Genomic DNA, 108,918 nt, shown 5'->3' with positions numbered 1-108,918 from the left:
TTTGTACTTCGCCACTGAATGAATCCCATCTTTTATCTATATTTTTGGGGGTGCATAATCATTTTGTCACATGACTCACATCTAATCTACATTATCATACAAGAAATATTTTTTATTACAACTTCAGGATGTAAAAAAGAGAAGTAGAAGTACTATGTCTTAATCTCATTCAACTATTCTTATATCCAAAATATTACAACTTTTCATCCACCAAAAAAAACCTTCTTTCCATCTGTTCTTTTCTCTTTGCCAGAAACAAATTCAGTATATGTTGCAATTTTTCCAAGCAAGGGTTTTTTTTTTAAATGAGTTTTATCAATTCTATCCCTCCATTCAGTTACAACTAATTTCCCTTTTTATGTTGTGCAAATTTTTTGGGTATGCCAAATAATTTTGCTAAAAAACAAATAAAAGATTCCACTATCTTAAATGGCTAAAACATTATTTGAGTGCTATATACTATATAGAGTCTGTTAGGGACCAGTCACAAATGTTAAAAATATGAATAATTAAGACTTTTAACAAAAAAATGATGGAACTTATTATTCTACTTAAAATGTTAGGTAAGTTATAATTGTACTTTGAATGTAACTGAATTTATTATTTGACTGTGACATAATTATTACAAGTATGAAGGTCTGTGTACTGAATTTCAAATCACTCGAAAAATTGAGAAATAGTAGTAACTAACATAGTATGGATGTATATGAATGATTGAATGTTACCTATGGATTTCGCATCCTGATACTAAAATTAAACTACTAGTATTACCTAATTGAGGAGTGATATATGCAGTTGGAGAGATATGCACTTCTTCTTAGTGCAGAATCGTCGAACCAAATAAAGAGTTCATTATTAGACAACATGGAGTTCATTTTAAGATCGTTTTAATTTGTTCTTTCTAAAATGAATTAAAATGATCCAAAAATGAATATCCGTGTAAAATGAACTTAAAACAAACTCCGTAACAATGTTCTAAAATGAACTAAAAAGGAAGGGTTCAACACTTCGGCGCTATAAATTAGTTCGACTTTAATCATAATCCATTACCTAATATCCTCAACATATGAAAATATAGTCAACCCTTGATATACTCCTCCAATCCATTACTAATAAATTTAATAGTAAATGATATTGATTTTAATGCAAATTTAGTCAAATGTGAAAAAACAAATGTTGTTATTGTTATCTGAACGTTAATAACAACATAGAAGAGAGAATGAGTAATAAGTCTGTGTCACTAGGTGGGGAATGGAAGATGAATACATTTTTTATGAAAAAAACAAAACTATTGATTAAAGATGAAGATTTTAATGCAAATCTAGTTTTTCGACAATTATTGTTTGATTACATTGTCAAAAATAGTAGAATTAAATACAAACTATATGACAATCAGCTGATAAGTACGACGTAAATACCTAGATATACCGAGGTAAGGCGTGAAATGTGAATATATTTCGTAAGAAAAAATATAACTTTTAATTGTGAACATAGAAGAGTATATTTTTAAAATCTAGTATTTGTATCCGTACAACGTAAATCTAAGATAATTATGGTATGATTTATGTTGTAGAAAATATAAAATTAATGAGGTAATATTATAATAATAGTAGTAAATATGTAACCCAATGTTCAAAATTAAATATGGGGACCGAATATTAATGTGGGGATTGACTATAAGTGACTTAGAGCATTAAATTTTAGTACTACTATACATTTATTTTTCTCAATATTAACGTGGGGATTGACTATAAGAGCATGCGCAGCGGTGGCGTCCGTCGCCACCGCTGGCACGGCGCTGCTCGATGTATCGAGCACGTCCGTGCCAGCGGACGCACACGTGGCGCGCTCCCATTCGTCAACGGCATAGCCGTTGTGTTTAAACATTTTTTATTTTTTTTAAAAAAAATTGGTATTTAATTATAAATAATGCTAAAAAATAAAAAAAATATTTTCCAAATCCCAAAAATATGGCCGTTTTTTCCCGTTTTTTCTGAATTTTTTTGATTTTTATTTATTTTTTTCCCCAAAATCATCTATAAATACACACATTCATCACTCATTTATCACATCAATTCATCTCTCATTCATCTCTCGTTCATAATTCTTATACAAACTATCAACACATTCAACATTCACTAAAAACATCAAATGGATTTCACTCATCTCATGGCGGAAGCGGAGCGCGAAGAACAAGAATACTACGAACAACATCGTGCCGCTTACGAAGCATATGTCGCGGCGAATACCCCCGCTCATCCTCCTCAACGCACTAGATCAAATCGCCGCTACATCCATCGTGACCGGGAGGGAGCCCACGAAAGGCTCGCTGCCGACTACTTTGCCGACCATCCGCGGTTTCCGGCAGATTACTTCAGGTGCCGTTTTCGCATGTCAAAGCGCTTGTTCATGCGAATTGTCAACACATTGTCCGCACGTGTTGAATACTTTCAAACAGGTGTAGATGCAGCCGGCCGGCAAAGTATCACGGCGTTGCAGAAGTGTACGTGTGCCATCCGACAACTCGTTACTGGGCAAACGGCCGACATCTTCGACGAGTATTTGCATATCGGTGAGTCCACTGGAATCCTTTGTTTAAAGAATTTTTGCGAGGGCGTTCGTTCTGCTTTTGGGGATGAATTCCTTCGGGCACCCACCACCGATGATTGCCAACGGTTGCTTCGTCTTCACGAATCAGTCCATGGCTTTCCCGGAATGCTTGGCAACATTGACTGCATGCATTGGAGGTGGAAGAATTGCCCGACTGCTTGGAGGGGGCAACACTTAAGCGGTCACAAAGGCGGCGGCCCGACACTTATCCTTGAGGCGGTCGCCGACTATCGCCTATGGATTTGGCATGCATATTTCGGCATTGCCGGATCCAACAACGACTTGAACGTGCTCTATTCTTCACCACTCTTCAATGATGTGATGAATGGTGTAGCACTTGCGATCGACTTCACCATCAACGGAAATACATACCGCATGGGTTACTATCTCGCCGATGGTATCTACCCAAGGTGGTCGACGTTCGTGAAGACGCTCCACAACCCGCACGACCCGAGACGGGTTCTTTTTGCGCAGCGTCAAGAGTCAGCGCGGAAGGACGTCGAAAGAGCATTCGGGGTCCTTCAAGCTCGATTCAACATTGTGAAGGCCCCGGCTCGGCTGTGGTACGTGAATAATATCGCCGACATCATGTTCACGTGTATTATATTACACAACATGATTATAGCCGACGAAGGGCCGAGGGCGGCTAGCTTCTACGACGAGGACGAAGCCGGAAGCTCAACAGCGAGGTCTCCCCCACGCCGAGGCGAGCATACGACGGTTGGCCAGAGGATCGAGACAAGACACACAATGCGCGATACTCGAATCCACAATCAACTACAAGAAGACCTAATCAACCACATGTGGGCGAAATTCGGCAACGAGTAGTGGTTTTTTTAATTTTTAGGATTTTAATTATGTAATTTTTAATTTTTAGGATTTTAATTATGTAATTTTTCATTTTTAGGATTTTAATTATGTAATGTTTAATTTTATTTGTCATTTGTAATATTTATTGTGGTTTTTAAATGAATTTTAATATTATGGAAATGTTATTGTTTAATTGAATTTTAAATTAATTGTGCTCGTCCTTGCGGAAGAGCACAATTGTGGGTGTTGTGCTCTTGCCAGAGAGCAGGCATGAATAGTACCGTTCGGGCCCACAACCGTGCCGCTGGCAAGAGCACGGTTGTGGATGCTCTAAGTGACTTAGAGCATTAAATTTTAGTACTACTATACATTTATTTTTCTCAATACTTCCATCGTATTATCGTAAAAATAAGGATATTTTTCAGTTTGAGATGTTTAGGGTTTATGTTTCATAAAAATATTTCCTTCTATTTTTAGTAACTTCTTTTTCTGAGTCTCATTCTCTATTAATAATACTCTTTTATAATTATTTTTTTATATCTCTTACTTTATCAATTGTACATTAATTCTCGTATCGTCTCAAATATTTGTATTTTTGTAGAATGGAGGGAGTATTATATTATGCTCACTTTGTCCTAAGGAAGATGACCCATTCCCCGGGCGGTACGGAAATTTATGCAACTTTATTTTGTGTGTGAAGTGGAGAGAGTAAAGTAAGAGAGATGAGATAAAGTTGAGAGAAAAGCATTTTCATTTTTAGTAATAGGCCATCTTTGTTGGGACAAACAAAAAAGGAAAACGGATCATCTTCAATAGGACGGAGAGAGTACATCTCTCTCATTTCTCCCCCTCTTTCTGTTGGGTCGTGATACCGCCGATCTCACACACGCACGAACGAGGAAATAAAGCACGCAAACGATATAACGTGGTTCGGTGATAATCCACCTACGTCCACGGAGAAGATGACCGGAATCTTATTGATGGAACTCTCAATACAAGAACTTCACACTCACAATCTATCACTCTAAGCAAACGCTAGCTAGTGCAAGAATTCTCTTCTAATTGTGTGTGTAATCTGTGTTCTGCGTCTCTCACTACTGAGCTCTATCGAGCTATTTATACAAGATGCAATCAAGAAATAAAATCCAACTAACTCTATTTCCCAAAGTTAGTTATAACCGCTGCTCGGCTAAAACCGAACTGCCATTCTTGGTTAGCAACCGAACTGCATTTCTCGGCTATCAACCGAACTGCCTTTCTCGGTTATCAACCGAACTGCCTTTCTCGGCTAGCTCAAAGCCGAGCTTTATTTCTTGATCTCTTCTCGGAGCTGCCGAGGCTCCACCACTCGATCACAACCGGACTCAAAACCGAGCTTCATTTCCGAGCTCAGAAGCCGAGCTCCAGTAGTTTGCATGGACACACTTTCACAAATCTCCACCTTGTCCTTGCAAAACTTCATCAATATCTGGATTCCCTTCTCAATCCTTGTTACAAGCTTCAACACTCCACAATCTCAACCAACTTCAAACAATGTTTGAATTTCGAAGTTGGCAGAGATTTTGTCAACATGTCTGATGCATTTTCTTCGGTAGGAACTTTCACCACATTGATCTTTCCACTTTGAATCTCATCTCTGATGAAGTGTCTCCTCACATCTATATGCTTCGACCTCTCATGGAACATTTGATGTTTTGCTAAACATATAGCCGAGTTGCTGTCACAGTTAATCTTCACTGCTCCCAGCTTCATTCCTAAATCTTCCAAGATTCCTTGCAACCATTTTCCTTCCTTTGCAGCCTCAGTCAGAGAAATATACTCAGCTTCGGTTGTGGACAGTGCAACCACAGACTGCAAATTTGATTTCCAGCTGATTGCTGTGCCATATAGTGTGAATATGTAACCACTCTGAGACTTTCTGTTGTCTAAGTTAGCCGCATAATCCGAGTCACAGAATCCTTCTAGGACTTCCCTCTCCTCAGACCAAACTCCACCACCAAACTTCAAGCCAACCATGACAGACCCTTTCAGGTATTTCAGAATCCACTTTAGTGCTGCCCAGTGATCCCTACCTGGATCAGCCATATATCTGCTTGCAACGCTTATGGCATGAGCCACATCCGGCCTTGTACATATCATCAAGTACATCACACTTCCCACTATATTTGCATAGGGTATCCTGCTCATCTCTTCTCTATCTTTAGCTGTCTTTGGCATCTGTTCTTTACTGAGTTTGAAGCAGCTAGCCAATGGAGTGGATACTGACTTTTCACTCCTTACCTGGTATTTTTCTACCACCTTTCTGATATAATCAGCCTGAACCAATTTCAGTTCTTTCTTCTTTCTGTTCCTGACAATATCCATACCCAAGATTCTCTTGGCTTCCCCAAGATCTTTCATATCAAATCTCTGCTTCAACTCCTCCTTGACAGACAGCAGCTCACTCTTGCTTGATCCTGCCAGCAGAATATCATCCACATACAGCAGTAGATAGGCCAGTATTAGATTTCCACTTCTCTTGACATACACGCAGCTATCAAAACTGGATCTCTCAAATGCCATCAATTCCATCTGCTCATGAAACTTCTTGTTCCACTGCCGGCTGCTTTGCTTGAGCCCATATAGGCTTTTCTTTAACAAGCAAACTTTCTTTTCTTCTCCCGGCTTCTCAAAACCCTTAGGCTGCATCATATAGATCGTTTCCTCTAGATCTCCATGCAAAAATGCTGTCTTCACATCAAGTTGATGCAGCTCCCAGTTGAAATGAGCAGTCATGGCCAATAAGATCCGAATGGAAGTGTGCTTCACCACTGGAGAGAACACCTCTGTGTAGTCAATACCCTCTACTTGTGTGAATCCTCTAGCAACCAGCCTTGCCTTAAACCGTATGCTTTCAACTTCCCCCACCTCTACTTTCTTCTTAAACAGCCATTTGCAACTGATCAGCTTCTGAGTCCCTGGATCAGTCACCAAAATCCAAGTCCCATTTTTCAGCAAGGACTCTATTTCTTCTTCCATGGCCTTGATCCATTTCTGACTTTCCTTGCAACTCATGGCTTCTTCATAGGTTGAGGGTTCTGAAAACATGAGTACTTCTGCTACACATAGAGCAAAGAAGCTCATGTCATAATCTGAGAATCTGCTAGGTAGGCCTGCATTTCTTCTTGGATTTCTTCTGGCCCCTTGAGCTGCAGCAGCTTGCTGCACTGGTGACTCCTGCTCACCTGTGTTCTGAGTATGTTGAGAGCTAGTTGCTCCACCTTCTTCTTGATTTCCTGTGATCACAACATCCTCATCAGTGTCTGTTCCAGCAGATTCTCCACCAAACTCAAGGTTTTGCATTTCAGAGCTACTGCCACCACCAGAGGGCTTCCCATCATCTTTAAATGGCATCTCCTCTTCATTGAATGTCACATCTCTGCTCACAATGATATTTCTGCCTTCTCTATCCAAATTCCACAATCTGTATCCTTTTACCCCATCTTGGTATCCCAACAACACACATTTCTTTGCCCTTGGCTCCAATTTACTCTGCTTAATGTGTGCATAAGCAGCACACCCAAACACCTTCAAGGCTGAGTAATCACCTAGGCTTCCATACCATCTTTGATCTGGGGTCTCATTGGATATAGCAGATGATGGACACTTATTGATCAGATTAGCTGCAGTAGAGACAGCCTCTGCCCAGAATCTCTTTGGCATTCCAGAGTAGAATAGCATGCACCTCACCCTTTCTAGCAATGTCCTATTCATTCTTTCTGCCAGCCCGTTCTGTTGAGGATTTCTTGGCACGGTCCTATGCCTTCTTATCCCTTTCACCTTACAGAAACTATCAAACTCCGCAGACAGAAACTCCATGCCATTATCAGTCCTTAGATATTTAAGCACTGAGCCCTTTTCATTCTCATATCTAGCATGCCATTCTCTAAATTTTTCAAAAGCTTGGGACTTCTCTCTTAGAATGTAAATCCACACTTTTCTTGAGTAATCATCTATGATGGAGATGAAATACTTACCTCCACCTATGGATTCAGTTTGGGATGGCCCCCACAAGTCACTGTGGGCATACACAAATGGGGCTGATGAAGTGTGTTTCCCACCAGAAAATGGCAGCTTCTTTGCCTTTCCTAGAATGCAAGATTCACATTTCTTTAGGCTGTCTGATGCACTTAACTTCATCACTCCTTGTTTAGCCAGCTCTCTTATGCCTTTCTCACCCACATGTCCAAGCCTGGCATGCCATAGATGCAGGTCTTCTGTCTGGGCAAGATTCACAGCATCAACCACGGTTTCACCCAGCAAATAGTATAGGCTGTTCTTTCTCTGGGCCTCCATCACAATTCTGGTGCCTTTTGTTACTGTGAGGATCCCATCACCAGAGTTGAATCTGCACCCTTTTGACTCTAGCATTCCAAGAGATATTAAATTTCTCTTGATTTGAGGAATGAATCTGACTTCTGTGAGAGTCTTCATACTCCCATCCTTCATCCTCAATCTGATGTTCCCAATGCCCTTGACATTGCACACTTGATCATTTCCTAGCATCACTGATCCTTCCCAAGCTGATAATTCTTGGAACCAAGATTTGTGTGAGCAAATGTGGAAGGAGCACCCTGAATCCATGATCCAGCATTCTTCAATCTTGGCCCCTGAGTGGATATTCAAAGCTTCATTATCTTCAACATCCTGAGCCAGATCAGCAGTCTCTATGTTCCCAGCCTTTTCTTGCTCTTGTTTCCTCTTCCAAGCAAAACAATGCTTCTTTAAATGGCCCGGTTTCTTACAGTAGTGACAGCTTCTCTTCTCCTTCCATACTCCACCTTCTTCCTTCTTCTGGAACTTCTTCTTGGAACCCCGTTTATTCTGATTATTTTTCACATGCAGACTCTCAGCTACTGGATCAGTTTGTTTGTTATTAGCCTTCTGCGATTCCTTCATCTTCAATGCAGAATGAATCTCTTCATAGGTGACCTTGGTTCCTCTTCCAAGAAGCACTGCATCCTTGAAGTGCTCATAACTTTTAGGCAGGGAATTGAGCAACATCAATGCCTTATCCTCATCTTTAATGACCTCATCGATATTCTCAAGATCATCTATGCATTTCCCAAACTCCTCGAGCTGTTCAGAAATGCTCTTCCCATCTGAAAACTTGAAAGCAAGAAGCCTTTGCTTCAAATGTAACCGGTTCGCCAGAGACTTGGTCATGTACAATGACTCAAGTTTCCCCCATACTCCTGCAGCCGTCTCCTCCTTGGAAACTTCCCTTAGCACCCTGTCCGTGAGGTTCAAGATCAGGGTGCTATAAGCCTTATACTGCATATCTTGAAGCCTTTGCTTCTCCTTTTCATCAGTATCAGGTTTGCCTTCTTTAGCGTCACCTTCATTCTTCAAGATATCCCATAGGCCTTGCTGCATCAAGATGGCCTTCATCTTCAGCCTCCACAGCCCAAAATCGTTTCTCCCGGTGAACTTTTCAACCTCGAACTTGGCTGTAGACATTTCTCAAAACGAGCGGTGGGCAATCGCCAAGATCAGCTTATACAACGGAACCTCTAGACACGAACTCACCCAGAAACCAATCAATCGGCAAATCGTGGAAGTCTTCCCACAGACGGCGCCACTTGTTGGGTCGTGATACCGCCGATCTCACACACGCACGAACGAGGAAATAAAGCACGCAAACGATATAACGTGGTTCGGTGATAATCCACCTACGTCCACGGAGAAGATGACCGGAATCTTATTGATGGAACTCTCAATACAAGAACTTCACACTCACAATCTATCACTCTAAGCAAACGCTAGCTAGTGCAAGAATTCTCTTCTAATTGTGTGTGTAATCTGTGTTCTGCGTCTCTCACTACTGAGCTCTATCGAGCTATTTATACAAGATGCAATCAAGAAATAAAATCCAACTAACTCTATTTCCCAAAGTTAGTTATAACCGCTGCTCGGCTAAAACCGAACTGCCATTCTTGGTTAGCAACCGAACTGCATTTCTCGGCTATCAACCGAACTGCCTTTCTCGGTTATCAACCGAACTGCCTTTCTCGGCTAGCTCAAAGCCGAGCTTTATTTCTTGATCTCTTCTCGGAGCTGCCGAGGCTCCACCACTCGATCACAACCGGACTCAAAACCGAGCTTCATTTCCGAGCTCAGAAGCCGAGCTCCAGTAGTTTGCATGGACACACTTTCACACTTTCTCTCTATAAAAAAACCAAATACTGGTATAGCTGTTGCTGACTTGGCTTTCCGACATGACTCACTCTCAAACACATCACTCCGGCTATACGTACAAAACGGCTGTATCTATAGATCGGTGAGCTCGACTGTAACTGAACAAAATTCTTGAATTTTCCAAATCTTTTTTCCATCACATTTTTCCCCGTTAAACCCAATTAACACGCCTCTTAATTCTGTATCAGTAAAGGATCACATGAAATAATCTTCATTTAAGGTTTTTATGGGCTTTACTCAGAGAGAGAGAGTGAGGAGAATTCATTGCCACATTTAAGCTAGGAATTAAATCACCTAATTCACTTTGATTTTCCTATTTATCTCTGTTTTGTGTTTTTCATTTCCATTCAATTGTGAGGCATAGGGTAGCTACGAAGTGGTGAATTTGGCATGCCTATAGATAAAATATATTGTGTGGAATTCAAGCTGTGAAAAATGCAGGTGGTTTGTTTATTTTAGGTAATTTGGTTTAAAGATGGGATTTTTTCATCATTTTCTATCAGTTTGATTGCTCTAAAAAGAAGTTTTTTTTATATAGATTTTGGGGTTTGAAGAAACAAGAATTGGGAAAGGAGTATGAAAATGCATGTGGTTTATTTATTTTAGGAAATTTGAGAATATATGGATGAAATAGGCTGTTGAAGAAAAGAAAATGGGAAAGGAGAGTCAAAATGCAGGTGGTTTATTTATTTTAGGAAATTGGTTTTAAAGATGGATTGATTTTTCCATTTTAGATCAGAGTGATTGTCATAAAAAGAAAGGTTGTTTAGATTTTTTGGGCAAATATGGATCACAAAATAGCATAAGGCTGCTGAAGAAACAAGAATTGGAGGAGTATGAATCTGGAGTTTGGGATGCAGCAGAGTGATGAAGGAGTCGAAAATTGGGAGGATTTGCTCGGGCTCTACACCGATGTTTTGCAGGACGGATGGGGCCAGGGGGAGAGTATTGGGCCAGCTGGTGCCATAGGGCTGCAGAATGGTTGCGGTGTGGTTTTTGCTGAGACGGGGAATGAGACGCGTGGTGGCTCGACTGGGCTATCCGGGGCAGATCAGTGGAGCCGTGGCGCTGATGATGTTGGAAATGTGGTTCTTCCTCTAAAGGTTGAGTCTTTGGAAGAATTATTGGGTAAGGTTGTGGAAAACCAGGATATTGGTGGTGACAATCTGCAGCAAATGCAAAGTGAGTAAAATTTCTTTAGTAGATTCAAAAAATTTCAACTTTATGTTTGCTATGTTCACATGATGTTCTAGGTTAGATCTTTTGTGTGTTTGAGTCATTTTATGAGCATTATGTGTATTGATTCATTCTACTCCTTAACTAGATATTGATTCATTCTACTCATTATGTGTAATACTCCCTTCGTCCGCGTTAAGTGTCTCGTGTTATGGAACATGGGTAGAAAAGAGTTGGTGGAACGTAGACCTATCTCACTTTTTAGATAGTACTTGAATTAGTTTCGTGATGAAATGTGGGACCCACCTATGATTTAACGGCGGACGGGTGAAGAGGAAAAAGTTATGGTATACTTGCTCTAGAAGAATACATACTTTTAATTACGAACGTACCGAATGGCAAAATGACATTTTTTTTTAAAATCGCGGACGGGAGCAGTATCTGATGGTTGTGATGCTGTGTTTGCAGGTAGACTTTTGGTGGATAAAAGACCAAGCGACGGCTTAAGCTTACCGCGAAGTTCAGAAGACATTGACTCCTTGAGTGTGAGTCGGCCTTTCCATCTCGGACCAGCAACACCGGATCACCATAGCCTACTGAAGAACAGCCAGAACAGCCAGCCGCCTCATCTGTCAACAGAAGAAAACAGTAAGAAGTTTATGCTGCCCCAACAAGCTGAAACTGGAGAGAGAGAGCACGGCGATTTCGTCTCCGATGCCCTGAGTTCAGCGTCTCCTGACGCTTCAACGACAGAGGAGAAGCGAAATCCAGTTGGTGGAAACAACGGAGAGGTTTGTAATGAAACACCACCTCAGAAGACACCAAAGAGGAGAAAGCACCGGCCGAAGGTAGTGAGGGCAGAGAAACCTAAACGAACTCCAAAGCCCGTGGCAAAAGAAAACAAGACCCCCGGTGGAGATCCTCCCACCAAAAGGAAGTACGTGCGCAAGAAAGACATTAAAGGCTCGACGAATCAGGGGAAATCGTGTAAGAGATCGTTAAATTTTGACTTGGGGGACGAAGTGGGAAAGAAATCTAAATGCAAAGAGTTTGACCACAACGATGATAGTAATACGAGGAGTGAGGCTGTGCATCAAAACATTAGCAGAGAGCAGACACAAATGTTTGCTCCGTTTGTAGGAAAAATCCCGCCTCAAGAGTCACAGGCGTTCGTAGCCACTGTCCCAACAGCCTCATTGAAAGGACGCACTCTTAATGCCATTGCAAGGAGTTTGAATGCGCGAAGTACTAATTCGGGTGCACAGGGGCAGGTATACAGACATTCAAGTGGCGGCTTTAGTCAGCTTCTTATTCTAGCAAACACCCGACAGCAAAACATGGATGGACTGAGGCATCCGGGACTTCAAAATACGCCTCAACTTCTGTGGGAACTGGTAAGTAATAGGGAGGAAAAACAAACCGAAAGAGCATATTCCTACACTGCGCCAACACAGCCCCGGATTGTCTGTTCCCGTGGAAGCCACTTTAACCAACAAAGCATGACACTGTGGCAAGATTTTGCAGAGATGAATGGGCTCAGAATGCCTTCTGCTGAAAATTTCTCCGAACAAACTGTAAGCCCGAGTAGGAGCATTCACGGCCAGACATACAGACCACGCATGAATGTTGGATTGCCATATTTTGGCATTGAAGAAATAACCAAACTGATGAATCCAACGTACGGAAACAACAAGGCCACCCACCATTGGCGCGTAGATTCAATCAGTTCTGGACTCCGGTTTCAGAAGCAAATGGAAGGACAAACCAATAGTCATATGTTGTCCACTTTTAGCAGAGGCCCTAAAGTTGTAAAACGAAAGGAGATAGCGCATGCGTCTGCTGGCGTGTCAGCAAAGAGGCGTTACATCAGAAGGACGCCACCAAAGAAAATGTTGCGTACAGATAGAGTAGTACAGCAGGAGACGAATGTCCCGGGTACGCATCTTTCAGCAAACTCTCTTGTTAACGTATAGTTTTATTTGAACTAAACGTATTATCTCTGTTGTCTCTGCAGGCGCACGCGAACATAAGAGAATCATATTGGCAGTTGATGATATAACAGAAGGCATGAAGAGGCTACAGATCAGTAAGGGGAAGGAAAATGCTCTCGTTCCATACGCAGGAGATGGTGCTGTGGTTCCATATGAGGCGGTCAAGAAACGGAGGCCACGTCCCAAAGTGAACCTTGATCAAGAGACGAATAGGCTATGGAACCTGTTAATGGGCAGTGAAGGAAGTGAGAATGCAGACAACATGGACGAGGATAAACAGAAGAAATGGGATGAAGAACGAAGAGTCTTCCGGGGTCGAGTGGATTCATTTATAGCCCGGATGCATCTTGTTCAAGGTATATTTAGTCAAGTTGATATTAGACAAATTTCAGTATTCGGATAACGGGAATGAAAATTTATCTTGGCAGGCGATAGACGATTCTCCAAATGGAAAGGTTCAGTCGTTGACTCGATAATTGGAGTATATCTCACTCAAAATGTCTCGGATCATCTTTCAAGGTATGGTTGGTTTCCACGATAGCGAGTATTGAGGAATAGAAGATGATAGATCGCGTTTTAATGTTTTCCCACCTTGCCTGCAGTTCGGCTTTCATGTCTCTTGCAGCCAAGTTTCCTGTCAAGTTGACAAATACTAGAGATACATCGTGCCAAAACGCGGAAAAAACATCTGCTGAATATGTGGTCCGCGTAACTCATCCTGATGGAACGACTTGTCATCAGCGAATGACAAGGGAGCCAGTTTATGACCACAAATCGTCTGAACACGGTTCAGAAGAAGTTCCTTCGGGCAACGGGGCCAGAATAACAGAGGAATGTAAAGTTTCATCACAAACTTCTTCAGGCTCCGTGAGTTTCCAAGCCTCTGAGGATATCAGATCAAGCTCGGGATCAAATTCTGAAGCTGAGGACCAAGCAACCGGGAGCAATTCGCATCGACCTTTGTACCTGTTCGAAGAGGCTGGAGGAATAGCAGAACTCCAGAAAAATCAGATTCCAGAAATGGGAGATTCGTATCCGGACAAAATTCTCCCGAACGATCATCGGGAATATGAAAAGGAATGCACCTCTTCCTTAAGTTCTACACTTTATGATACGACACACGGATCAGTCGTAGAAGAGTTGCACAATAAATCAGCCGAAGCACTCGGGCAAAACCCCATAGGTAATCGAAAACTCTATGCAGATAGCACACTTGACCGAACTGAGACGAAGACAGTCCACGCTTCTGATGAACAATCAACAAATGCAACTGCAAGAAAGCAGAAAGGCGAGAAGGAGAAGGAAAAGCCAATTGATTGGGATTCGTTAAGAAAGCACGTGCAATCAACGGCCTGCAAGGGAGGGAGAAGCAGGGACACAATGGACACTCTGGACTACGAGGCCTTACAAAAAGCTGATGTCCGTGAGATCTCTAGCACTATAAAGGAAAGGGGAATGAATAACATGCTAGCAGCGCGTATCAAGGTATGCAGAACGTTGCACGTTACTTAACCCGAGTGAAGAAACTAATTGGATGTCTCTGCAGGAATTTCTCGACAGACTAGTTAAAGATCACGGAAGCATTGACCTAGAATGGTTGCGAGACGCTCAGCCAGACAAAGTCAAGTATGCATAATGAAATTCGTCACGTTGACTAATTATACAGATTTATGTAGTCTTACATTTTCTCTATTATCAACTCGTGTTGTTGCAGGGATTACTTACTGAGTATACACGGGTTGGGGCTGAAAAGCGTGGAGTGCATACGCCTCTTAACGCTTCACCATCTAGCTTTTCCGGTAAGCACACTTGCCTGCAAGGATCAACGAAAACGAAAACCATTTCACTGACTGCTTTTGTTAGGTTGACACGAACGTTGGACGAATTGCTGTCCGGCTTGGTTGGGTCCCACTTCAACCGCTCCCGGAGTCACTACAGTTGCATCTTCTTGAACTGTAAGTTTGCATCACATCATAAATAGTTAAGCCCGTGGCTGATAAAAACTATATTGTTTACGTGAAGGTACCCGATGCTGGAGTCGATTCAGAAGTATCTTTGGCCTCGACTCTGCATGCTGGACCAAGAAACCTTGTAATAACTTCTCAACCCGAATCAGCCTATCGCGATAACAAAGTTATATCCTTATGTTCATTCCACTGACAATTGTATTATGTACAACAGGTATGAGCTACATTACCAATTGATAACATTCGGGAAGGTAAAAACCTCGTCAATATCCACGACTACTCATCGTTCAAATCCAGAAGAACCGTTTTCCGATTAAAGAGTTACTTACCATGCATCTGATTCCAATGTAGGTTTTCTGCACAAAGAGGCAACCAAATTGTAACGCATGCCCGATGAGAGGAGAATGCCGACATTTTGCCAGTGCTTTCGCCAGGTACGGTGCCCGTTGTTAAAAAAATGATCATATTTGAAATAGAGAATAATAAAACTGCATAACTGATGCATTTGCAACTGGTCTAGTGCAAGGCTTGCTCTTCCGGGGCCAGAGGAGAAACTCGTAGTCTGTTCAGACGTTTCAGCGGATCCCAGTCACAGTTGTGGCATAGTTGAAAAGCCTATGTTCTTACCTCCGCCCGAGGATCACATGGGGGGTAGTGCAGGGTTCACAACGATAAACTGTGAACCTATCATCGAGGAGCCAGCCTCCCCCGAATCATCAATAGATTATACAGAGAGAGACATTGAGGATGCATTTTACGAGGATGATCCTGATGAAATCCCGGAAATAAAGCTCAACATCGAGGAATTCACGACTAACCTAAAGAGCTTCATTCAAGGGAATACAGAAATGCAAGGAGATATGTCCAAATCCATTATTGCACTGAGCCCCCGACTTGCTTCTATTCCCGCACCCAAACTGAAGCACGTTAGCCGACTGCGGACAGAACATCAAGTGTAAGTTTACAACCTCCATCCAAAATAACAAAATGACAATTTTAGTTAAATATAAAACAAGATATAACAATCCTTATTGGCATTCTTTTTCTCTCTTTCGTTCATCCTTCTGTTGTCGTAGATGAATAGTATCTTTGAGCATCTTCGATCAGTTTAAATTTTCATCGATTTGTGACACGTAATTGCAGGTATGAACTCCCGGATTCACATCCACTACTAGAAGGGGTTAGTTATTCCCCATTTCAACGTAAGCTTTTAACATTTCACAATGCATCAATTTGACATCGAAGTATCTGTTAGATGGATAGACGAGAACCTGATGATCCAAGTCCGTACCTTCTTGCCCTATGGACACCAGGTGAGACTGCAGACTCGATTCAGCTTCCGGAAGGTAAATGTAGCGCTACTGAAAGTGGCATGTGCGACGACAAAACATGTTTTTCATTCAACAGCACGAGAGAAGCACACGCACAAACAGTACGCGGGACTATTCTGGTAAGTGCTAGTATAAATTGCCATCCATAGACAAAAACAACGAGCCTGATTGTTTTTCTTGCTAAACGAACTACCTCGTTGCAGATACCTTGTAGAACCGCAATGAGAGGTAGTTTCCCACTCAACGGCACATATTTCCAAGTCAACGAGGTAGAAAACTTCTCACGATTCATACTTTCTGTATGAAATTGCCAATCAGTGATGATCATCAACGAGGTAGAAAACTTCTCACGTTTCTACAACATGTTGAAATACGCGCAGGTTTTCGCTGATGATAAAACGAGCAAGGATCCTATTCACGTACCAAGAAGTTCGATATGGAATTTACCAAGAAGGACAGTCTTCTTTGGGACCTCGGTCTCAACTATATTCAAAGGTAAATTCAATCTAGTAGTAGTTCACACGTAAAGAGTCGAAGCAAAGTGGCTTAGCGATACTCGATTGGTGATTTTTAGGTATGTCGACGGAAGGTATCCAGTACTGCTTTTGGAAAGGTACGTAGGGTCTTCAGCTGTATACAGATTGATCTCCTCCGTACTTGCACTCATAAAACAAAAAATGCGTTGCAGGATTCGTGTGTGTTAGAGGGTTCGACCAAAAAACTCGAGCACCACGACCTCTGAAGGCAAGGTTGCATCTTCGTGCAAGCAAGATAGCAAGAAAAATGAGTGAAAGCACAAGATAATGTAGAGGAAGCCACCATTACTCCAAGATCAAGATGATAGAAGAACTGCAGTAGGATAGCATTATACACGACATTCTTTCACATTCTTGTTCTGGTTAGTATCCAGACCACTTACACGTATGCAGCAGGGAGAAATTACTAGGATAGAATCTGATAATTTCATAGACAGTCATTTTCCAAGATGTAGTTTTTCATCTTTTCAATTTATGCTTGACAATGAGCCATTTTAAAGGGAGAATTATTTGATAGAAAACAATAAATAAGAAAATGTAACATTAAATATTTTATAAATATATGTATACTTTTCTAACATGTTATGCATTCTTTATCATGTAGTCCTTCCGTCAGATAAAAATAAATACATTTTCTTCTCTTTTTTTTCCTCTTACAAAAATATCTCATTTTATTTATGAATAATTCTTCTAAACTATTACTCACATGTATCAATTTATTTACAACTATAATCACTAGGGACCCCACCATTTCATTATCTACTAAAACTATTTCAATTACCTTTCTTCTCATATACTACTTCTATCCCACAACAAGAGTCTCATTTTGTCATTTCGGTCCGTCCCATAAAAAGAGTCACATTTCACTTTTATCGGTACGTAGGCCCCACATTCCACCAACTTATTTCACTCATATTTTATTACAAAATTAATACTCTCTATGTCCCTCAAGAATATGCACCGTTGCCAGAGATCGAACCCGGGTCACCCGGGTGACAGGCGGGAATACTAACCAGTGTGACGCACAAGGGTTATGCGTCATTAGGGTAAGACGCATAACCCTTATGTGTCGTTGAACGACGCATAACCCTTGTGCGTCATTAACCAAAGACGCATAAGGGTTGTGCGTTTCATTAATAACGACGCATAACCCTTGTGCGTCACTCCCCCATTCGGAATAAATCTAATCTTCTTTATTAAAATGGAATTCAATTAACATGTTTTACCAAAAAAAGAATTTTTCCTTACTCCTTCCGTCCCGCTTTAGTAGTCCCAGTCACTTTTAAGCACTCATTTTGTAAAAAATGATAATAAATAGTTAAAGTGGAGAATGGTAAAGTAAGAAAGATAATAATGTGACTTAAAAGTGACTGAGACTGCTAAAGCGGGACGGAGGGCGGGACGGAGGGCGGGACGGAGATTGCAAAAATATGTAAACCAGATGATATTATCATCAACGATGTCGCTCGATCCATCAATATTCGAAACCACAGTCCCTTCCCGCTACATCACCTTCACACTCCCCCTCACCCTCCCCCACCTCCTCCTCCGCGCCGCCGTCCTCGATTCCCCATCCCCCTCCGCCTCCTCAACCTCCTCCACCGCCGCCATATGGGTCCCACCAGGCCGCGAATCCGACTGGATTTTCTCCACCTTCTCCGGCCACCTCCAGCTCCTCCTCTCCTCCCCCACCCCCCTCCCCCTCTCCCGCCTAATCCTCCTCGGAAATCCCCCATCTTCCCCCGTTCCCACATCCTTCAATTCCACCTCTCCGCCACCGCCGCCTCAGAATCTCGCCCCCTTGCTATTAGGGCTTTCCCCCAAATCCGAATTTCTAGGTCACAGTAAAATCCCAGAAGTGCCCTTGCTGGTTTACGAGGATGAGGTGGTTAAAAATTCAATCTTGGAGATCTGCAATGGGCCTTGTGTAGGTGAATTTCTCATTGAGAATGTTGAATTGAAGTTTGATGATGGGGTTAGAGAGTTTAGGAGAAGGTTAAGGTTTAAGAGAATGCCTAATTTTGTCCAATCCCAAATTAGAATTCGGCCTAAAAAAGATTCAATTTTGGATAATTTAGATGCTTTGGAGTTTGAATTGGAAAAGGGTGTTTTGGTTCAGCCCTATTTAAGCCCTATGGTGGCTGGCATTGCTGTGATTCACCGCTTCATGGATGGAAAATCGCGGCCGAGAGCATTGTGTTTGGGAGTTGGTGGAGGTGCATTGCTCGGATTCTTGGCCGATCACCTCAATTTCGAGGTTGATGGAGTCGATGAAGACGAGGTAGTTTTAGAAGCTGCCAAGAGGCATTTTGGATTAAACAATGAGTTTATCCATTTGTTTGTTGAAGATGGGATTAGATTCATTAAGAAGATTGCTAACAAGTATGACATTGTTATGGTTGATTTGGATTCGAGTGATGTGATGAGTGGCGTCTCCGCACCACCTGTGGAGTTCGTGGAGGGCTCCGTTCTCCGTGCTGCGAGGGAGGTTCTTCGTAACGAGGGTGTCCTCATTGCGAACGTGATTCCCTCGAGCAAGATGTTCTATGAGAGGTTGGTTTGTGAAGTTGGTGAGCTTTTTGAGGAAGTGTATGAGATTGATGTTGGGAATGAGGAGAATCTTGTATTGATTGCAGCAAAATCAGGTGTTGGAGAGGGTTGGGATGGGGAAGATAGTACATTTTTGAACAAGTTGAAGTTGGTTGTTTCATGTTGTTACATAGATTCTATCAGGAGAATCGCTCCTTCTTCATTCAATCGTTCACGGTGTAAGTTTTCTGCACTTATTCTCTTCGATTTGGACTTGAATTTTATTTCACTTTAAAAAAATGCAAAATTTAACCGATTTGCGTTGCGCACGATTGGACACGATTTTTCATTTTATGGTCTTAATCGATTGGAATTGAAACATATGCAGCTAAAATGGGATTAAAATCGAAGAAGAAGTTAGCTGCGAAGAGCTCGAAGAAGGCCGCTGTTCAGTTTTCAGCTTCAAAACCTAAATCCGAAGGCGCTGATTATTTGCAATGCTGATTGCAATTTTTTGTCGCTTCTTATGGAATTTACTATTTTGCTTGTATTTGGGAAATATAGCCTTTGGAGGGTGGTCCGGCGAAGAGTATTCCGAAGACCGAGAATAAAGAGAACAAAGCAACCGTTTTGTATATTGGAAGAATTCCACACGGATTTTATGAAACTGAGATGGAAGGTTGTTTTGCTTATTCTATAATTACATTCGCTTGAATATACTGTGTTTGTTTAACTCGGTGAAATCGGCTTTTGCAGCTTTCTTTCAGCAGTTCGGTGCGGTTAAGAGACTCAGGATTGCTAGGAATAGGAAGGTTAGTTACTTTTTTTTTGTTTTTGAATTGCAAATATGCTTTGGATTGGGGAAGTATGATTGATTGGTTGTTGTATAGGTTATGTTGTTGTATTGAAATTGGATTCAGATGATCATATGTGAGAGTAGATTGAGCTCGTTACTACGTCTGTAGACTTGTTCTGTTGTTATCTAAGTAGTATGTTCGTGCAACCGTCTTTTCCCTCTATTATGGGACTTGTGTGCTTTGCTTACCACTTGTGTTGTAAGCTACACTTGATGCTTTAGTTTCCCTGTATCGGCAATTCGGCATTAAGATAATTACTGTATGCAATATGATATATCTATACTACTGTGAGTTCGGTAGACAGTGTGGAAGTTGGTATGTAACTATTCGAAAAAAAGTGATTGTTGTTTCAACTATAATCAATTCGTAAGACGTTAAGACAAACACTTGGGTACCTTGCTTAAACTAGAATTTATTAGTTCTCCCGCTTTTTTACGGCCTCAATAATTTGGGGTTTTATGCATAACTTTGGTTACTCGTGCTTGCTTTATGTAGATTGTAAGCCTACGTTGCCCTGATAGTAGATGTGGATGTACACTGTCTGTTGATTTTGTTGCATCATTGCTTTAGGTAATTGTTAGTTGAGTATTATGCCTGCAAGTTCAGTTGTTTCCTCGCATAAACATGAAGCACGGTATACCAGTGATCAACTTCTATTAACTATGTATGTCTTGACAGTTATAGGATTCAAGTTTTCTGGCTGTCAATATGAGAACAATATTCTGAAAGTATTGCATGTCTGTATTTGTGAGATCAAGCATTTTTTTATTCCTCTGTCAAATCATGTGCATTATGAAGTTGATTATATTGTACTGTTCAAAATGAAAAGTTACTCTAGATCTTCTTTCAGTTGCTCCATTTATGTATTTTGTTTCATTTTTTCTTTTTAACAGACGGGGAAATTGAAGCATTTTGGATTCATCGAGTTTATGTCTCCTGAGGTAGTACAGTTCTATATAATATAATATCATATCTTCCTTTGCATGCTCTGTTCCCATTTATGTATTCTGATTTTCGTTTCACTAATGGTTTTGGTTATTATGTGATTTGCAGGTGGGCTGTGTGCAGGCTGCTCCAAAGAAGATTAGATTCAGACTGAGGAGGAATTCTGTTGATCTATGTATTAATACTAAAACAATGGGAGCCAAAATTTTGTAACTGACTGTTGAGATTCTTGAATTAACCATTTTATTTTCCTCTGTATTAAATGTTGAATCTCATATCTCAATGTTCAAAGGCTATTGAGATTCTTTTGGGTTATACTCATTAGTCGAAACTACATTAGATTAATGTAAACTAAGCTTCTTGGATCTAAACAAAACTACAAATAGTAAAGGGTGTTCGGTTAATGTGATGTGTAATGAAAATAGGATTCTTCAATTAATAAGTTGACGTTTAAATTAACTTAGTCATAATAAAATGTCATTATTGATACTTTAAAAAACTGATCGATGGCTTGTAATTATCTCATGTGTTCTCAATTGTTTGATAAACATATATGGTTAGTAAAGAAATGTATTAGAAGTCTCATTTTTTATGACAAGAGGGGTGAGTTGGCCAAGTGGTTAAGAGTGTTCATAATAGGGCGTAGCGGTGCCAGCCTGAGGACACGGCCGGGCCGCAACGCCCTATAGGGTGGAAACGGAGGGTCATGGCCCGGGGGGATTACTTGGCGTGGACATGGCGCATGGAGGGGCGCCGGAAATGAATTTTTTTTTCATATTTTTTTTATAAATATACTCATTCCTCTCATTATTTTCACACCGTTACATCTCCACTCTTCTAAATTTCTATATTCTACTTTCAAAAAATGGTTTAATTTTTATTTTATTAAATTATGCATTTTTTTCTAATTATTATAGTCTGATAATTTTTATTCTAATTAAATTAAAATATATCAACAATTGATAAAATAATGTGATTTGTGGCTGTGGGGTGTCCATTATTAGATTGGACAAGTTTTTTTATGGTTTTGGACAAGTTTTTATAGATATAAACAAAAATTTGTGACTTGATCTTGGACTTGACCAAACTACCGTGAACACTTTAATGATTTAGGCCAGAGGTCTTAGTTTGAATTCTTGGGCTCACAATCTTTAAATTTAAATTCATTACTTATCCAAAAACCAGAAAAAAAAATTATAAGAGCCTCATTTAAATCCAACTAAAAACTGCAACAATTTATCAGTATTCTCTTAAGAAACAGTTAGAATCTGATAAATCTCATCCCAGAGTTCATTCATTTCGTTAAAATACATCACAATCCGAAACAATCTGTGCAAAACCAAATAAAAATAAAAATCAGAGAAGCGTGATGAGGATGAAGACGAGCAGAGCAGCAACGATGGTGTATTTGAGAGCGGCGAGCACGATCGCCGCCGATATCACGACCAGCTGCCACAGCACCTGCACGCTCGCCCACGTCAGCAGCCCCGTCAATCCCACGGCCACGATGTTGTCCGGATCAGGATCCAGCAGGAGGTCCTTCCACCTCAGATTCAGCCGCGGCCGCCCGTTCTTCGCATTCTCTTCGCTGGATTTCTCCTTTGGCAGCTCCTTGCTCTTGTTGTCGCCGTTGTTCTGCGCGTGAATTAGGGTTCTAATTGGGCGGGATTTTTTGGGGAAAATTGAGATTGAGGGGAAATTGGGGATTTGGAGGGGGAAGGGTTTGGAATTGAAGGAGGAGATTGAGGGCGGCGGCGGTGGGGGGAGTTTCAGAGATAGCATTGATTTCGAATTTCGGTGGATTCGACTGTGTGCGAGTGTGTGTGTGTGTGTATGTGGTGAATTGGTTGAGCAATGTGAAGTAGGAAGAAGATGACGAAGATGTACAATTGGATGTACAGCGGGCTCTATATCACTGATTTCGTACTCTAGCACTAACGATGTTATTTCCATGTTGGTAGGCGTAGGCGTTGCATTAGGGCCCGGCGACGGCGGGACGTACCAGTTGTTGGCGTTGACAAATTCGTCCATTTGTCGTTGATCGCTGTTAAACCAATTCATAGAAGCCGAAAATATTGTAATGTAAGAGGATTGAAATTGAGAAAGTGTGGAAAAAAGATGCAAAAATGGAGTATATATAGGCAATAAAGAAAACGAAATTGTTGGGGACTTGCGGCCCGGCCCGAAAGGCATCCAAAACCGGGCTGGGACTCATCGCGTGCGGCCCGTCACGATGCAACGCCACGCAAGCCGGATCCCGGGATGGTCCCTGGGCCGCGACTGAGTCCTCGGGACCGGCCTGGGCCGCAACTTCGTCATCTCCAGCGCGCGGGGCCGCGGGCCGGGACCCAGATGTTGTCCGGCCCGCGGCATTAACGATGCTCTTATAACTGGTGAAACGATGTACAACTGGATATGCACAAGGTCCAATACATCTTGACTTACTGCCTAAAAAGAGAGAAAAAGAATAAGAATCTCATTGTATTTATTTATGAAAAATTGAAAACTCAAGATACGATATGATTTAAAATGAAAGCTCAATTTCACATGACATAATAATCATACAAAAATAACATTCTCAAAGTTCAAATACTAATACTCAAATAAACTAAAACTAGTACACTAAGAACTGAAATTTATAAAAAAAAGAAGTAATAACGATATTACGATAAGGGTTACGACTTACATGAATTTGACATGCCGACACAAATAAGACCACAGTTGGAGTAGAACCCACGACCTTTTGATCCGAAGTCAAACGCGTGCGGTCATCAATGCTTCTTAATTTTAATTTAAAATGATTTCTATGCGAATAGTGTAATAATGCAATAATAAAAGAACTCCATAAAAGAAATTTGACCCTTCCTATTAATGCAGTTTTTCTTCTCATTTTTAGATTTGAGAATCTATAATAGATGGACTAATAACTAAGTAGTATTGAAACAACTTACTGTACATCCATATGTGTATGTATTTTTATGCACAAGTACAAAAAATGATGTGCTTATTTAAAGCAAAACATTTCAAGTTCGGCATTTTTTTTATTAATAAAATGCTCAAAGTCAAAGATGATGACGACGACTAGAAAAATTCGAAACACAAACAAATGGGTGAAAATTAAAGGAAACAAGGTTTTTATTATTTGCAACAAAAATAGGTAGGATGTGCCGATGTGGCAGAAGTGAAATATCATTAGCAGGGGCAATAAGGACTTTTCAAGTCTATTGGGCTTTGACTAGATTGCTGGACTTTATTATTGCAAAAATCTCATTAAATAGACACGAAATTTCAACCTACAATCGTAGTCCAATCCACTTTATCAAATTAATGGGCCGATAAACGTAGGTATAATGGAGTAAGTTCATTTCATTTTCATATTTTTTGTGGAATATCAAAATATTTTAATGTTTTAGATAAAATTTTGAATATTCAATCTAAGGGTACGGTTAATGTAAAATCTATTTTTCACGTGAAAATAAAAAAATGTTGTATTAAATGCATAATTATGAAGGGGTTGGTAGCGGAAGCGTGCATGAAATCCAATTACATAAATTTGATCTATTTAACAGATTATTTAGACAAATTCTATTCGCGTAATTATCACATGTATCATGCTCATAACTTGAATTAAGACATGCTTTAGCGTATAAAATCCCTAAAACATGCTCACTACGAAATTAGCCAATTTACCTTGTTGATTCAATCAAGAATCGATGATGGCTTGCTCCGTCTCCACGTGAAGATCTTCAGTACTCGACCTCTGATCTTCTGACTGGTGTCCCAGACTGTATACTGATATTTGTGTGGGCAAATCTCACCAGAATACTAGAACTCGAATAATGAAGACAGAACTCAGCTCACGGAGGGAGCAATTTTCGAATTCTCTCTCTCTCTTGAGGGGGACGAAAATTCTTAGCACTAAAAATTGTGTTTTCTGTCTCCTTTATTCTCCTATTTATATTAAATCACATATTGGCCCCAGTCAAGGATCTAAGGAAGAATTTGGACATGGCCTCACCCAATTAGCTTTTTACTAATTAAATTGAACCCACAATTTAATATAAGCTTATATTGAAATATTACAAGCAGCCACTACAGAAGTAATATTGCACTGCCTTTCCAAATCCGAAATTACAAGTATTTCGGGTTTCCTTTTATTTGTTTAATTCATTTCCCGCGCTTAAGATAGAAACATCCATTAATTAATTAATGTCTGCTATGGACTTAATTAATTAACATATTTTATTCTCCAAGAGTGGACTTAGCAAGAAACTCTTATTTATTATTCATAGAGTAATTAAACTCCAACTGGCTAGGTTCCGAATAATAAAACCTTGTTTCGAGCTCCTCTTGTGGATGTTATCAAACGAGACTCTCCTCGCGCACAATTCAACATAATAGCAATCCTATCACCGCTAGATAATGATCACCACTACCCAATATACCTGGATCATTGGGTGACGAAAAACCCGCACCTTTGGTAAGTCAAAGTAGTAGATACTCAATATCGTATACTCAATGCTAACGTACATTGATTAAGAAATTAATTATCAAGATCTCGTCTTTCAGTAGATAGTATAAAGACTCGTCTTGCTGTTAGATCCATTCAGTGCTATATCACACCAACGTCATCATATTTCAATAAGGCTTAGAAATAATCGGACTGACATTGCAACCTTTCACGATAGGTAGTCTAGGTCTATCTGGGTTGTGAAATTCTTATTTGTCTTTGTTCGGAACTGACCGTGTACCTTAAATTGAGCGCAACCCACAACCGGTCTACTAGAACAAAGACTTAGACTTATGTTATGTTCGCTTATACATTTAAATATGCAATAAACATCCATTAAATGTAAAACATAACAACATTATGACAAAAATAATCTGGTACATTCATTGGAAAATAATTATTAGAGTTTTACAGTATTAATCACTCGAAATGTGATTTCTAGTATACAAACCCTAATAAATTCTTAGATCTATTGTAGCACTCATTTAACAAGGAAAATGCATAATTCTTAGATCTTTAAAGCGCATTAAATAGTTCTCCATTCTCACAATAAAAATAAATTTTTACTTGAACCTATGATGTGTATTGTGTAATGACCAAAAGACTATTGGAGGATTCGATATAAATTTTCTTTCCGTTTATCGTTATCAAACATTCATTGTAATTTCTAGTTACAAAATGTTCAAGCCAAAGAAATGACTAATATTGATACAAATTAAAACAATTCAGAATATAAACAACAACAACAACAATAATAAAAATAAAATAAAAACCAAATGAGAATATCCAAACATTAAATGTGTTAAACTCAATTTTGGATTTGGCTTAAATATAGTTACCACCGTAGCTATACCTAGTCAACAATTATTTGTGCTATATATTCTAATCTTACACGATATAAATATTTTCCTACCTATGCTAAAATAATTAAAGCATTCATCTGAATAATTCCTCACCTCATTTAACGACTTGCATGTGTTACACAATTTAATGACTCAATTCGTATAGCAGTGTCATTTCACATCAAATATATTTTCTAACCTTTTATTAGCATTGATTTATAATTAATCATATAATAGGAGTAATATTTTGTGCCTTCCAATATTTAATTTGTCATAAATTGGTGAACTGAATTGAAGTTCATCTAAATACTACGGCAACTGACAGCTGATGCATTTCTGACCATTCAATCATAGAAAGCATTATTTTCTAACCATAACCTCCTAAATTGAGATAAAACATTGAATGTTATTCAGTTATATTCATATATGAATTAATATATAGTCTGATGTAGAAAGCATTATTTTTCTACCCACAACCTCCTAAATTAAGATAAAACATTGAATATTATTCAGATATATCCATTCACTTATGAATAAATATATAGTCAGATGTAGCACAATAATTTCATATATATATGTTTACCATCAACCTTATACGAAACAATTACTCCAAATCAATATTAGTATAAAACTAAATGAAAATCGTTCTGATACAACTTAACAATAAAAATTCACCACAAAATAATTGAGAATAAAGTAAAAGAATTCAATTTTTTTAATCTAATTTTTAAAATTGTTTTTTTAATCTAATTTTTAAAATTGTTGAAAGAACAAAATTTCAATAAAATGTTCATCAGGTTGAATGAAAAAAATATATTGAAAATTTTATCTAACATAAAATTTTCTTTTCAAATGAGACATTGCATATGCAGTTTTCTGACTGAATGCAGGTATACATTAAAAGTGTGGCATAAATGCATATCTATTTTCTGACAAAATTGATAGCTGCATGGATATGACTTTTACTACACGGCCCCTGGCTTTGTCTCTGCCCACGGAATATTACAATTTACAACCTCGTCAACTTATTTAAATATAACAATTAAAACAAAAGATTATGCATCGCAAAAATGATCAAATATAAATACTCCTAACAATTTTAAATAAAACGTTATGCAATTTTCTCTTGTAACAAATAGAGAGTATTGTCAACAAGAATATACTTGATATCCTAGAATTCGATGTTAATAAGATATAACTATATCATTATGGAATTTGCACCAATTTATATAGAGCTATATATAGCTAATGTAACTTTTTAAAAATAATGCATTTAAGAAAAAAAAAGAAAACAATTCATGCACCAGCATGAATGTCTTAATGATATTGTTAGAGATTGAAATACTTGCTGTCATATACTAATGTATTATTTGTAATTAATATAACTAATTCAATCGATATAGTAATAATTACGCTAGTGTTTGAGTTAAAGCAAGTAATTTACATTAACCAAAAAACCTACATTAATTCTGTATTATTGTGACATGATAGTACGAAATGAATTATTTTATGATACCACTTTTTATAATTAATTGTTCATTAGTCCAACCAAATATTTCTTAGGTATGTATAATTCAAATATTTATCTGGACAAATATATACTAACATCGGATCGTAGTCAGTGTCAAAAGATAGAAGTGGTACGGCAGCCATCAATAGCAACAGATGACGGACGAATAACGAAAGCGTATCATAATTATAAAGAAGTGGGACGAAGCTGCCGCACTGTAATGTAGACTATACGATACTAAACGCGGGCTTATCATGAAATGAACCCCAATTCGAGAAGCGAAACCGTTAAACTGAGTGATCGGCCGGCGAGAACTCTAAAGATCCAAAATACCGAAATGTAAAGACATCTAACTAGTGAAGATATATGAATAATATGATAGCTTTATAACTTCTTTTTCTTTCACCAATATTTTTCCGAAAATTAATTTGTCCTATAATTCAACACAAAGTGGCCCAAAGAAGAGATCTCTTTGACTTTGAGCTCTGCAAATTCAATGACAGATGGTAGTTGGAAGTGTTTAATTACTTAGATTACTGCTTGTTTTCTTTCTTTCTTGAACCTCCCAACCGCCCTCTCTCTATTTCTCCTCATTAATTGTTCATTCATTTCTTTTCCTATAATTTCCTTTTCAATTATACATATTAATTCCATACCAGCATTGTATTTGTTTTAAAAGTAAGTTTCATTATTGCAATGCTTACATTAGTCCTCTCCTAATTTATTGAGTGATGCTAGATTGATATCAAATTCAGTTTAGAGCATCCACAACCGTGCTCTTGCCAGCGGCACGGTTGTGGGCCCGGGCGGTACTATTCATGCCTGCTCTCTGGCAAGAGCACAACACCCACAACTGTGCTCTTCCGCAAGGACGAGCACAATTAATATAAAATTCAATTACACAACAACATTTTCATAATACTAAAATTCATTAAAAAAACCACAATAAAAATTACAAATTACAAATAAAATAAAAAGACATAATTAAAATCCTAAAAATTAAAAATTACATAATTAAAATACTAAAAATTAAAAATTACATAATTAAACTCCTAAAAATTAAAAATTACATAATTATTGGCTAATATAACCCGAGGAAGACTACGCATCCGGCGGCACCAACCCCAATTGTTTTTGGAGACCCAATATCATGGACTCGTGCGTTTGAAGTTGCGTGGGGGTCATAGTTGACCTATCGGCCATATTGAGTTGGGCCAAAAGGGCCCACAACGAGTTGTTCGGGGGTGGAGGTGGAACATAGGGTGCGGGTTCGGGAGCAGGGGCAGATGGAGTCGCGGCGCGACGTCGTTCGGCCGCCGCCTTCTTCCTACCTTGCGGTCGGCGTCGGGAACCGCTTGGTCCGGCATCGGGGCTACCCAAGTTAGCTCCGGCGAGTTGGCTAGCCACTTCTTCCGAGCCGGAGTCGGATAGTGCTACCGACCGTGAGCGTTTGGAGGAGCCGCTAGAGGAGGATGTTATGCCTCCCTTATACTTCGGGTGCGTCCGCGTCTCCTGCCAAACGTTAAGATATTTGAACGACTTACCGTTCATGGATTGGTAGGTGCTCAGCGAGGCGGTGATGATGTCGACCTCGCTTTGGCCGCTCCCGGCATTCCGGGACTCCTGGATGAAATAGCCGTTGAACTTGCCAATTTCTTCGTTGGCTCGGCCGATGCAGTTGCGCACCATACTCTCGTTGCGCTCGATCGTTCCCGGCGGCCGGTGTGCATTGTACCGGCTAGAGACGCGCCACCAAAAGTGATCGCCGGATTGGTTCGTTCCAACCACCGCATCTTCGGAGATTTCCAAGTACGCCTTGAACAATCTTTCCATCTCCGCCGGTGAGTACGGTGTGCGGACACCGGCGCGAGATGGAGGATTCGGCATTTGGGAAGGGGCGCGAGGCCTAGGCTCCGGTGTCCACCCGTAGCGCCCATCGGAGGCACCTTGATCGTCGATTGGGTATGGCCGGTAGCCACTCGGAACGCCCGAATCTTGGGTGAGAGGAGGGGCCGAATATTCCGTTTCCGGACTAGGAAACGGTTGCGAACCGAACCATTCGGGGTTCCAACCGTGAGAGCCGCTTGGGTTGTCGTCGTTACCGGACATAGTGGTGTTGTAGGGTGTGAGAGGAAGATGAAAATGGATATGAGAGATTGAAGATGAGAATGGAGATGAGAGAATGATGATGAGAATTGTGTAGTGAAAGTGTGAATTTTTTGGAGTGAAATTGGGGGTATTTATAGATGAAAGTGTGTATTTTTGGGGTAAAAAAATAAAAAAAAATTAAAAAGTGGGGAAAAACGGTTATAAACGGATATAATTTTTTGGGGAAGTGAAAATTTTTTTTTTATTTTTTATCGGTTTTTTAATAAAAAACCGATTTTTTAAAAAAAAAAATAAAAAATTGTTTGAAACCAACGGCTATGCCGTTGGCGAATGGGAGAGTGACACGTGTGCGTCCGCTGGCACGGACGTGCTCGATACATCGAGCAGCGCCGTGCCAGCGGCGCGGTTGCAGCGGCGGCGGTTCTTCGCCTTGCCGCTGGCACGGACGGCGGTGGCGCCAACCGCCACCGCTGCGGATGCTCTTAGTTCCTATTTAGTAAAATATCTGATTTAACTAACAATATAGATTTTCTTATGAATGTTATACTCTTCAATGGAGTCAAATCATCTTTTCTTTCAAATATATAAAAGGATATAATAAAGTACAGATTTAAAGTATTAAATAAAATCAATAGTAATTTATTTATATTATATTAATCCACACAGTTAATATGTGTGGTGCAATTCAATAAATATGTGATTTGTCATAGTTTTTATTTAAAATAAAAATTAATTCATCTACTTGTGATTTAATTAAAAGAACTGATTCACCTGAAAAATGTGCTATTATGATGATATTTGAACATTAAATAAAACTATTAAATTAAAATTATTCTTCTTATTAAAACTTACAAAAAAATCTCTTATATCCCAATTGGTACACACACACACACAATATTCATAAAATTCTCCATATACACTTTATCACATGCAGCATATAGAGCATTAATTAATGAAATACAACGTCAAACAAGAAACGAAAGCCAAATCCCAAAAGCTAATATTCACATAACAACCAACCATTAACCACAACCACAATTTATTAAATCAAAATCAAAATCCAATACCCTTCATTACTTCTCACCTACATCACCAAGTTAGTGATAAAAATATATCTTTCCTAAGTTCTTGAATTTTTAACAAATTCGTGGTTTAATTTTATGTAGAATTTCGTAGAAATGTCTTCTTGAAATCAACATAAATTATCAGTTTTCAGATAAAAAAAATACTACGTAGTATTAAATGTCTTATTAGTTTCAACATGAAATCCTGAATCCTTAAAAAAAATAGATTTGTTGAATTTATGATAAATTTGTGTTCTAATTTGAAGTAAAATTCACAAAAGAATCCGTGAAATGATTTATTGGCCAAACTATACAGATTCAAGGCATACTAACAACGTGAAATATCTGACTTTGTCGCTCTTCAGAGAAAAAAAAGATGTAATGTCGTATTGATTCCCAACGTAAAATGTTCAACTTCACCACTCTACAAAAAAAATGTTAAATATTCTCTTCACCTCAACGTAAAATGCCCGACTCTGTCACTCTTCAGAGTAAAAACCTTAATCTCAACGTAAAATGCCTGACTCTGTCACTCTTCAGAGTAAAAACCTTAACTCTCAACATAAAGTATCCAACTCTATCAATTTTTAGAGAAACCATGAAATATCTTCTTAATCTCAACGTAAAACATCCGACTCCGTCACTCTTTCGAGTAAAAACCGTTTCTCTCAACATAAAATGTCTGACTCTGTCCCGTCGCTAACTAAACAAACAACTAATTCCAACAAAAAAGAAAAAAAAAACAAAATTCAACAGCCTCATTAATCCCCACCTGTAATTTCCAGCCGTCAACCATTCATATAACAAACCCCTACTCCCCAACACTCCCATTCCTCAACCAACCATGGCTTCTCTCCTCTCCTCCTCTCTCTCCCCTTACTACCACCTCCTCTTCGCCGCCCTCGCCTTCCTCCTCTCCGCCCTCCTCCTCGCCTTCTCCCGCTCCTCCTCCTCCAAAAAGCTCCGCCTCCCCCCGGGCCCCCCGGGCTACCCCGTCGTCGGCAACCTCCTCCAAGTCGCCCGCTCCGGCAAGCCCTTCTTCCAATACGTCCGCGAATTAATCCCCAAATACGGCCCCATCATAACCCTCCATATGGGAACCCGAACAATGATCATCCTCAGCGATGCTGATTTAGTGCACGAGGCATTAAACTCCAAGGGCCAGCTCTTCGCCTCCCGCCCCCGCGAGAATCCCACCCGCGCCATCTTCAGCTGCGACAAATTCACCGTCAACGCCGCCGTCTACGGCGGCGTCTGGCGCTCCCTCCGCCGCAACATGGTGCAGAACATGCTCAGCGCCACGAGATTGAAGGAATTCAAATCCGCACGTGAATTGGCCATGGATCGGCTGATTGATCGGTTGAAGTCCGAGGCGGCGGAGAACGGCGGGGCGGTTTGGGTTCTCCGGAATGCTAGATTTGCTGTTTTCTGCATTTTACTATCAATGTGCTTTGGAGTTGAAATGGATGAGGAATTGATTGAGAAAATCGATGATCTGATGAAGGCGGTGTTGATTGTTCTCGATCCGAGATTGGATGATTATCTTCCCATCCTGAGCCCTTTCTTCTCGAAGCAGAGGAAAAGGGTCTGGGAGGTTCGCAACGACCAGATCCAGACCCTAGTCCCTCTGATCGAGAAGCGGCGTCGCGCGGTCAGAGACCGCGCGACGGCCACGGCCGGCATGGCCTCGTTTTCTTATCTTGACACTCTCTTTGATTTGAGCATCGAAGGGAGGAAGTCGACCCCGAGCGACGCGGAGATCGTGACGCTGTGCTCGGAGTTTCTGAACGGCGGGACCGACACGACGGCGGCCGCGATCGAGTGGGCGGTGGCGCGGATGATCGAGAATCCGTCGATCCAGACGCGCCTCCGCGACGAGATCCGGGCGACGGTCGGGGACCGGAAGGTCGACGAGAAGGACGTGGAGAGGATGCCGTACCTGAACGCCGTCGTGAAGGAGCTCCTGCGGAAGCACCCGCCGACTTACTTTAGTTTGACCCACGCGGTGACCGAGCCCGCGAAATTGGCGGGTTACGATATACCGACGGATGCGAATGTGGAGATTTTCTTACCCGGTATTTCGGATGACCCGAAATTGTGGGTCAACCCGGAGAAGTTTGACCCGGACCGGTTTTTTGAGGGGCGGGAGGAGGCGGATATAACCGGGGTGAAGGGGGTTAAGATGATACCGTTTGGGATGGGTCGGAGGATTTGCCCCGGTTTGAATATGGCGACCGTGCACGTGCATTTGATGCTGGCCCGGATGGTCCAGGAATTCGGGTGGGCGGGTTATCCGGATTCGGGGAAAGTGGATTTTAGCGAGAAGTTGGAGTTTACGGTGGTGATGAAGAATAGTTTGAGGGCTAAGATCACTCCGATGGCATGATGGTAATTTTGCTTGGTAATTATTTTGTTGTTGTTTTTTTGTCTTAATTAATTTTGATTTTGGGTTAGGTTTTATGAATGTGGAGAGTTTATTTTGGTTGACTTGGTCTTATTGTATCATATGTGTATTTAGTTGCAATTTATGTTACTATTAGGACATTTAGATGAGAAGCACTCAAATAAGAATATTGCTTTTCTAAATATGTTTTGCAACTTACACATTTCAAGACTTGGGCAGAATTAGCTATGTTATCCTTAATTCCAATTTAGTAAAATCAATTCACCTAAAACAAATTAATAATCATTTTTTGTACTTAATCTTATGCTCATATTCATTTAGTAATGCAATATATGGGGGGTCACCTCATTTATTATGATGCTCAAAAGTTGATTGTCGAAATTTAGATCACATCAAATTTATTGTGATTTTGTTGGGTACACATCAAAATCAAAAGTGCAATTTTTGAAGGCCTAATACAGGTTCATGTCTCACTACTTAGCATTTTCAGACCTTCCAATATTAATTGATTATGATGATGTTAAGGTCTTGGTCCTTAACGGCGATCGGCGGCTGGCTTGCTCGGCGATCAAAGTCACTCCCGGCGTCCTGCTGCAACAGGATCAACGGCGGTTCTAGTTGAGGCTGTGCGCGGATGTTCTCCGTCGGGCAGCGGCAAACTAGGGTTAGAAATATGTTCGTTCTTTTGTGGGCAGAATAACGTAATTTTCATTGATGATAAAGTTTATGAACATAGCCCTATTTATATACTAAGGACCCTAGGGTTGGTTTGACTCCTAATCCTAGTTCATCTCGAGAAAGAACCAACAAAGAAAACCCGAAACAGAGCTTATAATTACGCTCGACTCTTCAATGTAATTGAATAATAAAAATAACTAATATCCAAAAATAAGAAATAAATAAAAGGAAAGAAATAATCCTATCACTACTTTGGAACGTAATCTCCAAACGTGTCTGGCGGGCGTCGGTTTCTCCTCCCCTTTGTCGTCGCGATCGATGGCTGCTTATCCTTTACCAGAATCGTCGACGTCTCCTCCGACCCCGCGGTCTCCCGTGCTGTCTCTCTCACCGGCTGGTGTGGTTCTTGTACGGGGCTCGTATCAGATGAATTGATGTATATCCAATCTTTTGACATTTTCATAATACATTCATAAGGTCATACATTTCAAAACTCACTGTCGTTTTTTACTTGTACAAGATAATTTTATACTCCATTCGTTATAAAAAAAAATAAACTAATTTTACTCTTTTAAATTATCTTCTAAAATTAGACTAAGTTTAAATATGGAATTTTTTTACTAAATAATAATCCTACCCAGTCATTATTTATAATATAGACCCTTACAATTCATGAACATTTTTTCACAATTTTTTTTATTTCTTTTACTTTACTAATTATATTACATTAAAATAAGTTTATTTAATTTTTTTTTGTGGACGGGGAGTATTGAAATAATAAATCGTATTGAAAAAATAAATCGACTTCGAGTAAATTTTATTTCTCCCTAACTTAAAATTGTGGCACATGGTGGAGTACAAGTATACAACCAATTCTCACAAAAAGACAACGCCACATGAAGAAAGTAGGTATTATAATTTATTAAATTTTCACCTTTTTGATGGTTGGAATAGCTCATGAGGGCATTTATTTGTTTTTTCCAATTACTTTCTCTTTCATTAAGATAAGTCTAGAAGCATACTCTTTAGTTAATATCATTCTAATCATATACTATTATACTCCTATCTTTCTTTAATATTGTCACGACACTAGTAGATTTTATTGTTGTTTCATCCAAGATGATAATAGCTTCTTTAATTGCAATTATACATAGTGGTTTTGTCATTAGGTGTTAGGCCCCAAAATTAATTTACCAGAATATTATCTACACAAGGCAAACCAAGAAATTAAAGAAACATCAAACATGGCTTCAAGTCCATAACTATATCTATATTAATACATTTGTTTCTAACTAAACTAACAAAACTGCCTTTCTAAAATCACAAACACAAAATCAAATAAATCTATAAAGAGAAAGATAGAGAGGAGGAATACCACTAATTCCATATTCACAAGAACCCTAAAATCAACAACAACATGCATAGACATATTAAAACAAAGCATCAACTTCTCCCAATGCTCACTCACCGATCGGACGGGGTCCCGGTTTTCACATTTCCCGATTCTTTGGCGTCTCCGAAGTGGACTGGATCCGCCTCTGGCCGACAACGGTCCTCCTGAACGGAGGGGTGCACCGAGAGGTTGTTGTGGGACAGAGACTCGGGCCTTGGGCCGTTTGCCATGCAGTGACAGTAGTGCGCGTTGACAGGCTGCTGAGACCGGACAGCTGAGCTGAACATCGGCTGCATGAACCACTTTTTTTCGGGAAGCTCACGAAGCGAGACTCTGCACACCGGGCACGTGGAGTGCTGCTGCAGCCATATGTCGATGCACGCTGCGTGGAAGGAGTGTCCGCAGAGGGGTAGGAAACGGAGCGAGTCCTCTCCGTGATACTCGGACAGACAAATCGAGCACCTGCAACATTTTGTGCACTCTTGATTCAATGAAAGCAACAACAAGAGTAAAACAATGACGAATTCTTAGAGATGTATTTAGACACTATTAATTCAAACCAAAAGTGCCAATATTCCTACAAATGTTAGCATTTTGAGAATCTTCAAACAATATTTCTACAATGTCAGAAAACACAGTAACAAGCATGTTCTTCTAAGTTGAAATTAAGCATCATAAACGCGCCAAATAGTGTTCGAACGATGAATAAGTATCCCTTCGATAGCTAATAAGCATCATGTTTGAGACTTCTCTCTGGTTTTGCCTAGACAGATGTATCTTGTCGTCTTAAGTTAGCTCGTCTCTGTTTTTCCTCATCCTTCCAATGGATTCGGCTTCTAATAATTCTATCATGGCTAAATCCGGGATTCATCACGACAAGAATGGCCTACCCCGTCCATCCCACACCATACCACACAGGATATATGTAAAGCAACGTCAAATTTACCAAAACATCATCTGATATATAGCTTAAATCGAACTTTTTCACATACCGGACCTAAGAGATTCGCCTTAGTATCATAAAGCACTATTTCAATATAACCAAGTAAGCATACTATGTTAACAATGCAAGAAGATTCTCATATCCGGAGAACAAATGTTAAAGCAACAGAATTTGTTCCTAACGAAACGAACCAAGGGACATATACTCATGGTGGAGAAATGACCACAGGATATCACAAAACTCACTGAGCATTTTCTTTCGATGTCAAGCACAGGTCTTGGTACTTTCTCGTGGGAAAATTGGCTACTACGAGCGGCTTGATTCCATGAAGTCCCCTTTCCAACTGTTGAAACACACAACAATCGAGTCAGAGACAATCATACTAGTGCTTATCGAATGAATTACACAACTACATCAGATCAAACAAAAACAAACAGTGCTGGTAAAAACTCTTGATTCGACGAATCCAGTCTAAATAGACTAAGTTTGGAGATGCTAAAGATCAACAGTTCTTATTTTCATATACAGAAACTAATTCCCTATATGGGAGCCTAATAAATACAATTGCAACGAAGAGTCATACGACAAATATACCGACTGATAACTGTCCAATCTCCAAATTTGCAACACATAGCAGCCAAAGACAAACAATCACACCAAACATGAATAGGATAATAATCCAACACAGCAAGAGATGACACCAAGTTTCATATGCCAAAAACAGTCTAAACTCCCAATTTGAAACACATATGCAGAAACTAATTCCCTATTTGAAAGCCTAATATAAACAATTGCAACAAAAAGTCATGGGAAAAATTCCAACTGAGAAACTGTCCAAACTTCCAATTTGAAACACAAAGTATCCAAAGACAACTAAGATTAGGAGAATAATCCAACACAGCAAGACATGACAGCAAATTTAAATGCAAAAACTGTCTAAATTCCCAAAAGTGTGATGAAAAGAAAATTCAAGATTTTGGTTTATGTCACATATGCAACCAAATCAAAAAACCAAAAAACAGAAAATATGCTTACAATGCTGAAATCAGATCCAGAAGCTCTGGCAAAAGACCTTCTTGAAGCATTCAGCTGAATTCTTGCACAAATTAACCTCGTGCACACAAACACTATAAACAAGGTACTGACTGTGAATCCAATCACTGTCATCACCAAATTTATGCCTGAAGATATCATTTTTATGCCTTCTTCCACTTTTTCAACCAAAAAAAAATTCAGTTTTTCGTTTGTTTTGTTTTTTATGTACTGACACTACTGTCCCACTAATCCAAGAATCATTCTCTCTGTCCCACTTCTGCAAACCCCGGATGAATTTTTTCAACGAAACTTGCAGCCAACAAATAAACTCTCCCTACTACAATCAAATTTCAAAAAGATTGCATCTTTCTCTCTCAAAATCCAATCTTTATGTTGGGTTTCACACCCCCAGAATTCTTTGCAGCCCTATTTGCTCTACCTGGTGTGTGTGTGGCATGGTGTGTTGGGAGTTTACATTTAAAAATGGGGGAAAAGCTAATGGTGGAAGGTGGAGAGACCCCGAGGTGGAGGAAGGAGGAAGACAGAATAACAGTGAAAGTTAAAGTGGGAGTACAGAGCAATTGTCAATAGTCAATACAGTTTCAAGAATGAGAGAGAGATGAATGGCTGATGACAATTAAGCAAACTTATTGAAATGAAACTGGGCAGAATAGGAAAGTAGGAAGTAAAAAAGTAGGAAAATTATACAAGAAATTGAATAAATTCTCTACTTTGATACACTTTTTCTTGGTGATGATATGTTTTATGGTCAATTGCAGAAATATAAATGTATGTGTAGTATTTATAGAGATGGGCTGAAACTTAAAATACACACTTCACTTTTTGCACTGACGAAAAGAATTCTAAATGTTTTACCTAAAAAAAGCACTACTGAATTTACAAGTATGATCAGTGGGGGCGTGTTGAAATAGAGAATTAAGTAGTCCAATCCACAACTACTATATGAATGAACTTTAATACCTTCTAAATTTATTTAATAATTATTTAAATTTAAAATATAATCTATCAACCACTAAATTTTTTAGTTTAATATCAAAAGATTTTTAATTATTAGCAATTGATCACAACTTATAATCAATAATCTCGAATTGTTAATTAATTAGCAATTGATCACAATCCAAAATCAATGATCTCATATTTAAATTATACTAAAAATATTAATATCTACCTTTTTTGATAATAACCCGTGCCGTAATGCCCGTCATAAATTTGGTAATTTATTGTGATTGTGAAAAATTGATAAGAGTGTGTTATAAGGTTGATGGTTTTTCGTTACAAAAAGGTACTAAAATTAAATATTTAAGGTGATTTTCTATTTAATAAAATTTTGCAAATGATCCCAATCTTATATTCAATTTTAAATATTTAAGGTGATTTTTTTTTAATAAAATTTTATGATCCCACTCTTATATTCAATTTGACTACATAAAGCTTAATCCGCCACATATTAAAATAAGATAATTGAGATTCATAGCTTTTTGCCGATTAGATTAGGTATTTTTAAGTTTTAAAGTTCATTATGTTCGGTTTCCTAGATAAAATAATACCAACATATAATCTAGGATTGAATTATGAGATTATTTTAGTCATAGGGGGTTGGCTATCCCATAATTATCCCATAATTATCCATCTAGGATTAAGTTATCTCATGAACCAAATACACTACATATTTAATCACGGGATACAATCTTACAAACCGAACACCCCTAAATGTATAATTTCATACGTTTGGCCACTATAAGGTCGGTGGTACCTATTAGTTGAGGCTTTAACATGTACCATTCGAATTAAAGTTTATACTTAATAATTATATTCCACAAAGATTAAATTTTTAAAAGGATGTATGGAAAGCAATATACTCCAAGTCTCCAACCGATGAGAACATTTAATTTAAACAAAATTAAACCTAGAAGATTCGATGCGATTGTGTTAGTTTTTAATCACACTTCATATTACACGTAATCATATTCTCTTTAAACCCTAATAATAAATATTAATTGACGTCACCGAATTAATAAAATGATAGTACTAATAATTAAGATATGAGATATCTACCAACTAAATTTAATTTACAGAAGCTTGATTTATAAATATTTCAAATAGATTCGAGAAGATTACAAGATATATGGATATTCAACCACATAAATATATTTATTTTCCCACACCATCCTCAAGAGCATTTTAAAAAAAATCTAATCTTATAAAAATATTTATATAGATTTTCCCTATTGTATGATATTCTATTATTGTTGTTTGTTCTTTAAATATTATTGTATGATTTCACAACAATTATTTTCTATGTGAATTGTAATTCTCAGGCCTGTCTATCAATGTTTGTTCTCTCATTTTTTCCTTATAAGTCTCATACATTATTAAGTTAGCATTAGTTATTAATTATAAGTGTGTATATAGTGATAGGGGAGCGTTATTCTCCTTTTCACATCTTAGATCTTTTTTCCTTCTTAATATTACGCGTTAGATCTAAGGCATCAACGGATCAGATTGATTCTATAAAACTGGTTCCGTGCTGCATTATAGAAGGTGGTTGTATGCATTACAGGGTTATTATTGACATTTGACGGAAAAGTAACTGCCACATTTTGGTATCTGCGAATAATGCACCACATGGTCACGAGTAATGCATATAATTGACTATATAATGCACAATATGTGAACTGCAATGCATACGAATAAGATGTACCATGTTATGATGTTTGGACACACGTTTCTTGTTTCCCCTAAGGGTTTAATAAGCTTAGGGGCTAGGGTATAGTACGTAGACACGTATGTAATCTTCACATGGTAACGAGTAATGGATATAATTGACTATATAATGCACAATTTGTGAACTGCAATGCATACGAACAAGATGTGCTGTGTTATGATGTTTGACACACGTTTCTTGTTTCCCCTAAGGGTTTAATAAGCTTAGGAGCTAGGGTATAGTACGTACGCATTAATAACAAATTATAAAACGATACGAATAATTCACCAAATTGTCACGAGTAATGGATGTTATTAACTATATAATGCACAATATGTGAACTGCAATGCATACGAATAAGATGTACCATGTTATGATGTTCGACACACGTTTCTTGTTTCCCCTAAGGGTTTAATAAGCTTAGGGGTTAGGGTATAGTACGTAGACATTACTAACAAAATGTCAATATGTCAACAGACCTCCAAAGGCACCTACAAAATGTCATCCTAAATTTCTTAAATTTTCATCTTCAATTCACAATGTCAACAAACCAGCATCTCCTACATTTCAACATGTCAACAGCAAATGTCTACAACTGAAGTTTCAATATAATGTCAGCAGCAAATTTGTTCACCCAAAAACCAACAGCCAATGCCGCAGATTTTCAACAAATAAACAACATCCGAGAAACGCCGCAGAGACAGAATCAACGCTCAACTCTCTGCAAACTCATCCCTAAATCGCTCAACTCTCCGCAAACTCATCCCTAAATCCGAAAAGGTATTTTCCCCTATTTCTCTGTCTCTCTCGAATCGAATCAAAATCGAATCAAAATTCTCACTGAATTGACCGATTCCGATCAATATAGATGGACAAGGCGGCGCCATTGGGGCACGTGGTGGATCACGTGAAGGAGCAGCGGCAGAGGGCGAAGGAGGCGAGCAAAATCAGCAGCGGCGTGCCGAGCGAGATCGACGAGGTAATCGTCTGTGACGCCCCGGGCTTTTAATCTGGTTGTTATGATTAAGTCAGAATTTTTAGCTCGATTAAGTCTCGTCCGGAAGACGTAGAATTTTGAAACCCCCGACGTCGAATTTTATTTTTGAATGTTATCTTGAGAAAAACAAAGTGCAATGGAATTTTATGCAAGGATAAAAAAAAATAAGAGCTATGCTTTTATTAAAGTTTCACTTGAAGATACAATTACATGGAAATATGGAGATGCTAATAGTACATGCTTACATGTATGAAAGGAACAATACAAATCTTGGAATTTGCTAAAGTAATATAGAAAATAAGAGCTTCAAGAGGAAGTCTTCTTTCTCTCTTTCCCTCCAACCCTTCTCGATTTCCAGCCCCAAGAACTCCAAGGAAATGACAGCCTGGTACCTGCAAATTTACACCAAAAAGGGGTTAGTTTGGAACTCACAAATAAAGGAAGGAGAGAGGCAAGCTCCATTTGAAGATGAGGAATAGTAGGGCTATATAGGTCAGCCACTAAGCTGCCATAGGGATGATTTGGGGCTGCCAAAGAATCTCACCAAATGGAAATAGAACCATTTTTGAACAAGTCTCATGACCTCAGCAACAAGCACAAATAAGGGAAATGTTTGACCCTCCACAAGAGCCGAGGAAGATAGGGAATTGCCAAGGAAAAAGCAGTCCCCAAACTTACACAATTATGGAACAAACCACCTTATCACAAAACTCAAAGGCAAGCTGAGTTTTAGCCGGAAATGGCACATCAGCCCCAAGGATTTCATCAATTGGGTAGGATTCCCTTAAACATGTAACTCAAAAGGGGGCTGAGGATTGTAACCAAATTTGGATCAATGCCCCAAATCTTTGCCACAAGAAGCCAAAGGAGTGGCTTATAAATACCGCCCATCCCTCCCCACTCCACACACCCTTTCTCTGCCAAATTCTCGCAAGGCAAGGGAGTGCAGCGGAGCAAGGAGCGGCGCGGAGCAGCGACAGTGAGAAGGGCAGGCCGAAGGGGTTCACCGAGCAAGGTAACTCGATAACCCACCCTTTTGCATCATAATAGGCGGCAAGTGCATAGCTCAAAGAACATAGATTACCATAAGATAGATCATGGGCAAGACAAGAATGTAGTAAGCTAAGCCTTAGCATGCGTGCTACTGTATCGATCAAACACCAAAGAAATTCTGATAACTCATAGCAACTCAATAGGATGCACCACAGTAACAAAAGCACCCCAAATCAATAAACATGAGGATAGATAGCAAACTTCTCCCGAGCTTTCTTAAACGACCCCGCAAGAATCCGTTAATTATTGAATGAAGAATGCATGGCCGCTGCTTAATTAACGGTATTAAAAGGGGAAAGGGGGAGAGGACTTATCTTGGGCCGGCGAGGCAAGCCGAGAGCGGTGGACGGCGACGGCGACGCAGCAGGCGGCAGCCCTGCCGTTGGGTGGCCGAGAGGTCCCCGATACCGACGAAGGGAGAGGAGGCGCGGTGGAGAGGGAAGCATGCACCGACGGACTCCGGAGCCCGTCGAGACAGCAGCAGTTTCGCCGAGTGGACGAAGGAGAGTCGACGCCACTGTGCTCGATTGAATTGGGAGAAATCCCTAAGACTTAATTTGAGAAATAGAATTTGGGGGATTTAGGGAGAAGAGGCAGAGGCCGACTCTGGAGCGGCGACACAGAGGAGGCGCGATTCTCGCCGGAGATGCGAGAAGGAGAAAGGAGACGGAGATGGTGGAAGTGATTCCATTTGTTGGGGCGTGAAGAAGAAGACGCTGTCTTCTTTCTTTTTTTTTTTCTCAAGTTGGAGATTTGGGGAAATGGGGAGTTCACGTGGGAGAGAAAGAAAGGGATAGGAAAAAGAGAGGTGAGGAGTGCGCCATTTCATTAATAAAATTAATTGGGCCCAGAATTCAATAAAAGAAAGAGGAGAAGGAGAATGGGCTATTTTTCAGTTGGGCCACTCTAATTTATTTAACTTTGGCCACTTTAATAAACTGTGTTGGGCCAGAAATTAAATTAGTGGACTTGGGAAATTAATATGGTTGGAGTGGAATTAAATTAAGGAATTGAGCTTGGAGCTTAACTAATTAATTCCCGAATACATTACTAAGTTCCCGAAGACGGAAAATATTAAAGCGGAGACGCGAAAGCCGACCGGCGTCGCCCCGCGACGCCATGGGCGGCCTTAAGAAAAATCCGAAAAAGAAGGAATTTAAGAAGGGATTTTAAGAATCCATATTTAATTAAGAGAAAATAGAAATTCTCCAAATTAGTGAGCGGAATAATTTAAGTGTTGTCGTACAACAAAGCCCAGTTAAGATTTAAGAAGAATCCTTTAAGCCGAGACTAAGGGATAGGATGCATGCATTCTTTTCTCAGAAAAATAGTTTGAATATTAATTAGCGTTTTACGCTATTTATTTCTAAAGGAATTTGTTCAAGGGGCAAGAGAGGCCGAACGAGGAATTGTTAATTGGAGATAAGCATAACAGGTGGGCTTTCTTTTAATATCCAGCACTATAGTGTGGATATAAAGCAAATGTTTTGAAGTTATGAAATATCTTTTCTGAAAAAATGAAGATGTGATCATCTCTTTTAAAGTTGTTGTCATGCCATAAAATATTTGTTTTGATACCTGTCTGTGAGGGCTATATGCCGGGAGTTTGGCGATGCCAACAAAATTGATAACGAATTCGGGTCTGAGAGTGGGTAAAATCCCAACACAGACTTATACGCGCGAGCGCTGGGAGCCATCCTAGAGAGAGGTTGGCCGGCGATGGTGTTCGTTGAAGGTGGCCACCTTCACGGCACTGGTTTCTCAGACAGGGAGGGAATACCAAGAACTTAGACTGATCAGTCGGACTTTTAAGATCACAAAAGAATTTAGTATGCTCGGGCCTTTTAAGAAAACCCCCGTGTGATACTGTGGATGGATGACAACTTATGTATGTATGTTTTGTTTTTGGCACGTGTCCACTGAGTACTCCTGTACTCAGCCCTGCATGTATTTATAAATGTGCAGGTTGAACGTCAAGTTGAAGGAGGAATTGATCGGAGTCGATGCTATTAAATAAGCTTGTGGATTTCTCGGCGATTCGTGTCTTCATACACGAAGTCGCTTAGTAGGGACCTCTTTCCGCTGCATTTATTTCGTTAAGTGAGAAGCTTATTGTCTCACCTTCGAACTCTGATCTGGTTGTTATGATGAATGATTCTATGTTGAGATCCTGTAATCAAATACTTGGCTTCTAATTTGTGGTATCAATTGATTGGCCTTTCGGCAAGTCCCTTGAGTTATTTCCTCGTTTCGTTAATTCCGCTTATTAGTCACGGATTTTCCCACTTTTACTATCATTAGCAAAGTGCGGTCGTGACATCGTCGATCAGATTGAAGACGGATCGGAGCAGATCAAGTCGTCGATCTGTTGCGACGATCGGCCGGAGCTCTTCGCGGAGATCGGGAGCGCTCTGAAAGCGCTGGAAGCCACCATTGTTGAAGCCAACTTCACGAAGCACACACACCAGCACCCTCACAATCCCTAATTAAAATATGAAATTACCTTTCTGCCCTTTTATAATTAATTAATCTAAAAATATTTTTCATGTGGCAAATTCTGGACCACTCATTTAATAAAAATGAGTGGCTGAGATTGCATCTCATTTCTCAATTAGCCTAAAAATCTCAATTGATCATGGATCTATATAGGGATATATATATACCTACCGTCACTAGTGTCACCATTCTAAATGTGAACTATATATATTATACAAGATGATCTTCTATTTATATGGAGTATAATTTCCACATTGATGCGCAACAATGACTTGTTGAATGCCAAATAAAATTGTAATTAAACTTTATACACCTACACACCTCGAAATGTCTTTATGTGAGCAATATTACAAAAAAGTGAAATAATTATTCATACACTATATCTGTTAATAGCATTTTTATTTTAAAAAAATTTACCCCCTTCCGTCCCACAAGAATATACATTCTTTCTTTTTTGGTCCGTCCCACCACAAGAATATGCATTTTCCAATTTTAGAATTATTTTCTCTCTAATGTGGTGGGTGTACTATACTCATTTCCCACTAACAATATTTTAATTATTTTTTCTCTTATCTCTCTTACTTTATCAATTTTGCATTAAAACCCGTGGCGCACCCAAAGTGCATATTCTTCGGGGACGGAAGGAGTATTAAATAATATTATTATTAAAGTTAATAATTGAAAGTAATATTGCATAATATAAAACTAATAATAAAAATAAATTTTTAAAAAATAGTAAAAAATGAAAAACTATATAATAATGAAGTGCCTTTCAAATAGGAGTATAATTTAAATTTAATAATACTAATGTATTAACCAGAACTACCTTGAAAATTTGGTAGTGCGCGTGTAGATAATAATAAATATTTGCAATTGTGAATTTAATGTCTTTATATTTGGTGTTATTTGATTGATCATTAATTAACATTTTTTTACTACTATAAAATTGCCACTAAAATGAATTTGCAAATTGAAGAGTCCCTTCTTGAACTAGTAGATATTGATTTTTATGTAACATAATGATATGAAGTTTCCATCCATTGTTCTAAATTTATAATGATGGACATTTAAGATGTCATTTGAATAAATCAACTCGATTCTTTAGATATTTTGAAAAGGTGCCCAAAGTTGTTATTTATTGGAGCAAGCAATGATGTTGTTCTTGGCCTCCAAAATATCTATATATGATGTGGGATCCAAAGTTGTACTTTTATTATTAATATATAATCACTAAATTATGATTCAGGCTATCAATTTGTTCAAATCATGATGTTAAAAGGAGAGACAAAAAGAAGCCTTTAATCAGGGTAATGAAATTCATGATGTAAAGGAAATCGTGTTGTTTTTTTTTAATAATATTCCAATTATATTACATTTAAATTGTAGACGTTCCAAAATGATAAATTAGATATTATTATTTTTAAGACGGCAGGAGTATTAATAAAGAAGTTAAAACTTTTCTTCTATAGCCCTCTACTAGAAATAATTCATGATATTTGGTTTAGCTAAAATAGTCAAAAGTTTTAATTGTAAATTGATATTTTCACCAAAAGTAGGTGGTTGAATCATTTAAAGAGTAGTTTGAGAATTTGTTATTCCTAGTACTATTATTTAAGGTTATCCAATCATCTTTCATACTTCATTGCTTACACCATTTCAGTTAGCACCCAATTAAATGGTAATTAAATAGACTTTGACATTGGTATATCTATGTGAGTCGTGAGATTGGTACTTAATTCTGTTAAAAGAATACAAATATTGTTATATTTTTTAATTGTTTATTAGTAGTTAATTTTTAGTGGTGGACTATACTAGCCAATTCTTGATTTTGAGTATTTTACATTTGCATAAAGATATTAGCAACACAAATATATTAGTTTTAAATCTCAATTACATGGGACGATATATATATATATATTGAAGATAGCCACTCTTAATCAAATGAAAATAAAATTGATTGAAAACTCAATAACAATATGAAAGTTTAACTAAAAAATAGTTCTAGGTAAAAAAAAAGAACCTTATTTGAAAATGGATTAAAATCCTAGAAAAAGAATAATTGATAAAACCAACTATCATACTAATAATTTATTATTTTACACGTATACATCGAGATGTATATATTTTAAGACTAAAATATGTATATATTGGTCAAAATCAAATCGTAACTAGTGCTCAACCAAGCTGGTTTTATCATCTAATATTTTTAACATGATTACCTATAATTGGAGCTTAACTTTTTGGGTGGGGGGCTCACCACTAAAATATGTACATCAATATGAAGTGGACTTAATCAACCCACAAATTATATCAATTCTACAATTTTTGATGACATTTCTTGATTTCGAAATGTTACATCCTCTAATTGGGGAGTGTGTCCCTTTCCCTAATCATCATGCATACAAATTGTAATCGTACTCCCCTTCCTTAATCAAGTAATTTTGTGAGTGAAAATGTGAAATCACCATTTCTCTTTTATTATAATTTTAAATTAATTAGTTTGGTTGAATGTATCGCGAGTGAAATAAGAGTATTACTTCTATTAAGTACTACGACTAATTATCGCGACGGATCCAATTGTGGGCAAAATGAGTTTTATTAAATCTTCTTTATCTTATCCATTATTATCCCACATAATTTGGGGGTTTCCCAATCTAATTAATATACGTTTATTATTAAAAATGGAAAGACGACCGACCGTAACAAACATTAAGATTATTTAATCTTAATTTGTTGATATAATATTGTTTATGCATTAATATAAAAATTAAATATTACAATTGTGGAATTTTGGGGTTGGTTATGTGGGGTTAGGAGGCATAAATCAATCACAACTTTGGACCATCATATGCAATGCAACTACCAAAGCCCACTTGTCAAAAGTTATGGGATGCCATATATATACATAGGTCCACACAATATTTTAATTTCCACTATAGATTTTGCCATTTTGGAATGTTATCAACACACCTTAATATTTATCTAAATTTGGCAACAATAATGTTGCATTAGGTTTTTCATTTTTTAAAAAATTTAAATTAACTAAAAAAAGTGTGAAATCAAGATTTGAAGATTGATTCCATTTATTCAATCTTAAATAATAGTACTAGAAAATAAAACTCACGAAGCCAGACCAATTAAATGTGGGGCAATATTGTTAATTCGATAGACTGATTTTTTTTTAAATATTAGGTACTCGTCGGCCAAAAGTGTGGCCTATTGTACGTGGTTCCTGCGAAAACATCCAAATAATGATACATTTCGTCCTATATAATAAAGTTGTCTTTGATTTTAAATTAAAAAAGAAATATATTGTATTACTTTCTCTGTCCCGCAATAGGAGTCCTATTTAGTTATCCGTCCATGAAATATTGTCCAAGTTAGACTTGACATGTGTTTTAAGAAATGTGAAAAAAGTGAGTTGAAATAGTTAGTGGAAGGAGAGTCTCACATTTATATATTAATTTTATAATATAATGTGAGTGTAAAGAGTTAGTAGAAAGTAAAGATCATTTACCAAAAATAGGAAAAAAGTAAAGTGGACAACTTTTCACGGACGGACGAAAATGGCAAAACTGTACAACATTTCACGGACGGAGGGAGTATTAATTTATACGAAAACGTGAGTAGAATAAGTTGGTGGAATGTGAAGTATACTAACCATTTATAATAAAAGTGAAATATGACTATTATTGTGGGACGGACTGAAATAACAAAATATGACTTTTATTGTAAAACGGGGAGCGAATAGTAATTTATTAAACCATGCAATAAAAATTCATTGAAACTCATTTTTATAGACAACAATGCTCGTAAATGATTCACTACTTACCAATCCTCTACATTTATCTAGATCCAAAGAATATGGATGTTTTGACACAATTTTCTTGTCTAAACACAATAAGATTATGAAATACTAAAAAATCTACAATTTCCTAATTACTACTGTACAAATGAATAATTGCATAACCACACACTTGTACGAATCCTTTCATCACATGTCCTTTCAAATGATGAAGTAAGAATGTTAAAGATGGGGCTCACCACTTCGGAGTAAATAGATAAAGAAATAATCAATTATAATCACAAGAAAAAGGCATAATTATCTACCAAATTGTTAATTATCATGTTTTTAATTACTTAATGCTCTGTTTTATAATTACTTAATGCTTTGATCATATAATCAATCCATTCTGCATAATCAACATTATTAAAACTGTGATGATTCTAACTTCCAAATATGCTCTCAACTCTTTTTGTGCTCTGATTTATAGAGTGTGAAATGTGGGCATTGTAATGTAGAGTAATTATTTCAATTTCCAAAGATCACTCCTTTTTTATGTGTAAAACTTTCCTCCACTCCATTCTTGTAATATAAATGCTGTAAATTATAATTATTGTTAAAATACGATTATTATTTGAAAATTTTAACTTTAGTTTAAATTTTTATTGAATCAAAATAATTTTAAAATAATAAATATTAAGTGGTATTTATGTGTTGAAATATGATTTTTTTTTTGAAAACTTTCGATGTTGGTTCATGTCGAGAAATCAACATTGAAAAGCTTAATCAGAACATGACAACTTAACTCATCATGTAAATTAACTTCATTTCCCCCCTTTAAGCATATGTTTGAATGATGTAGCTATAATCTGTTTTATCTGACTTATATTCTAACGCAAAACTATTAGAACTTAGTCACTCACTCCTTAAAAGGCCTTATAAGGGGTGGGTAATTCATACTTATATAGATGAAATAGGATAATCACCAAGTTGATGTGGGACAAGATTTAAGAGTTTTTAACACGCCTCTCACGTGTCGGCTGGAATGACACATCGGACTTCCATCACGTGGGTAGGCATGATAAGAGAATCCATCGTCGACTTGGGCCCGCTTTGATACCATATTAGAAATTGGCCACTCACTCCTTAAAATGCCTTATAAGGGGTGGATAATCCATACTTATATAGATGAGTTAGGAACATCACTAAGTTGATGTGAGACAAGAGTTTTTAACACTCCCCTTTCACGGGTAGACAGGAATGACACATCAGACTTTCAGGTAGGCAAGAGAAGAGATTGAAGTTTGAACAAATTTTGGCTTTAATTTCCTCTTCAATTTTTTAAAATATTTTTTACCCAAAACTTCTCTTATCCGCTTAGCGATAGGCATTAGGATTCTAGTAAATCTTATCATATCTTTAGCTATAGAATCAAAACCCTAAACCACTATATCTCTAAAACCCCAATTAAATCTACCTTCACTCGCACTCCCACAATCCAAACTCCCCATGAATCTATTCCACCACATCCGCGGCGGCGATTGGGCGGAGAGCATCCACACCGCCGCTGCCGCCGACCTCCAAAAACCCTACAAAACCCTAACCGAAACCGACATAAAAAACCTCCAAGAAAGCGACATCTCCACCGTCTCCGCCGCCCTCTCCGTCTCCAGAGGCCTCGCCTGCTCCCTCCTCCTCGCCAACAGCTGGGACCTCCACTCCGCCTGCAACAAATGGCTCCCCGTAGTAGATCCGCCGCAGCAAGGATCGACGACGTCGAAACGCACGATCTGCAAAATCTGCTTCGATAAATTTCTACCCCCTAAAATGGCCTCCGCTGGCTGCGGCCATCTCTTCTGCTTAAAGTGCTGGAGTAGCTACGTCGCTAACACGATCAACGACGGCGCCGCCTGCTTGATGCTCCGCTGCCCGGAGTCTGGCTGCGGAGCAGCTGTGACATTTGAAATGGTGGAGAGATTCGCGCCGGGTCTGAAAATTAGAAAATACCGCCGCCATCTCCGGCGATCCTATGTGGAATTGAATCCGAATCGAAAGTGGTACTGTTACAGATATGGAGTATTTATTTGTTTTATGCATGAATGAGACTGATAAATCATTTACATCACCAAATATGTTCTATCCCACAAAGTTTGAAATCCGCTAACTAAATCACCAAGTTTCAATTTTTGCTAGTTTATTCCATGAGTCGAATTTTAGGTGGAATCTAAAATGGATTGAGATTGAGATTTTGATGTTTCAATCTTTGTTTCAATCCGCTAATTGATTAATGAGTCAGGATTTTCAATCTTTGTTGATGTAGATTGAGATTCCAAGGTGAATGAGATGTGTGTATAATCCAATATGTTTCGATTAAAAAGTCTCATTTACTAAATGTATTCTGTCAACAGTGTATATACAGTGTAATATCTTATTTTCATTTAATTTTTTTTCAAATTTCTCATTAAAACTAATGAGGTCTCCATGTTTTTATTTTCATCTTTTAGACTTTATAAATTTCTCATTAAAATTCAATGTCATTCCAAAATTTTTATTTTAATAAAAAAGAAAGACTATATAAAAAGAGGAATCCATACATACATGGTTGTTGGGAATTGGTTTGATTTGATTTTGTTCGGCTCTCAGGTGCCCGGCCGCGGGATGCAACCTAGCAATCGAATTCGAATTCGACGGGAGCACGATCCACGAAGTGGTCTGCGCCTGCTCGCACACCTTCTGCTTCCTCTGCACGGCAGAGAGCCACCGCCCCGTGTCGTGCAAGGTGGCGGCGGAGTGGCTGGAGATGAACAAATCCGAGGCGAAGAGCGCCAAGTGGATCGTCTCCAACACGAAGCCGTGCCCCAAATGCCACCGCCCGATCCAGAAAAACTACGGCTGCGACCTCATGACCTGCGCTGCTCCGTGCGGGTTCAACTTCTGCTGGAACTGCCTCTCGCCATTGAGAGACCACGGCGTCACCTTCCGCTGCCACGCGGCCGAGGAGAAGGGGGAGATGAAGATATTGCCAACGAGCGACGCGGGGAGATACGCCCACCACCGCGAGAGGTGGGAGTTTTACGACAAGTCGGTGAAGGCGGCGGTGGAGGATTTGGAGCGGGCGAGGGTGCGGTGCGGGGGCGGGAGAATGGGGTTTGTGGCGGCGGCGTGGGAGCAGATTGTGGCATGCCGGCGCGTGCTCAAGTGGAGCTACGCGTTTCGGTATTACTTGGCGGAGGCGGTGATGTTGGAGTACTTGCAGGGGGAGGCGGAGGCGGCGTTGGAGAGGCTGCAGCGGTGCGCGGAGGAGGAGATGGGCGATGAAGGTGTTTATGTCGATGAGGAGAAGTTTAGGGTGTTTGAGGTGAAGCTTTTGAATCAAACACGTGTTACGAGGAGGTGTTTTGATACTTTGGTTGTGGCGTCGGAGAATTGGTTGACTGAAGTTGAGAGCTCGAAGACGAACAAGTCCCAGAGAAGCTCTGTGACTAGGCCCGGGTATGAGAACTCGAAGAGGCGTATTGGGAGCTCGAGGACGAGCAAGCCCCGGGGAAGCTCTAAGACAAGGCCCAGGTACGAGAACTCGAAAGGGAATATTGGGAGCTCGAAGACGAGCAAGCCCCAGAGAAGCTCTGAGACAAGGCCCGGGTACATGAACTCGAATAGGCTTATGTACTTCTACTCTAGCTCCGACTCAGACTCTGAATACTCCGACTCCTACTCCGACTCAAACTCTTTATCCTCTGACTCAGGCTTAGAGTCAGAGGAGCCAAAGAGGCGTAAGTACTCCAACTTCGAGCTTGAGAAGTCGAGGGGGCATAACATCTTCTCAGGAAATTATATGGACTTCATGCTCATGCTCCCACTCTTGATCATCTGTTTCTTCTTCATCTTCAACGCCTGCCCGATCTTGTATTCGTTCGTGGCCTTTTATATGTAGTTACTTATTTGGGAAATCTATAGCATTTTTCATGGTTCATTTTAATTAGGTAGCTTATGAGAAATGTGATTTTATTTTGGAGTTGTATGATGTGCCTAAATATTATCTTATTTTCTTATAATGAACTAAAAACGAAAAAATAACCTTAGTTGTGCTCTTATAATGAACTATATTTTGGTTATGTGTTATGCATTTTGTGTATGAATTGTGATGGATTATCAGTATGGTGACCATAAATACGGAGTCAGCTGTTAAAATACTCAACTTACTTCATAAAAACTTATAAAAAACTTAGAATTTACAGTAATCAATACTTAAAAGTAATAAATAAAAAAATTGAATAATTGACATTAGAATTATAGTACTACTACTATTTTTATTTAGTTATTGCTCAATAGGTTAATTCCGAAGAGTACTAATATAAGTTTCATGGATGAGAAGATCGCAATTGTTGTTACGACACCTCTCAGGCACAAGTGTGAGGCCTTAAGAGTTTGGCTTCTGACAGGTAGTGGGTTAAGCCCCCTTAGCAGGTCACTGCGTACCCTGATTTAACATCCCTTATAATACTATCGGGCCGAGATGTGGGGCACTTAGGGTTGGGGTTTCAACTTTTTTTTGTATGCAATTGATTTGTGTAACGTTATTTATAAAATTGGAATTCAAATTTGATAGTAGCAAATTTTGGCTCTAACTTCCTTTACAATTTTTGATACTCTTATTTCTTTAAATAATGTGGGAAAATGTATTTTGAACCCAAAACTTCTTTGCTACGCCATCAATTTACAAAAATTCCTCTACAATTTTATATAAATATAATACTTCCTTCATCCCATGAAAATATGTGCACTTTCCATTTTTGTTCGTCCCACAACAAATATATGTGCATTCCATTTTTGGAAAAGTTATATCAATTAAATAATGTAAGTCTCAGTATCCATTAACATTACTTTAACTACCATTCTCATACTCTCTCTTGCTATGCCATCCTATTCTCCCTTCTATCTTACTTTACTAATTTTGTCTTAATTCTCATGTCATACTTATTGCTTATATTTTTATGAGACGGAGCAAGTTTTTAGGAGTATCTAATTAGAATATTCTTTGATATTCATTAGGATTATAGTGTATCTAAATCATGTCATTAAACCCTAAACCACTATATCACTAAATCCCCAATTAAATCTCCATTCAATCCCACAATCCAAACTCCCCATGAATCTATTCCACCACAGCCGCGGCGGCGATTGGGGGGGAGAGCAGCCGCACCGCCGCCGCCTTCCCAAAACCCTACAAAATCCTAACCGAAACCGACATAAAAGACCTCCTCGACCCAGAAGACCGGAGAAAGCTCCAAATATAGGAAATCAAGGAGGTAGGTAGTTGGGTTTTATTTTGCATTATAGTGTAGTAACATTTTTCATTTCACTAGTTAGGGTTCTTCATGCTTCTTATTGGTTTTGTGTCATTAGTGTTGTCCCTATCGTTCTAGTTTCTTGTTGATTATGTGTCATTTCTCTAAGAACTTGATTTGGAGATTACCTTAAAAAGTTTAATATTCACAACAAATGTTCTGATATAAAATAAATTTAATTAAATTATCTGCAATAAATTAAAATTTTAATAATTATGTCTTGGACACAATTTTCATTTGTAGACTTATCTGGACACAAAATTAGGGGTAACTTTTTGTGTTGAATTTTTTTGAAAATCCGCCACAATTTAGGATGCAAAGACAAATGAGGTCATTTTAAAAAGCGCATGTGATTTACTTAAAAACACAAATAAGCGTCCATAACTGAGTGACAAAATGTTGTTAACCGATATTTTTTGTAGTGCACGGGAAGTTGGAATATGATTTTAATTTAGTTAGAAAATAAAAAACGACATATATAATAGTCATTTAAAAAAAAAAGAGCAAAAAAGCGCGTTTTTATTACAGCAACAATAGAAATAAAAAAATAGTTATAATATATAAGCACTTAATTTCTACTTAATTCATTTACAAGTTTACAATTGCAAGTTTGCAACCACACACTTAGGTTAGCTAAAAAAAATAAAGAATGCCAATAAATACTATACATTTATTTTGAACCTTTTGCAGCCTGATCTCCGAGTTAGGGTCGGCCGGAAACGCCATGGCCGCCCCCCCATCTGCAACTTTTTTTTTTTTGAAGAATAAGTCAAACCCCATTTCCAGTCATTGGTTCTGCCTCAAAATTATGTTTTGGATTCGCCACTGGCCTGATCTCCCTGTTCACCACCTTCAACAATCACATTTGGTGTTCTAATCCTAAACCTCTCAGCTCTAAACTCATTTATTTCTTCCATATTTATTTCTCTCTGTCTCATGGACTTCATGCTCATGCTCCTCTTCATGCTCCCACTCTTGCTCATCTGCTTCTTCTTCATCTTCAACGCGTGCCCAATCTTCTTGAACACCTCCTCGTGGTCTCCCTTGAAGATCTTGTCGAAGAACTCACGTCGTTCCACATAGATCTCCCCGAACATCTCTAGCGCGCCCAGTAGCCTCGGGTCGACCCCCTTGCCCGAGTTCCATCTGATGAAGTGGGACGTCTTTGTCTCTTCCTGTCTGCTTGAATAATCGAAGGCGGGGTAGAAAGACGAGGATGCACCATTGTTTGATGGCTCCATGTAGTATGTGGGTGTAGAATATGTGTAAGGATTCATATGGATTTTTGTTCAAAAAAGATGTTGAAGATAAGGTTTGTTTAGTTGTAAAGATGTTGCTTGGAGATTTGTTTAGTAAGTTGTAATGTAGGGACTCAATGAGAATGTTTGTATTTATAAGGGTGTGGAAGCAAGTTCCATGTAATAACTTAATTTGAAGAGGTCGAATTAATTTATGTAGAATTAGTCAATATTGCTAAGCTGTAATAAACGAGGCTATGACTTGGAGCACAAGAGTAGACCTTTTCTGTTCTAGATATTTTGGAGGTGCATGATGTGTCCAAATATCTATTGCTTATTTGTATTATAGAAGTCAACACTTTTATATTCCTAAAAAGTTTAGGACTATGTTTAGTTATTTTTTTAACCTTAGAGTGTTTTGTAGTTTATGTTTGGAACTTTGGAATTGTTGTGAGACCACTCATCTGGATGTATGAAGTTGGCCGATAATGCCCAAAAGTGTATTGTTTATCGTTTTCTTGTGTTTGTTCGTTGCTTTTATACTATAGTAGTTTTTGATTGTGCATTTATTTTTGTCTATATATTAATTTCATTGTTTATCTGTATAAATTACGTGTATAGTGCTATTTTGCTCACGATTTCCATGGCTCGAACATTTGTACACATCGGAAAAATTAATTTTATTTGGGAAGCACCAATTGAAGTTTAATTAGAATTGGAAGATCATATCCAAGTATCTTTAGATAATTTTTTTTTCTAGTCACACGCAACTTTGTTTAATTCCATATTAAGATAAGTTGTTGCTTCTTACTTCTTTTAAGATATACATTGATATAGTTGAACTCCGAAATGAATGGATTATGAGTGGATATATGTTAATTCTTAGCTAGAATTGTGATTAGCCTTAATTAAAGCTATTATACACTATTATCGTATTTGGTTTGCTTCCACGTTATTAATTGCTACTAGTACTACTATTTTATAGGGATTAATTATGTGTTTATTTATGTAAAAACTTTATCATTACGCGTATTCTTCTCAAGTTAGGTGAGATCAAAATTATGCGCAAAATTTCTTTTGTACGAACTATTTCATGGATAATAACAAATTTTCATGCTCCAAAATACTATTCAAACATATGAATAATTGGCTGTAGTTTTTTGTGAGTTTATTTTCTATTAAAGCATTTTAAAAAGAAAAATCGTTATCATTCATAGTCGAAATAATAGAAATGAAGGGGAAAATTTGTGGTCCACTTACTTTTAAAATGTGTTTAGAGTATTTCTTTGGGAAAGAGAGGCTGTGAATATTTAAATTTTCATAGCTTTAATACATAATTGTGTTGTTTTGTGATCTTTCTACCAACAAACAATTCCGATAATATATAATAATGTGATTAATTTTAATACAGTCTACCAAGTGATAAACTATATATTTCATATATTTTAAAACACTTACAAAATATAATAGTAATATGATAAAATATATCTTAATAATTAGACTCTTAGTCAAATGTATCACATATTGTTATAAGTCATGATAATTTATTATTATCACTTTTTTCTATGATTCCATCGTTGAACATGACATGCAATAGTAGGCCATGCCCTACTTTATTTGATCCTATGATGAGACAATCACTACATATTTGTAATTAGTACAGAGAGAGACAAACATATTTAAATGGTAGATCTTATTATAATGATGGTAACAATGACTTTGGACAAATTAAAAAGAAACACAACAAAATATGTTCTAAATATATTACTACAAAAGTTGAAACTATTGGGTGTGAAAATAAATAATCCCATATGTCCCATTCAAGATGTCCACATTTTCTTTTTAGTTTGTCTCATTTAAAATATTTACTTTTTATATTTAGAATTAAATATATCTCTCATCTCTATTCATTAAAATAGTCAATCACTTTTTCCACTCTACTTTATCACAAAAAACTATTCCAACTCAAAATTCCGTTCTACTTAGAATGTGGTCATCTTGTAAGGTGGGGGATGAAGGGAGTAAAACATCTACTACTAGTTAATATATAGATTGCTTTATAAAATAAAAAACAATTAGAGATGTGCTGTGATTTAGTATTTATATAGGCAAGAATATATATCAATATATCATACTGTAGTCCACTCGAAAATCTTAAATCGTACGAATCGTCACACCAGAAGGAAACAAATAAAGAATAAAAAAAACCAAAATTACATACTAATTGTATTATTATCTGACGAAGTCGAAGTCGAAGTCGAAGTCGAAGTCGAAGTCGAAGTCGAGATTATGTAATATGGAATCAGTCAAAGTTGATTTTACTTTACTTTCAATATCTTAGCGGATTAATTTATTCTGGAGTGAGTGAAAATATGAAACGCTTCAAAATTTCTCATCAATTTCATTTGAACTTTAGTGTGTGTGTGTGTGTGAGAGAGATTGGCTTGCCTAATTTTCTTATTAATTTCGCCGAAAGCCTAATTTCCACATTAATTTTCGCCAAAAGCCTAAATTCGTCGAAACTTTCTCTCATTAATTTTGCTAGAGATAATTATATTTGAATAATTTTACGAATAATACTTAATGCCATATAAGTAATCAATAAACAAAACTAAAAAAAAATGAGAAAATACACTCATATATGAAGATTCAACTAGTCAATAATTTTGTAATGAAAGCGTAAATGATTTGCTGAATTTCAAATTATTCAAACACGTTTCAGTGTTCTGCATGAGAAGGAAAGATTAGATTTCCTATCTTGGACCTATTATTACTCATATTTTCTTTTTAGAGAAAAGTACACGAAATATATATTTAAAATCTGAATATATATATCCTATTCCTCATTCCTGACTAAAAAATTATTCCATATATCTTGAGACGAACAAAAATGAAATATTTTAACTTTTATATTTGGACTGTATAAATGAAATAAATCATAGAAAAACAAATTTTCTACAAATTAGGTAGTAAAGTGCTAAGAAATATACCTCGATGGCTCGATTGTTCAAAGTGTTTATTGTACCGTACAAGATGCCCCCATGCATTGTTTAATTAGATTGTTTAATTCATCTTAAAATTTGAATTTCCTATAATAAACTAAAAACAAAATAAAAATGTTCTTTTGGTGTTGATTTATACTGATATATTTATTTGGTTATGCATTAAGAAGAAGTTTTGCTTATAAAATGACCCTATTAACTTATATGTTTAGTTTAAAGAATATATTTTCTACAAAAAGGGGTAAAGTGCCAAGGAATATGAATACCTGGATTATTATATTCCAAAGATTCAATTCAAATGTCAAAGTCTTTGCTTACACCTTGGAATAAGCTATTCCCATTTCCCACCTCTTCCAACATCCAACAAAATTCAATACAAGACAAAACCCCAACTACTATATAAACACACACCACACACACTAAATCCTCATTCACCACAAACTAACAAACCAACTTCAAGAAAAAAAAAGAACTCCACACACAAATTTGAAACTAAAATGCCGAGCCACCAAGAAAAGATGATTCATCACTTCCCGCGGCGCATCATACTGGTGCGCCACGGAGAGAGCGAGGTGAACGAGGATGAAGGCATCCTCGAGCACGTCCCCAACCACAAGATCAAGCTGATCAAGAAGGGCGCCGAGCAAGCCCGGGCAACGGGGCGAATGATAAAGGAGATCGTGTCGGAAGAGGAGGCGTGGAAGGTTCTTTTCTACGTCTCGCCTTCCAATAGGACGAGGGAGACGATGGAGGAGATCATCAGCCGGGGTGGAACGTTCGAGAAGAATCGGATCGTTGGAGTGAGAGAAGAGTGTAGGTTGAGAGAGCAGCATTTTGGGAATTTTCAGGATTTGGAGGAGAGGAGGAAGATTAAGAGAAGTAGGGTTAGGTATGGGAAGTTCTTCTATAGGGTTCCGGAGGGAGAATCCAGTGCCGATGTTTACGACCGTGTTTCGAGTAAGTTCCTTGTCTCGTATTTTTGGTTAGTCGAAGTTGTGTCCGCAATTTTTTTAGGGGTAATAGTCATTTAATTTAAATCATGAATTGTGGTCAAATTCTGATTTGATTCCAGGCACAAAATATCGTCTTTTAATGATTTAAAAATCATGCGATTCATTATAAGAAATATTTTTTATATTCCTTTATTTTATGTTACGTCTTCTAGCTGGAATGGAATCCGGCAACAGAATAATGATTCATCAAGTTAGGATCTGAATTATTCAATATAGTTAGAATCTTGTATTCAAATATCTCACACATTTTCAACATTTTATAGTAGTAGTTGGTTTATAATCTTTGATCAATTCAATTGAAATTTGAAACATATATTATGCATTTTTACAACTCAATTAAATTACAATGATGTCATAAACCAACATTCTTACCATAAAAAAAAATCTTTTTTAGGTTTTCTTGAAGGGCTATGGAGGGACATGGAATCCAACAAATTTGGAAATGAGATGAATTTGATAGTAGTCTCCCATGGACTCACTATCCTTCTATTTTTAATGAAATGGTTCAATTGGACTATTAATCAGTTTGAAGAGCTTGCCAATCCAGCTAATTGCGAATACCGAGTCCTAGAGCTTGGCCCGGATGGCGAATATAGTCTTGCTTCGTACCACCAAATAGACGAGCTCAAAAAATGGGGATTATCTGATGAGATGATCGAGGATCAAATTATTCGAGCTAGGGGTCTCCAGCCTTTTCTTGATCGGAAGTGTCTCGTTGCGCCCACCGATGATTCAGCATCGGACGACAGCCTCGGATATTATTTCGATGAGAAATGAATTGGGAAGTCTAGTACTTAAAAAGTACTAGGGCTTGGTCTAAAAGGTTTGATGTTGGTTTAATTCACTAATAATTGCTGTTAATTTGTATTTGTTCATTTTTATTTATTTATTGGTGGGTGTTTATGATGGTTAACATTTTCAATTATTTTGTAGCATTTATATCTTGCATGATGTTGTACGTCCGGAATTTCTTGATATGTATTCTTTTATCAATAATGAAATAAAATGTTCTAATTTTTTAGTTTGGTTGTAGACTTGTTGTTGACTCTTTCATGATGTATACTTTTATGGTCTATATAAATTAATCCATTTTTTTTATAACAAGAAGAGGGAATCACCCTAAAGTTCAAACACCGCCCCTACATTGGGCACATACGGCCATGGGTTATACCCAGCCGGTCATTCAGTAACAAATTCATCGTCTCAATCGGCGCCTCGTCAAACACCACTAGCCCAGGCTGCATATTCACACCCAAATTTGCCATAAAGTCTGCAATTTGATTGCTTTCCCTAAACACATGAGCGATCTTCACATTCCACTCTCTTTGCATGATACCTTTTATACTTCTAGCGAGTGATAAAGCGCTAACATCCGATTCCCTGTCATTAAGCACATGGACAACTGCCATATTATCGCTTTCTATTTTTGATTATTTGTTTCTGAGCCCATTCTCAAACTAACAAATCATTTGGACCCGCTAATTTATGGTTTTTGGAGGGACCATGCTGAATCGCTGATGGATATATTATTGGTAACATTGTATTTTATACTAAATTAATTATTTAACCAATATAATTTAACATATATTTCAAATATTTGTACACATTGTACTAAATTAAACTATTTTTTATTGGCATATATTATCATAACTAAGTTATTTTTCAAAGTTATCATTCTAAACTTTATTGTGGATAAGTTATTCACTCCCCATCACCCATATGTTATCTTGTTAATTTCTATGCTTGGCTTCTGAGGTAAGGTAATTAAAAATTTTAATCATTTTGTTCATAAGATAAGACATGTTCGTTTTTTCAGAGTCACCAACACTTGAATATGTCCCGACACCAAACTTGCTCATTTTTCAAGCAAAATATTATTAGAGGAAAGTCAAAAATATTAATAATAACTCTAAAAAAGTACACTTACTACTTGATTAATTCCAATGTTCTACTTCACTACATATTTCAATCTTGTCATATAATTGATGTACTATTAAAAAATGATTATATATATATATAAAATACTATTTTGATACTGTCCCAACACCGCCAACGCTACCAGCCCCCGACCAAGAAGAAGCGGAGTGTGAGGCGGAGGAAGTTCACGAGGGTCAGAGTCCAGAACAGACATCCATCGCACAGTCGAGGCCGAAGAGGAGCGCCCGTCCGCCCGAGAAGTATGGAGACTACGTCTCCAAATAGTCGGAGTCAGTAGTTAGTTTTATTTATTGTTTTGTTATTTTTCCTTTTAAAACATTAGTAGTTTATTTTTTGTTTATTTGACGCTTAGAGTCGGGCATAATTATAAGCTCCGTTTCGGGTTTTCTTTGTTGGTTCTTTCCCGAGATGAAATAGGATTAGGAGTCGAACCAACCCTAGGGTCCTTAGTCTATAAATAGGGCAATTATTCCTCACTTTTACGTATGAATAAATTGAATTTTGCCCATAAGATTGTGAAGTATTTTCGTAACCCTAGCTTACTCGCTGCCCGATGGAAGAAATCCGCGCACAGCCAGCCGCTAGACCTCCGCCGATCTCTTCTCGAGACGCCGGAAATTACTTTGATCGCCGAGCAGATAGCCGCCGATCACCGTTGAGGAATTGAGGCCTTAACATCTGGTGCTTTCATCCAGTACTCATGAAGCGTTACACCAACAATGGGAAGTCAGTTTGGGGACCGAATCGGAATGATTCGTACCCGGTCAACAGGTTTGGCGGTCGTCCACCCTTCGGAGGCCGCCACGATGGTAGCGGGAACTACCGCTCGTCAGGGGACGACGGTGACATGGAGGGACGCACGATGGACGAAACCCATCATGATGATCACGTGAGCAACAAATTGGATCGGGTCCTCGAGAAGCTCGATCAATTCGACGTATGGAGGGAGGAGGCTGATCGAAAATTCAAAACCCTAGCGCCCGTAGTCACGCGCGATTCGGACGTGCCGATAGGCCTAGACGATGGGGATGATCCACAGTGGGACGAGAACAGAAGAAGGAGACCGAACGAAAGAGGGTTTCAACCGGGAAACCCTAATCGTGGTTTCCAAGAAAGGCCACGGCGAGAGGATAGGAGCCGTATGGGCCATGGCGGAGAGTTTCAAGGGGAGCGACATAACAATTTCGCACGCCCCGCGACAATGTGGATGAAATCATAACGTCCCAAAGAATACATATGGATCAATATATATAGGGATTAAGGAACAACAATTTGTTAAAATAAAGATATTAAACACATAAGTTTTGAGAATGATGAGTATTGTAAGCATGTGGAGCAACGGCCGGCCTTCGACGGACGATGGCGACGAATGTGAGGCTACAAAGACGGCGATCTCGTCGTATCTAGAGAGAGAAGAAGAGATAGAGAGGAAGAAAATGGAAGTGAAAGAAAGGGTTAAGTCTCAACTCAACCGTGCCGAGGAGGAAACCAGACGGTTAGCTCAAGTTTGGGAAGTAAGCATTTTTTTCCTAATAAAATAAACTTAATTATTTTTTCTATTAATTAAATACATGTGATTTACGTAGTCAAACTCTAGTCAGTCCCATAGTTTTTGTGCATGATTAGATGATTGTAAAATTAATCCATTCAAAGAAGTTGTCTATAGAGAGTAAACCTAAGGAGTTTAGATTATTAATTTTAATTTATGTTTTATGATGAATATTGGATTTAAATTATATATTTGAGTTTTGATTAATGTAATAGGAATTAGAAGTGTTGACTGATCCAATGAGAAAGGAAGTTGGAGCTGTGCGCAAGAAAATTGACTTGGCCAACCGCGACCTTAAACCTCTTGCCCAAATCTGCCACAAGAAAGTAACCTTTCTATCACTTCATACTTCTTCCGTCTACGAAAAATATAGTTAATGCCCGAGAAGGAGAGAAAGACAAGTTTTTTGTTTTGCTTTTTTTAAGGATGTACATCATCAAACGCCTATTCTATCTTTAATTTTTAATAATCAGAGTATATATCATATACTATTCATTTTATTAAAAAAATATTATTATAATAAAAGTGAAATATACATTTCACATTTTTATTCATTTATGATGGCCCAAGTCTTGCCCAAATATATATATATCCTTAACCCAATAATTGGCGACTAGAGTAGTTCTCTAAGTTATTCATGACCATTCTATTTTTTTAATTTATCAAAATTGAGAATTGTTTATGGTTAATCATCACTTTTGCATTTGCACATGTTGAAATTTGGAACAGGAGAGAGAATACAAAGAACCAATGGAGGCTTTCAAAGAAAAAAACAATGAAAAGGCTCAATTGACCAATACCCTTGTGGAGGTAAACTATATACTGAGCTTTATATAAATACATAAATTTTATAATATGTTTAATAAATTTTAGCTACAAAATGTTCGTCTCTATGTAAATAAAATCAATTTATAATACTGCATTATTATACTATAGTAACGAATTCTTCGCAAAAAGTAGTAATAAATTTCAAATAATGCAGGAAGAGAGATCTATGTAGCATCACATTTAACAATGGTATATTTTCTATATATAGATGATTTATAATTTTATTTATTTTCACATTGGTGCAGTTAGTGAGTCAAAGTGAGAAAATCAGAATGAGGAAATTGGAAGAACTCAGCAAGATTGTCAGCTTAAACACTTAAGAGTTAAAACAGAATGTCAACTAATACTACTAATTTGTTTAATAATGTGCTTTTATCATCCAATGTCCGTATATCACTTGACCTTTTGCAATATTAAAAATGGGTTGTAAAACTATGAATTTAACATTTTCTTACTTTTTTCATAATGAAATATTTTGATTTCTTATTTATAATACATTGTTGATTTGGAGCGCATATATTTCAAATTGATGACATAATTGAATTATTTGCTAAATGTGTAAGGGAAAAATGATACACGACCAATCTTGTTCTCGTAGAATTTTTCGAATGCTATGCATGTTTAGCACTCTACACATTAAGGAATTAAATGTTGATACAAGTATGACTCTATATATTTGTGTAATCTGAAATTTTGAAACAGTGTACAATAATATATGTGTAAAATAAGTAAAATAATAATCCTATATTTTGAGAGTTTGATTGCACCTTTCTCTCCACAAGTATTCGTGTGGATACAAATTTTAAACGTGTGTTTTTAATATTTTAGATTTTACGAATATAGGAGTAATTGACAATTATTTTGTCTAAAAACTAAATTTAAATGAAAGGTTGAATAATCACGGTTAATGCACAAATTTGAACAAAGTTTTTTAAAATTGAACTTTCGCAATGGCGACGAAATATTTCCAAAATAATCTCTTTTGAAATGAAAACATTGTAAAACCAATAATCAAACACTTTGTGAACCAAAAAAACGAACACTACTGTTCCTGAACAATTTCTCTCCGATCAAAGCTATTTCAGCTCACTGAGAGACAGAGAGGAGAGAGAGAAACACAGTAAACCAAGCCAGCACAGAGTTTTTCCAATACAAGTAACTGAAACTCGCTCAAGCAACGCAGTCATTGGTTCAAGAAAAACTGCCAACATATTAGTTTTTGCTTAAATTTCCTCTTTGCATCTGAAAGCACCCATTTCTTAATCAACGACATACTCTTAACGGATTGAATTGAAAAATTTTGAGCTTGTGTGATCCTTCAAATACTCATTAATCAATCTAATCTATAAATGACGACCATAACGTCTGCGGTCTCACTTCCTTTGCAGCTAACTGTTGCTTGCATCAAAATGGGACGACCAGAGATTGCTGAAAGAGCCATCAAGACTGCAGAGAAACGCATTTCGAAAGACAAGTGGCCGGAATATTATGACACGAAGAAAGCAAGGTTCATAGGGAAGCAAGCGCGGCTATTCCAGACATGGTCTATTGCAGGATATCTCGTCTCGAAGCTTCTACTCTCCAATCCTAACACGGCCAAAATGTTGACTACCGAAGAGGACTCTGAGCTCGTCAATGCCTTCTCGTGTGCGGTCAGCAGCTCGAGCCCAAGGAGGAAACGCGGTCCGAAGAGTTCCCAGAACAAGAAGTCTTATATAATTTGAGGATTAGCCACATATATATGGAACAAGTTAGCACTTTCAAGATGCTTATAATTTATTCTTTAATGCAAGGGTGATCCTTTATTGGTTTGATTAACTAAACTGAAGTTTTCAGATAGATCACTTAAATTATGTAAAATTTTTCCTTGTTAAAAGAAAAGGTAATTATTTTCGGGGTAATTACACGGTACATATAAAATGTTTTACCATTATTTTAATTTAGAACAAAAAGTTTTGAGTTTACATGTTTCATGCAAAAAGTTTACTTGGTATTCCAAATTGATACATTCTGTCAAATCCCTCTAACATCGTTACTTGTCTTCTTTCGTCTTTCTACTTTTTTCTTTCCATTCAATCCCAAATCTCCATTCATTTTAATTAGGGCTGGCAAGTTTTGATAGGACACGATAATACGACATGAACCCGCACGTTTAGCATTTGGGTCCTTATTAGGTCGACCCAATAAGAACCCAAAGATAACGAGTTGGGTATGGTTAGTGTAATAAGTTAAGAAAAAACAATTAATTTTTATAATTAAAAAATTAGTAACCTTTACTTTTAGTTATTTTTGTTGATTAAAAAATATTATACTTTAATTTTAATTAATTAAAATGTACTATACTTTAATTTTATTAATAAAAAATAGTAATTAATTTTTTATGAATTTTAAGAAAATTTTATGCTTAAATTTATTAAAAGTTAAGTTTTTTAATTATTTAATTTTATCATTTAGATTTAATATTACTATACTTTAATTTTAGTTTTTTGATTAAGAAAATAGTTAGTTTAATTTGTTAATTTTTTTATATTATCGTGTATTTGAGAAGGTATTATAGGTTTTTCCATTTCTAAGAGGTATCTTTACCTCTCTATAGATTGAGAGGTAATATTATAACTATTATATTTACCTTCTTTTTATGAAAAATTATTCTCAAAGAGAAAAAATATTTAAGAAGATATTACACTTTGGCTGTGTTTGGAACACAGAATTGGAATTCAAATTCTATGGAATCGAATTGGATCTAATTCAATTCCAAATCCTATGTTTGGTAAAATGAAGTAATTGATATGGAATTGAATTTGAAGAATTTATGCATGCACACTATATACAAAACACACTACGCTACACAAAATACACACACTACACACACTTCACATATTTCACAAAATACACACATTTCACACACTACACACATTTCACACATTTCACACACTTCACGCACTACACACATTTCACACACTACACATATTACACTCATTTCATGCACTGAAATGTGTGCGAAATGCGTGAAATGTGTGCGAAATATGTGTAGTGCATGAAATGTGTGTAGTGTGTGAAGTGCTTGAAATGTGTGAAATATGTGTAGTGTGTGTAGTGTGTGAACTGTGTGGTGTGTGAAATGTGTGAAATATATGTAGTGTGTGAAATGTGTGTAGTGTGTGAAATGTGCGTAGAGTGTGAAATGTGTGTATTGCATGAAATAAGTGTAGTGTGTGAAATGTGTGTAGTGTGTTAAATGTGTGTAGTGTGAAATGTGTAGTGTGTGAAGTATGTGAAATGTGTGTAGTGTGTGAAATATGTGTAGCGTGTGTAGTGTGTGTAGTGCGTGAAATATGTGTAGTGTGTGAAGTGCATGAAATGTGTGTAGTGGATATATAGTGAATGACTATTTGGAATTCAAATTTTCTACTTTTGACATGGAATTCAAATTGTGGAATTGAAAGATTTGGAATTGCAATTAAATTTCAAATCCAAACATTTTTGTGGTGCCAAACATTTGATTTGAAATTGAAGGCTCCAATTCCAATTTCACACCTCCAATTCCATGGTCCCAAACACACCCTTTATGTTTTTTAATACATTTTGTATAATTATTTTATTTAAAAGAATTGATTTATCTTCTATATACTTTTTTTTCTTTTGAAAAAGAGTATTATTTTTTAGAAAAATATTTTTCACTTTTTATAAGATTTTCATAAAAATATCATGTGCCTTCTCTATATATATAACTTCCCTCCTTGGTCCTGGGAAATCTCTAAAAGATCATATTCGCTTATTTTGTTAAGTCCAATTCACAAATCTATCTCTCTTCAATTTGATTGTAGTCTCTTCTAATTCACAATTATTTTGTCTTTGCCGCTACTTGATTCTGTAAACCTAATGGGAGAAGCACGCAGCGGCGGCGGCCAGCATTTCCCGGTGGGTTCCATCGTTGAAGTGGTGGAAAAAGACGCAGGCGTGCGTTTAGTCTGCACCGTGATCCCTCTGCCCAGAAACATCGAGCCCGAAGAGAACGAGGGGAAGATTTATGTCAGGTACAGAGCTCTCCCGCCGCGCCGAGGCCGCCGCCTGCGCGAATTCGTGGACTTAACGTCCGTGCGCCCCACGCCCCCTCCGCAGAAGGCGAGCAAGCGCTTCGAGGTGAACGACGTCGTCGAAGCGTACTACAAGGGCGGCTGGTGGGAGGGTGTCGTGTCGGACAGTGCCGTGTTGGCCGGCGGCGAGAAGAGGCTCGTGGTGGCGTTTGAAACCCCCCCGGGCCTCACGAGCTCCGCCTTGGGGCCGTTGAGTCTGCGGCCGCGCTTGGATTGAGTCGATGGGGTTTGGATCTGGCCTCACAGAAAGGGGGATTTGAAGGTGGGAGAGAAGGTGGAAGTTTCAATTGATTTCAATTTCGATTTCAATCTTGGTTTCGATTTTAGGGTTGCTTGGTTTCCGGCGGTGATTTTGGGGGATTTGGGGAAAGGGCTTTATTCGGGGCTAAATTCCACGAAACGACATTATGGGGCGTCGTATCAGCCATTCGTACCCGGAAAAATAAGTATTCCAATCATAGGAAAGAAGCGAGAACGTCTCGCGTGTTTAAAAGAACCACGCATTAGGCTCTCGCGTGTTTATTAAAGACGCGAGAGGCTGACGCGTGTTTATTAAAGACGCGAGAAGCTCTCGGGTGTCTCATTTAAACACGCGACACGCTCTCGCGTGTTTCCCTTGAATCAGTAGACGAGGCAACTCAGTCAGGTAGCTGGGGAGTTGTCTGAATGATCCCTCCCACCCACCATATACAAGCTCAATAGCTTTTCTCCGAGCATACCATGCTTTCTTGTATGTGATTTTCACGTGAAATTTATCTTTGATATATGTACGCATCGCAGAAGGCTTGAATTCAACATCGTTTTCAATTTGAGTTCGAATGCAGAGAGCAATCATGGATGATGTAAGATTAACATGTTCACTTGGATCGTGATCTCCCATGCAACAATGACGATCAACCCATGAGTTGATAGACCAGCTACCATCGCGTTTCTTGAACGTTGCTTTAACCTCCCAATTACATGGGTATCGTTGCCCAAGGGACTCACCTTTTCTTTTCGGATCAAATGGGTCCCTACAAACTGCATGCCATCTTCTTTTTTTTACTATCCATAACCTCATACATCCGACCTGTTCCCACATGCCACAATGTTATAGCCGTTTTCAACTGCAATTTGCTATCAAATTTGGTTCCCACATCTATATGTCTTGGATTATCCTCATCCCAATACCACATGTCTTCTTCAATCACTCCATGGTCTTCTGAAACGTAACCTCGACTGCCTTCACATGGTAAGAATCGAAAAAATGGTAAACCTTCAGGCACATAGTTGGGAACAGGTTGCTCTCCACGAACCGATGGTTGTACATAATTCTCAACTATCATATCAAGTGTCTCGTCGTCTGTAGAATCTTCACATGATTCTGCACTATAATCAAGATCACTTGGTTGGGAACCATCACAATCAGAACCATCACTACCAGCCCTATTATCAGAACCATCTGTACCATCACAATTATCAGAACCATCTGTACCATCACAATTACCAGAACCATCTGAACCATCACAACCATCTGACCCATCACAATTATCAGAACCACCTGAACCACCATAATCATCACATGTCACATTTGGTACATCTGGTTGTTCATCAACCTCCCTCCGAAATGTGTTGAATTCAAACCTATTATATTCATCGTCCCTCCTAGATGTCTCGATATCAAAACTATGATAATCATCTCTCCTAGACGTTCCAACATCATGATGAGTGATTGGTGGTTCAAATTGCAACGCAGTAGTAACAGGAGTATATTCAATAAAAAGTTCAATTTGACGTGGATTTTCAGCAAACATATACTCCAACAAATTATCATCCACTGGTGTAGCTATATAATTCACCACTCCACTAAACAACACAGGATGCCTCCATGTTAAATCAATCGTATGTGCATCCAAATCAATTCCAATTTTTTCACATATCATTGAAACTAGCTGATAGTAAGATATCTTTTCATTCAATATAATAAATGATTTTGCACGAGGAGGATCATAAGCAACACCAAACCTGGGAGCTGAATGATTTTTCCATCCCAATATAAACTCACAAACACCATCAAACCTGCAAGCAAAATAAGTACGACATAACATCATATACTTTTAATTCAACATACTTAAAATAAATATTGCAAAAAATTAAATCCGAAAATTCAATACCAAGTTCAATGCTTCGATAATATATTACGTTTACAATGCTCACATATAACTACATCAATGGCCTAAATTCAATGTTTTTCTTGTCACACAACGTCAAACCATGAACCCTAGATCTATGCCTACATAACATATAGCAAAGATAATTGAAATTAATGCTCAAAAATTACCTAACACCACTTAAAATAGGAATTAGAACATCAAAATAACGGATTACCTTCGATTTCCGCCGGCTAGAGAAGTTGGGTGTGAATGAGATTGAGAGAATTTTTCGATTTGGAAATGAAGATTTTGCCGTCTGGAGTATAACATGATTCAAGGGAAACACGCGAGAGCGTGTCGCGTGTTTAAATGAGACACGCGAGAGCTTCTCGCGTCTTTAATAAACACGAGTCAGCCTCTCGCGTCTTTAATAAACACGCGAGAGCCTAATGCGTGGTTCTTTTAAACACGCGAGACGCTCTCGCGTCTTTCCTATGATTGGAATACTTATTTTTCCGGGTACAAATGGCGGATACGACGCCCATGCACGTCGTTTCGTGGAATTTAGCCCTTTATTCGGTGGAATTGAAGGGTAAACATGTTGAATGTGTTGGTATTAGGCCTTCCGCTCCGGTTTTAGATGAAGGGGAATTTAGGGTTGGTGAGAAAGTGGATGCGTTCTTCGATTGTGGGTGGTGGACTGGATTTATTTTGAAGAAGGTTAGGATGAATGAGTATATTGTGCTTTTTGAGCATCCGGATTCTACTATGCACTTGAATCGCTCGCAATTGAGGCCTCATTTGGAATGGAGGGATGGGAAATGGCTCATTGATGATGATGGCGCCGCCTCTTCCGCCCCGAAAAGGAAAAGAAAATCGAGTTTTTCTGCTTTGAAAAGGCACAAGCCCCAAGTGAAGCAATTGATCGATGAAGATTCTAGGGCTCCAAATGAAGAAACAAAGCACATTGATGATGTTGAATATGATCAATTGATCGATGGAGATTCTATTTCTAGGGCTCCAAATGAAGAAACAGAGCACATTGATGTTGAATATGAATGCGATGTGCAGCAATTGAACGATTCCAGGGCTCCAAATGAAGAAACAAAGCACATTGATGTTGAATTTGATCGCGATGTGCAGCAATTGATCGATTCTAGGGCTCCAAATGAAGAAACAAAGTACATTGATGTTGAATATGATCGCGATGTGCAGCAGTTGATCGATTCTAGGGCTCCAAATGAAGAAACAAAGCACATTGATGTTGAATATGATCACGATGTGCAGCAATTGATCGATGAAGATGATTCTGTTTCTATGGCTCCAAATGAGGAGAAGCTGCTGTTTGTGAAACGTAACGCTATTTGGTAATCCACAGAGTGGGCGGAGGTGCTGCGGAGGATGCCACATTTTGAGCCGCTGCGCGCTTTCAGGGAGAACCAGCGGGAGGGGTTGGCGATAGGGTGTATGGTGACCTTCACGAACGTGGTGGAGGCGAGCCGCATGCTGAAGTTGACAGACCCCAAGAGTGAGGCGGACGACCTCCTGGAGACGTTGCTGGACTTGGAAACGTATGGTTTTGACGTGGGGGCGGTGAGGGAGCGGGTGACCAAGTTGCTGCTGCTGCTATTATTATTTATTTTAATTTTTTTTTGGATAATATAAATACCACTAATAATAATTTAGACTTCATAATCCATTAGCACTATTTTCACAGTAGCATTTAAATTTTTTTTTTTGGATAATATAAATACTACTAATAATAATTTAGACTTCATAATCCATTAGCACTATTTTCAATATTTTTTTCATTTCTCTCTTATTTTATCAATTATTATGCATTAAAACGAATGGTATTTCCAAAGTTGCTATTTTTGAAGTATCCCTAATTTTAAATTATCATGTTTGTTTCATATTTTCATAAAATAAAAAAGTCATAAGAATTCGAATAAATGCAATTTTTAATGATTTTTGGATATTACACATAGAATGAGAAAAGTATTACTGTACTTTTATTTTATATGGACAAAAGTAAAGAAGACATGGTCTCTTCTTTTACTTTTTTATTTTAAAGAAAAATTAGAAAAATAATAAATTAGTACTAGTTACTTAATTTAACGAAGATTTTATATTTTTATTGAAATTCTTTAAAGTGTGAATAATTTTCAATACACTCTATAAATCTACACTTTTTCTGCACTAAATTATGCATTAAGTATTCCTCTTCAATGGCTATTTTTTTTGCTTTTGCTATTACGTTTCATCGTTCCACTTTCACCAAATGTCACTCATGCTCACACACAACATTGCTTAGAGAATGAGAAACTTTGTTGCTTGAGTTGAAGAATGAACTGGTATTCAATTAATCTTATTCAACAATATTGGTGCACTGGAATCAAAAGGATGATTGTTGCTCTTGGGAGACTTCATAAGTCAGGTCAATGTCCTTTTCATATTAATCTCCTAAAAAATATAAGGAGGATTTGGTTCTTTCATATTTAGAAATATTGAGATTTGGATAATAGAACTATAGAAGAAAGATGTGTTTATGGTTCAAAACATCACACCAAAAGATAGCATCGAACCTAAAAACACGTTATGCCTCAATATTCCAATTTAGAGGTCTCAAGTCAAGTCTATGCTTATATAGAATGAAAAAAAGTAGTATTACTTTTATTTCTATGGACAAAAGTATTACGATAAATCGAAAAAAGCACATTAAATATTAAGAAGACTTGATCGAAAAAATAATTATTTGTTGTGTTTAATATACATTTGATTATTGCTTTGATTATTCATGCTACACCTACACCCTCTTATAATTAACAGCCATTTCCATTTTGATCGTCTCTTATTATTATGCATTTTTATTTTATAAAATATTTGGATAATATAAATATTATTAATAATCATGTGGACTTCATAATCCATTAACACTACTTTTACTACATTTTTTCTTCTCTCTTTATGCATTCAAACGCATTCAGAAACAAAGAAACAAATGCAATTTTTAATGATTCTTTTACTACTTTATGAATTCAGAAATAAAGAAACAAATGCAATTTTTAATGATTCTTGGATATTCTTTATTCTAAATTCAAGATAATTACATATTGCTTCGGTCCCCAAATTATAATCTTATTTTGACATTTTAGTCTGTCTCACAAAATTAGTCTACTTCAATTCTTACAAGTTTATCTCACTTATGAGGAATTTTATTCTCCACTAATAATATTCTAAGACCATGTTTATTTGACAAGAAAATAAAGTTAATAAGAAAAATGAATCTTAGAAAAATGAATTCCGGGAATATGATTCCTAAAAACACGTTATGCCTAGTAGTCCAATTTAGTGGTCTCAAGTAAGTGTATACATATCAATGAATAGTCGTTCTTTGTTACACAATTGGACATAAATATCAACGTATAGTGGTGAAGGGTTTCGACATCAAATATGACGAGAGATTTCGGAAAAAGGGGCTCAATTCGCAGGCCTTTCGAAATTTGGGATTAAATTCGTTGACCTTTCGAAATATGGGACCGTAGCGTGCGAATTTTTCGAAATAAGGTATTTTCGAATTTTTATGTATTTTTACTTCTTTTCATATTATTTCTTTCACTATATTTAACAACTGACCAAATTATCCCTAATATTTTTTAACACAATTTTTTATTTATTTTATTCCATCAACCACATCTCCAGCTCCAAACCCTCCCACGCTCTCTTGGCGGAAAACGCCCATTTCAATTCCTCCGCCCACCAAGGCCAAATTCCTTCACAATTGCATAAACCATTTGCTAATCTAACTGATCTAACTGTAAAGGTCCCACCATCCAATTTCATTTTTCTTTCATGTATTTGCATTCATGTAATCTGCAAATTAAATCAAACCTTAAAGAACACGGAATTGAATTAAGAATTTAACTGGGAAAATTGAGGCAGCCCGAGCTGGAATGGCACCGGACAGAGGACTTAATCGTGTTAAGACGGAGGAGGAATTTGAGTTTTTCTAATTGAATTTCTTTTAGATGGATCATCGGAGAGAAAGGGTGGACGGCAACGAAGGGGAGGAGGAGGAGAATGAGGGTGGAGGCGGCAGTGGTAATTTATAAAATTGGAGTTAAATTTTTTTAAATTGTACTATAAATATTAGGGGTAATTTGGTTAATTTGTAAATATTATAATAGAAATAATAAGTGAAAATACATGAAAATTTGAAAATAACATGTTCAGAAAAATTCGCGCGCCACTATCCCATATTTTGAAAGGTCAACGAATTTAATCTCAAATTTCGAAAGGCCTGCGAATTGAGCCCCTTTTTCCGAAATCTCTCAAATATGACACATTTGGTATTCCATATAGAATGAGAAAAGCATTACTTTTATTTTATATGGACAAAAGTAAGGAAGACTTGGTCTCTTCTTTTATTTTTTTTATTTAAAGAAAATTTAGAAAAATAATAAATTAGTAGATACTTAATTTAACTGAGATTTTTTAAATTTTATTGAAATTTTTTAAAGTGTTTATAATTTTCAATACACTCTATAAATCTACAATGATTATGCACTATAAATCTACACTCTATTAAGTATTCCTCTTCAATGGCCATCTCTTTGCTTTTGCTATTACTTCTCATTGTTCCACTTTCACCAACATTTTCCAAACCAAATGCCACTCATGCTCACACACAACATTGCTTAGAGAATGAGAAAACTTTGTTGCTTGAGTTGAAGAATGAACTGGTATTCAATTCATCTTATTCAACAAGGCTGGTGCACTGGAATCAAAAGGAGGATTGTTGCTCTTGGGAGGGTGTGGAGTGTGACGACGCAGGCCATGTTATCCATCTGCGACTCTTCGACGAGGGCATCTCAGGTGGACTAAACGAGTCGTCGAGTCTTTTCAGACTCCACTACTTGGAAGAGCTGAGCTTAGCAGGCAACTTGTTCTCAGGTTTGTTACCACACAACATTACCAATCTTAAAAGATTGTCTTCTTTGGGCCTGTCTTATTGCAATTTCAGTGGCGCGATTCCTTCCACGCTCGGCAATCTGACACAACTTGTTGATCTGGAGATGGCATACAATTTCTTCAGCGGCTCAATTTCTTCCGGCCACTTTGAAGGTTTTTCAAAAGTTGAGTATATTGATTTAAGGTACAATTCACTAAGTGGTAGCATTCCCATATCTATCTTTAGTATACCTTCACTACGTTGGATTTACCTCCAAGACAACCAACTTAGTGGGAAAGTGGATGAATTTGCTATTGTAAATATATCTCAGCTTTCTATCTTAGATTTGAGCAGTAATAGACTTGAGAGCCCTATTCCTAACTCTTTCATCAAGCTTCAAAGTCTCTCTTATCTATATCTTTCTGACAACTTGTTCAATGATACTTTTCAAATGGACAAGTTTCTAAGCCTTCCCAACCTTGTAAGTCTGAGTCTTTCCAACAACAACTTGTCACTTTTCGGTTCACACAGTTTCGCTGTAAACCAATCCTCCTTGGAGTCATTGGACCTTTCGAATAACTTGATTGCGGGGGAAATTCCTAACTGGATCTGGGAAATCGGAAACGGGGCACTTTACGATGTGAACCTTTCCAGCAATATGCTGGTTGGTCTCCAAAAGCCTTATCAAATCCCCACTTCTCTCCGTTTTCTGGACTTGCACTCAAACCATCTTCGGGGTGAGTTTCCCAACCTTGAAGGTCTAAGTCTTTCCAACAACAACTTTTCAGTTTCGGGATTGTTGGACCTCTCGGATAACATGATTGCTGGGGAAATTCCTAACTGGATCTGGGAAATCGGAAACGCGTCACTATATTTTTTGAACCTTTCTTGTAATATGTTGGTTGGTCTCCAAAAGCCTTATCACATCCCCAATTCTCTCCAGTTTTTGGACTTGCACTCAAACCAGCTTCAGGGCGAGTTTCCCACACTCTCGTTAAAACATACTACTAATGTGGATTTCTCAAATAATCAATTTGATCAGTTTGGAATTCTTGAAACTGGAAATGAGACTGCTGTCTTTGGAAATTCAGAATTTTCACTCAGTAACAATAGCTTGTCTGGATCCATTCCAACCTTCTTTTGCACGGCTGCAACCTTTAGTACTCTTGACCTGTCCTTTAATCACCTGAGCGGTAGCATTCCCCGTTGTCTATTTGAAAACAGTGTTGTGCTCAATCTAGGGGGGAATAACATCAGTGGTTGGATCCCACATAAAATTTCTCCCAGTTGCCAGCTAATGATATTAGATTTGAGCAACAACAATTTAGTTGGGGATGTTCTAGATTCCATGGGGAATTGCAGAGCATTATGGGTCTTGGATTTATCCAACAACAAGCTAAGCGGAACAGTTCCAACCTCCCTTTGCAAAGCCTTGGACCTTAGGAGTCTCGACTTGTCTGTCAATAACTTAAATGGCAATATCCCGCGCTGTGTAGTAGGTTCACATCTTGTTGCCCTTAATTTAGGGAGAAATAACATCACTGGTCGTGTCCCAAACTTCACTGCCGTTTGTCGCCTACAAAGTCTGGATCTCAATAACAACAATTTAATCGGGGATGTTCCACAATCTCTGGAAAATTGCGAGTCGTTAAAGGTCGTGAATGTTGGAGGCAACCAGTTGGATGGCACTTTCCCATGCATGCTTCCGTCGAGCTTGCGCGTGCTTGTGTTGCACGGCAACAGATTCCATGGAGGGCTGAGATGTGACAAGAGCTGGTCAAATCTTCAAATATTTGACATAGCTAATAATAACTTCAGTGGCAATGTGGATCCTTTGAACTTTTCAGACTGGAGAACAATGATGAGGGATACTGTCACGAAGGTGAGTTATGAATACTTGGCTTCTAAATCCGCAATTACCGATAATTTCACGTTAGTGGGCTACATCGAAAAGGTATCACTAATCATCAAAGGGATGGAGCGGAATCTTGTTAAGATATGGCCAGACTTTACATCCATCGACTTATCTTGCAATAATTTCCAAGGAGGCATCCCTGACTCATTGGGTGAGCTCAACGCACTTTATCTTCTCAACTTATCCCACAATAGTTTCACAGGAACAATCCCAAAGTCATTGAGCAACTTGACAGGGCTTGGAGCACTGGACCTCTCAGTGAACCAGCTAACTGGGAAGATACCAAAGGAGATTGCAGGGCTTACATTCCTTCAGGTGATGAATGTATCTCACAACAAGCTGGTTGGAGAGATTCCAACCGGCCCTCAAATTCAAACATTCCCCGGTGATTGCTTTGAAGGAAACATAGGCTTATGTGGTCTCCCTCTCAACATTAGCTGCATTGCGTCTCCGCCAAATGCAAAATCAGATGAGAAGACAGAGATTGAGTGGGATTATGTGTTTGCTGCGGCTGGTTATGTTGTGGGCTTCGGAAGCTTTCTATGGGTGCTCATATTTCGCCGAAGCTTCAGAGAGAGATACTTTGAGAAAATTGAGGATGTTTATGAGAAGATAGTCAGCCTCCGCAAAAAGAAGAAGAGAAGGGTTGTAGGAAGAAGAGTTGTGAGAAATCAAGCCAGAAGACACTAGTGGCGGCACTAAAGCTACTATCTATCTGGATTCTATGTTGTACTAAGGTTTGCGTTCTCTTTGCATGTGTTTTTCTAATCTTTTAGTAATTGTGGCTCTACTTCTTGAGTTGGAAACAAAATTGTGTGTCCACATTGGTTATGTATCCTAGTGTCGCCTAGTCTTTCTTACACTTTCCGTTCCTTAATAAATGGGGTTATTTTGCTATTTTGGTACTTTCTATAGTAGTGAAGTTATTTCTCTTTTAAGTAAAAGTCAACACATTTTTCTCACTTACTTTATTCTCTTTTCATCTTTCTACCTTTTTTCACTTCCTACTTTGTTCTTCTTTTATTTAACTCACTTAATATAATTTTTCTTAAATCACGTGAAAAAAATAAACGCCTTCACTGCTATAGAATGGAGGGAGTATATCTCTACTTTACTGTATGTGTCTATATTATTGTTCTTATAGTTTATTCTTTAGTGTCTAAGTGATTATTTGGTTGCATATAATTTCTTGTTTTATGAGAGTCCAATATGTCTTCTAGTTTTATGAACTAAGTAAAGCCCAGATTTACAAGGCATTTCACCGAACAATGTCTGGGCTTTTCCGTTGAAGTCGATTGACATCTAAATTAATTACAAAAGCCTAACGTTAGCCCATTTTCAGGTTTTGCAACCTAAACTAATTATAAAAGCCCAATGTTAGCCCATTGGGAAGCATATTAATAGTAGAGGCACGCTTTAAATATATAAATCATAAAATAATCATATAAATTATTGAAATGATTTGTAGATATTATATATTGAAACTAATGCTATATAGTGGAATTTTTTGTGAATTGTTCTGAAAAATGTATAACTTAAATATTTTGAAAAGTTCAACCAAACTTGTGGATAGGTGTCACTCAACTCCTTTTAAGTAAAAGAGATGGTTATTTAAGAATATATAGATGAGAAATGATTATTTTTAAGTTGATATAGGACAAAATAAGAGGTTTTCTACACGCCTCGTGTGCTAGTGTCAGTGTAAACGTCAAACTTTAACATGCGCAACAATAGATGCAATATATATAAATCAGTTATCCATCCCATTAAAAAACTCTATATAAGAGAGGATTATCCAAGAATATATATAAATATGATATGATCATTACGAAATTAATATAAAATAAAAATGAGTGTTTTAAATATATAGATGCAATATGATTATTACAAATTACGAAATTAATATAAAATAAAATTGAATGCTTTAAATAAATAGATGCGATATGATTATTACAAAGGCTACATCTAATAAGACATTATTGAGCTCTCTTCCAAAGTCAAATATATTCGTACTTCACTATATAGTCCCTACCCCACATGTACTCAAAACAATTTCACAGTATTCCAATTTCCTCACCTACTATGGGCAAGCGAATTTAATGTTGTTTTGGCCAATAAAATCCTTCACCTCATCTAGCTAGGTAGTCATCATTCTATTCAACTCTCTCCGTCCTATTTTTGTAAATAATGTTAGGAGGAAAAAATAATGTTAGGAGGAATTGTTAGGTAGACAACTAAAGATAAAAAAGTAGTTGATATTTTAACGAGGAAGGATGAGATGAAAATTTATTTCCAAATATACAATAGGGATATCTTAAATAAGATAAATTAAAAAGAAAAAGGGAATATTTTGAGTGGGACGAAGGAAATACTATAATAAAAATTTTTTCAATTACTTCCTCCATGAGCCATTAAATGTCTCATTTCACTTGTACTCTATTTGGTAAGTGGACCATACATTTCACTAACTCATTTCACTCACATTTTATTATAAAACTAATATATAAAAATAAGACACACCTTCCACTAACTTTTCTACCCACTTTCCAACATAAAGTCAAACAATTTCTTAAAATATGTGCCAGACAAATATGAGACATTTAATCATCGACGGAAGGAGTAGTACAGAGGGAGTACTACGATTCTTTCTGCCATAAAAAAAATACTCCTATTTTTCTCTTGATTAGACCTCCAAAATACTCCTATTTTTCTCTTGATTAGACCCCCAAATCAGCTTTTCTTTGATATGAAGAAATTATACTCCCTCCGTCCCCAATTAAGAGTCACTCTTTGACCGGACATGAGTTTTAAGGAAGTGTTTGAATGTTTGGTGTAATAAATGGAGTTAGGTAGTTGAATGTGGGACCTCTTTGACTTTTAGGTGTGGTAAGGGTATTTTTGATGTCCAAATATGGTAAGTAGGAAGAGTAACTCTTAATGGGGGACGGACCGAAATGGAAAAGAGTGACTCTTAATCGGGGACGGAGGGAGTAGTAATTTTAAATTTATAGTATTTGGCAGATTCAACTTTCCATTGTCTCAACTCCTCCAGTGGCGGCTTTATCTTCGTCAGTTACGTCCATCTCTGTAACATCAAGAGATATTTAAAAAATATAAAAATTAATTTAATTTAGAAAAACGATTACGACATCCATATAATGTGTTTCCCTATAAATAAGTTTTATGACAATTTCATGGAACCATTCTTGAAAATTAAAGTAGACAAGGATATATACTAGAAATATAATCAATAGTATTTTGTAGTAATTAATATACACTTAATTAGATGAATATAAACTATTTTCTATTAATAATAATGTTTGTATTTTAATCAACCCTATATAAAAATATGGAGAAGATAATTCTCTTCAATAAATAAAAAAATTGTGGTAATTATCAGCAAAAATTTTGTTAGGAGATTAATATGAAAAAGGACCAGCTTGCCCACTGACTTGACTTGCAAAGTCTTCGTCAAGCTTAGTAATGAGTCATCATGTGACGTTGTCATTTGAATGTTGCCATGTATCCATCGGCGGATCCAGGTGGGGTCGCGCGGGGTCGGCCGACCCCACCGGCGGTCCATCGAACACTGCCGGAAAACATCATCTTCGACCTTTGACCTGGTGCAGTTCCGTCTCCGACCCCACGGCCAACTTCAACTCTACCCGAAGCCTTCCGCCTTTTCCAAAAACTAAGAGGAGAAAGGAACAATTCTAATAAGAATAGAGTAGAGATAGATAAGGGGAGGGGTTGCAGAAGAAGCTGATGTATTCTCAACGAAGAAGATGAACAGAGAGGTTAATATTGATTTTTGGGCTGAGGAGTGGTTAATATGATTGTTGGGTTAGAAAATCTATAAGTAAAAAATCTAATTGATTGCCTTTGGTCACTCGCCGTTAATACTGCTTTTTCATTTAATTCGCCTGCCAATAATTTTCTAAGCCATGTAGTATTAACTTTTTTTCTCCTTAATTTTCCCACAAATTTACATAAATTCCTAATTTATTTAAGTTTATTAGTTAAAAAAATCAGTCAACACTGTCCTTTTTAAATAATTTTATCTTTATTACAAGAGTTACAACTTTCTTTATAAATAAAAATTCTATATTTCTACCCAATTATTATTTTGATTAAATAGAAAGTTATAGTAGAAGACTAAGATTAAGATTTTTGAGGGGCATAGGCTTTGCACAAAAAAAATTGGTGCGTTATTGATATTCTTTTAATCATGTTTATTATTTTTTTACTTTTATTTTGTTTATTTGACCTAATTTTTATGAATATAATAATTATATACTTATGTTTTTTTATTATTAATTTTAATTACCATCCATATTAAATTAATGGATAAATTTATTTTAAAAATATCTTGAGTTTGTATCTGTTCTCATGAGTTTTATCTGTTCTTCTGGTGCTAATGTTGAACACAATCAACGACTGGAAGATATGTTTGCAATTATTTCCAATGATAAAATTTCGGCCAGCTTCAAAATATGAATATTCGTAAAAGTTAAAAATATGAACTCGTAAAAGTCAACTATCGTGATAAAACAAAGATAATTTTATTTGTAATGTATTTTTATAATATATATAATATTATTATATTAATTATCTCGTCCGACCCCACGATTTTTAAATCCTGGATCCGCCCATGCATGTATCCACATATTGCTTCACTATACATACAAAAAAAATCATCACAAATTTTCTTTTATTCCTATTAATAACCTGCCATCATTCATTTTAGTGTGTATGTGAAGAAGTAAATTGTATTTCACCGATTCAAACCCACACATGATTTTTTTAGACGACTTTTTCTTCAACCCTATTTGCCAATGTACATACATATCATTTATTTCAATTTTGTCACTCCCCTCTCCCCTCAAAGACACACACACACACACACACATGTTTGAGGTATATATATTGGTAGCTCAAATCTTGTCTTTCACTACACATTACTACTTTGAAAATATCGCCTAATGGATAGATCTTCCCATCTCTACCTTCTTATAACCCAACTCTTACCTCTTCTGTAGAAATGGTGAACACAAACTTCATACTAACACAACCGAGAAGAACACCAAACAATACACAAACGATACAAAACTCAACGTGAAAGGGAAGGAAACTTTTATTGATATTGAACTGAATGTTACAGCTTACAAAGATCATGTAGATCAGTATTTATACTAGGAGCTAATGAGCTAATGAGCTAGAAACAAAATATCTTAGCTCCAACTCAAGCTCGTAACTAACTAGAGTCAACTAACTAATGCCAGCTGTAAAACTAACCCTAACTAACTTCTCAACTGCCACCAACGGCTATTATTCAACGGTAGACTTCTTCTTCACTTCTTGAGCTGCCATTTGCTTCTCGAGCCAGCATTCACAACTTCAATATCTGCAATGGCCGATGGATTACAGCTCAGCCAAATCAGATATCAACCCTGATCGTTCTTCACTTATTGCCTTCAAATCTCGAATATCTTCAGATCCTAATAATATATTGTCCCAAAATTGGAGAAACGAAAGCAATATCTGTAGTTGGATGGGAGTTACTTGTGATTCTCGATATCATAGGGTGACTCAGTTGAATATATCTTCCATGGGCCTTGTCGGGACCATCCCACCTGAAATCGGGAATCTTTCTTTTCTCGTTTCTTTAGATTTGAGTGAGAACTCTTTTCATGGTCCTATTCCTTCATCTATTTTCAACATGTCAAGTTTAGAAGTTTTGAATTTGAGGAATAATAGTTTGTCAAGCAGTCTACCAATTGATATGTGCAAGCACAATCTGCATGGACTCAAGAGGCTTCGTATTTCTTACAACAAGTTGTTCGGGGAAATACCATCGAGTTTGGAGCACTGTTCACAACTTACGTATGTTTCTTTGGCCACCAACAATTTCAGTGGACATGTGCCAACACAAATTGGGAACTTGACATTGCTTCAAGAATTATACTTGGGTTCCAACAATTTAAGTGGTAAGATCTTATCTCCATGATCTCTAGACTTCCATATTACATATGTTGTAACATCCCAAACTTTTGTGACCCCTTTATATTGTGAATTTCGGAATTTTGGAAATTTTTTTTGAAACGTTTGGTTTTATGTGATTAAGTGCTTTGCGTGAAATGAATTATCGTGATTAATGTGAATGATGAGTTTGAGTTTATCATTTTCCAATGTGGGGAAAAAATTAATAGGATCATGCATTTATCCTTTCTCGAGCCAATTTATTGAAATATTCGGCTCTTCCTAATCATTGAGATAATACTTCTTTTGTGGATTTAATTAATTGTTTTGGGACTTTGATCCAAATTAAATCCAAACCAATGGACCATAAATTGTACTACAGGAAATTCGAACTCCATTTTATTTTTCCTTGGGAGTTTTCGAAAATCTCCTATAGGAGAAAGAATTAATTCCTTTTGATTTAATTGGTGCTTTATTGACTCTCTTCCTTTGAATTTAATCCAATTAAATCATGTGATAATTTATTTCTTCACCCAAAATAAATAGAGGGTTGGGATATTTTTCCTTGGCTATTTAGCCTAGCAATTTTCGGCCCCCTCCAATAAAATTGGAGAATATTTTATTTGTTTCCAAATTTGTGGGAATCCCTTTTTATTTAAATAAATTCCTATGTCTAATTAATTGGGGATGTGAATATTTTTCTTCTATTGTTCCTTCATATCACACGCCCCTATGCATTATTTTCCTTGTGGGAATTTAATTAATTATTGCCTATTTTATGGGAGCCTTTTTCCATAAAGAAATTACATAATTTAAATTCCATTCTATTTAATTGGGGATTTAAATAATTTCCTTGTACAAATTCCCTCTTGAAATTTTCGGCCCCCACCATATTATTTCCTACTTGGAGATTTAATTTATTTGTTTCCTTGTATCCATTATTTTTATTTCCTAAGTTGTGGATTTATTTCTATCCAAGTAAAAATCAAATAATTCCTTGTTAATTTTCAGCCATAATTTTCGAAAATTTGGCTCTTCATAATTGTGGGATTTTTATTCATTAGTCTATATTTTAATTCTCCACAATTTATTTATTTAATTTACCCATGGATTAAACCTAGCAAATAAATACAAAGTTATCAAACCCTAGCCCCCATTCCTCACAATTTTCGTCCACCCCCACTCCCTCTCCTCCCTTACACGTTTTTCTTCCTCCTCCCACTCTTCCATCTCCAAAAATCCTCCATCCAACTATTATTCTTGCAATCCATTGAAGTTTTTCTAGAGCCTCCGACGAATCGCTCCATCCTACGTTTCTACCGATTCGTTTTGTCAAAGGAAGGTATATTTGCACATTTTTCCTCCCCCTTCTCTTTTTAACCATGTTTTGAGTCCTACATGCATGTAGAGAGTGTATGTTTGATAGATCGCAAGTTTTAACGGGGGAAAAATTGTGTGATTGTATGAACTTGTTGGTTTTGCTTTTGTTGGTTGAAATCTTGTGTGATTGGATCGAAATAATTGTGAATAAAATGAGTTTGTATGCAAATATGTGTTTGAGGAATGTGTAAGCATGATGATGTGTTTTCGAGCATGAGGAATCGGTGTTTTCGTTGTGGAAATTTAAAAACCCTATTTTCGAATTTGAACCAGAATTCTGTGATGCTCGACCAGTGACTTATGATCTGTATTCGACCCATCAAACGAACGAATTTTGCTACGAAATTTTTACTGAGTAAACTTCAATATGTTTTCTGTGTCTCGTGTGAATTTCAGCCTGTTTTATCGAAAAACGAATTTTTAATAAATTTTTGAAGTTGACTGCACAAATCTGCCAGAAACGTGAATTCTCGCCATGAATGTTTCGTTTTCTGTTTGACTGACCAAATGGCCTCCGATTGATGTGATTCTTAAACGATATGAATATTTTATGTGTCTTCTGTGTTGTGTTAAATTTTCAGCCTTTTTGGGCATCGTATGAATTTATGGTGAATTTTTCAAATGAACTGCACAATACTGTCAGAAACTGTATGTTCCGACCAGAGAGTTCAAAATGTGATATGACTGACTAAATGACGTGATTTCGATATGAAAATTTTCATGGATGAACTTGAATGTGTCCTCTGTGTTGTTACCAAAATTTGGCATGTTTTGAGGTCGGGTGAATTTATTGTGATTTTTACAAAACGATCGCGCAATTCTGCCAGTTTTCTGCCTTGATTAAATGACACTTATTTCTCAAGTTTAAAAGTATTGTATGATGCATGTATGTCCAAGGAACGTGTTTAAATGTTGAAATCACTTGCGATAAGTTGAAATGTGTTACGTGTGTTTTATACCCTTGTGATGTATGTTGGGTTTTGGGATTGAGGAGAACGATGAGAGTGAAGCGATAGGACATGCATAGTAGTATGTTATTGTGTGAGGCTGACTTGTGTTGTCATTGACAAGGGTGTTGTGTTTTCGTGAACTCGAGGACCGAGAGTTGCTAAGTTGGGTTGTGATTTTGCTAAGAGAACGAGGTGGGCTTTCTTTCAAACCTCTTTACTTTTTCGAAAAATATTATGTGGAGATATAAGGGTGGTTTAACTGTTATGTCATGCCATGACTGTTTTGTTATGAGATTGTGTGCCTGATGCCTAGTTCGTATGAGTTTACTCCGTTAGGCTATATGGTTGTTTTGTGAAACGAATTCGGGTCCGAGTAGGGCCGTAAACCCTATCGGGCTGTGTACACTGGTGGGATCGTGAGTCGTCCTTGCAAGTCGGCCGGTCTCGTGGGCGAATAGTGTGGCCACACTTTCGTCGCACTGTGATTGTGATTGATGGATTGATGTGAAAAGTGGGGGAGATTATTTTGACTGGCCAGTCTATGAAACATTTTTGGTGTTCTCGTGATATTTTCTCTACTGCGTATAAAACTCGAGATCACTGGTATGGATGACATAACTTGATAAATGTTTTCGGCATGAGCCCATTGAGTACAACAAGTACTCAGCCCTGCAATTTCTTTTAAAAATTTTGCAGGTTGAGCGGGATGTTGCGGTGGATGTTGAGTTGGCTAAAGACCCTAGGATACGTTGTGTCGTCATACATAGGCGTGATCCTTGACTCTCTTGAACCTTATTTATCCGCTGCTATGTTTTAAATTGTGTCTTAAGACCTTAATCTTAATGTTTTGTGTTTGAACATGTATGGTGGTGTTAGGATTTAAACGTTTGTTTACGTCGTCTTTTGAAAATGATATTCTTCGGGATTTGCGTTAATGTTGCTTTACTTTAGTTATTTAATTGCTATATTTTCTTAAGTCTAATTTTTCCGTTATCCTTTTTAAAAGTATTTTTTTAACTTAGGTCTTTTCAAACAAAATTTACCTTAAAATCTTTTAAGTAAGGTGTTCTTTTAAATTTTGTCCATGCATGTCGGTCACGATCGCCGCGTTGTGGTACCCTTGTATGGGCGGTCGTGACATATGTACAAACTCATATATAATTGGTTTGGTGTAATTTACTCGAAGGCAATATTCCAAAAGAGATTGGTGCTCTTACTAATCTAGGAGGTTTGGATCTGAGTATCAACAACTTTATCGGACACGTGCCAAGGGAAATTGCGAACTTGACAATGCTTCAATTATTGGACCTTAGTACCAACAAGTTGAGCGGTAAGAATTTATCTCATGCTCTTAATTATAGTCGGAATTATATATGATTGCATTTTAATTCCGGCAACTATACAAACTGACAGGTAATATTCCAAAAGAGATTGGTTACCTTACAAAGTTACAAGGTTTGGGCATGAGTTTCAATGAGTTTTCAGGCCCTATACCTGCAACTATTTACACCATGACTTCCTTGGTGTATTTTGACTTTGCATCGAATGATTTGAGTGGATCGCTATCAAGAGATATTGGAAACATGACATCCCTTCGCAGAATAGGACTCGAAGGAAATAATCTAATTGGTATGAATTCCACTACTTTTTATTTTATTTTTATTTTTAATACTAGTTGATATACTTGTCAAGTGGGCCAGACCAGCCCAATCAAAGCCCACGCCCATGTATGAAGCGAGCTATGTTGAATTGGGCCTCAGTTTGTGTCTTATTTGGGCTGTTCTAAGTTTCTAACAATTTAGGGCCCATGCCAAGTCTTGGGTTAAGAAAAAGGTGTGAGTTTGCTACAACTGATAATCTTGGGCTAGACTCATTTGATTTCTCTTATGGACTGATCCTAGATAAGCCCACATTGTGGGATGAATCGACCCGGCCCACCTGACTAGTTTAAATTTGGTCCACAAGATTTGCTTAAATAGAGTTAGTTCTTTTGTGCTAATTAGATAAACTTGGAATGCAAATTATATAACATACTTATAGAATATATCCTTGTTGAGGATTAAATCAAGCTAAGTGCATGTTTTCATGACAACATAACAGGTGAAATTCCAAAAGAGATCGGTTATCTTGCTAATTTCGAGCGATTAAGCATGTGTTGCAACATAATTAGTGGTTCGGTGCCAAGAGAAATTGGGAACTTGACAGCCATGTTTGGTATATACCTTCACAACAATGCTTTAAGTGGTACGGTTCCAATCCTTCCTCTCTTCCTTTATTGTCAAAATTCATTGCGTTTATCGCTCCAAAAACTCGTGAAGGATCGTTCAAAATTCACTGTTACTTGATAACGAAATCGATCGTTCAAAATTGTTGTAGGTCCTATACCAAAAGAGATTGGTCGTCTTGTTAATTTATGGGAGCTGCAGTTGGAATACAATTATCATATCAATGGATCATTGCCAAAGGAAATTGGAAACTTGACATCCCTTTCGTACTTATTGCTTAACGATAATAAATTGAGTGGTATGATATTTTCTTTATTATGCAGATTATTTTATATATCATCAATATTATAAGTCATGAATATGATCCCTTTGTTTAACTTGATCAACAACTATATTTATATGTGGATGATTTATAATCTCACAGGTGAAATTCCAAAAGAAAATTTTCTTCTCAATAATTTATTGCAATTGAACATCGGAAGCAACCAACTTAGTGGATCATTGCCGAGAGAAATTGGCAACAACACAAGCATTCAAGATCTGTGGCTTCACTTCAATAACTTAAGTGGTATTTTTTTCTCATTTTGTAATTTCATTCGTATAATGAAATGTAGTGGAAACACAAGGGGTGAAGAATCAAATTTATTAGATTATTCATCTTGATTTTATGCATATTTCTTGCTAATGCATTTTATATAGAGGATCACAATATAAATGCCGACAAAAATGTTGGTTGAAATTTTCTCTTTTTTATTGGAAAATACAAATAAATTTATAGATCGCATGACTCAAACCGACATTTGGGTTCGAACCTGAACCACTCTACCACTAGGTCAACTCAAACACACATTTTTCTCTTTACTATATATCACATTGCCTATACTATAAAAATAGCTTCAGTATATTACAATATTTGAACATGTATTTTCCATTTTCACCCTTCCAGGTCCAATACCATCCACCTTTGTGAATCAATCAGGTCTGGTTAATTTTGCATTACATTCCAACAACTTAAGTGGAGAGATTCCACCATCCATTTGCAACTTGAGATCCCTCAGAATCCTCTATTTCTCAGACAATAATTTGGAAGGTGAACTTCCAAATTGTATGGGAAACTTGAGCACATCCTTGGTAATCTTCCATTTGAATGCGAATAAACTCAATGGCCTCATCCCGTCAACATTCGGAAACGGTTGCAGTCTTCAGTCAATCAATCTGAATGGAAACAAATTGGAAGGAACACTACCCCAAACCCTAATCAACTGCCAGGATCTGCAGGGCATCGACATTAGTGATAATGAAATACGAGGCACGTTTCCCTTCTGGCTGGAAAGACTCCCTCACCTTCGCATCCTCCTCTTGAGGTCAAATAAATTCAATGGAATGATGTTGGTGGCCACAAACTCGAACACTGAGAAGCCGTTTCCAAAGTTGCAAGTCTTGGATGTATCAGAGAATGCGTTTGTTGGTTCTCTACCAGATAGATATTTCAAGAACTTTCAAGGTATGATAGATGCGAAGGAAAACCAGACCGATGATGGAGCAAATTTGTTTCTAGGTTTTTTAGAGATGACACTCACAATAAAAGGATTGGATCAGTTATTGCAACGACTGCTGACAACCTTCACAACTATCGACTTATCCTCCAACAGATTCTCTGGGAGTATTCCACCTTCTCTATGGAATATTAACTCTCTCAGATACTTGAATTTGTCTCACAATATCCTCATAGGACATATACCGCCATCTCTTGGAGGTATGAGTTTACTCGAGTCATTAGACTTGTCTTCAAACAAATTGGAGGGACAAATTCCGGGTGAATTGGCAAGGTTGACATTTCTTGCGAAGTTAAACCTTTCGATGAATAATCTTGAGGGACAAATACCACAGTCTACTCAACTTTCCACATTTGGGAATGAAACATATGTGGGAAATGCAGGATTGTGTGGATTTCCATTGACGAAAAAATGTGATCCGAGTGATGGAAAACCATCGTTGCCGCAAGAAGAAGATGGTGAGACAGGTTTTGTGAATGGATTTGGGTGGCAACCAGTTGTGTTGGGGTATGGATGTGGGTTCATAATCGGAGTGTTTATGGGCTATGAAATTATTCACTATGAAAAGCCAAGATGTTTTGCAAATTTCTTGTTTAAACCAGTAGAGAGTGACGTGCTTTAGTTGTTTTTTACTTCTCTTTTGTATAATGGTTATGTGATTAAGTTATGTTAGTTTTGTTTGTCCATGTGTGTGTGTAATCAAGGTTTCAGTGCATTGGGCTTACAGTGCATTGGGCTTTTAGGACATCCACGTCCCGTTTTATGTGATAAATATTTAAATATTATGCATTCATCACTATTCATCTTTTTTGCTAGTACTATTTAAAAAATAAAACGTCAGGTGAATCAGTTGCTTACCCATACACGATCAACATTTCCACAATATATATTCAACAATTTACAATACATATACAAGTATACAACATACAACAATGTAATATAATTTACAAATGTCGTCGGAACGTAAATAAAAAAAACATGAAATGGGGGATAATGGATGAATTTGAATTTGAATTCAAAATCAAAATTTTAAAAAATTTAAATTTTGGAAAACCGGCGGTTGTGGTGGAAAACCGTCGGAACCGTCGGAACCGCCGGTTCAGTCAACAAACCGTCTGCCTCGTGTTCCGCACCAGAACCGAAAACCGCCGGTTTTCACGGTTAACCGGCGGTTTCCAGTCCAAAAACCGCCGGTTTTGGCCGACAAAACAGGCTGAAAAAGCTGCCCCCGCTGCCGCCTCGGTTTTCTCACCGGAACCGTGAAACCGGCGGTTAACCGGCGGTTCCGAACCGTCCGGAACCGGCGGTTCGGTGACGGTTCCGGTTCAAGATTGAACCGGAACCGGACCGCGGTTCCAAATGCGACGGTTCCGGTTCAAAAAAATTGACACGGTTCCGGTTCGGCGGTTAACCGCCGGAACCGGAACCGTTGGGCATCTCTAGCTCCAACCAATAATTAAGATTTACTTGGCACAATTTTTTTCTCCCTTTTATCCTTCCCACCATATTATATTTGCAGAACTATTCTTAAACATTACAGTCTAAACGTTGAAAATCTATCAAATCATAGTATTTAGGATTTTGTTCTATAAAATTATAGCAAACGTAAAAAGATAAAACACACACACACACACTACACTGCACATTACCACCTTGAAAATCAAGCTTAATGGATAGTTCTTCCAATCTTTACCAGTTATAACACCACTCGTACTTCTTCAATGGCTGATTGATTATAGCTCAGCTATCTCTGATATCAACACTGATCGCTCTTCACTTATTGCCTTCAAATCTCGAATATCTTTAGATCCCCATAACATATTGACCAAAAATTGGAGCAGCGAGAGCAGTATGATAGGGGACTCAACGACGTTATAATCCAAGACGAGGGGAACACGCTGCACGGGCAGCCCGAACCTCCTGCAACAGCCAATGTCGAGGTAGCTACGCAACTCAAGAAGCACGCCGCAAAGACGAAAGAGGTGCAACAGCCAAAGAAGGATCGCCCCAAGAGGAACGCCCCCAAGCCGCCTCGCTACCGTGACTTCACGAGACATTAGAGATAGCAGATCTTTTATTATTTGTTGCCTTATTTAATTTCCCTATTTTTGGATATTTTTGCTTAGGATATTATTATTAAATCTTTTTGGGTTTTCTTCTTGATTCTTTCCCGAATCGTAGAGTCGAATCAAGCAGGGTCCGGACTCTATATATAGAGTCCATTAGAGAGTCAAAATCATCGAGAATTAAGTAATAAAAATATCTTCTTCTCGACACCGTGTGTTTGGAATCCTAGTTGCTAGGGTTTGTGCTTGTTTCTGTTACAATTTGTGTGCTCTTAAATCGGTAGAATTGGAGTTCTATCAATTGGTGCTTCCATTGATCTCTCTTCTCCCGACCACGACCTTTACATCGCCACCGCCTATGGCTACGTCGGACCCAAAAAGCGGCGACGCCACACCACCACCACCAATCAACTACACCAACGAGGAGCTTGCCCAGATGATATTTGATACGAATAGCCGTTACGCCGGTCATGACAGGAAGTTGATGTCAATTCAGTTTGATCTTGAATCGTTTGCACGCAGACAGGATGCGTCAACTAAGAAGTTGGAGAATAGCCTTGCCCTTCTCCTCGAGGCAAGCCAGAATCGTTCGAAAGAACCACCCGACCCCGCGGGTTTCAATCTGGCCACTCGCGGCTGGCGACTTCCGCCTTCGCTGACGACACCACCGCGAGGCATCGATCTGGAGCCTCTCCCACGAGTTAAACCAGAGGCACCCCGGTTTAATGGAGAGAATGCGCTTGATTGGATCCGGAAAATTCAGCGCTACTACAATCACCACTACACACCGCTTCAGGATCGCCTTTACCTGACGTCGTATCTGTTCGACCATCCGGCATCAAGCTGGCTTACTTATTGGGAGGACAACTGTAAACACAAGACGTGGGACGAATTCCTCATGGCAGTTAAGCATCGTTTTGACCCGGATTTGTATGTTGATTATGTGGGTCGCCTTGCCGAGCTCCGCCAGACATCTTCGGTTGGATCGGAGCGGAACCATCCCACCAGAAATCGGAAATCTTTCTTCTCTCGTTTCTTTAGACGTGAGTGAGAACTCTTTTCACGGCCCAATTCCACCATCCATTTTCAACATGTCAAGTTTAGATTGCATGTGAAAGTCAATCTAGACCTCACTATTCATGTTATGATGCTATAAGGATTCGATTGGCTGATAAAGTGAGATAGTTGGAAAATTTCTACTTGACAATAACCCTATTATAACCACTTTACCACTAAATTGCATGCAGAAAAATACTTGGTGCCAGAGAAGAAAGATAGAGAAATACTCTATTTTCATTTCAAAATATATTTTCTTTTATTTTTCATTTGTACGTGCATTTGAATTCTATTTCATGCAACATTTTCAATGTGACAGGTGATATTCCAGAAGAGATTGGTCGTCTCACAAATTTACAAGGTATACAACAAGTTAAAAGGCACATTGCCAGAAACTATTTTCAGCATGCCATCCTTGCAATATGTTGACTTTGCTTCCAATGAACTAAGTGGACCATTGTCACCACTAATTGGAAACATGACATCCCTTCTCAGAATAGGCCTTGAATTCAACAATTTCAGTGGTACATATGATTCTTTATTTCCTAAAATTTTTCTTTAACATTTGTTCTTTTCAGTCACATACATTGTCCTGATAATTTGGCACCTTTAGGTAATATTCCGAAGGAGATTGGCCGTCTTAGTAATTTCGAGCGATTGAGCATGTCTGGAAATAACTTTAGTAGACCATTGCCAAGGGAAATTGGGAACTTAACAACAATGGTTGGATTGTTCCTCCATAGCAATGCTTTAAGTGGTACGATCCTAGTTCTCGTACTTACAAGTCTTATATCTTACGAATATCTAACATTCGTGTGCATGGTAATCAAAATTTTATATCTGCACAGGTCATATTCCGAAAGAGATTACTCATCTTAATAAGTTGGAGGAGTTGCAATTGGAAGTTAACAATTTTAATGGAACCGTGCCTGAAGAGATCGGAAGCATCACACTCCTTAGCTACTTGTGGCTCATCGACAATAATTTAAGTGGTATGATTTCATGTCTATTTCAAGTCCTAAGATTTGGAAATTTCTAATCTACTACACTAACTAAAATTATCTGTTTGTTAACATGATTATACCTAAATGTATGTGTGGTTGATTTATAATTACAGGTGATATTCCAAAAGGAATTTTGCTTCCGAAAAATTTAGTGTTTTTGAACATCGCAAGCAACCGACTTGCTATTTCGGTATGATTTTCTATCTCATTTTGCTATTTCGTAATTGAAACAAAAAGGTCAGGAATAATTAAGTTTATTATTCGATAATTCGTGTAGATCTATGCTTCTCTCACACTTGATAGTACATTTTTGCACATAGCAAACTACAGTAATAATTACAGATACAAATTCAGATAAGAATTTAGTATTATTGTTTGGTAGCTTGATAAAAATCGAGATTGATTTACATATTAGATTTGGAATGACATTTTTGGGCTTATAATTATATGAATTTAATTATGCAACACTTTTTGCTAATTTTGAGTAATATACCGTGAACTAATAATTTTGTTTAACTAAGAATTAAATGAGCCTAATCACACAGTCAAAATCTGAATTGAAATGATAAAACTTAATTAAACCATAAATTAGTAGTAGTAGTAGTAATTAAAATGAAAGTAAATAGGTTCAAATTAAATAATTAAATCATCACAGCCTCTCCATAAATAACATTGAATCCCTATTGTTCAACAACATTGTTCAACAGATAAATCATAACAATAATTTAATTCATACGGTAATCTAAATTAAAGTCGTGTTATGTAAGATATTTTTTTGATATTTTTCATTTACTTTCTATTCCAGAATTTGACATTTCAGCAATTTTCTTCGTTTATATCTCTAATACCAGCCTCTGCCTCTCCTAATTCTTACACCTCTAACAATTACCTTTCATTTACTCATTAGTAAGGACTAATGATAAATTAGAACAATTTCAAAAATTTAGTAAATAGAATTAGTCGAAAACACTAGTGGTCCTTTTTTATGGTCCCATCAATAGATTAACGGTAATGCCACTTGCAATTAGCGTTGACCGCTAGTTTTTTGACGTAACCGTAAAAAAAGACTACTTCAGTCTCATTTTCATTTGTTATGAATCTATTTTTTTCAAAAAAGGGAATGTTTTGAACCAAATTCATAATTTGATAATAAGATTATGATTAAAATTGACCTTTACTCAAAACTAAAATAAAAACAATTTTGATATGAATAGTCTTAAATACCCTTAACTTATAATGAAATTCCTGGCTGGAGACCGTAAATGGCCGTCGTCGTTGGTAATGCCATAGTCGAAAAATTACTGTCATGACTGAAAAACCTCCGCCCCCATCGGAGTTCATGAGGTTCAAAAATAGCTTAATAATTTCGTATCTATGGAGTATTTTATATGTAAATTAGTTTTGGATGAGATAATTTACAGATATATTTTATTCGGTAATAGTGATTGTAATTACAAATACTAGTACTAACAATAATAATTCTATTATTATGCTTCAATTGCAGAATAATACTCCCCTGTCCCACAAGAATATGCACTATTTCATTTTTAGCCAGTCCCACAAGAATATGCACTTTCTAATTTTGGAAACTATTTTCACTCTTATGAGGTGGGACTCATTCCCATTAACAATACTTTAATTACTTTCTCTCTCTACTCCTCTCTTACTTTACCAATTTTGCATAAAAACTCATGCCGTCCCCAAAGTGCATATTCTTTAGAGACGGAGGGACTAACGTTAATACAGGCTAACCTTACAATAATTAATAATAAAACTATAAGTAGCACATTCTTCTTTGTTTTTGTCTGCTAACAAGCTAAATAGCCTTATCCTCACTACTGTCGTGTAGCCTTATTCTTCGTGTCTCTTTTCTTCCGGCGCTGGCAACACTCAGAGATCTTCTCAAAAACATCCTCAACTTTCTCAAAGTATTTATACCCGAAACTCTTGCAAAATAAAAGCAGCAAGGAAAAGATTACTAAGCTCAAAACATATCCAGCAGCAGCAAACACATAATCCCACTCAATCTCCCTATCTGATTCCACTTCCACACGAGGCGGTGATGGTTTTCCATCACTCCCATCACATTTTTTCGTCAATGGAAATCCACACAATCCTACATTTCCCGCATACGAATCATTCCCAAATGTGGAAAGTTGAGTAGACAGTGGTATTTGTCCCTCGAGATTATTCATTGAGAGGTTTAACCTTGCAATGAATGTTAACCTTGCCAATTCATTGGGAATTTCTCCATCCAGTTTGTTTGAAGACAAGTCCAATGACTCGAGGAGACTCATACCTCCAAGAGATGACGGTATGTGACCTCCAATGGTATTGTGCGACAAATTCAAGTATCTAAGAGACTTAAGATTTGCTATAGAAGGTGGAATGATCCCAGAGAATCTATTGGAGGATAAGTCAATAGTTGTAAAGGTATTTAGTAGTCGCTGCAATAACTGATCCAATCCCTTCAATGTAAGCCTCAACTCTATGAAATTTTGAAACAAATATTCTCCATCGGTCTGGTGTTCCTTGGCATCCATCATACCTCGAAAGTTCTTAAAATACCTCTCAGGTAGAGAGCCAACAAATGCATTATGTGATACATCCAAGACTTGCAACTTTGGAAATGGCTGCTCAATGTTTGAAGCCACCAGCATTGTACCATCCAACTTATTTGACCTCAAGACTAGGATGAGAAGTTGAGGGAGTGTTTCCATCCAAAAGGGAAATGTACCATGTATTTCATTTTCACTAATGTCAATGGCCTGCAGACCCTGGCAGTTTTCTAGACTTTGGTGTAGTGTTCCATTCAATTTGTTGTTATTCAGATTGATAGACTGAAGACTGCAATCCTTTGTGAATGTTGGTAGGATGCCTGCAAGTTAATATATGCATTCAACGAAACTAGTAACAAGTAACGACTAATGGAGGCAATACTATTATTTACATTATTACATTAATTCACAAATTTATCTTAATGACATAAGGATGTAATAACATGGTTTGTGCATGATATTTTGTTTGGTAAGGATTTAGAATTCCAAAATGGCTTTTACTTCTGTTATTTTCATGTCTACAAACTGAATCTTCACGAATGATGTATAAATCAACGTGTATACAGACCATCAACACGTGTTCTAAGAAAAAGCACATATTCAAATAGATGGTCATTTATATGCCTAGGAAAATATAAGAGCTTATTGTATTTTTGACCATTTATAGAACCTCTAAGTTTAAAATATTTTGATATATTTAGTCTATATATCAACTCTAGCATCATGGACGACGAGACAATAAGCACAACTTTATGTCTGTAATGTTTATACTTCATACCTTCCTAGTGAGCCTAATTAGCTAGTTATTAGCATATGAGTATATTCAGTATATAGTGTCATCATATAACCAATATTGTTGCGGTATAATACTTAAACGCAGCTTTACAAGATAATAAACATAACTTTGCAATATACTCCCTCCCTCCCTCAATAATTGTCACTCTTATTGTTGACACAGATTTTAAGAAATGTAAAGAAAAGTTGTTTGAAAAAGTTAGTGGAATGTAGGACCCAGTGGCGGATCTAGGGGGGGCAGGAGGGGGCGGTCGCCCCCTCCGTGCGACTATTTTTCCCTTATCGGGATGTAAATTTACCATGTCCGCCCCCTCCGTTTGCCTCCGGCGTCGCCCCGAACAATAAAAAAAATAGCCATGTCCGCACTAAACCAAGCTAATACTATATATTCCGCCCCCTCCATTTCCGGATCCTGGATCCGCCACTGTCTAGGACCCACTTTCTTATATTGGTTTTATAATAAAACGTGAGTGAAGTGAATTAGTGGAATATGAAACCTACTTACCATTTATGGTAAAAATGAAGTGTGACAATTAGTGGGACAGACTGAAATGAAAAATAGTGACAATTATTGTGGGACGGAGGGAGTAATCAGTATAGGTGTCATTCGGTTGACATAACCAATTATCATGGGATAATCCATCAGGATTAAGTTGTGAGATTATTTTTATTGTATGGGGTGTCTATATGACTAATCATCAAATGATTATCCATATATGATTAAGTTGTAACACTACAAATAACGTGCGATTTAGTGACGGATAATTCTGTCACTAATCAGCGAAATTTAGGCACTTAACTGATACAATGACAGATTAAGTACCGATGGATCCGTCATTAAAAAGCTTGTTAGTAAAAAATATTAGTGACAGATTTGTTCGTCACTAAAGTTACAATGACATAAATCAAAGACGGTTACGGTAGTAATTCCGTATGAGTGACGGACTTTTCTGTCACCAATTAGTGACGACACTTTTCTGTCATTTATCTGTCACTAAATCTTGAAATTTCCGCTGCCGCACTAATTCCGTCATTAATTAGCGTTTTTTCTGTAGTGTAAGATTCAATCTCATAAATCAAACACAATACATATTTAATCACGAGATATAATTTTGCAAATCGAACAATCCCATAGTGTTATGATATAATCAATTCTTACCTTTACGATATAATCATCATATATGCTGAATAGTGACCATGCAAATTTCGCCATATAAGATTTCCACAGAATCTATGATACGGGCATTATTAATTAGATAAATTATGATTTGCATATCGTTTCCATATCTTTGTTTTCTTGTTCATTAAGTTATTATTAGCATTATAAATAGGAGTTATTGTAATCATTTGAGAAATCAATCTAGAATATCAATATTATCGTTCATTCTCTTCTCCAAGGGAGAAAACCGTCGTGCTCGACGGGCACTCGCCCGGGCACAAACATTTATCGATCGCCGATCTACGGACGCCGATCAGCCCGATAGGAGGTTTATCCTATCAATCTACGAACTTAAAATTTTAATTTGAATCCTGATCTTCAGCATCGATCGCAGTGCTCGTAAAATAGCCGATCAAGGTGTATCAGATAAGGGTGCAACAAGTATATTGATATGATTATTATTTATATCCCAATTCCCAGCCATAGATAGTTAGATCCGATGAATGATAATCAGTATTATTTCTATAATCAGGGTAGGGTTTCACCCTAAAGCGTTGTTCGACTATAAATATAATTTGACAAAATAAAAAAGCATACGATAGGATATTCCCCTATCGGGCCGGTGATCAACCGCGGATTGCTCGGCGATCGGGTAAAGTAAGTCGCGGGGTTCTTCCCATCGACAAACTGGGCTCCCGGTGGAGAAAATAAGTAAAAGGTGCAAAAATGATCTTGTTATTTTTTTATTGATTAAAGATTATGCAAGACTTGATACATGTTTATAATACGTGTGGATACAAAAATATTCTAAACGACAGAGTACTATTATAGGGTAACCACTATTTTAGTGATAACTAGAGAATAAAACATGGAGTTCATGTAAGAGTGATATAGTTCATTATAAAAACATTTTAGTTCATAACACGAAAATGCCATTATAGTGAAAATATGACCCAAAATGTCATCATGGTGAACTAAATCCTTCACCATAACATTGTTTGGTTCACTCCGTGTTTTAAAATTCGAGTGGTGAACCGAAACGCGTTTATAGAGAACTAAATCCTTTTTGTAGAGAAGTTCTTTAGTTATTTATTTAAAATTAGTTATATATTGATTAACACTCTCCTAAACATATATATGGAAATACGATAAATTGATAACTAAACTAAATAATTAGGATATGGTGGGAGAATCGAGATTTGAAGGCAATAAGTGAAGAACGATCAGTGTTGATATTTGAGTTGGCTGAGCTATAATCAATCAGCCATTGAAATAGAAAGAGTAGTGATGTAATAAGGAGGAAGAGATGGGAAGATCTATCCATCATGTGTTGTGGGTATACAACATGTGATCTCATCATGGACGTACGTTTTAAATATTACTCGTCACTATCTTAAAATAATTTTATTATCATAAACAGCATAGTGATGAATTTTCATTGGGATAAAAATCATCAGAAGTCAAAAATTTAGACCTCTACATTCTACGCTGAATAAATCAAGGTTATGAATGTTGACAATTTAGACAATTACTATTAATTAGAAGTATTGAAAATTTATTTAGACAAGTGGTTTATACTATCATGAATGTTAAAATTGACTGAATATTGTATCAAACACTTGACTCTTAAGTGCCGCCTCTCTTGACTTCTTTCATGAACAATTTCTGATGGAACTTGATACGAGTATATCTACATAATATCCCCATATCTCTATTGTTCCATATATTATTGATTTCCATATCTTTCCTATTTCTTATCACTAAGTTGAGTTATTAGGGAGTATTATAAATATGAGTCTTTGTTATCTTTTGAAGGAATCATGAAAGAAATATAATTATCTTTATCATTCCGATTTTTTATTTTTCTGCAATTTACTTTTCCGTCTTTGTTCATCGGTTGCTCGAAGGAGACTCCTCCGCGAACGGACCTTCAATATCCGGCGAATTCTCGCCAATTATCATTGATACGAGTTTCTCCATATCAGAACTAATCTAATTATTCATACAAAAAAATAATCTAATTATTCATATAAGACAATAACATAAAATTTTAATTTAATACCAACTTAAATTTCAATTAGTCAATATTGATTTTTAACAGCAGCGTTAATTATTATAAGCTGGTTTTTTTGGTAGCTTATTTCCCCTAACGTATTCGAATACAAATACATAGATTCTTTAGATTTCTCTAGAAAGGGCCTGGATAAGATCAATTACTAAATCTTTCTAGAATGCTAACTAGTAACTACAACGAATTAGAGACTATATGCTTTTTAGAGATTTAATAGTCGAGATATGCAATTTATTTTATTATTATTTAATATTTATAAAATATAATAACAACTTCAAATTTAGGGTTTAGGATAGTGCGGTCAATATAATGTACTCCCTCCATCCCACAAAAATATGAACAATTGAAATGGTATGAGAATTAATGTAAAGTAATAGAGAGGAGAAGAAATGTAGTTAAAGTAATGTTAGTGAATAGTGAGACTCACATTATTATTAATGTTTAATGAGTTGTAGTGGTGGATCATAGTAATATACTTGTAAATGAATTGGTGTATATGAGTAATGAGTTAGAGATAACTTTTCATAAATGGAAATGTCCATAATCTTGTGAGATTGAGGAAATGGAAAGTGCACATATAGTTTTATGGGAGGGAGTGTTAAAAATATCAACACAATAACATGATATTCCAATACAATTTAGCATTGACATTGTACATGTATTATTGTGACATAATATGATAGTTATATTTATAGTATTAAACTGCTTATTGAAATATATGAAAATTCATGAAAATACTAGTATTAAAAATTTTCATATGAACATATGCAATTAAAATATCGTTAGTAAACCCCTATTTACAATTTTTTTCATTGTATTGATACTTAACGCTAGATCATCTCTTGAGTCTTGATTTAATGATTTAATGACTACTATTAATCGTAGTTAGCATTTAAAGAGTTAGTTAACATAATGCCCCTCTATCTATTAATAAATATGTAATTCCTTTTAATTACAACCTGACAAATAAATCATTTGTCGAAATTCTCTTATCCCGAGTCCCTCTCTCATCCGACAGCCGATCAACGACCTATCGTATATTTTGGTCCAAAGTCTAAGACATAAGATTAGAATTTAATTTTGAACATTCAAACTGCAACAATTTATCTTTCAACACATTGACTTAAAGTCTTCCAACCCAAACGTTACTCGTTCTTATTATAATATGGTGAATCATAATTAAATATATTTTTTTCAATTTCAATTAAATTTACTAAGCGCACATTGATATCCGATTTCCAACTATAGAAACAAAGAATTAAAAAGGAAAGGTGCAACAAATAATTAGGAAAAATTGAAAACTCTTCACCAAAAAAGCATGCAAACTGCAATAAGGTTTGTCTTAGCGTGCCAAAATTTTTTAAAAAAATTTGGCAATTAATCAAGCTCCCACTTAAACATAGAAAACCTTCATACATATTAATTGCTCCCAACATGCGAGAGTTCTAAATCAAGCTCAAGTAAACCAAAATATTCGTCCAGAATCACCTTCTTGTTGGTGTTGTTCTTCCTCAATTTCGTCTCTTCGATTATATCCAACACCGAACAAGAATTCGACTAACCATCTTGGCCTTCCATATCTTATAATCATGTAACCACTTCCAATTCCAATTACAAATCCATATGCATACCCTACCACCACACTTCTCCAACCAAATCCATCTACAAATTCATCTAGAAATCCAGACTCATCATCACCATCATCATCTTCTGGAGGAATCATTGATTTTTCATCACATAGTTTTGTCAATGGAAATCCACACAATCCTGCATTTCCGAAATATGATTCATTCCCAAACGTGGAAAGTTGAGTAGACTGTGGTATTTGTCCCTCGAGATTATTCAAGGAAAGGTTTAACTTTCCAAGAAATGTCAACCTTGACAATTCATCCGGAATTTCTCCATCCAATTTGTTAGAAGACAAGTCCAACGACTCAAGAATACTCATACGTCCTAGAGATGACGGTATATGTCCTGTGAGGGTATTGTAAGACAGATTCAAGTATCTAAGAGACTTAAGATCCCCTATAGAAGGTGGAATGCTCCCAGAGAATTTGTTGGAGGATAAGTCAATAGTTGTAAAGGTATCCAATAGTCGCTGCAATAACTGATCCATACCTTTCAAAGTGAGCATCAACTCTATATATCTTAGAAAGAAATTTTCTTCATCGGTCTGCTTTTCATTGGCTTCTATCATACCTTGAAATTTCTTGAAATATCTATCAGGTAGAGGACCAACGAACGCATTCTCTGATACATCAAAGACTTGCAACTTGGGAAACGGCTGCTCAGTGTGTGCAGACTCCAACATTGTACCATTGAACTTATTTGACCTCAACACGAGGATGCGAAGTTGAGGGAGTGTTTCCATCCAGAAGGGAAACGGACCTCGTATTTCATTATCACCAATGTCGATGCCCCTCAGACCTGGGCAATTAACTAAGGTTTGGGGCAGTGCTCCGTTCAATCTGTTTCCATTCAGATTAATTGACTGAAGACTGCAACCCCTTGTAAATGTTGATGGGATGAGACCACTTAGTTTATTTGCATTCAAATAAAGGGTTAACAGAGATGTGCTCATGTTTCCAAGACAATTTGGGACTTCTCCTTCCAGATTATTAGATGATAGAAAGAGGGTTTGGAGGGTTCCCAAGTTGCAAATGGATGGTGGAATCTCTCCACTTAAGTTGTTAGAATGTAGTACGAAATTAACCAGCCTTGATTGATTCACAAAGGTGGATGGTATTGGACCTGAAAGTTTACTGTGTCAGGTTTCAATTTTGAGCAATTTGGAAATCTATGGTAGTCATTAATAATGCATTATAGTACTAAGAGGTGTGATCTATTGCTAAATTTCTTAAGTTGATAACTTTGTTAACTCATTAACGCAATGTATTAAAAATATCAATGCGATGACATTAAAATATCAATATAAACCTAGTTGACATTTTAATACACTGTGTTGACATCGATATTTAAAGTGTTTTGTGTTGACATTTTTAATACACTGCGTTGATGAGTTAGCAAAGTTGCAACTTAAGAAAGTTAGCAATATAACGTACCCCATAGTACTAATAACCAAATCCTAATGCACACGTATGTCAAATTTAGATACAAAGTATGTCATTTTTCCAATATACTTAATTCCTCATTCTCTTGTGATTCAACTACATTTCATGCATTGATGAAATGGGCAAGAATTTATATGAACAACATTATGAAAGAGCAAACTGAGATAGGAAATCATGCCATACCGCTTAGATTATTGTTGTTAATCCACAACTTTTGAATGGTTGTGTTACCAATTTCTCTCGGCAGTGATCCACGAAGTTGATTGCTTCCGATGTTCAATTCCAGTAAAGTATCGATAAGAAATATTTCTTTTGGAATTTCACCTGTGAGATTACAAATCATCCAAGCATAAATTTCTATTGGACTTCTATGTATTAAATTATGTTACACAATATTATAATATCATACCATTTAATTCATTACTGTAAAGCAATAAGTAATTGAGGGATGTCATGTTCCCCATTTCCTTTGGTATTGGTCCACTGATTTTAAAGTTTTGATTCAAATGGAGCTCCCATAAATTTACAAGACGACCCAACTCTTTTGGTATTGGACCTGCAAAACACTTTTTTCATGAAGCATTCATGTAGCAATAAATGGTGACAATAAAGGAGAGATAAAAGGTTGTGGTCGTACCACTTAAACCATTATTGGCAAGGTATATACCAACCATGTTTGTCAAGTTCCCAAGTTCTCTTGGCACTGAACCACTAATTCTGTTGCAACACATGCTTAATCGCTCGAAATTTGGAAGATTCCCGATCTCTTTTGGAATTTCACCTGTTGGATTATGATATAGAAATCATAAACTTAGCTCAAATTAAGCATCAACAAGTGATTTGCTCATACCAGTGAGATTATTAAATTCAAGGCCTATTCTGCGAAGGGATGTCATGTTTCCAATATCTCTTGATAACGATCCACTCAAATCATTTGATGCAAAGTCAAAATACTCCAAGGAAGTCATGCTGTAAATAGTCGCAGGTATAGGGCCTGAAAATTCATTGGAGCTCATGTCCAAAGCTTGTAAGTTTGTAAGAAAGCCGATCTCTTTTGAAATATTACCTGCCAATTTATAAAAAAGTGTGATCAAATCCTAAACCTAATCTTATTGTTGGGTTACAAACCTATCTCACATCGGATGAGTGAGGGAAGTTGAAAGGTGTATATAATTCCTGTCCAACCCCAATTAGTTTGAGGTCTTTTGGGAGTGACCCAAAAATAAATCCGTGAGGGCTTGACCCAAAGCGGACAATATCAAACTAATGTTGCAGTCGACGATCCTAACACTTATGAAACCCAACAAAGAAATAAAATAAATAATACCACCAAGTTTAATAATGAAGTGACATTAAAAGATAATATACCAAGCCAAATGTAAGAGCATGAGATAACTAATACAGTATCAGTCCATAAAAAATAGTCTCATTTTGCCATTTTAGGACGTCCATAAAAAATAGTCTCATTTCTAAAAATAAAATTTTCTCTTTATACTTTATCCACTTTTTCTAATCTCTTTCATATTTTACCTACCTTTTATTCTTAACTCTCTTACTTCGCCTACTTTTTCTCATTTTCTCTTACTTTACCAGTTTCTTATTAAAACTTTTGTCGTCAACAAATAAGATTTCAATAACCAACTATAAAGAATAGAAATTAAAAAATAAAATAGAATAGGGCCATGAAAAATGATCAATTTGTACACCAGTCAAAGCCCAAAAGAAAGAACAAAAATTATTCAGATCATGGAGAGTAGAATCTTACCACTTAAATTATTGGCACCCAAGAATAGTTGTTGAAGAAACGTCAAGTTTCCAATATGTGTCGGAACATGTCCACTGATACTGTTGTTATACAAAGAAATATACTCAAGCTTTGAACACAGCCCCAAACTCGATGGTATTTCCCCATACAACTCGTTGTGAGATACACGAAGTCTCTTGAGTCTATGCAGATTGTGTTTGCACATATCAAGAGGTAGACTACTAGACAAACTATTATTCCTCAAACTCAAAACTTCTAAACTTGAAATGTTGAAAATAGATGTGGGAATAGAGCCATGAAAAGAGTTTTCGCCCAAATCTAAAGAAACAAGAAAAGAAAGATTCCCGATTTCAGGTGGGATCGTTCCGACAAGGCCCATGGAAGATATATTCAACTGAGTCACCCTTTGATGGCGAGAATCACAAGTAACTCCCATCCAACTGCATATATTGCTTTCAGAGCTCCAATTTTTGAACAAAATGTTATGGGGATCCAAAGAGATTTGAGATTTGAAGGCAATAAGCGACGAACGATCAGTGTTGATATCTAAGTTGGCTGAGCTATAATGAGTTAGCCATTGAAGTAGAAAGAGTGATGTTATAAGGAGGTAGAGATGGAAAGATGTATCCATTAGGCTTGATTTTATAAGGAAGTAGTATGAATGGAGGTTCAAAAGATTTTAAGCTACCTATATATATATATGTATACACTAAACATATGTGTTCGTTCTCCTTTTTCTATGGAGGTAGCCATGATTTGCTTTTGAGAAAAAATACAGTTAATTAATTTATCTTAAAATAAATGAAATAACCTTTAGTCATAATATGGCATGTGGTATTGTCTCACAATGCAACCATATGTATATCAAAATCAATTGGGATTTAAAATCTAACCAACTATTAAAATTAAACAAGCCAACAATGTACGATTAGCTTAGTAATGCTTCGAACTACCCTATCCTTAAATATAACAATTTATTATTTGTCTTCTAATTTGTGTGTTTGAGTATATAACAAACTATGTTTAAAAACAACTCAAGCTTTAAACAAATGTTTTACCACTTTCAAATACTTAAGTTGTTAATATTTTTTTTTATCATTTTCTATTTTTTATATATTGAAACATAGCACAATAATTTTTTCTTTCTAATAGTTTATTTAATATGTTAATATTATATTCATATTTATATAACATATCCGTGACTAATTATAATGCTAATTACCATAATTTAAGAGCATAAAATAAAATAGAAAGATACGTAAATTCATAAATTCATTCATTCGTTGATTGAAAGGAAAAACAATGACACCTATTTATAATGCTAATTACCCTAACTTAAGGAACAAAAAAATATCCTAAACATATATGGAAAAGATATGACAAATCACTAATTAACTAATTAATAAAGATATGAGGATCTTCATATAGATATGCGCGTATCAGGTACACAAGATTTAAGCTACCTCTATTGGAAAGGGGATTTGGGCAATTGGAGAGTGACAATTGTTTGAGAGTAAAATAAATGCTATGTAAACACAATTTGAATTTTGCATGAATTATTGCACAAAAACATTAGTTCACCTTTTGATTATTGCACCCTAAAATAAAGAAAATTGGTGACACATATGACGTATCATATCTTCGACCTTTCTACAAGCTTGACCCATTACTTCGCAAGTCAAGTCATTGGCAAATGGTTGGGGTGACCCATTACTGACTATTGACGAAGACTTCGCAACTCCAGTCATTGGCAAATTTAAAACTGAAATAAATGCTATGAACGTACATTTAAAATAGTGATGATTTTTCATTGGAATACAAATCATCACAAGTCAAAAATTTTGACTTCTACATTCTATGCTGAATAAATCAACGATAATCAATGTTGAAAATTTAGACCAATTATAATTACAAATGTTGATTATTTACACATAAAGAACGATCAATCAGCCAAGTCAATTGAATTTATTGGCAAAAAATGCATTAATTTCTCTCGGATAGTAGTTGTGGAATATATTTTGAGTTAGACAGAGGGCTCAAGTCTATCCATAATACAAAGTAGACTTGGTATGTGTTTAATTAATTTAAGTAAAAAATATTAAAAATAAAGAGTTTTAAAGAATTTTTAACAAATTTTAAAGAGTATATATATAAATCAGTTTACAAAAATAATTCCATTCTATCTTTTGTTTTCAGTAAATACTTTATACATTTCATTTCTTCCTGATTCGTCTACATCTTCAATTTCGATTCTAGTATCTTAAATTCAAATTTTCCTAGCGTTTTTATTTTGCGTTTCTAATATATTGAATATATTTCAACTGAATCAGTTCGAGCACATGATAGGTCAATGAATCAATAGGGTAACAAAATTGACATGGATGGGCCGGGCCTGGAATTTGAGACCAATGGGCCTATGCGTAAGGGATTAGACAATTAGTCAATATTAATATTCTTATTAGGGTTTAATAGTATCATCATTTTTATTATTATTATTATAGCTACTAATATATTATACTAGTACCTATTAATAATGAACTAAGAAAATTTTGTTAATTTTTAAAATTATCAATCTTACTTTATAACAATAGCTATAACGATGATAATAATAGTAATATTTTTTTATTATTTATTTTCACATTTTCAATTGTAAATTATTAAGCACATCTTGGAAAATTTTATGGATTATTATATTATTATTTTAATTATTGTCAAATTAATTTAAAATTTAAATTTAATTGTTAGGTATATTAGTTAAATAAATTTAACTAATAAATACTATTATAAATTAGGAAGATCCTAAATCTCATTGATATCTCTAAACAAAAGAGAGATAATCTATTTCCAAGATGATATCTTGCCTTCTATATATATTTAATCCCATCATTACTCATATCATCAAGATTCTCTTTTCCCAAACCCTAATCTCCTCTTGACTTTTCCTTCGATTCATCTCCGCCTCCCTCCCATCTTCTTTGAACTCAGTCATGGCAAAAGAAACTCATGCTCATAACTCAAATCCCAATGTATCGTCTCGGGTGTTTTTAAAGTGACCGGTACGGTCTCGGGGATAAGTGTCGAAACCCTAATCAGTTGCGGATGTACGCATAATTTTATCCATCCCGATATGGTGAAGAAACTTGGATTGGAGGTTAAACCAACCAAGCCTTTTCGCGTGTATATGAGCAATGGCGTGTCGTTAAGCTGTAACGAGAAGTGTGAGCGCGCGAAGTTATTGATCCAAGGGCACGAGGTTGTGGTCGATTTATTTGTGCTATGCATTCATAGTTCGGACGTGGTCTTGGGACTTCAGTGGCTAAGGAGTTTGGGTAAGGTTACCGAAAACTATGCCGACCTCACGATGAAATTTATGCATAACGATGAGCTGGTTATGCTACGCGGCCACATGAACGGACGGGAAACGTGTTGCTATGCAATGCAGGCCTCGTTTGACTAGTATCAAGTAATTTTTCCATTTTTTATCTTAGTCGATTTGTTTTTGCATTGGTTATGTTTATTTGAATGTCACGTTACATAGTTTGTTATTATATTCATGTTAGGATTTTATTTTATCTTCTAAGGGATCAATTAGTTGGTGTCTGCGGGCAAATGCCGGTTTTCGTCATGTTTTAGTTAGGGTTTGTCCATTTCTTTTATCTATCAACATTTGTTAGAATCTTTACGTATTATTATCGTTGTTTTCGTACACAAGATCTCTAGCAATAACTTGTTTCTTTGTCACTTTTATCGTTCCCGTGGTAAGCTATGTTTCGTATGCATCCATATTATTGAAGGCATTAATTTGGCGATTTTATCTTTCACTCTATATTTAAGAAAATTTATTCACAACGAAATACCGAATATTAAAGCAAAAAACATACATTCTATTTACAAGCGTGTTTACTTGTCTAGAATCACCTTTTCCTTGGTGATGATGTTGTTTCTCTTTTTCTTCTCTTCTTCACATTACCTTTATATCCAATCCCAAAAGAGAATTCCACCAACCACTTTGGCCTTCCACTTCTGATAATAATAATGTAACCAATTCCAATCCCAACTAAAAATCCACATCCATATCCCGTCACCACACTTTTCCAACCAAAACCATCTACAAATTGTTAAGGATCTTCCTCCTTAACGTCGAATTTTCCACACAATCAAGAAACGGTTGTCGTCGTTGTCGAGCGCCCAACGTTTGGGTCGGCGACGTGGACGGCAAAAGGGGCGGCTGAGCGCGAGATCAGCCTCGTCGGCAGCCTTAGGAGAGATTTCCTTGTTTGCTAATCAATTGAGCCAAATAATGATAATTTCATATATTGAGTGACTGAATATTATGGAAGACTCCACACATATTTATAATATGTGTGGATAAAAAAAGATATGCTAAATCCCTATAATATCTAAACAAAATAATAATAATAATAGAATACTCGTATCAACCCCCCCACGGTTAAAATCCACCTTGTCCTCAAGGTGGAAACCACGAAGCAACGATGACAGTTGAAAGCAACAACTTTGGCGAGGCTTCTCCTCCTGGATCAAACGCAAACCAAATAGGCGAACGTCTCCCATCATCTTCATCAAAAATCAACAAATGAGACCCAATTTTGTCGGCAAAATTCCTTGCCAAATCGACAAGTTTGTCCACGCCTCCCAAAATGCTCAAACATGACATGTTATTACGCGGAGGGATCAACCTTGCATCTGTGTCGAGCGATGTTGATCGATGATTCATACTTG

At 37.0% G+C, this 108,918-nt stretch overlaps 15 protein-coding genes and 1 long non-coding RNA gene across 18 annotated transcripts; 12 read left to right on the top strand and 4 right to left on the bottom strand.

The window, feature by feature from the left end:
- The first annotated feature begins 9,678 nt into the window (after positions 1 to 9,678).
- On the top strand, positions 9,679 to 17,126 carry LOC121765335 (DNA glycosylase/AP lyase ROS1-like). 3 transcript variants are annotated; one of them, XM_042161445.1, is made up of 19 exons: positions 9,679 to 10,116; positions 10,196 to 10,839; positions 11,302 to 12,768; positions 12,848 to 13,180; positions 13,253 to 13,343; positions 13,427 to 14,309; positions 14,371 to 14,450; positions 14,539 to 14,623; positions 14,688 to 14,779; positions 14,847 to 14,915; positions 15,006 to 15,042; positions 15,143 to 15,225; positions 15,312 to 15,746; positions 15,935 to 15,971; positions 16,047 to 16,241; positions 16,326 to 16,391; positions 16,503 to 16,617; positions 16,697 to 16,735; positions 16,811 to 17,126. In XM_042161445.1, exons 2-19 carry the CDS (start codon positions 10,494 to 10,496, stop codon positions 16,924 to 16,926), a joined length of 4,569 nt encoding a protein of 1,522 aa, XP_042017379.1. In that variant the 5' UTR covers positions 9,679 to 10,116; positions 10,196 to 10,493; the 3' UTR covers positions 16,927 to 17,126. The 3 variants fall into 3 exon arrangements, with proteins under 3 accessions (XP_042017379.1, XP_042017381.1, XP_042017380.1); XM_042161446.1 differs by having other exon boundaries at positions 9,682 to 9,739; XM_042161447.1 differs by having other exon boundaries at positions 9,679 to 10,839; positions 15,935 to 15,993; positions 16,105 to 16,241.
- A 991-nt stretch (positions 17,127 to 18,117) lies between these two features.
- On the top strand, positions 18,118 to 19,999 carry LOC121764516 (eEF1A lysine and N-terminal methyltransferase-like). Its single transcript, XM_042160527.1, has 3 exons — positions 18,118 to 19,426; positions 19,576 to 19,866; positions 19,944 to 19,999. Exons 1-2 carry the CDS (start codon positions 18,118 to 18,120, stop codon positions 19,689 to 19,691), a joined length of 1,425 nt encoding a protein of 474 aa, XP_042016461.1. The 3' UTR covers positions 19,692 to 19,866; positions 19,944 to 19,999.
- A 2,257-nt stretch (positions 20,000 to 22,256) lies between these two features.
- On the bottom strand, positions 22,257 to 23,406 carry LOC121764711. The gene has a single exon (XM_042160725.1). It carries the CDS (start codon positions 23,180 to 23,182, stop codon positions 22,346 to 22,348), a length of 837 nt encoding a protein of 278 aa, XP_042016659.1. The 5' UTR covers positions 23,183 to 23,406; the 3' UTR covers positions 22,257 to 22,345.
- Positions 23,407 to 31,840: 8,434 nt separating this feature from the next.
- Positions 31,841 to 34,342, top strand: LOC121764683 (cytochrome P450 77A2-like). The gene is made up of 2 exons (XM_042160704.1): positions 31,841 to 33,412; positions 33,954 to 34,342. Exon 1 carries the CDS (start codon positions 31,869 to 31,871, stop codon positions 33,408 to 33,410), a length of 1,542 nt encoding a protein of 513 aa, XP_042016638.1. The 5' UTR covers positions 31,841 to 31,868; the 3' UTR covers positions 33,411 to 33,412; positions 33,954 to 34,342.
- Positions 34,343 to 35,312: 970 nt separating this feature from the next.
- LOC121763576 (putative RING-H2 finger protein ATL36) lies at positions 35,313 to 38,236 on the bottom strand. Its single transcript, XM_042159622.1, has 3 exons — positions 37,478 to 38,236; positions 36,688 to 36,785; positions 35,313 to 35,961 (listed from the first exon to the last, which is right to left on the bottom strand). Exons 1-3 carry the CDS (start codon positions 37,634 to 37,636, stop codon positions 35,571 to 35,573), a joined length of 648 nt encoding a protein of 215 aa, XP_042015556.1. The 5' UTR covers positions 37,637 to 38,236; the 3' UTR covers positions 35,313 to 35,570.
- Positions 38,237 to 41,032: 2,796 nt separating this feature from the next.
- On the top strand, positions 41,033 to 44,752 carry LOC121764515 (putative transcription factor bHLH107). The gene is made up of 2 exons (XM_042160526.1): positions 41,033 to 41,181; positions 44,523 to 44,752. The coding sequence occupies exons 1-2, from the start codon at positions 41,071 to 41,073 to the stop codon at positions 44,736 to 44,738; spliced, it is 327 nt and encodes a 108-aa protein (XP_042016460.1). The 5' UTR covers positions 41,033 to 41,070; the 3' UTR covers positions 44,739 to 44,752.
- On the top strand, positions 41,353 to 44,492 carry LOC121763550. Its single transcript, XR_006042446.1, has 2 exons — positions 41,353 to 43,687; positions 44,218 to 44,492. It is a non-coding gene; the product is annotated as an uncharacterized LOC121763550 (long non-coding RNA).
- A 5,289-nt stretch (positions 44,753 to 50,041) lies between the features above and the next one.
- LOC121764514 (probable E3 ubiquitin-protein ligase ARI5) lies at positions 50,042 to 52,466 on the top strand. The gene is made up of 2 exons (XM_042160525.1): positions 50,042 to 50,589; positions 51,176 to 52,466. The coding sequence occupies exons 1-2, from the start codon at positions 50,042 to 50,044 to the stop codon at positions 52,464 to 52,466; spliced, it is 1,839 nt and encodes a 612-aa protein (XP_042016459.1).
- Positions 52,467 to 58,575: 6,109 nt separating this feature from the next.
- On the top strand, positions 58,576 to 60,090 carry LOC121764872 (phosphoglycerate mutase-like protein AT74H). The gene is made up of 2 exons (XM_042160894.1): positions 58,576 to 59,077; positions 59,528 to 60,090. The coding sequence occupies exons 1-2, from the start codon at positions 58,618 to 58,620 to the stop codon at positions 59,908 to 59,910; spliced, it is 843 nt and encodes a 280-aa protein (XP_042016828.1). The 5' UTR covers positions 58,576 to 58,617; the 3' UTR covers positions 59,911 to 60,090.
- A 1,690-nt stretch (positions 60,091 to 61,780) lies between these two features.
- On the top strand, positions 61,781 to 63,768 carry LOC121764513 (reticulocyte-binding protein 2 homolog a-like). Its single transcript, XM_042160524.1, has 4 exons — positions 61,781 to 62,585; positions 62,836 to 62,946; positions 63,350 to 63,430; positions 63,694 to 63,768. Exons 1-4 carry the CDS (start codon positions 62,382 to 62,384, stop codon positions 63,766 to 63,768), a joined length of 471 nt encoding a protein of 156 aa, XP_042016458.1. The 5' UTR covers positions 61,781 to 62,381.
- A 1,029-nt stretch (positions 63,769 to 64,797) lies between these two features.
- On the top strand, positions 64,798 to 65,172 carry LOC121764512 (alkaline/neutral invertase E, chloroplastic-like). The gene has a single exon (XM_042160523.1). It carries the CDS (start codon positions 64,798 to 64,800, stop codon positions 65,170 to 65,172), a length of 375 nt encoding a protein of 124 aa, XP_042016457.1.
- A 9,106-nt stretch (positions 65,173 to 74,278) lies between these two features.
- LOC121764031 (receptor-like protein 54) lies at positions 74,279 to 77,440 on the top strand. The gene is made up of 2 exons (XM_042160125.1): positions 74,279 to 76,694; positions 76,779 to 77,440. The coding sequence occupies exons 1-2, from the start codon at positions 74,279 to 74,281 to the stop codon at positions 77,231 to 77,233; spliced, it is 2,871 nt and encodes a 956-aa protein (XP_042016059.1). The 3' UTR covers positions 77,234 to 77,440.
- A 4,499-nt stretch (positions 77,441 to 81,939) lies between these two features.
- LOC121764617 (probable LRR receptor-like serine/threonine-protein kinase At3g47570) lies at positions 81,940 to 85,606 on the top strand. The gene is made up of 2 exons (XM_042160637.1): positions 81,940 to 82,530; positions 85,549 to 85,606. Exons 1-2 carry the CDS (start codon positions 81,960 to 81,962, stop codon positions 85,551 to 85,553), a joined length of 576 nt encoding a protein of 191 aa, XP_042016571.1. The 5' UTR covers positions 81,940 to 81,959; the 3' UTR covers positions 85,554 to 85,606.
- LOC121764511 (receptor-like protein 43) lies at positions 85,028 to 92,955 on the top strand. The gene is made up of 13 exons (XM_042160522.1): positions 85,028 to 85,044; positions 86,039 to 86,182; positions 86,266 to 86,481; positions 86,953 to 87,096; positions 87,229 to 87,375; positions 87,502 to 87,645; positions 88,024 to 89,234; positions 90,475 to 90,673; positions 90,984 to 91,678; positions 92,075 to 92,279; positions 92,369 to 92,512; positions 92,604 to 92,747; positions 92,873 to 92,955. Exons 2-13 carry the CDS (start codon positions 86,143 to 86,145, stop codon positions 92,953 to 92,955), a joined length of 3,372 nt encoding a protein of 1,123 aa, XP_042016456.1. The 5' UTR covers positions 85,028 to 85,044; positions 86,039 to 86,142.
- Positions 92,956 to 94,594: 1,639 nt separating this feature from the next.
- On the bottom strand, positions 94,595 to 95,419 carry LOC121764510 (receptor-like protein 9DC3). The gene has a single exon (XM_042160521.1). It carries the CDS (start codon positions 95,417 to 95,419, stop codon positions 94,595 to 94,597), a length of 825 nt encoding a protein of 274 aa, XP_042016455.1.
- Positions 95,420 to 100,646: 5,227 nt separating this feature from the next.
- On the bottom strand, positions 100,647 to 104,828 carry LOC121763479 (receptor-like protein 52). Its single transcript, XM_042159501.1, has 6 exons — positions 104,179 to 104,828; positions 103,264 to 103,479; positions 103,051 to 103,194; positions 102,823 to 102,969; positions 102,597 to 102,737; positions 100,647 to 102,093 (listed from the first exon to the last, which is right to left on the bottom strand). Exons 1-6 carry the CDS (start codon positions 104,807 to 104,809, stop codon positions 100,799 to 100,801), a joined length of 2,574 nt encoding a protein of 857 aa, XP_042015435.1. The 5' UTR covers positions 104,810 to 104,828; the 3' UTR covers positions 100,647 to 100,798.
- Between the last annotated feature and the right edge of the window lie 4,090 nt (positions 104,829 to 108,918).

The sequence above is a fragment of the Salvia splendens genome, chromosome 14, assembly GCF_004379255.2.
Source record: "Salvia splendens isolate huo1 chromosome 14, SspV2, whole genome shotgun sequence".
NCBI lineage: Eukaryota > Viridiplantae > Streptophyta > Magnoliopsida > Lamiales > Lamiaceae > Salvia > Salvia splendens.
The sequence above is the reverse complement of the archived record's forward strand: the minus strand, read 5'-3'. Positions and strand labels throughout refer to the sequence as shown.

Excerpts from the sequence above, each read along its gene's own strand:
- LOC121764617 (XM_042160637.1), top strand. The coding sequence starts at position 81,960 with ATGGATTACAGCTCAGCCAAATCAGATATCAACCCTGATCGTTCTTCA.
- LOC121763576 (XM_042159622.1), bottom strand. The coding sequence starts at position 37,636 with ATGATATCTTCAGGCATAAATTTGGTGATGACAGTGATTGGATTCACA. Across the intron at positions 36,786-37,477 it reads CTGGATCTGATTTCAGCATT|TTGGAAAGGGGACTTCATGG; the intron begins GTAAGCATATTT and ends GTGTTTCAACAG. Across the intron at positions 35,962-36,687 it reads ACATCGAAAGAAAATGCTCA|GTGCTCGATTTGTCTGTCCG; the intron begins GTGAGTTTTGTG and ends AAAATGTTGCAG.
- LOC121764510 (XM_042160521.1), bottom strand. The coding sequence starts at position 95,419 with ATGCTGGTGGCTTCAAACATTGAGCAGCCATTTCCAAAGTTGCAAGTC.
- LOC121764683 (XM_042160704.1), top strand. The coding sequence starts at position 31,869 with ATGGCTTCTCTCCTCTCCTCCTCTCTCTCCCCTTACTACCACCTCCTC.
- LOC121764031 (XM_042160125.1), top strand. The coding sequence starts at position 74,279 with ATGGCCATCTCTTTGCTTTTGCTATTACTTCTCATTGTTCCACTTTCA. Across the intron at positions 76,695-76,778 it reads AGGCATCCCTGACTCATTGG|GGCTTGGAGCACTGGACCTC; the intron begins GTGAGCTCAACG and ends GCAACTTGACAG.
- LOC121764872 (XM_042160894.1), top strand. The coding sequence starts at position 58,618 with ATGCCGAGCCACCAAGAAAAGATGATTCATCACTTCCCGCGGCGCATC. Across the intron at positions 59,078-59,527 it reads TGTTTACGACCGTGTTTCGA|GTTTTCTTGAAGGGCTATGG; the intron begins GTAAGTTCCTTG and ends AATCTTTTTTAG.
- LOC121764516 (XM_042160527.1), top strand. The coding sequence starts at position 18,118 with ATGTCGCTCGATCCATCAATATTCGAAACCACAGTCCCTTCCCGCTAC. Across the intron at positions 19,427-19,575 it reads TTCATTCAATCGTTCACGGT|CTAAAATGGGATTAAAATCG; the intron begins GTAAGTTTTCTG and ends AAACATATGCAG.
- LOC121764711 (XM_042160725.1), bottom strand. The coding sequence starts at position 23,182 with ATGCCTTTCGGGCCGGGCCGCAAGTCCCCAACAATTTCGTTTTCTTTA.
- LOC121764511 (XM_042160522.1), top strand. The coding sequence starts at position 86,143 with ATGCTTCAATTATTGGACCTTAGTACCAACAAGTTGAGCG. Across the intron at positions 86,183-86,265 it reads TAGTACCAACAAGTTGAGCG|GTAATATTCCAAAAGAGATT; the intron begins GTAAGAATTTAT and ends ACAAACTGACAG. Across the intron at positions 87,376-87,501 it reads TAACGATAATAAATTGAGTG|GTGAAATTCCAAAAGAAAAT; the intron begins GTATGATATTTT and ends ATAATCTCACAG.
- LOC121764512 (XM_042160523.1), top strand. The coding sequence starts at position 64,798 with ATGACGACCATAACGTCTGCGGTCTCACTTCCTTTGCAGCTAACTGTT.
- LOC121764513 (XM_042160524.1), top strand. The coding sequence starts at position 62,382 with ATGATGAGTATTGTAAGCATGTGGAGCAACGGCCGGCCTTCGACGGAC. Across the intron at positions 62,586-62,835 it reads GGTTAGCTCAAGTTTGGGAA|GAATTAGAAGTGTTGACTGA; the intron begins GTAAGCATTTTT and ends TTAATGTAATAG. Across the intron at positions 62,947-63,349 it reads CCCAAATCTGCCACAAGAAA|GAGAGAGAATACAAAGAACC; the intron begins GTAACCTTTCTA and ends AATTTGGAACAG.
- LOC121764514 (XM_042160525.1), top strand. The coding sequence starts at position 50,042 with ATGAATCTATTCCACCACATCCGCGGCGGCGATTGGGCGGAGAGCATC. Across the intron at positions 50,590-51,175 it reads TTGAATCCGAATCGAAAGTG|GTGCCCGGCCGCGGGATGCA; the intron begins GTACTGTTACAG and ends TTCGGCTCTCAG.
- LOC121764515 (XM_042160526.1), top strand. The coding sequence starts at position 41,071 with ATGGACAAGGCGGCGCCATTGGGGCACGTGGTGGATCACGTGAAGGAG. Across the intron at positions 41,182-44,522 it reads TGCCGAGCGAGATCGACGAG|TCACGGATTTTCCCACTTTT; the intron begins GTAATCGTCTGT and ends TCCGCTTATTAG.
- LOC121765335 (XM_042161445.1), top strand. The coding sequence starts at position 10,494 with ATGAATCTGGAGTTTGGGATGCAGCAGAGTGATGAAGGAGTCGAAAAT. Across the intron at positions 10,840-11,301 it reads CAATCTGCAGCAAATGCAAA|GTAGACTTTTGGTGGATAAA; the intron begins GTGAGTAAAATT and ends CTGTGTTTGCAG. Across the intron at positions 15,226-15,311 it reads TTTGCCAGTGCTTTCGCCAG|TGCAAGGCTTGCTCTTCCGG; the intron begins GTACGGTGCCCG and ends CAACTGGTCTAG.
- LOC121763479 (XM_042159501.1), bottom strand. The coding sequence starts at position 104,809 with ATGGATACATCTTTCCATCTCTACCTCCTTATAACATCACTCTTTCTA. Across the intron at positions 103,195-103,263 it reads TGAATTTAATAATCTCACTG|GTGAAATTCCAAAAGAGATC; the intron begins GTATGAGCAAAT and ends ATAATCCAACAG. Across the intron at positions 102,970-103,050 it reads TGCCAATAATGGTTTAAGTG|GTCCAATACCAAAAGAGTTG; the intron begins GTACGACCACAA and ends AGTGTTTTGCAG.